This window comes from Pleurodeles waltl, chromosome 5 (genome assembly GCF_031143425.1).
Source record: "Pleurodeles waltl isolate 20211129_DDA chromosome 5, aPleWal1.hap1.20221129, whole genome shotgun sequence".
Taxonomy (NCBI): Eukaryota; Metazoa; Chordata; class Amphibia; order Caudata; family Salamandridae; genus Pleurodeles; species Pleurodeles waltl.
In genome coordinates this window covers 771,985,761-772,129,939 of record NC_090444.1, presented here as the reverse complement: position 1 = coordinate 772,129,939, position 144,179 = coordinate 771,985,761, and the positions used below count along the sequence as shown (strand labels likewise).

The following is a 144,179-nucleotide window of genomic DNA, read 5'->3' as shown; positions in this document are numbered from 1 at the left end:
GAGATGCAGTGATTTTCTCACTGCTGGACCGGCAGTGCCTCGATTCCGACAGGCTGTGCGTCGATTTTCGCCGCACAAGGAGTTTCCTTGCAGAGATGAAGTATTTTTGGCCCTGAGACTTCAGGAACAGGAGGCAAGCTCAATCCAAGCCCTTGGAGAGCACTTCTCAGCAGAGCCAGAGGCCAGCAATGCAAGGCAGCAGGGCAACAGCAGGGCAGCAGTCCTTTACAGCAAAGTAGTCCAGGTGAGTCCTTTGGGCCACCCGGCAGCTTCTTTTGGCAGGTTGCAGGTTCTGGTGCAGAGTGTCTGTCACAAGAAGTGTCCAATTTGGTGGGGTTAGGGACTCAGTTTATATACCCTAAAGTGCCTTTGAAGTGGCAGAGACTTCAAAGTGTGGTTTTGAAGTGCACAAGGTCCCCTTTCAGTATAACCCTGCCTGCCAGGGTCCCAGTAGGGATTTTGGCAGTCCTTTGTGTGGGGGCAGGCCATTGTCCTTTGAAATGTACGTACCAGGCCCTCCACCCTCCCAGCCCAGGAAGACCCATTCAGTCTGCAGATGTGTGCAGATGTGACTGAGCATTCTGTGTTTGTGGTTGTCTGGGTGAAATGCACAAGGGAGCTGTCAACCAGCCCAGCTCAGACGTGGATTGGAGACAGGGTGTAAGGCACAAAAGTATTTTAAGTGCAGAGAAATGCTCACTTTCTAAAAGTGGCATTTCTAAAACAGTAATATAAAATCCAACCCCACCAGTCAGCAGGATTTTGTATTACCATTCTGGCCATACTAAATATGACCTGTCTACCCCTTTCTGATCAGAATCTACCACTCAAACAATATATGAGGGTAGCCTTAATGTTAGCCTATAAAAGGAGCAGGCCTCACAGCAGTGAAAACAAATTTAGTAGTTTTCCAATACCAGGACATATAAAACACACCGATATATGTCCTGCCTGTTACCCACACAGCACCATGCCCTCTGGGTTACCTAGGGCCTCATATGTAAAAAAGGGGGATCTTAAGGCTTGGCGAGTACTTTTCAATGCCAAGTCGAAGTGGCAATGAAACTGCGCACACAGGCCTTGGAACGACAGCCCTGAGACATGGTCAAAGGGCTACTTATGCGAGTGGCACAATCAGTACTGCAGGCCCACCAGTAGCATTTACTTTACAGGCCCTGGGCACATGCAGTGCACTTTACTAGGGACTTAAAAGTAAATTAAATATGCCAATTGGGTATGAGCCAATGTCACCATGTTTTAAGGGAGAGAGCATATGCACTTTGGCACTGGTTAGCAGTGGTTAAGTGCGCAGAGTCCCAAAACCAGCAAAAACAGTGTCAACAAATTGGAGGGAGGCAGGCAAAAAATTGGGGGTGACCACCCTAAGGCTGTCAGGTCTAACAGACTGCATGTCTAAAATGGAATTCTTGATGGGGCGTGTCAAAGATGGCTGCGCAGTAGCAACTTCATCGCGGAGCTCCGCTGCACACTGTAGGAAAAGCACTAGTGGCGGCACCGCTCGGGCCGATTTAACACAGGGGTGGCCCACGACACCAGTGAGCACAATCTGTGCATTTCATCCTGGAGGTGCTGCCGTAGAGTGGAAACTGCAGGAATCGTGTAGGATTGTGGTAGTCCGACCCTAACGCACCAAAATGATGGCAGCTCCACGGCACTAGCACACTGATTATTGACCGGGGCATCCTCAGGGCAATGGGACCGCACCAGATGTCAGCAGATGAGCACTGAAGGGCTCAGAATTTCGACCTTGGTCCTGAAAGATAAGAAGTAAGTGTACGCTGCCAAGGGGGAGCTGATCGCCATCATTGCAAGGGACACGATGCTGCTCGAGGCCCCACCATGATACCGGCTGCTGAATGCAATCTAAACACAGCTAATCAGCGCAAAACCTTGACACAAATACTGAGCGGAGAATGTAGATACCTACCTGCATCCTGCTGTGACAGTGCCTGAGTGAGGCAGCTGGAAATACTGTGACTGATAACTCCTTGATCATTGGAGTGAGGTGGGGAGAGCATCCAATATTTAGGCGACTGAGCTCTAAGGCCATGTATTTGCGCTGTTTCAGGAGTGACCAACTTAACAACTTGGCATTGAAACTGCACAAGCAGAAGTGGGTGTTCATTACGCCACAGTGAGAGGTCCCTGAGGCCTATTATATGGTAGCCTGACACCCCCCTGACACAATAGTGCTTAGAGCTCGCACACAAGTGGGGTCATGCGGTGCCAACTCTGGGGCCCCCACATGGGGCTCTACCATTCGGTGCATAACTATCCAGGAAGACTCAGCCCATAACGCCTGAATTTAGACACTGATCGGGGTTCCCCCATTTGCGCAATGCTAGATTGTGAGGGAACTTGCTGTCGCAGGACAGATGCACTCCAGCAATCAATTGGCCACATACCACTCCATAAAGGATTCCTCCATCAAGGGAATGATGAAAGTATCATCTGCCAAGAGGCCGAAACAACATCCTGGTACTCCGCCTACCAATTCTCCCTCAGAGATGGCACCGCCACAGACATCCCAGACGGAAGAACCTGTAACCCTCACATTTCTGGAACAGCTCTTCAGCGCTCTGAGAGACAATATTGCAGCCCTAAAATGGGACATGGAGGCCAATGTCAAGGAATTGCGCAGGGAATTGGGAGAGATAGGACAGAGGCTCGACACGTGGGAAAACTTAGGACATCAACACAAAGAGGAATTGAATGAGCATCAACGGGAGTTGCTGGCACTAAGAGACTAGAACGAAGATTTATTCTATTAACTGGAAGATCTAGAAAATAGGTTGCTCTCCCGACACCATTTGTATCGGGGGAGCACCGTTGCAAGCAGACTCCAGGAAACTGAAGAAATATGCAGTGCGATTGTTTCGACACGTGACCCCGGAGCTGAAAGAAAAAGACATTGCATTAGACCATACTCATAGAGGGGGCAGACCTGCAAAGGCCCCCGGCATGCCTCAAGATATACTGACAGACCATCACATGTCCCAACAGAAGAAAATCATCATAACGGCAGTCTACGACATCCCTGCAATTACTTTTGAAGGCACAAAGGTTGGAATTTTCCAAGATCTCTCCCCTTCAACTATCTAGTGTTGCGGGGCTCTCCAACTGGCCACAACCTTTCTGTGCGAACAAGGTACTCTCTATAAATGGAGCCAGCCACTCTTTCTGCTTCATATTTGCCTGTAATAATGAGACTCATGCAATTCACACCCTCGAGGAGGCACTAGCAATCCTGAACCTCGGGCCTATGTCAGATGAGGAGACACACAAGCCTAAGACCCCACTACCAGATCGCTTCACTGCTGGTCCGAGGAGACAATCCCATGCTACAAAAAAGTCTACTGCTAAACCTTCTGCATCTGAAAGTCATAAGGAACAGACAGCGCTTCTGAGACAACTTCAGTGACAAGAAAATGACTGACTTCCTGATCAATGCCTTTCCCACAGAATGTTGTTTTCCTGCCTCCAAACATAGCGCTGAACCTAAACCGCAGACTAGACCCCACAGCAGAGACGCCATTGACCAATCACAACACTGATGTGTGGTGGGGCTACCCCGCTGCATTATATATGTTGGTGGAGATGCTGAATCTGCATGGACGTGGACCCTCCTTCTATGGAAATGTTGGTTCCCAGGAGTGGGAATGTTGTTGTTTTGTTGTTGTTCTACCTTTCACATGCCCACCCCCATAATTCTCCTTCCCCAATCGACCCCACCAGCATCAATGAGGTCCTCTACCCACATTAGGGACGTGCCCACCACACTTAGGGCCAGATTTTCAAGGCCCTTGCGCCACACTAGCTTCATTTTTTTTACACTAATGTGGTGTTAAGGTGGCCATTCCCCTGCATCATATTTACAAACTGGTGTAATGCTTGCATTGCGCCATTTTGTAACGCCTTGTGCCACATTATGCATGCGACAGGCATAATGTATGTAAGGGGGGTGTTCCCACTCAGGGAGGCCGCAAAAAATGGCACAGTGAAATTTACAAGATTTCACTGAGTAATTTTTTCCATCATTTTTAATGCCTGCTCAGGGCAGGCATTAAAGTGACGTACCCATAGTAACCTACGGGCCTTCCTAGTGCTTAGCTGCCTTAGTGCCATAAATTATTGCGCTAATGCTGCAAAGAGCCACAATAGCATCATATATTATGCCCATAGTGTCCTAACGTGTGCTGAAGTGCACTGTATTGTAAATACAGCGCACACATGGTGTTGTTCAGGGAGTGCAGGTGGGGCACAAGAAAAGTGCTGCATCAAAACTGTTGAGCCACTTTCTTGTAAATATGGCCCTTACTCTCAGATTTACCCGCTCCCACCTTTAAGGTGAGCTTTGCAACCAGTCCCTGGATATGATTAAAATACTTAGGGACAGATCTACAAGGCCCTTGCACCTCCTTGCGCCACTCTAGCGTCATTTATTTTTATGCTAATCTGACGTTCAGGAGGCCATTTTTCTCCTCAGTTACCCAGAAGAGGGCTGGAGTCGCGATTCTGATGGCCTCCCACTTCCCTGGTGGCATGCTACAAACACAAGCGGATCGTACACCTTCACAGTTGATGTCCCTAATGAACACCAGAAATAATTCCTCCTAGACGCACTGGGTAAAGTTATGACATCCTCAGGCGCAGATGTGCTTATAGGTGGTGACTTTAATCTAGTACCAGGCACTCACATGGATAGGTCATTAAGTAGGACAAACTGAGGTCTTTACGGCAGCTGGGCTTCAATGGCAAAAGGTTATGGGACTTGAGGATGTATGGCAATCGTGCCATCCGACAGATACACCAAACCTTTGCCCGCATAGATCTCTTCATCACATCCCCATGCCTTTCTGCTGCTTTGACAAAAATGGAACTTGGGGTGGCCGCCCACACCCATCATTCTCCCATCTTCTTAACACTACGCACCCCACACTATTCCTCCCAAGCTGGCACTTTCGCCCAGATTTATACTAGCTTTGTATTGAATTAGCGTCATTTTTTTTTTTTACGCTAATTCATTGCAAACCTAACTCCATATTTATACTTTGGCGCTAGACCTGTGTAGTGCCAAAGTTATGGAGTTAAAGTCATTTTCTGCTAGCGGGAAACTACCTTGTGCCAATGAGATGTAAGGTAGGCATTCCAGGGCAAAAAATTGCTCCAAGGCACAGGCGCCTAATTTATCCTCCCGTGCAAAAATGGTTCACGGGAGGGAGGCGGGCCTAAATAATGGTGCTAGGCTTGCTTAGCGCCATTATTTAACGCCTGGTTCAGGGCAGGCGTTAGGGGACCTGTGGGCCCATTTCGATGGTGGAACACCACGGAATAAGTCCACAGGTGTCCTTCCCAGGGCGCAGGGACACCCCACCCACACGAGAGGGGCAGCGGAGGGTGGGGGACCCCATCCAAGGTAAGTATAGGTAAGTAGAGGTAAGTATTTTGCATTATTCTTTTTTAAATGCCATTGGGGGCCCTGAAATGCCCCCGCCCCCACATGGCACTGGGTGCAATGGCCATGCCCAGGGGACCCTGGCCCCCTGTGCTGGCCATTGGGTTGGTGGGCATGACTCCTGTCTTTTATAAGACAGGAGTCATGTGGTATGTGTAAAGAAATGGCTCCCTGTTGCAGTTACCCCCCACTTTTTGCCTGATACTGATGCTGACTTGACTGAGAAGTGTGCTAGGACCCTGCTAACCAGGCCCCAGCACCAGTGTTCTTTCACCTAAAATGTACCATTGTTTCCACAATTGGCACACCCTGGCATTCAGATAAGTCCCTTGTAACTGGTACCTCTGGTACCAAGGGCCCTGATGCCAGGGAAGGTCTCTAAGGGCTGTAGCATGTATTATGCCACCCTAGAGACCCCTCACTCAGCACAGACACACTGCTTACAAGCCTGTGTGTGCTGGTGAGAACAAAATGAGTAAGTCGACATGGCACTCCCCTCAGGGTGCCATGCCAGCCTCTCACTGCCTATGCAGTATAGGTAAGACACCCCTCTAGCAGGCCTTACAGCCCTAAGGCAGGGTGCACTATACCATAGGTGAGGGTACCAGTGCATGAGCACTGTGCCCCTACAGTGTCTAAGCAAAACCTTAGACATTGTAAGTGCAGGGTAGCCATAAGAGTGTATGGTCTGGGAGTCTGTTTTACACGAACTCCACAGCACCATAATGGCTACACTGAAAACTGGGAAGTTTGGTATCAAACTTCTCAGCACAATAAATGCACACTGATGCCAGTGTACATTTTATTGTAAAATACACCACAGAGGGCACCTTAGAGGTGCCCCCTGAAACTTAACCGACTATCTGTGTAGGCTGACTAGTTTTAGCAGCCTGCCACAAACCGAGACATGTTGCTGGCCCCATGGGGAGAGTGCCTTTGTCACTCTGAGGCCAGTAACAAAGCCTGCACTGGGTGGAGATGCTCACACCTCCCCCAGGCAGGAATTGTCACACCTGGCGGTGAGCCTCAAAGGCTCACCTCCTTTGTGCCAACCCAGCAGGACACTCCAGCTAGTGGAGTTGCCCGCCCCCTCCGGCCAGGCCCCACTTTTGGCGGCAAGGCCGGAGAAAATAATGAGAAAAACAAGGAGGAGTCACTGGCCAGTCAGGACAGCCCCTAAGGTGTCCTGAGCTGAAGTGACTCTAACTTTTAGAAATCCTCCATCTTGCAGATGGAGGATTCCCCCAATAGGGTTAGGATTGTGACCCCCTCCCCTTGGGAGAAGGCACAAAGAGGGTGTACCCACCCTCAGGGCTAGTAGCCATTGGCTACTAACCCCCCAGACCTAAACACGCCCTTAAATTTAGTATTTAAGGGCTACCCTGAACCCTAGAAAATTAGATTCCTGCAACTACAAGAAGAAGGACTGCCCAGCTGAAAAACCCCTGCAGCGGAAGACCAGAAGACGACAACTGCCTTGGCTCCAGAAACTCACCGGCCTGTCTCCTGCCTTCCAAAGATCCTGCTCCAGCGACGCCTTCCAAAGGGACCAGCGACCTCGACATCCTCTGAGGACTGCCCCTGCTTCGAAAAGACAAGAAACTCCCGAGGACAGCGGACCTGCTCCAAGAAAAGCTGCAACTTTGTTTCCAGCAGCTTTAAAGAACCCTGCAAGCTCCCCGCAAGAAGCGTGAGACTTGCAACACTGCACCCGGCGACCCCGACTCGGCTGGTGGAGATCCGACACCTCAGGAGGGACCCCAGGACTACTCTGATACTGTGAGTACCAAAACCTGTCCCCCCTGAGCCCCCACAGCGCCGCCTGCAGAGGGAATCCCGAGGCTTCCCCTGACCGCGACTCTTTGAACCTAAAGTCCCGACGCCTGGGAGAGACCCTGCACCCGCAGCCCCCAGGACCTGAAGGACCGGACTTTCACTGGAGAAGTGACCCCCAGGAGTCCCTCTCCCTTGCCCAAGTGGAGGTTTCCCCGAGGAACCCCCCCCTTGCCTGCCTGCAGCGCTGAAGAGATCCCGAGATCTCTCATAGACTAACATTGCGAACCCGACGCTTGTTTCTACACTGCACCCGGCCGCCCCCGTGCCGCTGAGGGTGAAATTTCTGTGTGGACTTGTGTCCCCCCCGGTGCCCTACAAAACCCCCCTGGTCTGCTCTCCGAAGACGCGGGTACTTACCTGCAAGCAGACCGGAACCAGGGCACCCCCTTCTCTCCATTCTAGCCTATGTGTTTTGGGCACCACTTTGAACTCTGCACCTGACCGGCCCTGAGCTGCTGGTGTGGTGACTTTGGGGTTGCTCTGAACCCCCAACGGTGGGCTACCTTGGACCAAGAACTGAACCCTGTAAGTGTCTTACTTACCTGGTAAAACTAACAAATACTTACCTCCCCTAGGAACTGTGAAAATTGCACTAAGTGTCCACTTTTAAAACAGCTATTTGTCAATAACTTGAAAAGTATACATGCAATTTTGATGATTTGAAGTTCCTAAAGTACTTACCTGCAATACCTTTCGAATGAGATATTACATGTAGAATTTGAACCTGTGGTTCTTAAAATAAACTAAGAAAAGATATTTTTCTATATAAAAACCTATTGGCTGGATTTGTCTCTGAGTGTGTGTACCTCATTTATTGTCTATGTGTATGTACAACAAGTGCTTAACACTACTCCTTGGATAAGCCTACTGCTCGACCACACTACCACAAAATAGAGCATTAGTATTATCTATTTTTACCACTATTTTACCTCTAAGGGGAACCCTTGGACTCTGTGCATGCTATTCCTTACTTTGAAATAGCACATACAGAGCCAGCTTCCTACATTGGTGGATCAGCGGTGGGGTACAAGACTTTGCATTTGCTGGACTACTCAGCCAATACCTGATCACACGACAAATTCCAAAATTGTCATTAGAAATTGATTTTTGCAATTTGAAAAGTTTTCTAAATTCTTAAAAGACCTGCTAGGGCCTTGTGTTAGATCCTGTTTAGCATTTCTTTTAGAGTTTAAAAGTTTGTAAAAGTTTGAATTAGATTCTAGAACCAGTTGTAGATTCTTAAAAAGTATTCCAACTTTTAGAAGCAAAATGTCTAGCACAGATGTGACTGTGGTGGAACTCGACACCACACCTTACCTCCATCTTAAGATGAGGGAGCTAAGGTCACTCTGTAAAATAAAGAAAATAACAATGGGCCCCAAACCTACCAAAATACAGCTCCAGGAGCTTTTGGCAGAGTTTGAAAAGGCCAACCCCTCTGAGGGTGGCAACTCAGAGGAAGAGGATAGTGACTTGGAGGAAAATTCCCCCCTACCAGTCCTATCTAGGGAGAACAGGGTCCCTCAAACCCTGACTCCTAAAATAATAGTCAGAGATGCTGGTTCCCTCACAGGAGAGACCAACACCTCTGAAATCACTGAGGATAGCCCCAGTGAAGAGGACATCCAGTTAGCCAGGATGGCCAAAAGATTGGCTTTGGAAAGACAGATCCTAGCCATAGAGAGGGAAAGAAAAGAGATGGGCCTAGGTCCCATCAATGGTGGCAGCAACTTAAATAGGGTCAGAGATTCTCCTGACATCCTAAAAATCCCCAAAGGGATTGTAACAAAATATGAAGATGGTGATGACATCACCAAATGGTTCACAGCTTTTGAGAGGGCTTGTGTAACCAGAAAAGTGAACAGATCTCACTGGGGTGCTCTCCTTTGGGAAATGTTCACTGGAAAGTGTAGGGATAGACTCCTCACACTCTCTGGAAAAGATGCAGAATCTTATGACCTCATGAAGGGTACCCTGATTGAGGGCTTTGGATTCTCCACTGAGGAGTATAGAATTAGGTTCAGGGGGGCTCAAAAATCCTCGAGCCAGACCTGGGTGGATTTTGTAGACTACTCAGTAAAAACACTAGATGGTTGGTTAACTGGAAATGAAGTGTGTGACTATGTTGGGCTTTATAATTTGTTTATGAAAGAACACATTTTAAGTAACTGCTTCAATGAAAAGTTGCATCAGTATCTGGTAGACCTAGGTCCAATTTCTCCCCAAGAATTGGGAAAGAAGGCAGACCACTGGGTCAAGACTAGGGTAACCAAAACTTCCACTGGGGGTGACCAAAAGAAAGGGGTTACAAAAACTCCCCAGGAGAAAGTGGGTAACACTAGAAACCAAGAAAAAGAGTCCTCTGTAGGCCCCCAAAAACCAGAACAGGTGGGTGGGCCCCAGGACACAACCCAAAACAAAGGTGGGTACCAGGGTAAGAACTGGGATGCCACTAAGGCATGGTGCCACAACTGTAAACAGTCTGGGCACCACACCAAGGACACTTCTTGTCCCAAAAACAAACCCCAGAACAAAATTCCTGGGGTAACCAGTGTAGCCATGGGAGATGACTCCTCAGATGAGGAGGTCTTCCTAGCCTTCAACTGGAAACAGGGCCCAACAGGTGAGTTGGAGATTCCAGAGGGAAGTAGACACTTCCACCACCTACTGGTGAATGGAATCCCAACCACTGCCCTGAGAGACACTTGTGCCAGTCACACTATTGTGCATGACAGGCTGGTGCTCTCAAACCAGTACATCCCAGGTGAGACTGCCAGGGTAAGAGTTAGCCTAGACAGGGTCACTAAGAGGCCTGTGGCTTTAGTGCCCATAGAAGTGGGTGGCACTCTTAGCTGGAGAAGGGTAGTAGTCAGTACAGACCTCCCCCTTGATTGTCTCCTTGGAAATGACTACCCAGAGATTAGTCAGAGCTCAAGAGAGGAACTGGTCCAGTGCCAGTCCTCTCCCAAGGATTCTGGAAGTCCTGCCTCTGCAGTAAATACAAGCAGGCCCCAGAAGAAGAAGAAAAGAAAACAGAGTAGGAAAGGTGGACAACCTTTAGCCAAGGTTCCAGCAAGCCAAGGAGATTCTGCTCCAGTAGGGGAGAACTCCAAAAATGGCTCTGATAAAGTCCAACCTGACCCACAAGAAGTCCTGGCTAGTCAGGCAACTGTTAAGCCTGAGTGGGTGGCTCCCCAGCTAACAGAAGAAAGAGTGGAAGAAGGGTGTTTACTACAAGATGTGGTAACCCCCCACTCTAATACAGCAGACAGGCACCCTGAACCCAAAGAAGCCTGTAACTTAGCCCCTTCCCTTGTAGGTGAAGAGCTAAAGGTGTGGTTCTGGGCACTGACAGCTGTCAGTGGCCTCTGCTGGGTGTTAGCCTTTATGGCTGCACTATCCTTGGCATGGTGGTCTGACCCCATGCCAACTAACAAGTTAGGCCCCCTGACCCTGTTGGTCATGGTGGGGTTACTCCAGCTCTGGGTAACCTCTTTGGGTAAGCTAGGGGTGACCCTGGCTAAGATAAGATTAGCAGAGGTGGATACCTCGGACCTCAAAATAGAAAGAATGGGTGAAGACATAAAAAGCACAGACAAGAGGCAGTTCAGACTAGGTCCTATCACTGTGGAAGTGGGTCAGTTCTCCAGAGGGAATGACCTGAACAGGAGGATGTAAGGCAGAGTAGGCCCTGCAACAAACCAGCCATTTCCTCTACTCTTCCTCGCCTGACAGACTAGGAAGACTCTTCCAGCGTTGGCTGAGTCTCCTGGCCTGTGGGCTGGGGGGGGCTTGTGTAAAGAAATGGCTCCCTGTTGCAGTTACCCCCCACTTTTTGCCTGATACTGATGCTGACTTGACTGAGAAGTGTGCTAGGACCCTGCTAACCAGGCCCCAGCACCAGTGTTCTTTCACCTAAAATGTACCATTGTTTCCACAATTGGCACACCCTGGCATTCAGATAAGTCCCTTGTAACTGGTACCTCTGGTACCAAGGGCCCTGATGCCAGGGAAGGTCTCTAAGGGCTGTAGCATGTATTATGCCACCCTAGAGACCCCTCACTCAGCACAGACACACTGCTTACAAGCCTGTGTGTGCTGGTGAGAACAAAATGAGTAAGTCGACATGGCACTCCCCTCAGGGTGCCATGCCAGCCTCTCACTGCCTATGCAGTATAGGTAAGACACCCCTCTAGCAGGCCTTACAGCCCTAAGGCAGGGTGCACTATACCATAGGTGAGGGTACCAGTGCATGAGCACTGTGCCCCTACAGTGTCTAAGCAAAACCTTAGACATTGTAAGTGCAGGGTAGCCATAAGAGTGTATGGTCTGGGAGTCTGTTTTACACGAACTCCACAGCACCATAATGGCTACACTGAAAACTGGGAAGTTTGGTATCAAACTTCTCAGCACAATAAATGCACACTGATGCCAGTGTACATTTTATTGTAAAATACACCACAGAGGGCACCTTAGAGGTGCCCCCTGAAACTTAACCGACTATCTGTGTAGGCTGACTAGTTTTAGCAGCCTGCCACAAACCGAGACATGTTGCTGGCCCCATGGGGAGAGTGCCTTTGTCACTCTGAGGCCAGTAACAAAGCCTGCACTGGGTGGAGATGCTCACACCTCCCCCAGGCAGGAATTGTCACACCTGGCGGTGAGCCTCAAAGGCTCACCTCCTTTGTGCCAACCCAGCAGGACACTCCAGCTAGTGGAGTTGCCCGCCCCCTCCGGCCAGGCCCCACTTTTGGCGGCAAGGCCGGAGAAAATAATGAGAAAAACAAGGAGGAGTCACTGGCCAGTCAGGACAGCCCCTAAGGTGTCCTGAGCTGAAGTGACTCTAACTTTTAGAAATCCTCCATCTTGCAGATGGAGGATTCCCCCAATAGGGTTAGGATTGTGACCCCCTCCCCTTGGGAGGAGGCACAAAGAGGGTGTACCCACCCTCAGGGCTAGTAGCCATTGGCTACTAACCCCCCAGACCTAAACACGCCCTTAAATTTAGTATTTAAGGGCTACCCTGAACCCTAGAAAATTAGATTCCTGCAACTACAAGAAGAAGGACTGCCCAGCTGAAAAACCCCTGCAGCGGAAGACCAGAAGACGACAACTGCCTTGGCTCCAGAAACTCACCGGCCTGTCTCCTGCCTTCCAAAGATCCTGCTCCAGCGACGCCTTCCAAAGGGACCAGCGACCTCGACATCCTCTGAGGACTGCCCCTGCTTCGAAAAGACAAGAAACTCCCGAGGACAGCGGACCTGCTCCAAGAAAAGCTGCAACTTTGTTTCCAGCAGCTTTAAAGAACCCTGCAAGCTCCCCGCAAGAAGCGTGAGACTTGCAACACTGCACCCGGCGACCCCGACTCGGCTGGTGGAGATCCGACACCTCAGGAGGGACCCCAGGACTACTCTGATACTGTGAGTACCAAAACCTGTCCCCCCTGAGCCCCCACAGCGCCGCCTGCAGAGGGAATCCCGAGGCTTCCCCTGACCGCGACTCTTTGAACCTAAAGTCCCGACGCCTGGGAGAGACCCTGCACCCGCAGCCCCCAGGACCTGAAGGACCGGACTTTCACTGGAGAAGTGACCCCCAGGAGTCCCTCTCCCTTGCCCAAGTGGAGGTTTCCCCGAGGAACCCCCCCCTTGCCTGCCTGCAGCGCTGAAGAGATCCCGAGATCTCTCATAGACTAACATTGCGAACCCGACGCTTGTTTCTACACTGCACCCGGCCGCCCCCGCGCCGCTGAGGGTGAAATTTCTGTGTGGACTTGTGTCCCCCCCGGTGCCCTACAAAACCCCCCTGGTCTGCTCTCCGAAGACGCGGGTACTTACCTGCAAGCAGACCGGAACCAGGGCACCCCCTTCTCTCCATTCTAGCCTATGTGTTTTGGGCACCACTTTGAACTCTGCACCTGACCGGCCCTGAGCTGCTGGTGTGGTGACTTTGGGGTTGCTCTGAACCCCCAACGGTGGGCTACCTTGGACCAAGAACTGAACCCTGTAAGTGTCTTACTTACCTGGTAAAACTAACAAATACTTACCTCCCCTAGGAACTGTGAAAATTGCACTAAGTGTCCACTTTTAAAACAGCTATTTGTCAATAACTTGAAAAGTATACATGCAATTTTGATGATTTGAAGTTCCTAAAGTACTTACCTGCAATACCTTTCGAATGAGATATTACATGTAGAATTTGAACCTGTGGTTCTTAAAATAAACTAAGAAAAGATATTTTTCTATATAAAAACCTATTGGCTGGATTTGTCTCTGAGTGTGTGTACCTCATTTATTGTCTATGTGTATGTACAACAAGTGCTTAACACTACTCCTTGGATAAGCCTACTGCTCGACCACACTACCACAAAATAGAGCATTAGTATTATCTATTTTTACCACTATTTTACCTCTAAGGGGAACCCTTGGACTCTGTGCATGCTATTCCTTACTTTGAAATAGCACATACAGAGCCAGCTTCCTACAGTATGGTAGGTTTTGCGTCAAGAAATGATGCTAGGCTGGTTAGAGTCATCATTCTTTACTCTAACCAGTATAACATTTTTTGGTGCAAAACCCCCTTCTCCCATACTGCCACCCCCACCTGGCTAACGTAATTTTCCTTGACATTAGCCCATCCTTTGTGCCGGATTGCTCCATTCCATAAATAAGATGCCCGGCCGGCGTCTTGGAATGACGCTAGACAGCAGTAAACTTTTTCTCGCAGAACTGCATTAGCGCAGTTTTGCATGAAAAAGTATAAATATGGGCCTTGGCGTCTTAACACCGAGCTAGTGCAATATGATTTGGTTAACACCGAAATAATCACTGCTCTCCATACATTTCTTGACCTTAATGATACCCCGGACACCTCCATAGCTCTCCTCTGGATCACCCTAAAAGCGGCAACAAGGGGTAACTTTATAGCCATCCCTGCACAACACAAAAAGAACAGGGCAGACAAAATACTTCATCTAGAGAACCGGGTGCAAGAACTTGAGGAGGAACATAAGTGATCAGGCACCTACCAGGCGCGACGTAAACTTACTTTAGCCCGAAAGGAACTTGCGGCCCTTGACACTGATGAAGCTGAATATGCCCTCCTGCGCATTAAGCAGCAATAGTGTGCTGGAGATAACAAGGCAGGCCACATCATCGCACATAAACTACAGGCCCAGGCCATCCGGTGAAGAATCCCTGAGATTGAGACACCACAAGGGAATACAGTTTGTCAGGATCCCCAAATAGCCCTGGAACTCAAACGCTTTTCTGCAGCACCTTACGCCGCTACCTTGACACACTCCCCATATAATGCCTTCCAGATGGAGACTCAAAGTCTCTGGATAGCGATATCCGTATAGAGGAAGTACTGGCGGCAATAGCCTGATTCCATTCCTGTAGTGTTCCCGGTCAGGACAGCTACCATCTGACTTCTATAATACCTTTGCGCAAATTTTACCTCCTCTATTGGCCCGTTCATATAATTCTTTTAGCACTTCAGGTACCCTTTTTGCCACACTGGGAAATGGCATCATTACAGTCAGTTTCTAAGACAGGGAAGAACCCACTCCACTGTACCTCTTTCGCCCCATCTCTTTATTGAACATGAATGCCAACATCTTTACTAGTGTATTAGCAGCCCGGCTAGCCCTGTATATGCAGGGTTTGGTTGACCTTGAGCAGGCGGGTTTCATTCCAGAGAGAGGCTGCAGTGACAATACCAAGCGCCTTTGTCACCTCATAGATAAAACTCACCGCTTTCAAGTTCCAGCTCTCTAACTTTAGGTTGATGTTGATGCTGCTGATTCCATTTTTGAAGCTGATCCTCGCCAAGACTGGGCTTGCCTACGGCTCCAGAAATGGATATTGTGTAGCTATGCCGATCCCAAAGCACAATACAATTAATGGAATTCTATCACAACCCCTAACCATTGTATGTGGCATCAGACAAGGCTGCCCCATCTCCTGTCTTCTTTGCCTTATACATGGAACCACTGGCAGAGAAGATATAGGGTACCCACTAATATTGGGCAACCACATGGGAGGCAGAGACCATAAACAGGCTAAGTATGCGGATGACATTATGATGTTGCTCTCTCATCCCCTCGCCTCCCTTCCACACATACTATCAGTGTTAGAGGCATTTGTCAGGGTCTCCAGATTTAAAGTCAAATTCCAGAAGACACAAATCCTGGTTCCACATACAGATCAACACCAACTCAGCCACCTCTTCCCCTTCACTTTGGCAATGCACATGGTACCCTATTTAGGCCTGTAAATCCATTATACACCAGAGAAAATGGCAGAGCGTAACTATAGAGCTCTCCTTTCCATCACTTGCACAGATCTGTAGTCCTGAAGGGGTGGCTCTCTTTCCTGGATGGGGAGAATAGCAGCTGTAAAAATTACACTCCTGCCTAAAATACTTTATGTGAAGCAAACACTGCCACTTTATCCTCAGCCACACTGCAACAGTTGATAGAAAACTATATCTGGGATGGCAGGAGGGCTCAGATGGCAAAGAACCAGACTTATTGGCCCAGGAGGGAGGATGGATTGGGTACCTCCAACCTGCTTTATAGTACCAGGCAGCACAACTTCGCTACATGGTGGAATGGGCCAGGTCAGAGACAGAAACACAGGTGCTTTATCGAACAAGCAATAGCAGAAATTCACATTTGGAAGGTAACCTGGCTGCCTAAAATTGTCAGAGCACAAGGGATCTATATTTCTCTGGTTCTATGAGCAACAGTAGGCACCTGGGACAGGGTCCAACTTTCAAAGCAGCTGTCTTCTCGCATTTCCCCACAAACATGGATTCTTGGGAACCCTTACTTCCTCCCCACCTTACACTACACATCTTTTCTACAATGGCAAACCACCAGATGTAAAAGAATTGGTGATATGTTTGAATTTAACGGTCAACTGAATTACACTCAACTCTAGTCAGAATTCGCTCTCTTCACTGCACACTGGCAGTACATAGCACTTGAAACTGGGTCAAATAACCTCACAAGACCTCACACCAGACACACGCTCACACCATTTGAGAGATGGCACCTCACATGTAAGACGGATAAGCCAAATCTTGTTGGACATCTACACACTGACACCTAGGGCCCCATCAGTGGCACAGCGGCGATGAGAGCTAGAGTGTGGACATCCCTTTACACCTAATGAGTGAACTGACATCTTGCACCGCACATGCACTTCAGCGCATAGTGCTAGTGGGCAAGAAACCCTCATTAAAAATTGTACACTACTGGTACCACACATCTAACAGGGTAGCCACATGGAAGCCTGGCAGTTATGCCACCTGTTGGCAACGATGTGGTCAGCTAGGGACCCTGATACATATTCTTTGGCAATGTCCTAAACTACAGTCATTCTGGTAAGAGATTTTGACAGATCTCAGTGAAATATACGACACTGACATCCCACGCTTCCCCAGTTATATTATAAGACTTCCCAATGTACTGCCCTACCCTCTAAAATCATCACAGGACAGGGTCATCACTCTTGCCCTCCGTGCTGCAAAACAAACTATTTTAGCCAAGCAGAAGACTGACTCCATACCAATGTGACTGGGTACACATCTCTGGGGTATCCTGGGGATGGAAAAGTTGACAGCAGTGATAGATCACAAGCTCCCCCAATTTGATAAAACACAGGGGCCCTGCACATTTTCTCTCTCAGGAGTTTCAGGAACTGTCTTGCTTGAGATATCTAAGAACACTAAGCCTCACACAGGGTGAACTGGACCACCCCAGTGGCACAATGATAGCTCCCTGAATCATGTTTAACTATGGTAGATGTGACTGCATCTTCTCATTAGCTATTGTTCTATTCCCCTCTCCATGTAATCCTCCCTGATCTCCCTCCTTCCAGTCCCCCCCCCCCACCTCCCGGCTGCTGACCTCTGGTTTGATGTTTTCAACCCCACCAGCCAGGGAATGTAGGTGCAGAAAGTTTTGTATTGTTTGCTTATCCTTGCACAATTTAATAAAAACAGAATCTGATAGAGACTTCTAGTTGCAGATTCCTTACCTTAGAATTTTCCCAGGTGTCAGACTGGATCCAGAGATTTTTTTCTTTGAGCAATACTCCTACGTGCCGTTAGGTGGCGTTGGTCGAATCCGCGGGCGTCGTGGTCACCGCGCTGACATCGTGGTCGTATTTGTAGGCGCGACCCCAGCTCGCTGACGTCAATTCTTTTCTTTTCGCACCAGCCTACGCGCAGATCTGGAGAAGAGCTACCCCAGTCATTTTTTGTCTAATTTGTTTTTGATAAGTTTTGGTGCATCGAGGGATGTTCCGTAAGACTGGTGTTAAGTCCTACGACTCCTATCACCTAAAGATGTTGGTGACGGATCCGCACCTAGTGTGTCTCTGGTGTTTAGAGAGCGACCACGACCTGCAGTTGTGTGCCGAGTGTCGGGCCATGAACCCGAAAGCTTTGAGGGAGCGGTCCCTGAAGCTCATGCTGGCCCGACACTCAACTCTGCGTTGTTCCCGGTACCGTTCAAGAGGAAGGTCACAAGACCGGTCGCGGAGTCACCACCATTCTTGTTCACCCAAGTCATTTCGACATTTGGGTAAGAAGAACAAGTCGAAGAAGGCGAAACATTCTTTGACTTCGTCCCATTGCTCGCATGACGTGACACGGGAAGAGCGTCAGCGCTCTAGGTCTCCGTCCTAGGCGCCTCAGTCTGGGTCCGCTCTGCGCCTCCCCGAATTTCTGGGAGGCGGGGTCACCTCTGCCCAAATTAAGGAGTTCTATGTGGCCATGTGCCTCATATTTGGGCCTTCGGGCCCATAGGAGTCGGTGAGGGCCTCCTCAGGTTCAAAATCAGCGACTTCGGTCCCGACTTATGAGGGCACCTCAGGATCCGGTTCCAGATCCTTCCGTACACCGGTCGTGCCAACGCTACTTTCCGCGGTGTCGGGTCAGAAGTCGACGCTCCTGGTGCCGATTGGGCCCACAGTCGAGGTCGACCCTATACTCATTCCCGATGAATTAGCTCAACTCTGATTCCGTTTTCCATGGGCCCTGCTGTGCCCAGAGATGATCCTGAACCCTATTACTATGGGAATGGATACGGGGATAGTGTAGAGGGGTCGCTAGACCCTTTATAAAAAAACTGCTTGAGCTTGAACCTGACTGGGTACAGGATTTGGGTGTTATCAGTGGGTTGGACACCTCTGCTGACACTGGCATGTTCTCTCCCCGTACCGTGGCTATGGAGGAGGGAGTGTCTTATTCTATGGTGGTGAGAAGGGCGGCTGAGGTTTTGAACCTTGAGTTTCCCTCTGTGGAGGTCAGGCCTAACCTCCTGACCAAAGTGCTTCAGCCTGGGTCCTCCAAATCGGAACTCCCTCTTCCTTTCAACAAAGCACTTACGGACGTCCTACTGGGGGCCTGGTCCAAACCCAGCACATGGGCTCCTGTGAATAGGACGATTTCCCGCCGCCATCGGCCTGCACTGAATGACTCAAATTTCCTTACCCAACACCCTATGCCTGAGAGCCTTGCCACCCAGGCTTCTTCATCCTCTGGTGCATTCCCTACCACTCAAACGGACAGGGAATCAAAAAGACTGGACAATTTAGGGAAGAAGATGTTTTCTTCTGCCAGTCTAGTGCTGCGGTCCATGAACACTGCATGCCTTTTGGGCCGCTATTCCCATACTCTCTGGGATACGGTCGCGCAAGTGCTGCCTCAAGTTCCGGAAGAGGCCAGGAACGTTCTCTCCCAGACCATGACAGATGGGAGAGACAAAGCCAAGTTCATGATCAGTTGTGGACTGGATATAACCAATTCACTAGGCAGATCGGTTGCATTGACAGTGGCACTGAGACACCACGCCTCGTTGAGGATGTCTGGCTTTTCGGGGGATGTCCAGCAATCTTTGATGCACATGACCTTTTATGGCACTTGGCTCTTCGGACTCAGCACTCAAACACTTTAAGGATTCCTGGGCTACGGCTCCGTCCGTTGGCCTCGCTGCTGCTTCTCGCCCCCCCTCAGTCCACCTCTCGCTCCTTTCGTAGCTACGGAAGGGGCACCCAACCGTGTCCATTTCCACTAGGACACCGACCCGTGAATGCTGTACAACCCCTGTGCGGACAGTCAGAGGGCCACCCAGTCCACCCCACCCCCTCCTATGCCTCAAAATCTTCTTAGTCCATTGGGACATCCAAGACCAGTTGGCGGCAGAATTCGCCATCCTCTGCCCCACTGGGAATCCATTACCACGGACAGGTGGGTTTTACAGATCGCCCGAAGGAGCTACTCCCTCCCCTTCGAGACTTCTCCTCCAGCCATGCCACCATCATTCGATCACCTGTCAGAGGATCACTTGGCACTTCTCCGCGAGGAAGTCAATGCACTCTTGGCCAAGGGAGCCATAGAGAGCATTCCTGCACCAGAAGTAGGTCATGGTTGCTATTCCCGCTACATTCTGGTGGCCAAAAGGCACAAGGGTCTTTGCCCTATCCTAGATCCTAGGTACTTTATGCCCTGGACCCTAGAGATTTAATGGTTGTGTTGGACTTGCAGGACGCCTATTTCCATATTTCCGTCCTGCCGGCCCACAGACATTACCTACGATTCGTGGTAGGTCACGTGCACCTTCAGTTCACGTGCTCCCCTTTGCCCTTACTAGTGCCCCTCGGGTGTTCACAAAAATGATGGTAGTGGTTGAAGCTCATCTGCGCAGGTTAGGGGTCCCAGTCTTCCCCTACCTCGACGACTGGCTGTTGAAGGTGAAAAAGCCCCAGAAAGTTGTCTCCCACCTCCAGACTACGGCGAACCTCCTGCATTCGCTGGGGTTCACTATCAACATTCCGAAGTCACACCTGACTCCCTCTCAGATGCTCCCTTTCATCGGAGCTGTTCTGGACACAGTGCAGTTTTGGGCTTATCCTCCCCAAAAACGAGTTCTGGATATTTGGGCTATGATACCGATGTTTCAGCCTCTATCCTGGATTTCGGTGAGAATGACACTGAGGCTGCTGGGCCTCATGGCCTCCTGCATCCTGCTGGTCCAACATGCCAGATGGCACGTGCGGGCTCTGCATTGGAACCTGGAGTTCCATTGGGCGCAGCATTAGGGGAATCTCTCCGATATGGTTCAGATCTCAGTGGGAAGTGCAAAAGACCTGCAATGGTGGTTGTCAATTCCAGTTTGGGTCAATGGCAGATCCCACTCCCTTCCCCAACCAGATCTCACAGTAATGACAGATGCATCACTCCTGGGATGGGGTGGCCACATGGGAGAGGCGGAGATCAGAGACCTCTTGTCTCCGGCGGAGTCTGGGTTCCACATCAACCTTTTGGATCTCCGGGCGATTCGACTTGCATTTAAGGCATTTCTTTACTCTCTCAAAGGGAAAATAGTGCAGGTGTTCACCGACAACACCACTGCCATGTGGCATTGCAACAAGCAGGGTGGAGTAGGGTTGTGGACCCTTTGTCAAGAGGCTTTCTGCTTCTAGACATGGCTGGAACGCCAGGGGATTTCCCTGGTGGTTCAACATCTGGCGGGCTCTTTGAACGTCAGAGTAAAAAAACATAGCCGTCGATGCATAGTCGATCAAGAATGGCGTCTCCATCCAGAGGTGCCGCAAAGTCTCTTTCAGCAGTGGGGAGAGCCCTGGTTAGATCTGTTCGCCTCTGCAGAACGCACAATGTCAGCTGTTTTGCGCGTTGGAGTTTCCAAGGTGACACTCGCTCTGCAATGCTTTTTGCCACAAGTGGAACTCAAGCCTCCTGTATGCCTTCCCGCCAATACCACTTCTGCCCAGAGTTCTGAAGAAGATCAGGCAAGACCGGACCCAAGTAATCTTGGTGGCTCCGAACTGGGCACCAAGATTCTGGTATCCCGAGCTCTTGAGCATGGCCATCGGTCCTCCGATCAGACTGCCCATTTGGGAGGATCTTCTGACGGTTATCCACCCGAACCTATCCAGTTTCCGCCTCCTTGTGTGGAGATTGAGCGGAAACAGTTGATGGCTTTTGACCTTCCACCTGAAGTCTGTAATGTCATCTTGGCAGCCAGGCGTCCCTCCACCAAAATGGTATACGCCTGTTGTTGGAAGAAATTTGTGGCATGGTATATCAACAAATCTCTTGATCCCCTTTCTGCACCTCTCTCAGAGGTTCTCCTCTTTATTCTGTCTTACCCAGAAGGGTTCTACTCTGGGCACCCTCAAGGGATATTCGTCTGCCATCTCTGCCTTCTTACGGCTACCAGAACAAACTTCTCTTTTCAAATCTCTCATTGTTGAGAGGTTTCTTTAAGGCCTCACTCATATGTTCCCTCCTGTCCCGTTCATCATGCCCCAGTGGGATTTGAACTTGGTCCTCACATACCTCATGTGTGCCCCTTTTGGGCCACTCCACAACTGTCCTTTATGGCTCTTAACCCTTAAAACAGCTTTCTTGATGGCCATCACCTCTGCTCGCAGAGTAAGTGAGCTTCAGGCTCTTTCTTCAAAGCCACCATTCCTAGCAGTACATCCCAACAAAGTGGTGCTTAGTACGAGGCCTTCCTTTCTTCCCAAAGTGGTAACGGATTTTCACGTAGGCCAATCTATCACCTTGCCTACTTTTTACTCACCCCCACATCCCTCTCATGAGGAGGAGAGACTCCACCTTCTGGATGCAATACGAGTATTGGCATTCTATCTAGATCATACCAAAGATTTCCGGTTGAACGATCAGCTCAGCTCTTTGTGGAATATGTGGGTGCGAAGAAAGGGAAGGCAGTGCAGAAGGGGATCATCTCACTATGGGTAGTCCTCTGCATCAAGATGTGCTACGCTTTGGTGAATAAGCAACCCCCTGAAGGTTTGCGTGCTCATTCAACCAGAGCAACTGCTGCTACCATAGCGTTAGCACGCAGAGTTCCAGTCCTGGATATCTGTTGGGCCGCAACATACGTGTCCTTACATACGTTCACCAAGCACTACTGCCTGGACAGTCAGGTCCGCAGGGATGGCTATTTTGGCCGTTCAGTCCTGCAGGACTTTTTGGTGTGATCTTAATTTGCGTCCCACCACCGGGGATGGTATTGCTCGGGTATCTATTCAGAGGTAAGGAATCTGCAACTAGAAGTCTTTATCAGATGTACAAGTTACTTAACTTCGGTAATGATATATCTGGTAGAGACATATTGTTCTCCTCAGTGACCTGGCTGCTTGGCTGGCTTTCCTCCATCCTCCCAATTCTCTATGATATTGGAATTTGTTTATTTACCTTAAGGCCCTTATTGTATAGAGTTTGGGCAGTAGTGTGAAATGCCTTGTACATTGCAGATAAATGTATCTCTTATCCTTTAAGATGTACACCCAATCTATGTTCTCTTGTCTTCTTAGCAGATGAAAGCCCTTAAAGCAGCTCTGTTGAAAAGTTAAGCAAAATATTCGGAGCCTGTGAGGCATGCCTTGGCAGAGAAAAACCATAGCCTGATGAACAGAGAGAAAAATCCCTGCACCTCATACCATGCATTTATTGAGTTTTCTTAAACAAGCTCATGATTTAGGAGTTTGTGAAAAACAAAAGAAGCTCAGTGGGACTAAAATGTGATGTATGCTTGACATTCAGTTCTGCCTGTAGTGCATCAGTGCACTGGCAGATGTACTGTAGAAAGAGATCCCCGCCAATTTAATGGGGATATATAAATATGTTGGGCTATCTCCACTGGGATAAGGGGTGAAGATGATGGGCTCCACCACCTGGACAGTTGCTAGGTTTCCAGACAAAATTCTACCCTTACTGTATTTCAGATTCAGCCTTGCATTTGAGTTGATTTGACAGCTTCAGTGTGTTTGATTGTTGCCATTCTTAAGAACCACAAACGTTTGACTTCAGTATTCAGCATGTCTATTTTTTCTGAAATCTGCCACAGTTCCTAAAATAAAGGGGCATATTTATACTTTTTGATGCAAAACTGCATTAATGCAGTTTTGCACCAAAATGCTTAGCACCGGCTTGCACCATTTCTGAGCACCAGCCAGGCACCATATTTATGGAATGGTGCAAGCCGGTGCAAAGGGTAAGCTAGCGTAAAAAAAAATGACATTAGACGGGTGGGGCTGGCAGTATGGGGGAAGGAGGTTTTGCACCAAAAAATGACATTAGGCAGGTTAGAGTAAAAAAAAATTACTCTAACCAGCCTAGCGTCATTTTCTGAAGCAAAACCATCCATACCACATGACTACTGTCTTAGAAAAGGCAGGAGTCATGCCAACCACCCCAATGGCCAGCACAGGGGCCCAGGGGCATGGCCATTGCACCCAGTGCCATGTAGGGGTGCCCATTTTTGGTCCCCCAATGGCATTTAAAATATATACTTATCTGTACTTACCTATACTTACCCGGGATGAGGTCCCCCATCCTCCGCTGTCCCTCTGGTGTTGGTGTAGGTGTCCCTGGGGCCAGGGAAGGGCACCTGTGGGCTTATTCCATGGTGTTCCACCAAGGGAATAGGCTCACACGTCCCCTAACGTCTTCCCTGACCCAGGTTTTAAATAATGGTGCAAAGCAAGCTTTGCACCATTATTTGATCCCTCCTTCCCCTGTGCCTGATTTTAGCACGGGGATAAATATGGCGCTATAGCCATAGAGTCATTTTTTGCACAGAAACGCCTACCTTGCATCTCATTAACGCAAGGCTGTTTCCACGTTCAAAAAATGAATTTAACTCCATAAATTTGGTGCTAGATGGATCTAGCGCCAAAGTATAAATATGGAGTTAGTTTTGCACCGAATTTGCATAACAAATGATGCAAATTCGGTGCAAAACAAGTATAAATATGCTCCAAAGTATCTGAAGGAGATGGAGAGGCCCGCCATCCTGAGCATTCTAGATTTTTGTGCTGCATCCTACCCAGGTAAAATTGTTGCTGCATGCTGTGGATATTGGGACCAAACTCCATATTAGCCCTGGGGCATCTTGTGGAAGGCGCCTCATCTAGCAACATTATTTTCCTCCTTTACTTACAGAAAACAAAAGAAAAAACATAAAACACTTATCATTTAACACTGAGTTTGAAATAGCCCCTTTTTATCGGTGGTCAGTCTGGGATGGGCCACACTTGGATTTTTTTTTCTTCTCAGTCAGCCCATCACATAATCCTGAAGTTGCTGGGATGCGGTAGTGCTTCTCCCTAGACTGTATCGTGACAAACCACGCCCTGGTGTCTCCTCTGCAGTGGGATCCTGTGACTGTGTTCTAGCGTTTGAGGCAGGGATTTTAAGGCCCACTAGAACTGAGGTGTGACCTGTTGTTTCTAGCTCGTTTCCAGTCTCATCCAGCTGCTGGTGGCTCTTTTTGCATTCTGTAGGCAGGCTACTACGCCTGCTTCACTTCCAGGTGGGGCGTGCAACCTCTTCAGGAACAAAGAATTCCTGGTGGCGGGTGGCGGGTTCCTGGCCCCGTGAAGCCAACACCATTGTCTCTTTGCCGTTCGTGACTTGCTACTGTGAGCACTTCAAAAGATTGTCGGAATATGCATCCAGAATGCCAGTCTTTTTACGAGCACCCAGTCCCCAGCTTGGATGTTCAGGAGTGTGGCTTGCCTGTGTTGCAACATCATTCGGTTTTGTTTTTGTCTCCAGGATGGGGCCAGGCTGTTTGGGGCTGGGGTCTCAAATCACTGAGGGTGGTGTGGGATCTCATCTTCCACTTTCTGTCCAAAATAGAGGATGCTGGGTGCTACTCCTGTGGTGGTGTGAGGCATCAGGGGGCAATCCTTCAGAAATGTATATATTGCTTTTTCAATGTTTTGCTGCTCTGTTTGGGCAATGCCTACTATCTTGTAGATGGACCGCATGAACCAATCAGCTTCTCCACTGGCCTGAGGCCAGCGCAGGTGATTTTGCAATGCATTGTCTCGCTGGCAAAGTCCCGACCATTGAAAGAGGGGGCATTGTCTGTGCGTATCTTCCTAACCAGGCCATGGGTGGGAGTGACCTTTTTGAGATTTGGTATTGTGTCTTTGGCTGATGTGGATTGCACAATTTCTACCTCAGGATATTTGGAAAAATCATCAATGATGACAAACGTATGTTGGACATCCGGGAGGCTCCCTAAATGTGTGCTGGCCCAGTGACACTGTCCTCCGGGTTTAGTTCAGTGATGGTGGGCTGCAGCAATCTGGGCCGCCAGTAGTATGGCATAGGTCACACTGCCGGACGGTGCGCTCATCCAGATCATCTAGGCAGGTGAATCACACTTTGCTGGGTAGCCTTTTTTTTTGTTCTGACGATTCCTTGATGGGATTCATGGGTGAGATCTACCATCTGCTGTGTCAGTCGGGTCCCCCTTAGGAAGCACCCTACTGCAGTGACTGTGAGTTCGTCCCTTATGCTGTGTAAGGATTGGAGTTTGTACTTGACGCTGCTGTTTTTTGAGTGAGGTTGGTGTGTATGTTGCTCCACCTCCGTGATCGGGTCACAGTGATGAAAGACTGGAGACTGTTGTCGGTCCTGGTTGTCTCTATGATGTCTGTTAGGGAGACGGGAAGGCGGAAAGAGCATTCAACAATCATCTTGACATAACCCTCAGTGTCCGCTGCTTCTTGCTATTCTTGGGGGGTGGCTGGTCATACGTGCCACAACAGATAATCAACGAGATTGTGGGATCCTGGTTTGTACTCCACAAATAATGTGCACTAGTGCTACTGGAGTATCCACTTTTTGACCCGAGGAGGGAGGTTTGTTGTTGACCCTGTGCACAATGGGAGCATTGGCATGTGGTCAGTGTTCATTGTGAATGGGTGGCCACACAGGTACATGTGAAAGCCACAGCACCCACCATGGATTGAAATTGCCTCTTTCTTGATGTGGGAATACCTCTGTTCTGTAGGAGTTAGTGCCATGCTGGCACAGACAATGGAAGCCCACTCGCCACTGGGACAGGACAGCCAAGAGGGCTGTGGGGCTGGCGTCCACTGAGAGCTCAGTATACTTGGTGGGATCAAAATATGCAAGGGTAGTGTCTTCCGAGAGTGCCTGTTTCATGGCATGGAATGCCCACTCCTGCTCCACATCCCATTGCCATATGGCTGATGCTTTTGTGAGCTCTCTGAGAGGTTCAGTAAGCTGGGAGAGGTTCCGCATGAAGCGGCCACAGTAAGTTACCATCTCTGGTAAACTTCTGATGCTGGTGACTGTGGCGGATGCTGGTGCTGCTTGTATGTAGCAGACTTTGGCTGGATCTGGGGTAATGCCTTTTACAGAGAAGCAGTAGCCAAAGAAACATATTTCTGCTTTCAGGAACTCACACTTCTCTCAGTGTAGGGTGAGCCCGCTATCCTGTAGGTGCTTGAACACTGCTCTCTGTCTGCAGAGGTTCTCTACAATGGTGGGGGCATTAACTCATATGCCACAGCAGACAATTAGGAGCCCGGCTAGCACCCTCATTGACGATATCCTGAAACACCCTGGCAGTGCTGAAAATGCAGAAATTGAGGTTTTTGTAAAGCCTCGAACCAAGGTGGGTGGCGAATGTTATCACATCGTGGGACTCGGGTGCCAGGGGAATCTGGTGGTAGCCTGACCTCAGGTCCATTTTCAAAAACCACTGGGAGCCTGATAGTTCTTCTACAATGTTGAGGACTGTCGGGTTAGGTGTCTCTGTCATTCTATGGCAGTTACAGAGGCACATGCGTACACATATCTGCACTTCCCCTGGCTGTTTCGGCTTCCTTGCGACCACAATTGGAGGGACCCATGAGGTTGCCCCCTCTGCCTTTTCAATTATGTCTTCTGCTTCCAGCTTTCAAAGCTTGGCCTTGTCTTTTGGATGAAGGTGGAAAGCAATTCGTCTGTGGAGCAGGATGACAGGCTACACTGACTGGTCGATCTGTAGGCGCACATCTCTGTCCTTTAGACAGCTCATCTCTTTGCACAGGTGTTCAAACTCTCCAAGGAGAGCATCCAAGGCACTTGCATGGATCCCAAATGCGAAGTAGACTAGCTGGGGGCATTTCGTGGTATGGCAGATTAGGTGCATGTCTGATCCGTCCTTGGTGACATAGATCTTTGCTTTGGTGGCCGTGATGCTGCATGACAGATGTGAAGACTCCAGTGAACCAGAGGCATGCAGCGGTGCCAGAGGCGTGCACCCAGGTGGTAGTGGGGCGAAGAGCCGGCGGTATAACATAGACTGGCGTATCGTTAGAAGCCCCAGTGTATAAGAGGGTCATGAGTGGCTGGCTATACAGTGTGACTTTGCATCAGGCCCCATTGAGGACTTTGTCTCTGGGTTGGTTCGACTGCTGGATAATGTGCACCATGCCTTCCGGGGTGTCATCATCCATATCATCTTCATCTACCAGCACTGGATTTGTGTCCATGCGGTTGACTATTTTCTTTTTTGGGCTTTTCTGTGAGGTGCAGATCGGCAGACTTTGGCATCATGGTTCATCTATCCACACGCCAAACATTTCTTTCCTTTTGTGAGGCCTTCTCCAGCATGTGGGGTGGTGCCTCAGCACAACTGACATGGCCTGTTGGTTTGAGCCATTTTCTGGCAATCTTGTCTGTTGTTGGGCATGTTGTTGCTGGCCACCTGGTTAACGGGCTCTGTTTGGTGGGTTAGAGGGCTGCCTCTATGTGGGCAGCGCATGCTTTAAAAAATTCCTTTGATCTGCACAACATAAAGCTGTCTGCCATGCTCATCCAGGGGACATGCAGAATTTGCTCCCGTAGTTTCACTGAGGTGCATCCTAAGATGAACTGTGCATGGATCTCCTTAAGCTTATCCAGGAGGGTGCAGGTGCTTGTGAGCTCCCAGAACCTGGCATAGAATATAAAACGCTCATAGTCCGGGTTCGGCAGGGGTTCAAATGTGTGGTGAAAACAGCTCTGAGTAGGGTGTAGGTATGTGGAGGGCCAGCCTCAGCCACCATCTTGGAGAGTTGAAGAATATGATTGTCACCTGGGTGTAGAAGCATTGAGTGGTGTCTATCCATCTTGAGACCTACGGCTGCAAAGCATGTTTCGAGGTGGTCAACCCACAGGGCCCACTTGGCTGTTTGCGAGGAAGGGGCATCGGATATCAGGAAAGGCTCAATGGTCAGGACGGCTGTCATCTTGCTGCTTACAAGTCTGTGTGGGTTGTGATCCTTGCCAGGCACTATCAGCAGTGCATTGGGGGTCTTTTATGCAGATGGGTGGTGGCTGCCTGCAGCCTTGGCTGTGCTGCTGACTGAGTGGAAGACCCATGTTTTTCCTTTTGCAGTGAGTGAGAAAAGGTAGGTGGCAGCCCACCTGTGTGCGCAGGGTGTGCAGTGTCTTGTATGCAGGCACTGTGTAGCTGCATGCACCAGGCTGATGGTCAAAGACGGCGTCTGGGCAGGGTGGGATCTTGCTCCTGGCAGGGTGGTGTCTCCCTGGTAGCTGCGGCCCATGTTGGTGCGTTCTGTCAGTGCCTCTACAGTGGTCAATGCGAGGTGGTGACTGGTGCTGTGACGAGGTATTTTGTGCAGGCTTGGGTGCTGGCAGCTGTATGAAACTGCCAATGTGAGCAGTAAGGGATGCAGTGCCTGCACAGGCGGTGGGATGACCTGGGGAGTCGGTGGTCTTCGTCCAGGAGCGAGGCAGAAGGGGGCGAGCCATCCTCATTGCCAGTTTATCCAGGGAAATTGCAGGGCCTCAGGCGTGCGCCATATGGGTGGGTCTGGGCACTGCAGCAAATAATCTGGCACACAGACATTTTAGCTTGTAAACCTTGTAAACCTGCGGTCATGTGACATTGGGTCAAACCAAACTCCATACTAGTCTTGGAACATCAGTTGGAACATCCCTTGGCCAATAATAATACAGAATACTTTAGAAGAGAAATGTTTTACGAGAGATTTAAACATGGGCATAGGAAGTATGGGGGATGTGGGGTATTTATCTCCCCAGATTTTGGAGGTGGGAGCCCAGGGGGACAAACAACCCTGAAGTTCAAAAAGAGGCAGCAATGCATTCCCTGTTTTAATATCATTAGCTTTTCAGTGCATTAAAGCAAGGGGACTGAAAAATAATGAAGTTTAAATTGGCTGCTGAGTTAAATTCAGCACAGCTGTTTTCCCAAATCGAGTGCAACTCCCATTTAGCTAAAAGGGCTTCAGACTCTCTGGCCTATCTGCATTGTGCGCTGCTGTAGCCTGGGCTGCTGCAACTTCGATGACACAGAGAATTATTTTAGTTGTTTGTGTGAAGGGCTACAGTACTTCACAGGTCATTCAAAGCATGTTTAAAAGTAGAGGATGATTTATGTTTTAAATCGCTTCTTGTGCACCCTGCGGTCCTGTTATTTCTTCGGTGTACTTGAAAGGTGTCAATTAAAACGTGGTCCCCATCAGGGATGAGTGACTATATTATTGTTTCTTTCCCAATTGTCAAATACACTGCAGTAGTACATTGTCACACTCTTAACTACTACAAAGGAGGGGTTAAGCAAGTTTCCTTTAAAATGTAAGCAAACAAGTCAGTTACATTGTATTATACATGCACTATTATAGCACTTTCTGAATCCTTGTGAGTCCCAAGGAGCTGTTACATAAAATATTTATGACATTTAAATATAAATATTAATGAAATGGTATTTGCTTAGCACCTTGAAACAATTCATAACACAATGCACTATATAAACAGAATCTTTAATGAAAAAGTATATTCTTTCATCAGGTTCTAAATGATTTTATTTAATATTCCAACCCTCCATGTCCATCCGCTTTACTCATTCTGGGTAATTGTTGCTTTTAGCATAGTGTATTGTGGGTATAGAGACCCTGTTGCACTGTAAAGTGCATGTGGTATTTTCCTTCCATGGAAGATGCTTTAGGGGTGATTGGGGGAACTTTTGGGCATTTTAACTGCGTGGATCACTGGGTTCGCACCTCTAGAGCATGGTAATCTTCATCTCATACCAAAACACTTCAAACAAAGGCCACAAGGCACTCACACACTTCTGTCCATCCATCCATTAGAATCTATTTAGAGAAACCTGTCTCTCTTTTTCACTCCAAATGTATGCATAAGAGCAGCGAAACAACATGGTAAGAGCACAACTCTGATCATCACCTATAACATATATGCAAACTTTGGGCATTGAACTGGTACTAATTATGTGAAGTCTTTGCCCAGGCAGTGTTAAGATTTGTAAAAATGGTAAAATAGTGAAGGAATACCATCACAAAATATGCTGCGTTATGCAACATAATTTACTATTTATTGCTGCATAATTTAATCAATCCTGCCACATAATTTGGTCCTCTCTGCCACATAATGCTAGCGGGCCTGACCTTGGCCAATAACTGCATGTAAAATATAATTGCAGACACCTTAAATTAAAAATAAATGCAAGATAAACTAATTTGTGGGAAATGCATTATTCTGAGACTAAAACTCAGTTGGTTACTATAGAGGTGGGCGAGCCAACAAATTAACAGGGTGGCCAGACCCAAGCCAAAGATCTGGCTTGCCTCTTGGAGCCCATGCATGAGCTGAGCTCTGAAAATGTTTGCCATGTAAAACATACACCAAATTTCACTTAAACTATGATAAAGTCTCTTCAAGGTTCAAAAACGTTAATTTCTTTCAAATGTGGATGCTTTGACATTACAATGTCACATTATGGGCCTGATTACAACTTTGGAGGAGGTGTTAATCCGTCCCAAATGTGACGGATATACCACCAGCCGTATTAAGAGTTCCATAGGAAATAATGGACTCGTAATACGGCTGGTGGTAAATCCGTCACTTTACCGTCACTTTTGGGACGGATTAACACCTCCTCCAAAGTTGCAATCAGGCCCTATATCACTGCACTATGAAATACCTATTAAAGGTGATAGTTTTGAAACATGAACTTAGAACCATTCCTGTCCCCATTGACATCCTGGCAACAGTATCATTAGTGAACCAACAGGAAAGACAGGTGTTTTGTGAATCCTTCATGTAGCCCACATTCTTATAGACAGAACAACATCATAGTCTATTAAATCAAATCCAATATGTTTTGTACAGCTGGTATTCTGAACTTGTGTAGGAAGGCACTTTCACATACAATAGTGAACAAAAAGGAGGAAGGGTGAAATAAAATATTTGCCTAAGATTACACAATTTGGTTAAGTGGAAAAGACAATTAATCCAGGTTTTCTGGTTTCACTTTGTACAAATCAGCTAATCATTTGGTATCTATTTGTCTCTCTTTTTTACTACAAATGTTAATGTTTTGTTTTAACCTCTGTGTGCATGAGGGTAGAGTGAGGGTGGCAGGCAGGAGCCAAATATAAGCTTGCCTCATTATGGGCTCAAGGTTCCAACTGGATGTCGAGCTGAGCCAGGGCCAGACTTCAGGCTTGAGCTTGCTTGAACTTTCAGTGGCTTGCCCTTCTATAAGTTAATATGATTACTTCAGATATCTGTGTGTGTAACCAGTTGGCCACTGAGTACTGGTGATGTGTGTTTATTGACCTAGGAGTTCCCAAACTGGGAGTGAAAGCATTGTTAATATGTAGGTCAATATAAAAATGTATTACAGGCTGCACATAGTATAACTGCTCAAAATGTTCAAAAAGACTCAGGAGGAAACAAGTGATGCAAACCCTGGACAAAGTGGTGTGCTGGAATTTACTTTTCACCACAAATCCTGATATGCGGTAAGCAAACATGGACCTTTCCGAATGGATCAACATGACATCCGCATAACTGCCGACTATTCTAAGGAAACCAACAACCGCAGAAAGGCATTCCTAGCTCTGCGACCCTGACTCCGCCAACTAGAGATAAAATACGGCCTCTTCAATCCTGCAAGAATGTGGGTCACTAAAAACGGAGGGGCATATTTATACTCCGTTTGCGCCAAATTTGCGTTGTTTTTTTCGACGCAAAATCGACGCAAAACTAACTCCATATTTATACTTTGGCGTTAGACGCGTCTAGCGCCAAAGTTCATGGAGTTAGCGTCATTTTTTTGCGTGAACACCTTCCTTGCGTTAATGAGATGCAAGGTAGGCGTTCCCGTCTTAAAAAATGACTGCGATGCATAAGCGTCGTATTTATACTCCCGGGCAAAAATGACGCCCGGAAGTGGGCGGGACTAAAAAAACCCGCATTTGCGCTGGATTTTAGCGCCTGGGTCAGGGCAGGCGTTAAGGGACCTGTGGGCTCAGAATGAGCCCAGAGGTGCCCTCCCAAGCCCCCAGGGACACCCCCTGCCACCCTTGCCCACCCCAGGAGGACACCCAAGGATGGAGAGACCCATCCCAGGGAACAAAAGGTAAGTTGTGGTAAGTGTTTTTTTTATTTTATTTTTTGGCATAGGGGGGCCTGATTTGTGCCCCCCTACATGCCACTATGGCCATTGGGCAAGGGGGCATGACTCCTGTCTTTGCTAAGACAGGAGTCATGTTAATGGCGTCTGGGCGCCAACAAAAAATGGTGCAAATCGGGTTAAGACGATTTTTTTGCCTCAGCCTGACTTGCCCCATTTTTGGACGCCCAAACGCCATTTTTCCCTACGCCGGCGCTGCCTGGTGTACGTGGTTTTTTTTCACGAACACCAGGCAGCGCCGGTCGGCTAACGCCATTCAATAAATACGGCACCCGCATGGTGCTTCAGAATGGCGTTAGCCGGCGCTAATTTTTTTGGCGCAAAACTGCGTTAGCGCAGTTTTGCGTCAAAAAGTATAAATATGGCCCGGAGTGTCTAAGGACTTCTACAACCCCGAAGAACTGCAGCTTTTTCTAGACTCCTTCCAACCTCAATCAACGGACTCTACCAGCACAAACGGTTCACATGACAACGTAGGTGACAATGAAGGTACTGGAAACTTTCCCCCAGGACAGGAAAAAGCGAACAGGCCCTGGGTGACACTGAAGTCGGACAAAGAGGCAGAGACATAGAGAGAATGGCCAGATCACATGGTGATAGGGGTGAGGTATTGCACGCAGTGGTAACCCACACCCAACTTTCGGAAAGGGACAAATCTCGTTCCCCATTAAAACCAACGACTGCACCCCCTTGAGAGGAAGACACGATACAACACACAAGAAAGACATTTGCCTGAAACCAAGACTATTGCAGCAGCTGTCGACCCCGTGGACGGATGAGTACCTAATCAGTTCATATATGAGTGCCTTCTTCATAACTGTCTAAGATTGTTAACGTAGCCGTCTACACCTGACATTCCAAAAGTACATGTACACTGTAACCCAATATAAGGCCTTACAATGGGTAGATATTCAATAAACTGTAATTTGTCCCGAGGGTATGACAGAGCACGCACACCAATGTAAGGACTAGACTCTCCACCCTCTTGCAGGCTATATAAGAGCCCAGACTAGGTTTTACAACGAAGCACAACGGGTATTAAATAAAGAACAACTATTGTAGAAACTGACATGTTCTCATCGTACTACAGAATACCCTATTAGCAGCAAGCACCACAACACAAGTTAACCCTATCCCAGCACACGACACATAAGAATAATGCTGAGGTCGGAATTAACTAATCCTCATAGACACCCCAGGGGCCACGATCAGAACACAAAAGGATGAACCAATCTATCCCCTGAGACGCACGTACAAAAAATGTAACTCATTGTATATCAATACCCCTGCTAACACCATAAACTAAAACTACACAAGAAGACACAACATAGCATAGTATAACAACACGGGGACCCATACTAAGGCATTGCAATACAAATAGTTAAACACCCCTCCTGGAATGCGCACACCCGCCCGCAGATCACCTATCACTGATATCCGTGAATCTCCTCTAGGAAGGACGATCATGAGGGTAGTATGCACCACGCTACTAAATTGACGATACCCGACTACAATCCACCTTATAACAGTATTACGATGTAATAATACGTGATAGGGCACCAGTAAGGGGGTGGACCACACAATGCCTTCACATATCACGGGACTCTGCAGCACTCACTGCTTACTGCACGATACATAGCCCGACGCCCAGATTAACAGTTCATAATATAACAAGGTGACAATAGTAATAAGGACGTATTATGTTAATAAGAATTAACAGGTTATAGAAATGTTGAAGTAGATGAAAATGTGATGTTGCAATGGGGGAGAGGGACTCGGGGTATACTGTGTATTTATAACTCTCTGTATTTCTATATACATAGGCACTAACACTATATAGCTCCGTTTGCCCCCTCTACTACTTCTACTCCTTTTCTGCCCCAATCTCCCACTATTTGAATAGCCTCTTCTCTCCATAAACTCTGTCCTTGCCCAATAATATCACCAGAGGATCCCCCCACCATACTTGTGCACCCTCGCTTTCCCCCATCCCCTGAAACACTAGAAACCATGCAACACGCACCAAGACCCATCCTGTACTAATTTTTCTATTCTCCCCCACCCCCCAACTTGTTGTCACCTCTCATAAACGGTCAATAATAACCCACAACAGTACCACCCAGGCATGATGATAACCCACTACCCTCCCTACTCCTAAAAATACATATTCTAATTACATAAACGGTTAAACATGGCAACTATCACTACCCACCGGCAAATAGAATTAGACCTGTCCCCTGACTTTTGATACACAATCAGGATTCCTACACATCACACTGTCAGTAACATACAGATAGCCGGCTGTCAACTACCTTCCCCCTCCCAGCCCCCTCCGCCCTCCCGATAGGGACCACCCCGACGACACGCTAGCTCCGGGAGGCACCGGACCCGCCGTCTACAGAACTAGCTAAGGAGGCAGGACCTCCAGCCTCCCTTTTCTCTTTCTTTTATTTTCTTTCTTTCTTCTTATTCTTCCCTTCTCTCTATAGCCCCCTGCGGCTTTTCCTCTATCCACACCACTTTCTCTCTCCCTCTTCCACCTCTACCTTTTCTCTTTTTCTTCTCTTTTCTAGAGTGCATTTCCGACCGCCGCCAGCTGCACCCCCTCCTCCCATAACCCACCATATCATAACAAATACAATTCTCATTTGAACAAAAGAGATAGCTGTCACTTCCTTCCCCCTCCCCGCTAGGGTTGACACTGGAACAAGCGCGACTTGACACACTTGTTCAGGATGCCGAGAAGAACCCCTCAAGTGACACGACCATTGCGTATCCTCTCTTGGAATGTACATGGCATGACGAGCTATGTTAAGCGGAAAAAAATATTGTCCTATCTTCAATACAAAAAAGCAGATATCGCCTAAATACAGGAGACCCACCTTGACACTTTGGAATCCGGTAAACTTAAATGGGACTGGGTAGGGAGGGTTGTTTACAGCTGCTACCTAGCGAACCAAGAACCTGGAAGCAGCACACCCCGCAAGTGTGGGGTGGCGATATTAATGCTAAAATCTCTCGGGATTACAATCATTAAAACATGGAGCGATGCAGAAGGAAGGTACACATTTGTCAAACTAAAAATAGGGAATACCTTTTTATGCGTGGGCTCTGTCTATGCACCAACCGCTCAAAACGTGCATTCCTCCTACAACTAAATCGCCTCTTGACAGAAATCGGGACTGCCCGATATATAATTGGGGGAGATTGGAACCTTGCCCAAGACGCAATACTGGACAGAACAGGCCTCATTGATATAGGCAACAATCACGACAGAGCACTCCTGACAGACATAACGGTGGACGTCGGCCTAGTGGATTGTTGGAGAATACAACACCCGAAAGATAAGGAATATACTTTTTTATCTGCCGTCTATGGCACCCAATCGCGCTTGGACTACTTTCCGGTGTCACACACTCTAATCCCCCACATGCTGAATTCCAGCATCCTAGACAGTGGCCTTTCAGACCACTCTCCAATACTAACTTTGATTCAGGTAGGCCTGTCCCCCCCGGGCCGAAAACCGTGGCGCCGCGCTGTACGCAGATACCGCTCCCCCTAAGGGAAGGAGCAATTAAGAGCACAAGTATCTACATATATGACAGAGAACATAGGCACTGTGACCTCCAAAAGGATCCTATGGACAGCGGCAAACGCGACACTGAGAGGGAATATGATGCGAGACGCAGCATTGGCCAACAAAGACAGAATAGCCCGTCAAACCATCCTAGAGACCACAATTCAGAACCTCACTAAACAGTATACCGCCCAACCGTCCCCTAGGCTACGCCGCTCCTTAGAACAAGCCCGAATGGCACACAATGAACTCTACACGTCCCAGGCAGAATTCGCACTGCAAAAATTGCGAGACCGTCACTACGAACAAGGAGAGAAAGCAGGACGCCTTCTAGCGGCCCAGCTCTGAAAAAGAGAGGCTGCTTCTGCCATTTCAGCCATAACATCCTCATCTGGAGCAGTGTTAACTCATCCGCAGGATATCGTGGACGAGTTTGCCAAGTACTACGGACATCTTTATACTTCGGAAACGTCGACTGATCAGACACAGATAGAGACATTTCTTAACACGGCCAATCTGTCTCGTTTGTCGGAGGCTGGCAGAGCCCTCCTAGACGGTGATATAAGCAGAGAAGAGATAACACAAGTTGTAACAAACCTCCCTTACCATTTATAAATGGGCCTGGGAAGAGGCAATCACTGCAGTACATGGAGCACTAACCGAAGCATGTCAGGAAGGCTCTCTAGGAGCTTTTTCCAACAGGGCTACAATTGTCATTCTGCCTAAGCCAGGGAAAGATCCCCTCCTCTGCAGCAGCTATCGTCCTATCTCCCTCCTGAACGGAGACGTCAAACTCCTAGCCAGCGTTTTAGCAGCACGCCTGCGCAAAGTGATACCATCTCTGATCCATAACACCCAAGTGGGATTCGTACCCGGCCGCACTTCCAGAAGCCACATGCGCACTCTCTATCATACACTGCTGGAAGCTCTAAATATGCCTGAAGAGGCCTTTGCTTTATCCTTAGAAGGAGAGAAAGCATTTGACCGCATCGAATGGCCCTATTTATTCACCACCATGAAGCACTTTGGCCTAGGGGAACAATTCATTTCTAAAGTACGTTTATTATATGACCATCCCACAGCACAGGTTAAATGCGGGGTTTCTTATCAGACCCCTTCCTCACTGAAAGACGCACTCGCCAGGGCTGTCCCCTGTTGCTGCTTCTATTCCTATTGGCCATGGAACCCTTGGCAGCTACTATACGGAACTCTCAACAGATAAAAGGTATTCAAATAACCGGGGGTTTATCCAAAATGTATCTCTATGCAGATGACATCCTATTAACCCTGTCCGATCTAGAAACTTCCCTACCCGCACTGCTCTCCACCATAGAGGAATTCGCACCTCTATCTGGATTCCGGGTAAATTGGGACAAAAGTGAAGCACTACCTTTATCCCGCATAACGACAAGAGCAGCAGTACATGGCCTGCCATTCCAATGGACACCGACCCGCCTCAAATACCTAGGAACGTATATTAACCGAGGCTTGGAACATATAGTTAGGGACAACCTAGATCCCCTTATATCAAAAATGAAACAGGATTTTGCCAAATGGTCACTATTGGGCCTGTCTAAGTGGGATAGGACACAGGCGGTCAGAATGGCTACACTACCACGCTTTACATACGTGCTGGGCATGCTTCCCCTACAGGTACCCCTCCCTATACACTGTTCGATTGATGCATCCATGAGGACCTTCGTGTGGGGCTCCCTACGCCCAAGACTGAAACCTGTAACTGTCCTAGCTCAACGTCCCTATGGAGGCTTAGGCCTACCCTCGGTAGAACAGTACACACTAGCTTTACAACTTTCACAGTTAGTATACACTCTTCCAGACACGCTGGACCCACCGCAATGAGTGGCCACAGAGAGACTCCTAAGAGGACAACACACGTTGGGAGGGATATAAGCCGACCACCCCTCCCTGCCTAACCCCATTCTCAAAGCCACTGACACAGCGTGGCTTAGAGCCCACTGCTTGCTAGGTATACATCCCTCCCTACATGCCCAGGCCCCTATAGCAGGGAACAAAAACCTAAAAATAGGAGGGATCCCCCTCATGTGGCCCCAATGGTTCGAGGCAGGAATCCATAATATATCCCATATAATAGACAGAAATAATTCACAAACCTTCGCCTCCCTTCAGGAGGAGTTCGGCATCCATAGTAATTAAGAATGGAGCTACATACAGCTTAAACACTGTATGCGTAGCATACTAGTGGCTCCTCCATGGACGTGTAAAACCTCACCCACTGTTACTTATCTCCAGAAATGGGGCCGACACAAAGGTGTTATGGCGGGCCTTTACGCCAAGCTAACAAATCATCTCTACTCACAACCCCTCCTTGAATGTCTACGTTTAAAATGGCAGGATAGACTTAAGACTACCTATACGGAAGAAGAGTGGTCAGACATACTAGAAGCCCTTGATAGGGGAGTATGCGAAGCCCGCCTGAAATTTTGCCTATTCAAAGTTCTACAAGATTGGTACTGGACCCCCGTTAAACTTCTCAGGGCAGGACTGCTAACACATGCGAAATGTTGGAGATACATGGAACCCCACTGCAACCTACTTCACATCCTATGTCATCGCCCGACGATACAGCCCCTATGGGATGCGGTACGCCACGCCCTGTTGGACTTTATCCAGATTCCAAATCCGACCCTGCCACCACTTATTCTCTTACACGACATACGCCTGTACCCCTCCCTAACACGAGCCCAAAAAAGGTTATTACACACTGCATTTGCCACGGCCAAAATATGTGTGTTCCGGCATTTGAGGGCTAGTACTGCCCCCACGCCGACAGAATGGATGACTGCCATGTATCAAACAGCCACCCATGAACGAGTGATCTATAACTTGAGGAAGTCTGGCGTCCATTCTTGACAAAGTCATAAAGTAGCTGGCGAAGGGCCAATTACCAACGGTCTGAGAGAAACAATTGCCCTCTTAAAACACCTTACTTTCCTACACTTCTCCCCCCTGTTCTTCCCCTCTCTTCTTAGGCTACTCACCTTACCCTCTCTCTCCCTCTTTCACTTTCCAGTTGTTCCATCCAGATAAACACATCAGACTTTGGACTGAATAAGTAGACATCTCCCACTGTCCTTCCACGTAACCTATTCCGGGAAACCAATATACACAAGAAGAACTCACTCTTTAAAAGGACCTCATAATAATGAACAAGTCACTATGGATGGCCTCCTCACTCCCTCTTCTATGCACTCTCCCCTCGACATTATCCCCCAGTAGAGGTTGGAACCCTTACCCTCACTTTATTCTATACCACAACAAAATAGGCCCAAATACCATAATGGCCGCCTCCGAACGATAACCCATGACAGACGGGGACCATGGTTGACGTGGGGGCTATAACCCCCCTTATTTATTTATTTATCCACTAGCCTTTACATCCAGCAACCCTTCCCCCACCCCCCTTTCCTCTTCTCTCTCTCTCTTCCATCTCTCTCAATTCATAAAACGCCCCTATCCATCGCTCTCTTGCTGTAAAATCAACATTTCGAGTGTTTATAATCTTTCAATTACTTAGCCAGAAATATCTGTCAGACTGTATACGTTTGCATATCTATTACAGAAACATTTATTGTGAAAAGGAAAAAGCTGTGAAAAGTTTTTTCTATATATTTGTATCACCCTATATCTTTAATAAAACTTTTCAAATGGAAAAAAAAAAAAAGATGCTATAACAGATTATCCTAGTTACTCCAGTATCTTCTTTGAGCTGAGAGAAACTTTATTGGTCTTTGCAAACTGAAAACTTGCTTAAAGTCAACTATGCTCCAGAAAAGAGTGAATCGTGTCATATGCAACATACATATAGTAGATTATGGAGTGACAGACAGCAAAATAATTTGTTGTCCACACTGAAGGGTGTAAGAAAATATGTGTTTTTGCAACTAAATTTTAGGATTGTATTATTACTGCCTGCAGCAAGAAATAATGGTTTCTGATTAGACTAGTTGCATTTTGAGATTTAGGTATGTCACTAAGAAGATGTTTATTCTTCCTTTTTTCCCTCCCACCATTGTTTGCGTGGTGCATGAAGATGCATGGTTCATATTGTTTCACTTATTTTCTAATTACCTTGCAGTATGTATTTAACACTAAAGCATACTTAAAGACTGTGAATGAATACATGCCCTCCTTCCTTATTATTTCACTTCAGAACTATGCGATTGTATACCTTTATGAAAGGCGGCCACTCCCAGCCCAGGGGCACATTGTATACAAAAACTCCCGAAGGATATCGCCACCACTGCCCTCCGAAATGTAGTGTCTCCAACGCCCTTTTTTAATGGTTTGATGTTCAGCCTCGACACGAAGCAACACGTCTGAGGCCCGCCACTAACCAGCAGGCAACGATTGTTACCCTCCGGGTTGTTTTCACTGAAAGAGCAACACTGGTCTTATGTAAAATGTTACGTGATCTGGCAGAGCGCCTCCGCACACAACAGTGTTTCATAAACCCTCACTTTCTGAAGGGCGGGCTGCACCGAAGGTTGCAGCCAACCGTCCCCCTCCCCCACCTTTCTTTCCCTGATTATACAACCATCGAGGAGAGGGAACCTATAAAATCAGCACAGACCAACTATCTGGCGTTCTGTTGCTGCTCTGCTGAAGCCCAAGCCGGTGTCTGCGTGCTAATTAGTGGCGCCTGAAAACAAAATGTACAGCTTCCTGGGTGCTTTGCTGCTGCTGCTCAGCGCTGCTTCTTCGTTTGGAACAAGACCTGCAGACGCCAATCGGACAACTCCCCAGTTCTGCCGCTCTTCGGACTGCCCCAAGTACGAGTTAGTGAAGAAATACGACGTAAGGAAAGCACCTTAGTAAATGCCGAACTACCTTTTTTACGATATTAAACGTGTTTTCTCGTTTGTTTTTATACCAGTGTTCCCAGACATCGTCAGTCTCCTTGGAGAGGAAGGTCTCGTGCCGGAGTCAAAAGTAGTTTTTTTTTTTTTAACTTTATCTCCTTTTACGTCTCTGAAATCGAAATATGCCTAACGCATACGTTGTCGCTGTTGAAGGTTATATTTCATTTTCCATTAAAACTAGGCCATATTAGTGGATTGTTAGGGGAAATAATGACTGCATTTCTCTGTGAAATATCGCTATATGTTGGTGATGGTTTTTCGAGTTTATTTTTGCAAAGTTTACACTCGCGAAAACTTATGGTTTACGTGCTAAAGTAACCGCTTCAAATTTACATTAGTGAGCATGCTGCTTGCTATTGCTTAGATTGTAGGGTTTGCAATTGTTTAATTGTAATTGCATTTGTATACCGCTTCGTGCCCCAAGTGAGGTACCGGTTATCGGTAGCGCTGGGCTGGAAGGGCTGTATTTACCGTGAGGTTTATGTGGGAAGTGTTTTGGTGTCGTGCATTAGCAATGAAAACGATGGTGTTTTGCTGTTTTATTTAATTGCTTAGTTTGGCGGAGAGGGAAGAAGAAAGTTCGTATCCTGTCCCTCAGTCGGCTGCCTTGAGTTACTTTGCAGTACATTTATGGAATTTTGGTTTCCTGCCCAACCATCGCCCCACATACATCCTGCATCATGAAAGAGGTTGCGTAATATCTTGGTGGGGGCAGCTGAGGGAGACTTTAGGTCGTCCCAGAGTTATTATTATTATTGCGGTTTTTTTTAGAGCGCGAACTGGATCCGAAGGTATGGAGTGCTTTACATGAGTAGCAGTTACGTTACACAATGACACATTCATTTTTGGTAGGCACGGGGAGATATAGTGATGTGCCCAGAATCACAGAATATTGAGCCGACGCAGATACTTGTTTAACCTGGTTCCCCCAGCTCCAAAGTGAACAGCTCTGGCGGTTAGGCGTGTTAGGCTTTTGATTGTAGTGCGAACATGGAATGCTTTAATTTTTTTTTTTTGGGGGTGGGGGGGGGGGAACGTTTGTGGGAGATTACATGACTAGCTAGAATATTGATACTGTTTTTTACGTAATAATAGAGCTAGTGGAATAAATGACCCTTTTCCAGTAAGAAGCAGTTACAATACTGGATGCCCCTCAATAATTAATTGCTGTCTCAGATGTCTGTTGGAAGCTGTCCAGTTCTTTCAGGTCAGGACCTGACGACATTCCAGGGCAAGCATTTGCAATGCAATAGGTCTGGCGTTTGCTCGAGTTAGAGCTATTGGTGTTGTAAATTCCTAACTGGATGTTTCTTCCCACATCAAGTTTAACAGTCGACATAAGCATGCCAAATCAAAGCACCACAGCTGCCATGAGTGTGAAGGAGAGGCAGAAAAAAACTTTGCTCGTAGTCAAATGTATCAGCAAACATCCATGTAACAGGGTTGGTGTCCAAGGCGGTAACAAAACTGCCCAAGAAGGGACAGACTTGAAGCATTTACTAATGATAACAAAGAATTTTTGAAAGGCAAGCCCACATACGAGTGAAAGTGATGGGTGTGCGGTGGGCATGGTTAAAAATCCACAAGACGTACAGGTCAAAGCGCTTGCGCTCAACATGAAAAAAAAAAAAAAATAGTGTTGATAAAGGCAGGCCAAAAGTAAGTGCCAAACTCCGGAGAGGCTAATACTTAGGTAAGGAACAAACCTAATCGTCCTAATGGGAGGCTGGAGAGAGTTGAATTCTATAGTGGGGTGCTTTGTCATTCCCATAGGTAAAACTGGGTGCTTCTTTGGTGATGGATGTTTAGTGATCCTTTGGAGATTTTTCTAGAGTGTGGGTTTCTCTACTGGATGGTGGTGCATGCTATAAGGTGCTGTTGTACCTCACAAGTGTCAGAGGTTTCCCGGAGGCTTCCTACGGGATACTGGGGATCCTATATATGAGGCCGGTTGCATCATACTTGCACCAGGTAACATGGTACATGTGCAACACAAATGAGATTTGTGAGGCCACTTGTTGCACCTGGCCCTTTTTTTTTTTTTTTTTTTTTTTGTTTTTTGCAGGGTCATCCCCAGTTTTTCTTTCCTCCTTCCTCCTAATTTTTCTGAACAGTTTTTGTTGGCTTTAGGATTCTGGGCACTTTACCACTGCTAAAACAGTGCTAAAATGCATATGCTCTGTGTAAATTGTACTGTTGATTGGTTGATCCATGAATGGCATATTTGATTTACTGGTAAGTCCCTAGTAAAATGCAGTAGAGGTGGCCAGCGCCTGTAAATCAAATGCTGCTAGTGGGCCTGCAGCACTGGTTGTGCCACCCACATTAGTAGCCCTGTAAACATGGCTCAGACCTGCCACTTCAGTGTCTGTGTTGCAGCTTTAAACTGGCAATTCGACTTGGCAAGTGTACCCACTTGACAGGCCTACACCTTCCATTTTTACTACGTCAGGCCCCCCTAAGGTAGGCCCTAGGTAACCCCAGGGGCAGGGTGCAGTGTATGTTTAAGGTAGGACATATATTATTGTGTTTGATATGTCCTAGCAGTGAAATACTGCCAATTGAGGCTTTCACTGTGCAAGACCTATCCCTCTCATAGGTTAACATGGGGGGCTGCCTTTAAATATCCTTAAAGCGCAGATACAAATGTGGCGTTTAGGGGTCTCTGAACTCACAATTAAAAAATACATCATTTAGTGAAGTTGGTTTTTAAATTGTCTGTTTGAAAATGCCACTATTAGAAAGTAGGCATTTTCTTGCTTAAACCATTCTGTGACTCTGCCTGTTTGTGGATTGTCTGTCTGGGCCAGTTTGACAGTTGGGCTGTTTTGCAACTCTCTACACAGTTACACAAAAAGGGGTGGGGTGTAGGCTGCATATCCTGTTGAGCTAGAGGGGAGTGAGGAGTGGTCGTTCACACCTGAAAGGACTGTACCTGCCCTCACACAATGCAGTCTCCAACCCTCTGGTGTGCATCTGGGGCCTGGCCTGGACGAGGAAGGATCTTGAAAACACTTTGAGACTTTGCTTTGAAGTTTGCCAATTTCAAAAGCAGAACAGGGTATAAGAAGACCAAAAACCCCAGACTTTTAGAATCTTTCTGGAATCAAGCGGAACCTCTGCCAGGTAAAAGAGCTGGAGAAGGGGTACTGTCCCTTTTCTGTGTTGCTTTGCTGGATTGGCCTGCAGTTGATGCTCCTGTCTGAAAAGGGTTAACTTTGCTGTGTGTCCTGCTTGAGAAAGTTCTCCAAGGTCTTGGAGTAGAGCTTGTCACCTGTTGGAAGTCTCAGGGACAACAAAGACTTCAGTTTCCTCGACCTGCAGCATTGGAAAATGTGTTTTTTGTGCTGCTCAAGAGGAGAAACCACTGCGACGCCGCTGGCCTGCACCGTGAACTGCCAACGCCACATGGAGTCGCATTGCCCCGCTTGGCACCGCGAGCCTGGTCTCACCGACGTAGTCATCGGAAGACTTCACCGAGCCGCTGCTCGCACCGTGACCTGTGGGCCCCGCACTCTGGCATCGCCTGCTGACACCGCAGCCTGGGCATCCCCGACTAAGCCGTTCCTGCTGCCACTTTGGCCTGTGGACACTGCTCATAAGGAGCACAAAACGCTATCCCGTCCCGCAGCCCCGGTCCACCAACACCAGCAACATCGACTCCCGTGTCGTCACCAGGAATCCCTGCCTGCACCCTGGCCTGTGGACACCCTTTGTGAGGGTCACGCAGCACACTCACATCCTGCACTGCTGGCTTGGGCCTACCGAAGACACCGCTGGACGACTGTCACCGAGCTGCTGCCTGCACGTGACCTGTGGGCACCCCACGTCGCACCTTCCCGCTTCGCACCACAGCCCCGATGCCATCCACTCCAGCGCTCCTGACTTAATCAGCCCGGAGTTCAATCTGCAACGCGTGTGACTTCAAGGGCCCGAATACCACCATCTCCAGATCCTACACCAGCGACGTCACTCCCCGACTCCGTAGCTGGCCCGCTACGCGGTAGCCTGCCTGAACTGTTGGTTTTGTTGATCATAATACAGTGATAGTCCCAGCTGGAGCTATTGACTTCAAGGAACTGTATTTTTGAGTAAATCTTGCAAAATTCATATCTTGAACAATGTATGTTGGATTTTTATCATTTTGGTCTTGTTTTGCACCGATAAATACAGGGCATTTTTCTATAACTGGTGTGGTGTCCTTTTGTTGTATTTTCACTTATTACTGTGTTATGTGCAAATGCTTTACACACTGGTTCTGAGATAAGCCTTACTGCTCGTGCCATGCTACCAAGGGGGTGAGCAGGGGTTATCTGAGCGGTTATCTCCCTTATCCTGATTAGAGTGAGGGTCCCTACTTGGACAGGGTGCAAACTGACTGCCAAATAGAGAGCCCATTTCTAACACCACTCAAGGCCAGAAACTCTGCATGGCTCTCAGTAGCTCCATAAATCTGTAGAAAAGCAATGCATCGCAAATCACTGTGTTGCCCCTCTCTGCACAAGTGAGGCATTGCATGGGTGTTCCCATGCAACTCTCATGGTTTTTGACGCATTCCCAGGTTCACCAGAACTGGTAAACATAGGAATGCTCCAAAAAGATACGCCTTGAGGAGAGGTGTAACCAGGAGAAATATCTTTATTTCTCCTCCTTACTTCCTGTTTCTATGTGTGCTATAATCTACAGTACACAAGGAATATGCCTCTGAGGACTGTTTTTTTTGTGCAGGAAGGTGTCCCATTCTGCCCAAAAACAATCCTGAATGCAACTTGGACCCCTTTGCACCACGGGGCAATTGTGCCTGTGTTGTTGCTAGGCAGCTAAAAAGACGCAAGAGCAGGGGAAAAGGCAGGAATTCACTATTTAAAAAAAATAAATAAAAAAAATACAGCACATTCCTGCCCTTTCCCTGTCACGCAGTGCAGCACAGCAAGAAGACTTGCTGTGCTGCACTGCATGACAGCCCTCATAAATAGGCCCTAAATGTTTCCACTGGGATCGAACAATGAAGTGGGAGGTGTTTCTGTTATGCTGTGTAACAATTTAAAGTAGTAAACCAAATAAGTGTAATGCCTATTTAACCCCCCAGTTGCAGTGTTAACAGAACACTTTAAGCAGAACGGTGATGGCACAGAGAGTCCTAGAACATTAGTGTGTGCTGTGGTGGCAGTAATGACGAGTTGTGCAGTTTTGCTTAGTGTTGCAGTCAATGTGTGATCCAGCTCTTCTGATGGGGTTTTTGTGCTTCCCATTGCATTTTACCTGGATGTTCCCATACATAGCTTTCACTCTTGCACAGAAACATGAAGACTGACTCAAGATCGTACAGGCTGAAAGCAGAGGGGCTATAAGGGGTAGAACATGTCAAATTAAATGACCAGGAGCAGTACACAACTACACAAAGCACAGGTGCGAGATGAGGGGATCATGAGCACGAACGAAGGCGGCAGGAAGGAAGATGCAACATAGTAAAGATTATAGATGGATAAGTACCCTCGGAGGAGGAGGAGGCGGAGGGGGAGTGGAGAGATAAGAGTAGGCAAGCAAGCCCGAGCACGCAGGGACTAAAGGTAAAAACAGAACTGAGAGCCCTGATCAGTGAATATTGCTGGGGTCCCTTGTCCATCGGGGCCAGTTGCATTCACCTGGGATGCAAGGTGCTTTGCCTGAGTGGCCAATTTCCAATGGGAAAAAAAACGTGAGAATGACCCTAGTTCATAAATCACTATTTTGCTTTAACATCAACTAACCAGTTGGAGGATAACCAAGATGGTGTGTGTTGGGTCTAGAAAATGGGAAACCAGCACTAACAAAATAGCTTAGGCACTGTGCAATGCTTATGGTGTCATCCGAGAAAGAAAAGTCACAAACCTATGCATCATTTACCTGAATGGATCTATTTTCTAGTCAAAGTCGAGAAATACACATCCCTGGATGTAGTTTCTGTGCATGTACACCTGTAGTGTACAGTAAACCTGTTCATATGTAAACGACACCTCGATTTTGTGACGCTACAAAGCCGCAGCAATGGTTGAGGCGATGCATGAGCCTTCATTTGAAAATAATCCAAGCATTATGAACAGTCATGCCTGCCATTTGATATAACAGAAATGCAAAAAATACTTTGATAATCCATGCACACTTAAGCTATCTTCATTGTTTATGCTTCTCACAAAGGATTTGTGATACACCGTGGGATTCCCATCCAAAGGTTTATGATCCTAATCTGCTTTTGTTAGTGCTCTGAAGCAGCCTCATGACTGGGCGATCGCTTTCCAAAAACAACAAATAATTTAGATGTGAATCATATAGAAATGTGAAAACCACTTTTTAAACTACATTTATCTGTTCTAAAGTCACATATATATCTTTCTCTACATATTGAGAGGTAATTCAACTTTTAAAGTGGCACAAAGTTTCAAGATTGAAAACCAAAACGGAGGCAAGCTTGGACTGTATGTTTAAAAAGAGCTGTTTTGAATGAGTAAAGACGTTTTTTTGTGTGTATTTGATTCAAGCCATAACACCAAGGTGCTGATAAGTGTTTAAGACAGCATTCAACGGCACTAATGAACATGTTTAAGACATAATGATGTACATTACACCTTTCAAAGTTATTTCAATGATTTCGATAAAATCATTAAAATTTGGTTTGTAAAAAATAAATATCTCACTCAGGGTGATCCGGCCCTGCCAGGCAGCTCTATAGATTGCAGTAAATATTGTTTTCGAAATAACTGATTTAATTAATCAGTCTAATCATTTGCACCTATGGTCTCTGCTTGGGTTTGTCTCTGACCTAAAGCCTGTACTTATATTATAGCGCACACATGCATGATGAATCGAGGTTAGTCCGGTATAGCTTTGCATACATAGAAATCTCAAAGTTGATCTGCAGTTGGACTCCTTCTATTTTGTGCCTCAGGAAACTTTTCCAGCATCGTTCCAGCTCCTTCGCTTGATCACATTGTGTGACTGTTTGATTCTAGGCAAATCATTTCCTCTCACTGTACCCATTCTAATTTGTTTGTGAACATTGTGATTATCTATTATCAATATTTCGTGTTGTACAAATGACTGGACAGTCACTTATTCAGGTAGACCTACTAACCCAGTTATTATTGAAGTGAAAATGTTCTAGAATGTTGTTCATTATTTTTCTCTCGATCTGCCTTCCTTACTTAAGACTTGAAGTACATCACATCAACACCTCATATAGCATGGATTTAATGAAATAGTGTTTTAAGTGGTCATTAAAAATTACACAGTAGATCAGCAAATCTTTTTCTGTAACTTTGTTTTACAATTGACTCTCAAATTGGGAATATACTTTGTGATAATTTATATCTTGAAATGTAATCCTCAATGTAGCATAGGCTTTAGAGACATTTTCGTGGGAAACTGGCTTGGAAATTTGAGAAACACAATTCTGTTTTTTTATTTAAAAAAGGGCAAGTGTAAATGTAGCCTTTGTGTAATTCGATTCCCTCCAGAGGCCTTGCATTATTCTTTCACAAAGAAAATGGGTTAATCTAATCCAGCCGCAGTGCAGTCTACCTACAGGACAGCCAAAAGAACAAGCAATGATGACTCATACATACAAAGCATATGTAAGCACAGTGCATGGCTTCTTCATAGAACACAATACATCACAGGGCGATGCAGAAAGTTTCTTCAAGCAGAACAGGTGTGGCTCTGGCATCACCTGTGTGTGTTCTTCTCAGAGAATGAATACAAGGCAGACATAAGCCATTCAAATTTTCTTTAGTCTGACCGGTACAGGCTGAATCCCGGGTCAGCAAGCTTCCTTCACTCACAGCTGTCGCTGCCTGGTCAGCAGCAGTGCACTAACTCAAGTAGAGTATGGGCACAGTGGTGCAAGGCTTCTCGCAGGGAGGACAGTTACAGAATGCCAGCTTCCATGCAAGATCCAACATGTATGGAACAGATATAGGAAGCATCAGGGAGGGCTAAATATGTCATGTACCATCGGGTATTCCCTAGGTGTACTGGTGCCCTTGGAGACCATTTTTTTAAAGCCCAAGATGCACCCGGTGCCTCTGCCCCTTTCCCCAATTTCAGTAGTATAACTATAGCTGGCATCTAGAGGGGAAAAAAAGGGAGGGACGAAGAGGGAAAGCGATCAGAGTGGGAGAACAGTGAAAGGAGACAGAATGGATGGAAAGAGAGATTGTGCAAGAAGATGGAGAGGGCTGGTTTGAGCATTTTTGCTAGGGGTGCTTTTGGTTCCTGTGAGAAATTGGGCTGTTGGCTGACTGGAGAGTGAGCTCTGGTCAAGGAGGAAGCATAATTCTTGTCAGGATAAGGCACATGTAACCCGAAATTACCCTGTGCTTACCCTCTGGTAGCTTGGGACAGAGCAGTCAGGCTTACCTTGAAGGCAATATGTAACGTATTTGTGCAACACTTCAAAAAGTATATCAGTGAGAACTCCACCCAAAAAGATCCCACGCCAGTTTAGAACAATATAGATACATTTATTAAATAAAACAAGACCAAAATGACAAAAATCCAATAAGTAGAAATTGAGTTATGCATTTTTGAAGATTAAACTGTAAAATAGCACTTAGAAGCAAAAAGCGTCAACCAGGGATATCCAGTAGCACCAGATTGGGACAAAGTCAAAAGTTAAGCCTGACCTGCCATGAAGCGTAGGCCAGCTACAGGGACCCAGTTAGGCTCGCTGAACCAAAGCACCTTAAATCCTGGTTACGGAGAGTTTCATTGGTTTTGAGCCAGGCAGTACATGGTGATGCCTCAGTTCTGAGCCACGTAGCATAGGCAATGAGTCAGTTCTTGGATGTGGCAAGGCTTCCATGCAAGTTCCTGCTGTGTCTACGCTGAGGATGCAGGGGCCTGCAGTGCAAAGACCAGAGTCAAGGATGCGCTGTGCAGTTGAGGTGATGCGACCGTCCTGATGAGTACAGTGGCTGCAATGTGGAATTTCGCGGTCCAGGTTGCCATTGACAGGAATTATGTAAAGGCTGCACCGGGGAAAAAGTTGCAGTGGTGGTACTGAAAGCAGTACGTTGGTGATATGTCTTTTCTCGCAGCAGCAGCGATGCATCAACTCCGCTCCTTCAGCAGAGGATGCGTCCGTTCCACTGGAGCAAGTACCTTATGCCTACTTCAAATGGTTCAAGACTGGGATGGCACCTCTTGTCAGGGCAGACTTATAAGTCAAAGTCCAAGTGTAGGAACAGGGTGGTTGGAAGTCTTTTATGTCCCTGAGACTTCGGATCAGGAGGCTAGTCAGCTATCTCTTGCAATCACTCTGAGGTTCTGGGTTGGAAAGATGCAGGTCCAGTCCTTGTCACTCCCAGGCAAGAAGGCATCAGGCAACGGGTCAGCACAGCAAAACAGCAGTCCAGTAGAGAAGCAGCCCTTCATCAGCACAGCAATCCTTCCTGGCAGAGTATCCACAGGTACCGAAGTGTACTGAATTGGTGGTGTCATAGGTCCAGTACTTATACTGAGTTGGGCCTTTGAAGTGGGGTAGACCTCAAAGACATGCCTTTGAAGTGCACAGAGTCTCTGCCCTGGCTCCAGGCTCACTGCAGGTTATGCAGCCCTTTGGGTGTGGGCAGGACACAGCCTATTTAGGTGTGAGGCTGTGCCCAAGTCTCTTACCCTGCCCCCCCCCCCCCCCCCAAAAAAAATGCTGCCCAGGAAGGCCTCTTAAGGCTTATTGGGTCACACTTAAGCTCCAGGAATACACAAAGCCCAGCTGTCACCCCACTCCAGGAAAGTGATCGGAGACCAGCAGCAGGCACCAAAAGCAAGAAAATGGCAACTTTTTAAAAGTGGTATTGTCTGCATTGCAACTTAAATTCCAACTTGACCATATGTTTGGATTTTATTGTGATTCCAGGGACACCAAACTTGCGGGGGTTTCTCTTCCCATTTGGAAATGCTTGTAAGGTGTAATTTAACTCTAATGTTATCCAACTGGAGAGGTAGGCCTTGCAGTAGTGAAAAACAAATGTAAGAGTTTTTCACTATTAGGACTTGTACTTTTAAGTTATACATGTCCAACTTTTTAAATATACTGCACCCCTGCCCTTGGGGCGGTTTAGGCCTACTTTAGGGGTGACTTACATGTATTAAAGGTATGGGCTTGGCCAAAGGTTTATTTTACCAAGTCGGCATGGCAGTTTAAAACTGCATACATATACCGGAGACCTGTTTAAAGGGCTACTTAAGTAGGTGGCACTTGTTTTGCTTTCACTAATGACCGAGCTGACAAAAATCTCTGGAATGCACTTCTTAGTTTAAAGAAGACATTCATTATTACTTCACCACGAGGTTCCTGAGAGAGGAGATTAGTAGGTTGGAGGCACACATTTAAAAATAGTCATAGCAATGAAAGGAAAATATATCAAAATAATTCTCTACTGCAATGTACACAGCAAATATATGTGATTATATAATAGCATAACTGCCAAGCAAAGAATAAAAGGAAAAATTCATCACCGTAGGGCCTATCACTGCTCTTCGTATTTCTCATGCCAGCAAGTTGATGACCCCTGTTCAATTGCAAGAGTTTTTTTTCCACCCTCACAGGAGGTCAGGCAGTTGACGTCCACTCCTGACTGAAGTCTCGGAAAATTCCCCCTCGCTGCTGCCCAGGGGCACTTTTTATAGAATAAATAATGAAAGCCTTCTGAAAGGCCCTTCCTATAATATTCAAAACATGCTGGCTACTGTAGGTCAGAGTTGGAAGAAACAACGTTGAAAGTTGGCCAAGTTTTCAGGACTCTCACTCCCAAGGCTGAGTCCTTCCCTGCACTAAAGAAAAACACAAAATATGCGCTTCTTTATCATGCTATCGTGTTCGGTGAGAGAAAATACGAAAAACACAAGCTTAGTTTACCATGTGAAAAAACACAGCTCATCTGCAATGTCGAACGCCACGATAAAGCCAATAGGCAGCTAAGCTGAATACAAAATGTAATGTGCTGGTGAACATTGAACTACTAATTTGCACAGTGGTGAAACAGTCAGTGGTCAAACATACTTAATTTCATTTCAGCACTCAGGCAATCAGGTTGCAGGCCCGCTAGTAGCGTTGAATTTACAGGCCCTGGGCACATGTAGTGCAGCCTACTAAAGACTTCTGAATAACTGAAATATGCCAGTTGGGTATACGCCAATGTTACCACGTTTTAGGCAGAGAGCACCAGCATTCAAGGACTGGTTATCAGTGGTAAAGTGTGCAGGAACTTAAGACCAGCAAAAACGATGTCTGCAAAAACAGGAGATCTGTGGGCAAAAATTAGGGGAAACAACACCAAGGTGTGCCAAGGTCTAACAGTTCCCTAGTCCCGCCATAGCAGCAGGGCAAGCAACAGCAATTCTTCCACACCTCTGGCCAGTACCGGTAGGGAGGTGGCTTTTACAGGAAGAGGAAGCCAGGGAAGGATCACAGATAGGATGTACACATTCAGAAGGAGTGAATGCTTGTACTAGTGGAGAAGGGTAATTTGAGAAAAAAGCAATTGCCTGGGGAGGTTGTTGGAAATGGGGTCTCTAGTTCGCAGTCAGTTTGCACCCTGTCCAAATAGGGACACACAGTCTAGTCAGGATAAGGGAGAAGGGAGACCCACTCAGATAACCCCTGTTCACCCCCTTGGTAGCTTAGCACGAGCAGTAAGGCTTATCTCAGAACCAATGTGTAAAGCATTTGCACATAACATACAGTAACACAGTGAAAACACTACAAAAGGACACCACACCAGTTTTTTAGAAAAATAGCCAATATTTATTCAAAACAAGACCAAATATGATTAAAACCCAACATACAGTAGCAAAAATATGAATTTTACAAGATTTACTCAAAAATACAGTTCCTTGAAGTCCATATCTCCACCTGGGGCTATCACGGCTGCGTTAGCAACAAAACCAGCAGTTCAGTCTGGCCGTGGCATCGCGGGCCAGCTACGGGGTCAGGAAGACCTGCAAACAATACCTTGGGTGTCGTGATCCTCTCGGCAAGCTCCGGAGTGCAGCGTTGCGGACGTTGCGGTGTCTGTTCCAGAGTCGATGCGGGAGTCGTCGGACCCTTGAAGTTCCCACGTGTTGCGGATCAAACTCTGGGCTGATAAAGTGAGGTGCGCCGGTGTGGATGGCGTCGGGGCTGCGGTGCGAAGGGGGACGATGTGACGTGCGGTGCCCACAGATCACGGTACAGGCAGCGGCTTGGTGACTGCGTCCAGTGACGTCTGTGAGACCAGGGCTGTGGTGGGTCTGGGGCGGTGTGATGTGTGGGGTCCACAGGTCATGGTGCAGGCAGTGTCGTCATTGCTGAAGCGCTGTCATCTGTAGGTCCAAGCCATCAGTGCGGGACGGTGCTTCGTGACCCTCACAAGCGGTTTCCACAGGCCACTGTGCAGGCTGGATGCCTGGTGACGACACAGGATTCGATGGTGCTGGCGTCTGACCTGGGCTGCGGTGCGGGACGGTCCTTTGTGTACCTCACAAGTGGTGTCCACAGGCCACGGGTCTCAGCAGGAGCGGCGGCGTCGGGGATCCCCAGGCAGCAGTGTGAGCAGGCGATGCCAGAGTGTGGGGCCCACAGGTAGCGGTGCGAGCAGTGGCTCGGTGAAGTTGTTCGATGACCGCGTCGGTGAGACCAGGGTCGCAGTGCGAAGCGGGGCAATGCGACTCTGTGCAGTGTCGGCAGGTCATGGTGCAGGCCAGAGGCGTCGCAGTGGTTTCTACTCTTGAACAGCACAAAACACAGTGCTGCAGGTAGAGGAAATTGAAGTCTTTGGTGTCCCTGAGACTTCCAGTAGGAGGCAAGCTCTACTCCAAGCCCTTGGAGAACTTTCTTAAGCAGGACACACAGCAAAGTTCACCTTTTGCACTCTTTTTTTTCAGGCAGAAGCAGCAACTGCAGGGGTTTTGGGTCTTCTTCTTATACCCTGTTCTTCCTTTTTAGTTGGCAAACTTCAAAGCTAAGTCTCCAGTGTGTGCAAGATCCTTCCTTGCCCAGGCTAGGCCAAAGACGCACACCAGGGAGTCACAGACTGCATTGTGTGAGGGCAGGCACAGTCCTTTCGGGTGTGAATGACTACTCCTCCCTCCTCTCTAGCTCAGATGGCTCATCAGGATATGCAGGCTACACCTCCACCCCCTTTTGTGTCACTGTCTAGAGAGGTGCAAAACAGCCCAACTGTCAAACTGACCCAGACAGACAATCCACAAACAGGCAGAGTCACAGAATGGTAGAAGCAAGAAAATGCCTACTTTCTAAAAGTGGCATTTTCAAATAAACAATTAAAAAACCAACTTCACTAAAAGATGTATTTTTAAATTGTGAGTTCAGAGACCCTAAACTCCATATTTTTATCTGCTCTCAAAGGGAATATGCGCTTTAAGGATATTTAAAGGCAGCCCCCATGTTAATCTATGAGAGAGATAAGCCTTGCACAGTGAAAACTGAATTTGGCAGTATTTCACTATTAGGACGTATAAAACGCACTAGTATATGTCCTACCTTAAACATACCCTGCACCTGGGGCCTAACTTAGGGGTGCCTGACATGTAGTAGAAGGGAAGGTTTAGGCCTGGCAAGTGGGTACACTTGCCAAGTCGAATTGGCAGTTTAAAACTGCACACACACACACACTGCAGTGGCAGGCCTGAGCCATGTTTACAGGGCTACTAATGTGGGTGGCAGACCCACTAGTAGCATTTGATTTACAGGTTCTGGACACCTCTAGTGCACTTTACTAGGGACTTACCAGTAAATCAAATATGCCAATCATGGATAAACCAATTAACAGTACATTTTACACAGAGAGCATATGCACTTTAGCACGGTTTAGCAGTGGTAAAGGTCCCAGAGTCCTAAAGCCAACACACAGGTCAGAAAAAATAGGAGGAAGGAGGCAAAAAGACTAGGGAGGACCTTGCAAAAAGGGCCATTTCCAAAGGAGGTGATTTAAACAAAGTGGGCATTAGTAGACCAAGTCTGTCATACACTGAGGGGTGAATTTGAGGCTGAGGTTATCGGAATTAGCAGAAGATGGAAACATAAGCAGTTTGTTCCCTTACGTAGACCTAACAACTGGACTGAGTGATAACAGCCTCCCTTAGATTTTGTTTATTTTATGTGTTTTCCTAAACCTCTGAAGCCAAACAGAGTGGATATTGTTAGGGTAGTAGCCAAAATAATATAACTCCGCCCCTCCCGCGGACCCCCACCTTGAAGGACATCTCTAATGGCACTGCATGAGCAAAGTCAAAACTTCGGGTAAAAGAGCTCTTTTCACCGCTCCATTGTTCTATCATTTCAGTCATTAATCCATTCATTCGTTCCCCTGTCCATTTCACTCTTCCATCATTATACCCACTCATTTGTTCTTAATTTATCCTTGACATGTGCCTTGCATCTTTTCTTCTATCCTTTCACCCTTCTAGCAACGCATCTATCAAACCATTAATTCACCCATTCATCCACCCTACTAACCATCCTTTCCATGCACCCTTTTACCCTTCTATCCACCCAACCCATCATTTCACCTGTCCACCCATTAATCCATCCCTCCTGTCCCCTTTCCAGATTCCTATCATTCCAATAATCCACCCAGGTGTATACCCTTTCACTTCTGTCCCTGAATTGTTCCACCTTTTTACTCTTCTATTCATGTGTTCTTTGATTCATCCATCTTTTCACCCATCAAACCCTCCTATACCTGTTCTTTCAGTTTTTTTACCCATCCAGCTTTTGATCATTTCACCCCTGTCTAAACATCCTTTTACCATCCACCTTTTAAGCCATTGATCTTCATCTTACCTATGAATCTGTTTACATCCATCCTTTCATCCATTTACTAATCCTTTGACCCTTCCATTTATTACCTTAACATTTTTATCTGCCCTTACATCTTTCCTTTCAACCTTCCTCCCACATTCCTTCCTTACTTTAACCAGTCATTCTTTATTTCACTATTGAGGGCCTGATTACGACCTTGGCGGAAGGGATTACTCCTAGCCAAACTTGACAGATATCCCGCCCGCCGATTTGCAAATTCCATAGAATATAATGGAACTTGTGATACGGCGGACGGGATATCCGTCACGTTTGGGACGGAGTAATGCCCTTTGCCAAGGTTGTAAATAGGCTCTTAGTCTTTTCTTACTCTTTCCTTTACCCTTCTCTTGCTTTCACCCTTCCCTACACCCTTGTAATTCCTTTAACCCTTTTTTTCTTCACTTTATAGTCTCTCCATCTTCCCCGTCTTATTCCATACTTTATTTCATTTTCAGTTCTCTTTACTTTCCTTTTCTTTTCTTGCCTTCTCTTTCTATTTGCTTCCCTCAGTTCTTTTAACTGCCTGTTGTCAAAAGATCTCTTTTGGACCATGCCAAAAAAGTACAGTAGGTCTAGAGCCAGCACAGGGTTTACTATTGGTTGGCTCGTTTTTCACACTCCTATGCTTTCTTCGTAATCCATGCCCATGATGGGGGTGTTAAACATTTTTGTTTTGTCAATTTTAAATTTTTGGGAAGACCCAGAATCTGTGATTTTTTGCTGCCGTACAGCTTTTTTTTTTTTTTTTTAAATTCACCTCTCCAAGGGGCGTCCCCCAATTACAGTACTGTAAATAAAAAATAAAAAATGGTGGGTGCATCATGCACATGCCCAAGTACACAATCTCACTAAAACATCATTGCATCATATTTTTGAGCGTAAACGTCATTGCGCTATTTTTTCTTTTTTTAATTTAACTTTGCTGCACAGCAGTTCAAATACAGTTCTAAAACTAATAGGTAACCATGTTGAAACCTGGTTTTGGTAATGCTAAATTGCCAGGAGCAAAAAACGGAAAAATGCCTGTTTGAAAACTGACATATATCTGTCCTGAGAGTGTGTGTGTGTGTCACTTGGGTCTTGTTGTGCCTGTTCCCAATATGTGTACCTCAACATGCTTAGAAGAACTTTTGAGGAACCCGTTTTAAAACCGTGATCATGCACAACTATTTCATGAGGAGGCAACGGTAATGCCTGCCCTTGTCCGGGAGCATTTAAATGAACACTCCACACAACAGCTCTGTAACAGACATCTTTATTGTTCAACATGCTGTTGTTGCATTGCGTGATAACCAGACCTTAACACCTTTCATTCTATTATGTAATTCCTGTCTAGAGTCCACCCAGGACTGCGAGGGCCCTGGTGTGCATGATACCTAAGACACTACAGCTGCCTGGGCCAAAGCAATTAATTACTGCCCCAATGAATGGGGTTGCACAATGCCTGCATGAAGACAATGGCAGAGTTATTCAACAGAACAGCCAGAAAGGCAACGACGAATTCTGTGATGAAGCGTGGCACCTCTATGCCTTTTGTGCTCACGTCTTTGAAAGATCACTGCAATGCACTGTTCTAACCTCAGGGGCATAACAAAAGCTCCCACTGTCCGGGAGAGGGGGCCCGAGCTCCTGGGGACCCCCTCAGCAAAGTACCTGGCCTTTGTGAGTCCAGAGGGGACCCCCTCAGCACAGTACCTGGCCTGTGTGACTCTGGAGCCCTTTCTAGTTTCGTTACGCCACTGCCAACCCTGGCTGTGTTACTGTAAACTATGATGTAAGGACGACCTGGATCTCACTCCTAACTGCCAGATGAGAGTTGGTTCAGCCACTTGTTTTTCCAGATACTTGTTACTTGTACTTTTACTTTTTTTATTGAATATACATGAGTGCATTTCACAAAAACACAGGACTGGATGATCTACTTACATTTGACACAGCACAGAGCAGCTTGAGATATATACATTCAATTTACATTTCCAATGTAGGGGTGTCTGACACCCTTATTTTCTAGCAATAATTGCGAATTAGACCTTTTTGTGGAATTCTCATGTGTTGCTTTGTAGTGTTTGTTCTAAAAATGTTGATTGGTTCCCTTTCCTCCTAAAAACTGAATTTCTCAAAATTGTCAGTGCCACGCCAATTATTGCTAACTCCAGTTCTCAATTTTTAGTTAACACTTCATGACCTGTAGGGAACTCTGCTTCCCTGGGCATATTCTGACATTTTAGTGTCCATGTTGGAAGCGTTCCAGGAGAAAAGTAGTACTAAAAACCAAAGTGAGAAATGGAACTTGGGGCCTGATTTAGAGTTTGGCGGGTGGGTTACTCTGTCACGAACATGATGGATATCCTGTCTGCCTACTCACACGTGCCATAGGATATATATATAGGGCACTTGTAATTGGGTGGATGGGATACCAGTCCCATTTGTGATGCAGTAACCTGTCCACCGAACTCCAAATCTGGCCCTTCGTTTTTTTTTTTAGTTTGACAAGAAATTTGGCCTCATTAGGGCTGTTTTGGAGGTTGCACCGCCAACAGGCTGGCGGTGCAAACTCTGGGATTCTGCTGCGGTCGCACCGCTGGGACCGCTGGTTTTCCGTCACGTAGGTCCCAGCGGTTTTAATCCGCAAGGGCAGCGCTGCTTGCAGCGCTGCCCTGGGAATTACAAGTCCCCTTCCCGCCAGCCTTTTCATGGCGGTATGAACTGCAGAGCAGACAGTGAAAAGCGCGATAGGTGCAACTGCACCCGTCGCACGGCCGCAACACCGCCGGCTCCCATGTTGCGGCCGGCCCAGCGGGGATGTCATAATGGCCACTGCGGGATGCGGCCGCACAGCTTTTACAACTTGGCAGGCGGCGGTTGCCGCCCGCAAAAGTTGTAATGAGGGCCATTGTCTCTTGTATGGAAACCCTCCGAAATACCGTTGTTCCTGCTGCCTGGGGAACTCTGTAACCCATACCGGTCAACTCTCCCACATCAGGTAGGTGTTTACCTGTATTCACCCGACTGACTAGCAAATGCCTGCCTAGATTTTAATGGGCTCACTTGCTTTTCAAACCAAGACCACCTTCCTAGAAAGTGTTAATTCTCCCTTCATCCTAAATGGGTCACCTAATTAAATGCATGATTACACCTGCATTTTTGAGTCAAGAGCGTGCCAGGTATGTAAACCTATTCAGCCAGTTCTACATTATTGAACCAACATTACTTTGAATGTCAGAAGGCAGAGGGAAAACAAATGTTCCGACTTTGCAGACCGTGTATGTTATTGTCTGCTGTTGTTTCTTTTCAGACCTTTGAAGAACGTAATTATGAATTCAGCCGCTGGGTTTCTACCCAGGTTGAAGGAAAGTCCTACAGTCATGCAATCGTGGAAGGATTTTGGCGTCTTTACCATTACATTGATGGCAAAAACACAGCAGGTAAGATAAACATTCTTATGTATTTGGGGAAATATGATGTATATGTATAATAACTACTGCTTTAGAGGCATTAGACTAGAATTGGGTTGTAAAAGTAGGATCGAGCTTTAAAAAAAGCAATATGGAAAGATTGTGTCGTTTTTCAGTAATGCTGAACCCAGTCACTTTCTGAAATAGTAGTTTTCCAGCAAAATAATTTATCATCTATTTTTTAAAAAGTTTATTGCGTTTTGTCCAATATACAACTAGAAAAGAAACTTGCACCCCAGTATAACAAGTAGTTATCAAGTTAACCGCGCCCTCCACAATATGACCAGGTATTTCTTTACAAGCTACATTATTGTGTCTGGCTCAAGTTCTCAGGGTTGGGGCCCCAACAAGTCAATAGATACGATGTGAGTGGGCCCCATATGTCTCGGTCTTGATGCCTGCGAGAGTTCTTTGGCATATAGTTCCAATTGCTCCTGGTAGTAGCACATGTCCCTCAACAAATGCCTGATCGTCTGGACCGTCCTGCTTCCCCCAATGAACCGTCACCCTCCTCTTTGCCAGCAGCAGGGCTATCACTACAACTTTGCGATGGTTTGGCTGCAGGGACTGAACTATTCCTTGCACACACATTTTAGGTGTGCATTCCACCCAGTATCATGTCCGTAAGTGTCTGCACCGAATAGCCGTGTATTTTCATACATCTCCAGGCCACATGTAGAGAATCGGCCCTCTCAGCCCCACACTTTGTACAATTATCATCAGTTCTCAGCCCATATTTACAGATTTGCATAGGACTGTAATACGTTTGCTGTAGATATTTCACATGTATTATTCTAAGGTTGCAATTGGGTGTGAGAAAGCTAGTGAGTGCACAGCTAAGTTCCCAGTCCTCTGGGCCCAGAGGATCATTTAGCGCAGTGTTCCATTTATGTAACACAGTGACTCTGCCTCAAGATTATCTCTAAGATATTTGTTATATCGGCATGCCACCAGAGCCTTCTGGGACATATGTGTGATTATGTATTGTAGCGCTTGAAGTGTGGGGGGCCGCTTCCAGGAAGGACCAGTAATGGTCTTTCAGAGCCAAGCGGAGTCTGTACCGGGTAATATGTAAAGAGCAATTAAGGTGCGGGTAGCGGGGTGTGCGTGAGTCCTGCCATTTCCATAAAGTGTCCTTCTGGGAACACATTTCCCAATATGATTATACCCTGACTTTGCAGTAATTTGAGAGCCTGCTTTTCATGCGTTGATAGGTTCGGTTGGCAGCGTAACGGAAGTGCTGGTGCAGAGAGTACGAGTTTGCCTGCTTGAGCCCCCAAGGATCGCCACACCGCCATCTTGCAGTCAACTGTGTTTCTCTTGCTTGCGTGTGACAGTTGTTTCTATGCGGCAATAGGGATTCTAGTGGTATATTGTGTGTTACAGCACTTTCCACCACCAGATGAGGCATGCACACCTGGGGGCAGTAGTGCTTGAATTGCGCCTGGGCACAGAGGTAATACAGCTGGATGTCTGGGACCTCAAAACCACCCCCGCTCATATGGTAAGGTAAGCGCTGCCCATTGTATCCTTGACTGCTTCCCTTCCCAAACCACGGTCAATATCTTGGAGCGTAATGTTTTAAAGAAATATTGAGTCAGCTGGATGGGTACATTGGTGAATAGATATAGAAGTCTAGGAAGCACTACCATTTTAAGCAGTGCTACTCTGTCAGACAATGGTAACCGTATTCATTTCGAAATTTTATCACCTAGCCTGCTCATGGCGGTGTTATAATTATACCAGACACGAGTTTGAGATCTCTATATATCCAGACCTCCAAGTACTTGACTGGATCTTCACTCCACTCCAGCTGGTAATCTAGGTGATGTGACATGGTACTTTGTGTGAGAGGCAATATTGTAGATTTCGCCCAATTAATGCTCAGGCTGGAGTACCGCTTGCATCGTGTATATATTCACAAATGACCTACCCCATATATCTGAGGTTCCTGCATGTATTCCACCATATTATCTGCATATAGGGAGATGGCCAGAGGACGGCTGCTAAAGCGCAGGACTGCTTTTGTCGAACTATACATGCTAGTGGTTCCAGGGCCAACGCAAACAATATGGGGGGAGAGGGAACAGCCCTGGCTCGTGCCCCGGACACTGACAGTGGTTGGGAGGTACAAGCATTAATTCGTTCCCAAGTTGACAGGCCTGCATATATGAGGCGGATCCACCATGTAAACTGTGGCAGTACCCCCATGTGGTCTAGCACTGAAAACATATATGTCCACTCAAGTGAGTTGAATGCTTTAGCTGCATCTAGTAGCACTGCTGCTGCCTGCATGTCTCCATCTAGATGATGGAGTGCAAAAACAGTGCAGGTTGTGAGCTGTGGATCGGTGAGGGATGAAGCCAGATTTGTCCGGTAGAACTATAGTGTGGAACAGGGGTTGTTGGCATGTAGCATTTATTTTGGCTAGAATCTTAGCAATGTTAATTAATAAGGGCCTGTATGGCTCACATTGATTAGGTGTTTTTTTCTGGCTTAATGAGGGTGACCATGAGAGCCTTCTGTAGAGAGGGAGGCAATTGTCCCGCTCTGTACGCTTCCTCATAGATGGTGAGTAAATGTGGGGCTAGTGTATCAGCAAACTCTTTATAAAATTTGCCTGTGCGGCCATCGAGTCCTGGGGTTTTACCATTTGTCAAAGTCTAATGCCTTCCCTCGCTTTCTCCACTGTCAATGGCTGTGCTAAATATTCTCGCTGGCCAAACGACAGCCAAACCAGCAATGTCTGTTCATGTAACGGTGCAGCGACTGCTTTATACACTAGGTAGTAGCTCTGGAAGGTCGCTAATATAGATGGGGTATCATAGACTACCATGTCATCTGGTTTTGATACCGCTGTAATGTACTCGGGTGGGCCCTGTGACCTCAGTTTCAGTGATGGGGTCATCCCTGGTCTCCGATCTCTCCATATGCCTTTGCCTTATGTCGCTTGGAGAGAAAGCGCACTGATCTCTCTGCCTCTTTTTATGCTGTGACATGCTCCCGTATCTCTGCAAGTGTCAATTGGTCGTGTCGTCGCATACTGGATTTCTAGCCCCTAAAGTGCCTTGTTTAATGTGAAGCCGTTGTGTGTGAATATCACGCAGAACGCCCACCTGCAGGCCTATACATATCCCCTTGGTACGAGCTTAAAAAGCGTCCCTTAATGTGAAGCTGCAGTCCACCAATCCATTGTTATTCCTGCATTGCCTCCCTCACACTCCTTTTTAAATATTACATCATGGAGTGCGGGGGTGCGGAACCTCCAGGTGAACGGGGAGGCATGTGTGCAGGCAAAGCCATCACTAATTTTACCGGAGCATGATCCTATGGGTTCTTTGGTAAGTGCTGAATGTCTGAGGTCCATGTGCTCACCTCACTGGTCACAAGCCAGTAGTCCAGCCGGGACCGGGTGCCATGCACTGATTAAGTGAATGTACCCTCTCTAACTGCTTGGTGTCTCACCCACCATAGATCCACCACAGCATGAGTGTCCATTCCCTCTAGTATCAATGTGGCTTCCCGCTTACCCTGCCAGTCCCCACTTGCAGATCTATCCATGTCAGGGTCTAAGTAGGTGTTGAGGTACCCTCCTCAGATAATAGCTGCAGGGGGTAATTCCAGTAATCGGTGCCATATCGCAGTATAAAAGTTTGTCTCATCTATATTAGGGCCGTGTGGGGGGGTGCCAAACAGTGTCCCTGTAGTATAACATACCTTATGCCGGTTTCTACTTCAGATTGTGTTACGGTGAACGGGACTCCCTCCTTTACCAGGATTAAACCCTCCCTGTAGCATGTGAAGAATAGGAAAAGCCCACTTTGATGCCAGCCTAACGTGTGCCAATGGCCCGGTCAGTGGTGTCGGCAAGGTGCGTCTCGTGCAACAGAGCGATTTGTACATTCTGTCTATCAAGGTATACCAGAATGTGTCGCATCTTGCTTGGATTGGTCCGTGGTCAGTCATTCCATGTTAATAATGTCACTTGGCCGGTCCTGGAAGCCATGTCACCACTTGTGCAGGAGGACCTGATGCTCTACAACACAGGATGTATAGTGGAGTGTGGCATATGTGAAGTGTGAAACCCTACTGTTCTGGTATAACAAACACAACTTCCAACTTTTGATTGCCCCCTCCCCCCCACTTTAACCTCCTTAACTTGCTAAAGCTGCCCAGTAATGTTGACTTTACATAGCATCTTGTTTACATCACCTGGTAAGTACAACCATAAACATCTTACAGCTACAACAGTAAACTTGTAGGGGTATTCCCTCCGTGGGGCTGCCAAAGGACTCCGATCGCCACCCCGATATCCGGGGGCTGGGGTGGCTGGAACTAGTGAGTCCAGAGCTGCTGTGGCTTGACTGCATTGTAGTAGGTGCACGGAACTCTGATCCGGGCTGCTGTTGCTGTGCACCACATGTAGACTGAGTAATTGTCTATTTGTTCCTGTTGCCAGTAAAGGACCACTGTGTGCTCGGCTCCACCGCTCGCCCCCTCGTCAACTGAGACTATTGTCCCTGGAGCATCTATCAAGAAGCCCCCGGCCTCCCTGTAGTCCTGTAGGAGATCTGTCGGACATAGTAGTGTCAGTCTCCCAGGTCCTCTTGTTCTGCGGTTGTCCGGTCTTTTCTTGGCGACACCAACGTCTTTATGTACGCATGAGCTGCTTGCGGAGTTGTCTATATCTTTGTTTTGCCGCAATAGTCTATTTGCAGTCAGGCGGGATAGAGCATTGCATATGGTATGCCTAGGTTCTGTAGCTTCTTTTTAGGTGGGGTGAATTTCTTTCTGGCCTGCTGGATTACTACAGTAAATTCCGGGAAAAGGAGCTGGCATTCCTCTGGTATTGTAAGGTGCCCTTTTCTCTGGCCAGGAGAAGCACCACATCTCGATCCCAGTCGTTTAACACCTTTTGCAATGATAGGATGCGAGGGTGCTCTCGGTGGCGGTCAGGTTGCCAGGGTCCTATGAGCTTGTTCAAGTACCAGCATAGTGGACACATTTTCTGCTCCAAAGAGGTCCCGTAGCAGATCCTCCACAAATTTTTCCATTGGTCTTGTGTTGGTGGACTCTGGCATGCCTAGTATTCGCAGATTGTTATGGCGCAACAGCACCTTGAGGTCTTCATTTTTGGCGCAGATCGCCTTCATGGCCTTCTCCAGCTGATGGCATTATGGGGAGACTGACTGTAAACTGTCCTCCATGTCTGATATCCATTGCTCCGCATCAGTTATTCTGGCAGATGTTGTCCAGCATGACCGCCATGTGATCAAGACGAATGGTAAGCTAGTCAATCATGCGATCTATTGAGCTTAGGCTTTTTTTGCACTTATTTCAAGCGCAGGCTGGGACTGCTGTTTGATGTCCTCGGGCATCTGTGTGTCAGATGAGGTTTTTGGCTGCGCTTTTTGATTCGAATGTTAATTGGGACTGCCCATGCTCTGCTTTCCCCATGTCTAGATTGTGAGGTATATACTGCCTGAGCAGATGGGGGGGGGGGGGAGAGAGTTGTGTGTGTGTGTGTGTGTGTGTTAGGAATCCACTCTAGTGCCTGTACTGCTGTATTCTGTGATGCTCAATATATGGTTTTGGGAGGGTGGTGCACAAGGAACGGGGCATATGGTTCAACACTGAATTATAGACCGTTGCGTCCACGCCTGTTATTAACTGCGCTCCTATGTTTCTATCCCATGTGTCACTCGCAATTTGCCTATCCACATGGAGCCACACTGTGTCTCCCAGTCAGCAGAGCGCCCCCTGTGGGCAGGTCCCAAGCCATTACTGGGGCTCTCTTATTTGGTGGATGATAGTAGATCCATATTAGCCATCAATAGTGTGGTACACATCACGCACCCGTTCCACTTTAGCGACTAGGGGGTCATACGGCATCTCTCCAACAGTGCAAGTGCGAATGGGCCCTGCGCCCTCCCGCCTCTTGGCCCCATAGATAAAACGGGGCAATCGTCCTCCACCCAGGCCCTCTCCCGCCACCATCAGGCCCTAGGTGTTGCCGTCCGGCCCCACGCCCTATAGGGGCTCGCTTGCGTGCTTGGCCCGGCCCACCCACACTGTTCCAAGCTCTTCCATAGGTTCACCTTTTGGTTTGTGTGGTTCCTCCGGTGGCAACCTCCAAGTGCCGGCCAGCTGTCCTTCGTGCTCCGAGCCGGCGCCTTACCTCATCTCCGCTCCACCTCTGCAACCACGAGGGCCGCGCAGGCGCACATGGACTTCTCAGCTTCTGCCCCCCGCAACCCCTCAAGGCAGCCTGGCTAGCGACCTCCTCACGTGCCTCCTCATCTCCACCAGCAGGCACCGGGCAAATCCGTCTGATCCTGACTCCACCCAGGCCCACACATGCTGATCTGTACTTGTTCCACTGGCACACCGCCGGTGGCCCTCACGGCGGCAACCTCCCCAGTCACTGCATCTCACGATCAGAGTCAGTTGTTGATGCCTGTCTTGAGTCTGCGCCACACTGCTCACTTAATCGCTGGGTGCCGCCATCTTGTGGCCTGTGGTCGTGTGCCCGCGCCCCCGCAAATAATTGAGCTATATGTGGCTTTGACAGCCTTATCTGTCATGAGACGCAATGTTTGCAGTAATATTAAAAAAAAATACCCTCCCGCTGCTTTAGGGGCTGTATATCCTTTCAGTGTTGGGATGGGAACACCATAGCTGTGTGTGTATAACGGTCTTCTACTTGTTTTTGTCTAGTTCATCTGGTGGTAATCAGTTACTCTCCTCAGTTGGATCCAAGTGTCCTTTATTTCTGAGAATGAACCAGGTGCAGCGCGATTAATTGATCCAAAGTTCTGTTCTTGTAATACTAACTAAAGTCACAGATCTCCTTTTGATAATCTATAGACTCACTTAAAAATTATATATTTTTTAATACTGAACTTCCCTCTGACTTTTGCCTCCTCCAATAAAACCCCTAAGTCACTCAGACCTCTGTTCAGTTACTCAGAACTCTGCTGTTGATAAATGTACAGCTTCAAAATTATGTTCTAAATAACATTCAAGAATAGCTGTGTCTCTAAAATGAGTTATAAAGCTCGAGGTAATTTTGTCACTCAGAGCTATGCTCTTGATAGCATGTAGGTTCATTCACACCCCCTGCTAATATCCTGCCCTACTTGTGATCACGCCCGCGTATATTCTCCCAGAGGTCAGTTTTTCATAATACCACAGTAGGCCTATTGGTGAGAATTCACAGACTTATTCTGACATCTTTTCTTGTAGCTTCTTAGTCACAAGCTCTGTTTACGACATTATAGTGACTAGTGAACTTGGCTTTGCTTAATTGGCACGGTCATAGAATAGGGATGACACTAAATACCTACAGTTGTATATTTTATTTTTTATTTTTTTATGAAGACTTTTTTTAGTCCAATCTCTGGGATATTGAAGGACTGATTGGTTCATGATTCAAACTGAATCATAACGTTTGGACTTTATTGTTCCATTTAACCTTTCAACCAAAATTGATGCTTCTGCTCTGTAACTACAGTGGAATGTTTGGTCAATATGCTAAGCTGTCCATAACAACTGTAAGATTTGATTTTTAAAGTGGGTAGTACTTTCTGTCTCCGTAGAAGTAGGCATGCCAAACCGCAGATAATTTCCCTAAACAGTAGTTTGGACAGTCATGCTGTTCTATCTCCTAATTGAATAGGATTCCACTCATTTGGAAAATAACAGTCACTAAGACATATCTAGGCAGTTTAGAAACCGGTATTTCAATATAATCTGCTTGACGTTTAGTGAAAAGTCCTTCATACTTGCCAGTATGGCTCATGGTCAGTGATTTTCTTTCCTTGATTCATCCTCTGGCAAGTAATGCGTCTTTGACTTGGGTCTTCTGCTGCAGTTCTATAGTGACTGTTATGCTGATACTGTTCAAGCCCTCACCATTGCATCTTTGTGTACATGTATATGTCTGTGTATCAGTTTAGGCATACTCTGCAACATTGAATCAGAAATTACTTAATGGTGTTCAACTGTTACCCAACTATCATTCTAATTAAGCCTAATTAAAATCCTTTTTACAACCATTTGTTTCTCACCTTTTGCTTTTCATCCTCCGAATCTTCCCCCTGAAGGTCTGAGCTTAATGAGTATAGCCTGGACTGGATTCAACAAAAACAATTTACGTTATTAATTTCATTAGTTTCTGTTTCATATTTACATTTTTCTTATTCCTTCAATTTGGTTGTTAAAGTTGCTAGAGTGCAATATCTAACAGTCTGGTTGCATAGTGATTTCCTGTGATAACCGTAACATCACCAAACTTATGGGCAATACACTGTACAACCAAAATGTATTTAAATTGCTGTAGAGCCTCTAACAAATTTATGAGAGATGCCCCATTTTTTTAAATTGAAATACCAGAAGATGTCAAAACACCTTTGTGACTACAATTGCACAAAATCATGTACCCCTTCAAAACCATAGTGGCTGTGTAGATTGTGAGTTCTTTAGCCAGGCAGCATGCTGTTGTTAAATTAGTCAATTCTGTTACTTGTGCTAAAGTTACATTACACAAGTATGATGCTTCAAGAATTTCAGAAATGAAGCAAACTGCTTAAGCTACTGTCATTATTCCTTGATCATCTCTGACAAGAACCGTCCACAATGTGGAGTATCTTTCATGACTGGACTTGGTTTGCTACACAATTCTGTCACATCACGGAAATAGTGGTCTGTTTCATTTCCTTTGTCATTATTTGGAATCGGCAACACCGTTTCAGGATTCAAAGGATTACATCTCCTATCTGAGATGTCCTCTGTCGCCGATATTGTTTGCTCTTTTTTCAATGGGGAGGTTTTTGTCGTGCTGAGTGTAAGCATGAGTCACCAACATCTTAACTGACTCTGAGACCAAAACAATAAGTGTGTAAGCTATCACAGTTTCTTTACTTGGCTCTGTTGCGAGGCAAGCAGATGCTACAGAGCTGACATCCAGGAAGAGCTGCAGCTGCTGGATCTAATATAGCAGAGAAATAAGACAGGCCACTGCTCCACCATGCTCTTGCACAAGAATAGACAACGTGTACCCATCTCTTTTATAACGGTAGCAAAATCTTTGTCATTCCGCATTCCTAGAGTTTATGCGCTGCAGTCTTTTTTTTTTTCTCCGAGTTCCAAGAAGGCATGCAAGCATTCTTTGTCAAATGGAACCAAATCCACTGTCTTAGTGAGTAAGCCTTAAAAAAGGCTTTGCAATGAGAGAAAAAATTGGAATCTGGTGACTGTAATCAGTCATTCTCAAAAACATCCTCACTTACCTTTGGGTAGTTGGAAGACTCATTTGCAGGATTACAGAAATATATTTTGTTTTGGACACTTTACTTGCTCCTTACTCAATGTGATGACCAGGATAAATCACTTCTCTTTGGCAATACTCCATCTTTGTAGGTGAAACCGTATGTCTATTGCCAGCAAAATGGTTCAAGAACACAGTTGTAACTTTCTATCCTCTTTTGTTTTGAAAGTGACTATTAAGTCATCAATGTACTGCACCAGCACTGATTTGCAGGGCAGCTGCAGACTCTCCAAATCTTTCTATAGGATCTGACTAAAATTGAGGGTCTTTCTGTATACTCCTGATGCCTCTGTGATTCAACCCCAAATGAGGACTTTATTAAAGAACTGAAATGCAAAAAGATATTTGCTATTCTCCTGAAGAGGAATGGTGAGGGACCATTAGTACAATTGATGTGTGTACTATTCTGGATCAGCTGACATTTGAAACAAAATCTCTGCAGAATTTGGGTCCACTCGACTACATGGAAGTACAGTTTTGTTTATTTTGCAAAGATCTTGGACCACTCTCCGTGTCATTCAGTTTTCACAGGAGAATTACAGTGCTATTAAGCTCTTCTGTTGGAATTTCCTGTACTATCAACTTTCTGTGATGTTTTATTCCATCTTATGCTTCTTGTGAAAGTTTTTGTACTGAAGAGTTTGAGTGCGCTTTTAATCATTCCTGTTTCTTTGTTAGTAGGTCCCATACCGCTTCTTGCATTTTGTATCTTGAATCCTTACATAGGATGACTTGCTCTGAACTGGAAACAACTGAACTTTTGATTCTTGTAATTTTTATTTTGAATTAGAATTACTGATCTTGAGTCCGAAGTGCGACATTATTCGGTGTACAGGAAATCGCACAATCCATCTTGAAAAACAATCTTCTCCCAAGAGACTTAGCTTGAATCACAGAAAATTAAATAGTTACCATTGTAAATGGACTCTCTATTTACAGGGGCACTTGATGAAACCTGATTGCTGATCTGTTTATTGATATTCCCTTAGAGTGTGCTTGAGCGGAAGTTACATACAGCCTCGTTCCCGTCGGTGCCTGCCTGTCTTTCCGGGGGAGTAGCTTGAGAGCAGCGGGAGCCGGAGAGCTGCCGCCTGCCTTCAACCCGAAGGAGACCCGGAGCTGGGTGGAACAGTGCTTGCTGCAGATGAGGGCAGGAGGCACGGGCGCTGCTGTGGCCACACGTCTCCTGCGCTTGAAGGGGCGGCGGTGCCCGGACCATGCAGCCCAAGAGCTGCCCAGCCCCCAGTCAGCGCCGAAGCTTCTGCTGCCAGGAAGGCTGAGCCTCTTCTGATGGAAGGCTGCTGGTGGGACCCGGTCCCTCAGCGGAGGGCTGCTCGCGGGACAGACGTGCTCGTCGTGCTTCATCGGGGTATCCGCCCCCATTCGTTACCTTGTGCCTATCTGGGATTTGCCAGGTGGCATTGTCCCCTTTTGATCAAGCTCCTTGGCGACCATCGTGGCACTGGTATATGGACTTTCCGAAGACGAGGTGTGCACATAATTGCCTGCACATTGCCCCCTTGCTTTTCAGACGGCCTGTGACAAATGCAATCGGAACGAGGAGGAGACGCTGGAGAGTACAGCCAGATTTTCGGCTTCCGGCTTCAGCGCACACGGCTGAGACTCGGACGAGGTGTTCTGTTGCCTGCCTGAAGAGTGCTGTTGCTGATTAACGACCCAACGGTTAATCTTTTTTTGTTTTAATTTTTTTTTTTTTTTTTTTTAATTTTAGATTATTAAACCATTAAACCACCATCTTTGGAGGAGTCGGTATCCTCCCATAAGGTCCTGCTCTGGAAAATATGGAGGAGAAAATATTCTAATCTGGGCAGAATAAGTTTTGTTTGGCTGTCTTGAAGATCCCTGTGGAGCACAGGTTATATTAGTTCTGCAATACCTAGAGCCGGAGTGGAAGGAGGTTCCAGGATAGAGCTTGTTGGAAGCAGCTAGTGCTGCAGCTCCCCCAGTGATGGGGCGGAGGGTTCAGACGTGTTCCTCTTCGCTCCGTATTTCGGTTCGGAAAAGATAGTTATCCATCGGAAAATTCGACGGTATTGTTTGCGCTCGGTACCGGGTTAGTGCTAGCACATCGATACCGTAAAAAGAAGAGCTCTGGCGGCCCTTCGGGCTTCCACTCCTCGGCGGGGCCTTGTCAGCCCAACCGCGTCCATCTTCAAACCTCATGGACCGGACCCCCTTCCGCTTCTGCCCCAACTGCCACGCAAAGTATCCTTATACAAACCAACACTTGGTCTGTAATCTGTGTTTGTCCCCCGAACACAAAGAGGATACTTGCGAGGCCTGTCGGGCATTTAGATCCAAGAAAACACTGCGGGATCGAAGAGCTCAGACTCCAGATGGCGTCGACACCAGCCGGGCACACCGACGTCGAAGAAGAGGAGAGATTCTTCATTCGAGATTCGGACTCGAACGAGTCAGAGAGCGAGCAGCCGAAGACGCAACAAACTGTGAGTAAACCAGCCCCGGTAAAAACTCACTCTAAAATCATGAAGGCCAAGGGGACGCCACCGCCAACAGGCCATGGCTTAACCCGAAAACACGGAGACCAAACATCGGCACCGAAAAAGGCCTCCTAGCAGCTGAAGACATCCGACTCCGGTCGAGATACCGGCTCTGACCAGACTCGCCACAGAGAGTTCGTCACCCCGAAAGTCAAAGGTTTCCTCGGAGCCAAAAAAGACTATCAAAGATTTCGGTGCCGAAACAGGCGGCCTCGGAGCCGAAACAAGGCTCCTATACAGAGGAACAAGGCCTTTCAAAACAATTACAAGGTCACCGATTTGAAAATAAACTGGGCATGGGAGAGCCACCATACCCAGAGGAGGCTGCATATACAAAAAGACACAGAGAATCAGAACTCTTCCTCCAATAAAGATGAAGTGCAAGCTCTCATTCCAAGAGGTGGAAATGCAGCCAAAAGCGAAAGTGACTAAAGAAAAGACACCACCGCGGTTCTCGCCACAGCAATCGCCAACAGTCGCCACATCTGTCCCCGGTAGCAACACCCCCAATGATGCAGTCACCAACACACAAAGGGATGAGCCAAGATGACCGGGATGCAAGGGATTTGTATGATGCACTGGTCTCAGACAATAGTCCTGGTTGCTACCCGGCACATCCGTCACCACCTGCGGGCAGTACCGCATACATGCAGGTCGTTTCATGGGCATCTACATTTCATAATCTAGCATTGCATGCAGAGCCCATAGAGGACGACTTTTTGTTCAACACCCTATCATCTACGCACAGCCAATACCAAAGCTTGCCAATGCTGCCAGGCATGTTAAAACACGCCAAACAGGTGTTTCAGAACCCAGTCAAAGGCAGAGCCATCACGCCTAGGGTGGAGAAGAAATATAAACCTCCCCCCTAGCGACCCTGTATAGATCACACAACAGCTAACTCCTGATTCGGTGGTAGTAGGAGCAGCCTGGAAAAGGGCAAACTCACAAACTTCTGGAGACACACCACCCCCGACAAAGAAAGTCGGAACTTCGATGCAGCAGACAAGAGGGTGGCGGCACAGGCAGCCAATCCATGGCGAATTGCCAATTCTCAAGCTCTGTTGGCACGATACGACAGGGCACATTGGGATGAAATGCAACATCTCATTCAGCACCTTTCCAAAGAGTTCCACAAACGTGCCTGTAAGGAAATGCCTCCTTGGCATGGTTGCCCCCTGACTTTTTGCCTGTGCTGATGCTATGTTTACAATTGAAAGTGTGCTGAGGCCTGCTAACCAGGCCCCAGCACCAGTGTTCTTTCCCTAACCTGTACTTTTGTATCCACAATTGACAGACCCTGGCATCCAGATAAGTCCCTTGTAACTGGTACTTCTAGTACCAAGGGCCCTGATGCCAAGGAAGGTCTCTAAGGGCTGCAGCATGTCTTATGCCACCCTGGAGACCTCTCACTCAGCACAGACACACTGCTTACCAGCATGTGTGTGCTAGTGAGAACAAAACGAGTAAGTCGACATGGTACTCCCCTCAGGGTGCCATGCCAGCCTCTCACTGCCTATGCAAGTATAGGTCAGTCACCCCTCTAGCAGGCCTTACAGCCCCAAGGCAGGGTGCACTATACCATAGGTGAGGGTACCAGTGCATGAGCATGGTACCCCTACAGTGTCTAAACAAAACCTTAGACATTGTAAGTGCAGGGTAGCCATAAGAGTATATGGTCTGGGAGTGTGTCAAACACGAACTCCACAGCACCATAATGGCTACACTGAAAACTGGGAAGTTTGGTATCAAACTTCTCAGCACAATAAATGCACACTGATGCCAGTGTACATTTTATTGCAAAATACACCCCAGGGGGCACCTTAGAGGTGCCCCCTGAAACTTAACCGACTATCTGTGTAGGCTGACTAGTTCCAGCAGCCTGCCACACTAGAGACATGTTGCTGGCCCCATGGGGAGAGTGCCTTTGTCACTCTGAGGCCAGTAACAAAGCCTGCACTGGGTGGAGATGCTAACACCTCCCCCAGGCAGGAGCTGTAACACCTGGCGGTGAGCCTCAAAGGCTCACCCCTTTGTCACAGCACCGCAGGACACTCCAGCTAGTGGAGTTGCCTGCCCCCTCCGGCCCCGGCCCCCACTTTTGGCGGCAAGGCCGGAGAAAATAATGAGAATAACAAGGAGGAGTCACTGGCCAGTCAGGACAGCCCCTAAGGTGTCCTGAGGTGACTCTAACTTTTAGAAATCCTCCATCTTGCAGATGGAGGATTCCCCCAATAGGGTTAGGATTGTGACCCCCTCCCCTTGGGAGGAGGCACAAAGAGGGTGTACCCACCCTCAGGGCTAGTAGCCATTGGCTACTAACCCCCCAGACCTAAACACGCCCTTAAATTTAGTATTTAAGGGCTACCCTGAACCCTAGAAAATTAGATTCCTGCAACAACAAGAAGAAGGACTGCCCAGCTGAAAACCCCTGCAGAGGAAGACCAGAAGACAACTGCCTTGGCTCCCGAACCTCACCGGCCTGTCTCCTGCCTTCCAAAGAACACTGCTCCAGCGACGCCTTCCAAAGGGACCAGCGACCTCTGAATCCTCTGAGGACTGCCCTGCTTCGACGACGACAAGAAACTCCCGAGGACAGCGGACCTGCCCCAAAAAGACTGCAACTTTGTTTCAAGAAGCAGCTTTAAAGAACCCTGCAACTCCCCGCAAGAAGCATGAGACTTGCAACACTGCACCCGGCGACCCGACTCGGCTGGTGGAGAACCAACACCTCAGGGAGGACCCCCGGACTACTCTACGACTGTGAGTACCAAAACCTGTCCCCCCTGAGCCCCCACAGCGCCGCCTGCAGAGGGAATCCCGAGGCTTCCCCTGACCGCGACTCTCTGAAACCTAAGTCCCGACGCCTGGAAAAGACCCTGCACCCGCAGCCCCCAGGACCTGAAGGACCGGACTTTCACTGCAGAAGTGACCCCCAGGAGTCCCTCTCCCTTGCCCAAGTGGAGGTTTCCCCGAGGAAGCCCCCCCTTGCCTGCCTGCAGCGCTGAAGAGATCCCTTGATCTCTCATTGACTTACATTGCGAACCCGACGCTTGTTCTAACACTGCACCCGGCCGCCCCCGCGCCGCTGAGGGTGAAATTTCTGTGTGGGCTTGTGTCCCCCCCCCGGTGCCCTACAAAACCCCCCTGGTCTGCCCTCCGAAGACGCGGGTACTTACCTGCAAGCAGACCGGAACCGGGGCACCCCTTTCTCTCCATTGAAGCCTATACGTTTTGGGCACCACGTTGAACTCTGCACCTGACCGGCCCTGAGCTGTTGGTGTGGTAACTTTGGGGTTGCTCTGAACCCCCAACGGTGGGCTACCTTGGACCAAGAACTGAACCCTGTAAGTGTCTTACTTACCTGGTAAAACTAACAAAAACTTACCTCCCCCAGGAACTGTGAAAATTGCACTGTGTCCACTTTTAAAGTAGCTATTTGTGAATAACTTGAAAAGTATACATGCAATTGAAATGATTCAAAGTTCCTAATGTACTTACCTGCAATACCTTTCAAACAAGATATTGCATGTTAAATTTGAACCTGTGGTTCTTAAAATAAACTAAGAAAAGATATTTTTCTATAACAAAACCTATTGGCTGGATTTGTCTCCGAGTGTGTGTACCTCATTTATTGTCTGTGTATGTACAACAAATGCTTAACACTACTCCTTGGATAAGCCTACTGCTCGACCACACTACCACAAAATAGAGCATTAGTATTCTCTCTTTTTACCACTATTTTACCTCTAAGGGGAACCCTTGGACTCTGTGCATGCTATTCCTTACTTTGAAATAGCACATACAGAGCCAACTTCCTACATTGGTGGATCAGCGGTGGGGTACAAGACTTTGCATTTGCTGGACTACTCAGCCAATACCTGATCACACGACAAATTCCAAAATTGTCATTAGAAATTGATTTTTGCAATTTGAAAAGTTTTCTAAATTCTTTAAAGTCCTGCTAGGGCCTTGTGTTAGTCCCTGTTAGCATTTCTTTTAGAGTTTAAAAGTTTGGTAAAAGTTTGAATTAGATTCTAGAACCAGTTTTAGTTTCTTAAAAAGTATTCCAACTTTTAGAAGCATAATGTCTAGCACAGATGTGAATGTGGTGGAACTCGACACCACACCTTACCTCCATCTACAGATGAGAGAGCTAAGGTCACTCTGTAAACTAAAGAAAATAGCAATGGGCCCCAAACCTACCAAAGTACAGCTCCAGGAGCTTTTGGCAGAGTTTGAAAAGGCCAACCCCTCTGAGGATGGCAACTCAGAGGATGAAGATAGTGACTTGGAGGGAAATTCCCCCCCTCCAGTCCTACTTAGGGAGAGCAGGGCTTCTCAAGCCCTGACTCCACAAATAATAGTCAGAGATGCTGGTTCCCTCACAGGAGGGACCAACAACTCTGAAATCACTGAGGATAACTCCAGTGAAGAGGACATTCAGTTAGCCAGGATGGCCAAAAGATTGGCTTTGGAAAGACAGATCCTAGCCATAGAGAGGGAAAGACCAGAGATGGGCCTAGGACCCATCAATGGTGGCAGCAACATAAATAGGGTCAGAGATTCTCCTGACATGTTGAAAATCCCTAAAGGGATTGTAACTAAATATGAAGATGGTGATGACATCACCAAATGGTTCACAGCTTTTGAGAGGGCTTGTGTAACCAGAAAAGTGAACAGATCTCACTGGGGTGCTCTCCTTTGGGAAATGTTCACAGGAAAGTGTAGGGATAGACTCCTCACACTCTCTGGAAAAGATGCAGAATCTTATGACCTCATGAAGGGTACCCTGATTGAGGGCTTTGGATTCTCCACTGAGGAGTATAGGATTAGATTCAGGGGGGCTCAAAAATCCTCGAGCCAGACCTGGGTTGACTTTGTAGACTACTCAGTAAAAACACTAGATGGTTGGATTCAAGGCAGTGGTGTAAGTAATTTATGATGGGCTGTACAATTTATTTGTGAAAGAACACCTGTTAAGTAATTGTTTCAATGATAAACTGCATCCGCATCTGGTAGACCTAGGACCAATTTCTCCCCAAGAATTGGGAAAGAAGGCGGACCATTGGGTCAAGACAAGGGTGTCCAAAACTTCCACAGGGGGTGACCAAAAGAAAGGGGTCACAAAACCTCCCCAGGGGAAAGGTGGTGAGACAGCCAAAAATAAAAATAGTAAAGAGTCTTCTACAGGCCCCCAAAAACCTGCACAGGAGGGTGGGCCCAGAGCCTCTTCACAAAACAATCCTGGGTACAAGGGTAAAAACTTTGATCCCAAAAAGGCCTGGTGTCGAAACTGTAGTCAGTCTGGACACCAAACTGGAGACAAGGCCTGTCCCAAGAAAAGTTCCACTCCAAACTCCAATCCAGGTAACACTGGAATGGCTAGTCTCCAAGTGGGATCAACAGTGTGCCGAGAGCAAATCAGGGTCCACACTGAAGCTACTCTAGTCTCTGAGGGTGGGGTGGATTTAGCCACACTAGCTGCCTGGCCTCCTAACATGCAAAAATACAGGCAGCAGCTCTTTATTAATGGGACAAGTGTAGAGGGCCTGAGGGATACAGGTGCCAGTGTCACCATGGTGACAGAGAAACTGGTTTCCCCTGGCCAATACCTGACTGGAAAAACTTATACAGTCACCAACGCTGACAATCAGACTAAAGCACATCCCATGGCAATGGTAACTTTAGAATGGGGAGGGGTCAATGGCCTGAAACAGGTGGTGGTCTCCTCAAACATCCCAGTAGACTGTCTGCTTGGAAATGACCTGGAGTCCTCAGCATGGGCTGAGGTAGAACTAAAAACCCATGCAGCCATGCTGGGTATCCCTGAACTGGTGTGTGTAAAAACAAGAGCACAATGCAAGGCACAGGGTGAAAAAGTAGAGCTGGAGTCTGGAAAAAATGGCCCAGCCTACCAAGAGAAAAGGAAAGTCAGTTGGGAAACCAACTGCAACACAGTCAGAAAAAGAGAACCTCTCTTCTCAGGAAGAAGTTCTGCCCTCTGAGGGAACTGAGCCTTTGGAGCTTGAACCTTATCAGGTTGAGCTCTTAGGCCCAGGGGGACCCTCAAGGGAGGAGCTGTGTAAGGGACAAGAAACCTGTCCCTCTCTTGAAGGCCTTAGGCAGCAAGCTGCTGAAGAGTCCAAGGGCAAGAAAAATGGAACACATAGGGTCTATTGGGAAGATGGACTCCTGTACACTGAGGCCAGAGACCCCAAACCTGGTGCCACTAGGAGAGTGGTAGTGCCTCAGTCGTTCAGAGAGTTTATTCTGACCTTAGCCCATGATATTCCCCTTGCTGGGCATTTGGGACAAACCAAGACGTGGGAGAGGTTAGTCAACCACTTCTACTGGCCCAATATGTCCCAGAAGGTTAAGGAGTTTTGCCTCTCCTGCCCCACCTGTCAATCCAGTGGTAAGACAGGTGGGCACCCAAAGGCCCCCCTCATTCCACTTCCAGTGGTGGGGGTCCCCTGTGAAAGAGTGGGTGTGGACATAGTTGGTCCACTAGAACCTCCCACAGCCTCAGGAAATATGTACATCCTAGTAGTAGTGGATCATGCTACTAGGTATCCTGAAGCTATTCCCCTTAGGTCGACTACTGCCCCTGCAGTAGCCAAGGCCCTCATTGGTATCTTTACCAGAGTGGGTTTCCCTAAGGAGGTGGTGTCTGACAGAGGTACCAACTTCATGTCAGCATACCTAAAACACATGTGGAATGAGTGTGGGGTGACTTACAAATTCACTACACCATACCATCCACAAACTAATGGCTTAGTTGAGAGATTCAACAAGACATTAAAAGGCATGATCATGGGGCTCCCAGAAAAGCTCAAAATGAGATGGGATGTCCTCTTGCCATGTCTGCTTTTCGCTTACAGAGAGGTGCCACAGAAGGGAGTAGGATTCTCACCCTTTGAACTTCTGTTTGGCCACCCTGTAAGGGGACCACTTGCTCTTGTTAAAGAAGGCTGGGAGAGACCTCTTCATGAGCCTAAACAGGACATAGTGGACTATGTACTTGGCCTTCGCTCTAGAATGGCAGAGTACATGGAAAAGGCAAGCAAAAACCTTGCGGCCAGCCAACAGCTCCAGAAGTTTTGGTATGACCAAAAGGCTGCACTGGTTGAGTTCCAACCAGGGCAGAAAGTCTGGGTTCTGGAGCCTGTGGCTCCCAGGGCACTTCAGGACAAATGGAGTGGCCCTTACCCAGTGCTAGAAAGGAAGAGTCAGATCACCTACCTGGTGGACCTGGGCACAAGCAGGAGCCCCAAGAGGGTGATCCATGTGAACCGCCTTAAGCTCTTCCATGACAGGGCTGATGTAAATCTGTTGATGGTAACAGATGAGGATCAGGAGGCAGAGAGTGAACCTCTCCCTGATCTTCTGTCATCAGACCCAAAAGATGGCTCAGTAGATGGAGTGATCTACTCAGACACCCTCTCTGGCCAACAGCAAGCTGATTGTAGGAGAGTCCTACAACAGTTTCCTGAACTCTTCTCCCTAACCCCTGGTCAGACACACCTGTGTACCCATGATGTGGACACAGGAGACAGCATGCCTGTCAAAAACAAAATCTTTAGACAGTCTGACCATGTTAAGGAAAGCATTAAGGTGGAAGTCCACAAGATGCTGGAATTGGGAGTAATTGAGCGCTCTGACAGCCCCTGGGCTAGCCCAGTGGTCTTAGTCCCCAAACCTCACACCAAAGATGGAAAGAAAGAGATGAGGTTTTGTGTGGACTACAGAGGGCTCAACTCTGTCACCAAGACAGACGCCCATCCAATTCCTAGAGCTGATGAGCTCATAGACAAATTAGGTGCTGCCAAATTCTTAAGTACCTTTGACTTGACAGCAGGGTACTGGCAAATAAAAATGGCACCTGGAGCAAAAGAGAAAACAGCATTCTCCACACCTGATGGGCATTATCAGTTTACTGTTATGCCCTTTGGTTTAAAGAATGCCCCTGCCACCTTCCAAAGGTTGGTGAATCAAGTCCTTGCTGGCTTGGAGTCCTTTAGCACAGCTTATCTTGATGATATTGCTGTCTTTAGCTCCACCTGGCAGGATCACCTGGTCCACCTGAAGAAGGTTTTGAAGGCTCTGCAATCTGCAGGCCTCTCTATCAAGGCATCCAAATGCCAGATAGGGCAGGGAACTGTGGTTTACTTGGGCCACCTTGTAGGTGGAGGCCAAGTTCAGCCACTCCAACCCAAGATCCAGACTATTCTGGACTGGGTAGCTCCAAAAACCCAGACTCAAGTCAGGGCATTCCTTGGCTTGACTGGGTATTACAGGAGGTTTGTGAAGGGATATGGATCCATTGTGACAGCCCTCACTGAACTCACCTCCAAGAAAATGCCCAAGAAAGTGAACTGGACTGTGGAATGCCAACAGGCCTTTGACACCCTGAAACAAGCAATGTGCTCAGCACCAGTTCTAAAAGCTCCAGATTATTCTAAGCAGTTCATTGTGCAGACAGATGCCTCTGAACATGGGATAGGGGCAGTTTTGTCCCAAACAAATGATGATGGCCTTGACCAGCCTGTTGCTTTCATTAGCAGGAGGTTACTCCCCAGGGAGCAGCGTTGGAGTGCCATTGAGAGGGAGGCCTTTGCTGTGGTTTGGTCCCTGAAGAAGCTGAGACCATACCTCTTTGGGACTCACTTCCTAGTTCGAACTGACCACAGACCTCTCAAATGGCTGATGCAAATGAAAGGTGAAAATCCAAAACTGTTGAGGTGGTCCATCTCCCTACAGGGAATGGACTTTATAGTGGAACACAGACCTGGGACTGCCCATGCCAATGCAGATGGCCTTTCCAGGTTCTTCCACTTAGAAAATGAAGACTCTCTTGGGAAAGGTTAGTCTCATCCTCTTTCGTTTGGGGGGGGGTTGTGTAAGGAAATGCCTCCTTGGCATGGTTGCCCCCTGACTTTTTGCCTATGCTGATGCTATGTTTACAATTGAAAGTGTGCTGAGGCCTGCTAACCAGGCCCCAGCACCAGTGTTCTTTCCCTAACCTGTACTTTTGTATCCACAATTGACAGACCCTGGCATCCAGATAAGTCCCTTGTAACTGGTACTTCTAGTACCAAGGGCCCTGATGCCAAGGAAGGTCTCTAAGGGCTGCAGCATGTCTTATGCCACCCTGGAGACCTCTCACTCAGCACAGACACACTGCTTACCAGCTTGTGTGTGCTAGTGAGAACAAAACGAGTAAGTCGACATGGTACTCCCCTCAGGGTGCCATGCCAGCCTCTCACTGCCTATGCAAGAATAGGTCAGTCACCCCTCTAGCAGGCCTTACAGCCCCAAGGCAGGGTGCACTATACCATAGGTGAGGGTACCGGTGCATGAGCATGGTACCCCTACAGTGTCTAAACAAAACCTTAGACATTGTAAGTGCAGGGTAGCCATAAGAGTATATGGTCTGGGAGTGTGTCAAACACGAACTCCACAGCACCATAATGGCTACACTGAAAACTGGGAACTGATGCCAGTGTACATTTTATTGCAATATACACCCCAGAGGGCACCTTAGAGGTGCCCCCTGAAACTTAACCGACTATCTGTGTAGGCTGACTAGTTCCAGCAGCCTGCCACACTAGAGACATGTTGCTGGCCCCATGGGGAGAGTGCCTTTGTCACTCTGAGGCCAGTAACAAAGCCTGCACTGGGTGGAGATGCTAACACCTCCCCCAGGAAGGAGCTGTAACACCTGGCGGTGAGCCTCAAAGGCTCACCCCTTTGTCACAGCACCGCAGGACACTCCAGCTAGTGGAGTTGCCCGCCCCCTCCGGCCCCCACTTTTGGCGGCAAGGCCGGAGAAAATAATGAGAATAACAAGGAGGAGTCACTGGCCAGTCAGGACAGCCCCTAAGGTGTCCTGAGCTGAGGTGACTCTAACTTTTAGAAATCCTCCATCTTGCAGATGGAGGATTCCCCCAATAGGGTTAGGATTGTGACCCCCTCCCCTTGGGAGGAGGCACAAAGAGGGTGTACCCACCCTCAGGGCTAGTAGCCATTGGCTACTAACCCCCCAGACCTAAACACGCCCTTAAATTTAGTATTTAAGGGCTACCCTGAACCCTAGAAAATTAGATTCCTGCAACAACAAGAAGGACTGCCCAGCTGAAAACCCCTGCAGAGGAAGACCAGAAGACAACAACTGCCTTGGCTCCAGAAACTCACCGGCCTGTCTCCTGCCTTCCAAAGAACTCTGCTCCAGCGACGCCTTCCAAAGGGACCAGCGACCTCTGAATCCTCTGAGGTCTGCCCTGCATCGACGACGACAAGAAACTCCCGAGGACAGTGGACCTGCCCCAAAAAGACTGCAACTTTGTTTCAAGAAGCAGCTTTAAAGAACCCTGCAACTCCCCGCAAGAAGCGTGAGACTTGCAACACTGCACCCGGCGACCCCGACTCGGCTGGTGGAGAACCAACACCTCAGGGAGGACCCCCGGACTACTCTACGACTGAGTACCAAAACCTGTCCCCCCTGAGCCCCCACAGCGCCGCCTGCAGAGGGAATCCCGAGGCTTCCCCTGACCGCGACTCTCTGAAACCTAAGTCCCGACGCCTGGAAAAGACCCTGCACCCGCAGCCCCCAGGACCTGAAGGACCGGACTTTCACTGCAGAAGTGACCCCCAGGAGTCCCTCTCCCTTGCCCAAGTGGAGGTTTCCCCGAGGAAGCCCCCCCTTGCCTGCCTGCAGCGCTGAAGAGATCCCTTGATCTCTCATTGACTTACATTGCGAACCCGACGCTTGTTCTAACACTGCACCCGGCCGCCCCCGCGCCGCTGAGGGTGAAATTTCTGTGTGGGCTTGTGTCCCCCCCCCCCCCCCCCCCCCCCCCCCGGTGCCCTACAAAACCCCCCTGGTCTGCCCTCCGAAGACGCGGGTACTTACCTGCAAGCAGACCGGAACCGGGGCACCCCTTTCTCTCCATTGAAGCCTATGCGTTTTGGGCACCACGTTGAACTCTGCACCTGACCGGCCCTGAGCTGTTGGTGTGGTAACTTTGGGGTTGCTCTGAACCCCCAACGGTGGGCTACCTTGGACCAAGAACTGAACCCTGTAAGTGTCTTACTTACCTGGTAAAACTAACAAAAACTTACCTCCCCCAGGAACTGTGAAAATTGCACTGTGTCCACTTTTAAAGTAGCTATTTGTGAATAACTTGAAAAGTATACATGCAATTGAAATGATTCAAAGTTCCTAATGTACTTACCTGCAATACCTTTCAAACAAGATATTACATGTTAAATTTGAACCTGTGGTTCTTAAAATAAACTAAGAAAAGATATTTTTCTATAACAAAACCTATTGGCTGGATTTGTCTCCGAGTGTGTGTACCTCATTTATTGTCTGTGTATGTACAACAAATGCTTAACACTACTCCTTGGATAAGCCTACTGCTCGACCACACTACCACAAAATAGAGCATTAGTATTATCTCTCTTTACCACTATTTTACCTCTAAGGGGAACCCTTGGACTCTGTGCATGCTATTCCTTACTTTGAAATAGCACATACAGAGCCAACTTCCTACAGTGCCCAACAGGTTGTTGAGGAGGGCCAAGCTATCTTGAACAACCAAATAAGGTGGGCTATGGACTCAGCAGACACGGCGGCGAGGACAGTGAACACGGCAGTAACCATTCGTAGACACGCATGGTTACGAACCTCCAGATTTAAGCCAGAAATCCAGCAGGCTGTGCTGAATATGCCTTTCAACGAACAACAATTGTTTGGGTCGGAGGTGGATACGGCGATAGAAAAACTGAAAAGACACAGACACGGCCAAAGCCATGGGCGCGCTCTACTCCCCACAGAGCAGAGGCACTTTTAGGAAGCCGACTGGGAACACATAACTACGACGCGTGGGTCCTAGCCATTATCCAACATGGTTATTGCATAGAATTCCTACATATGCCACCAGATGTGCCTCCAAGAGCACACAATATGTCCAAACAACACTTAGATCTGTTACAACTAGAAGTCCAAGCATTGTTACAAAAAGAAGCAATAGAACTAGTACCCAACCATCAAAAAGGAACAGGGGTTTTCTCCGTGTATTTCCTAATTCCAAAAAAGGACAAAAACACTGAGACCCATATTAGACCTCAGAACACTGAATCTTTAAATCAGATCACTTTCACATGGTGACACTTCAAGACGTAATTCCCTTGCTCAAACAACAGGACTACATGTCAACATTAGATCTCAAAGATGATTATTTCCACATACCCATACATCCTTCCCATTGGAAATACTTGAGGTTTGTAATCCAAGGTGTGCATTATCCATTCAAAGTGTTACCGTTCGGGATAACAACAGCACCAAGAGTATTCACAAAATGCCTTGCAGTAGTAGCTGCTCATATCAGGAGGCAGCACATGCACGTATTCCCTTACTTAGACGATTGGTTAATAAAAACCAGCACTCAGCAACAGTGTCTTCTACACTCAAAATATGTCATAGAAACCCTTCACAAACTAGGGTTCTCTATAAACTACCAAAAATCACATCTACAACCATGTCAAATACAACAATACTTGGGAGCAACAATCCACACACAAGGGGATTGCAACTCCAAGTCCACAAAGGGTACAAGCCTTCCAAAATGTAATACTAAACATGTACCCAAACCAACACTATCAAGTGAGGTTTGTAATGAAAATACCTAGGCATGATGTCTTCATGCATAGCCATTGTCCTAAACGCAAGACTACACATGCAGCCCTTACAACAGTGCCTAGCAACACAATGAACACAAGCACTGGGTCAACTTCAAGATCTAGTGTTGATAGACCGCCAAACACACTTCTTGCTTCAATGGTGGAATCCTATAAATTTAAACCAAGGGCGGCCATTCCAAGACCCAGTGCCTCAATACGTGATCACAACAGATGCTTCCATGATGGGGTGGGGAGCACACCTCAACCAGCACAGTATACAGGGACAATGGGACGTTCAACAAAGGCAACTGCATATAAATCATTTAGAGCTGTTAGCAGTGTTTCTAGCATTGAAAGCATTTCAACCGCTAATAGTCCACAAACACATTCTTGTCAAAACAGACATGACAACAATGTATTACTTAAACAAACAAGGAGGGACACACTCATCACAACTGTCTCTTAGCACAGAAGATTTGGCATTGGGCGATTCACAATCGCCTAATAGCACAGTACATCCCAGGGATTCAAAACCAGTTGGCCGACAATCTGTCGAGCTCACCAACAGACACACGAATGGAAAATTCATCCCCAGATACTACAAACTTACTTTCTACGATGGGGAACACCGAAATAGACCTATTCGCAACAAAAGAAAAAAACGCAAAATGCCAAAACTTCGCGTCCAGGTATCCACACCCTCCGTCCAAAGGCAATGCGTTATGGATGAGTTGGTCAGGGATATTTGCCTACGCTTTTCCCCCTCTCCCACTCCTTCCTTATCTGGTAAACAAATTGAGTCAAAACAAACTCAAACTAATACTAATAGCACCAACCTGGGCTCGCCAACCATGGTATACAACATTACTGGACCTGTCAGTAGTACCTCATATCAAACTTACCAAACACACCAGATCTGTTAACTCAACACAAACAGCAGATCAGACACCTGAATCCAGCATCGCTCAATCTAGCAATCTGGCTCCTGAAGTCTTAGAGTTTGGACATTTAGACCTTACACAAGAATGTATGGAGGTCATTAAGCAAGCTATGAAACCTACTACAAGACATTGTTATGCAAACAAATGGAAAATATTTGTTTATTACTGCTATAATAATCAAATTCAACCACTACATGCTTCTGCAAAAAACATTGTAAGCTATTTATTACACTTACAAAAATCAAAACTAGCATTTTCTTCTATCAAAATACATCTCAGCAATATCTGCCTATCTGCAGATTACACATTCAACATCACTCTCTTTAAAATCCCAGTCATCAAAGCATTTATGGAGGGTTTAAAAAGAATCATAACCCTAAGAACACCACCAGTTCCCTCGTGGAACCTCAATATTTTATTAACACGACTCATGGGTCCACCAATTAAACCCATGCAGTTATCACATCTCTTAGAAGAGTAAGTGAAATACAAGCATTCACTATACAAGAACCCTTTATACAAATACATGAAGTGGTACTCCGTACAAATCCCAAGTTCTTACCAAAAGTTATATCACCGTTAAACCTAAACCAAACAGTGGAACTCCCAGTCTTTTTTCCACAACCCGACTCAGTAGCCGAAAGAGCCTTACATACGTTAGACATCAAAAGAGCACTAATGTATTACATTGATAGAACAAAACAATTTCGCAAGACAAAACATTTTTTTTTGTAGGCTTCCAAAAACCTCATGCAGGAAATCCAATATCCAAACAAGGCATTGCCAGATGGATAGTGAAATGTTTTTAGACCTGCATTATTAAAGCAAAAAGAGATCTGCCTATTACGCCAAAGGCGCACTCCACTAGGAAGAAAGGCGCCACAATTGCCTTTCTAGGAAATATACCTATGACCGAAATCTGTAAGGCAGTCACATGGTCTACGCCTCATACATTCACAAAACATTACTGTGTAGATGTGTTAACAACACGCCACAGTAGGACAGGCTGTATTACGAACATTATTTCAGACAACTTCAACTCCTACAGGCTAAGCCACTGCTTTTGGGGAGATAACTGCTTACTAGTCTATGCACAGCATGTGTATCTGCAGCTACACATGCCATCGAACGGAAAATGTCACTTACCCAGTATACATCTGTTGGTGGCATGAGACGCTGCAGATTAACATGCGCCCTCCCGCCTCCCCGGGAGTCTGTAGCCGTTATAAGTTGATGAAACTTGTACATTTGTAATTTTGTAAATGTATACTATTTTTATACACATTATGTACATACTCACTCCATTGCATTGGCACTTTTTCTATATACACAACTTCTACCTCACCCTCTGCGGGGAAAACCATCTAAGATGGAGTCGACGCCCATGCGCAATGGAGCCGAAAGGGAGGAGTCCCTCGGTCTCGTGACTCGGACTTCTTCGAAGAAAAACAACTTGTAACACTCCAAGCCCAACACTAGATGCAGGATAATGCACAGCATGTGAATCTGCAGCGTCATGTCACAAACAGACGTACAGTGGGTAAGTGACATTTTCCATATATATATATATATATATATTATGTTCAATGGCATGTGTAGCTGCAGATACACATGCTGTGCACTGTTCCTGCCATCTAGTGTTTGGCTCGGAGTCTTTACGAGTCATGGGACCGAGTGACTCCTCCCTTTTGGCTCCATTGCCTCCATCTTAGATTGTTTTCTTTCCGCCATCGGGTTCGGACGTGCTCCTCTTCGCTCCGTTATTCGAATTGGAAAAAGACTATAAATCCTCAAAGCGTCGGTATTGTTTGCGATCGGGAAACATCTTCCATCGACACCGTCGAGATACAGTTTTGGTGGCCCTTCGGGGCTTCCGCACCCAGCCGAGGCCTGGTCGGCCCGACCACAAACATCGTCGAAGCCTAATGGACCGGACCCCTTTCCGTTTCTGCCCGAAGTGCCACGCTAAGTATCCCTATACAGACCAGCATCTGATCTGTAATCTGTGTCTGTCACCGGAGCACAGAGAAGATATTTGTGAGGCCTGCAAGTCCTTTTGATCAAAAAAGACCTTGAGGGGTCGGAGGGCGAGGCGGATGCAGATGGCGTCAAACTTCAGAACACCTCGACGTCTAAGAGGAGGAGATGGCTATCTCCATCCAGGGATCTGACTCTGACGGAGACCGACCGCCTACAGCAGGCCAACAAGTGAGTACGCCTGCCCTGACCCAACCCCACAGTCAGCCGAAAAAACAGAAGGCCTCGGGGATGCCACTGCCTGAAGGCCATGGCTCCACCCATAAAAAACGAAGCGGTGACCAAGCAACACCTTCGGCACCGAAAAAGGCAAAAATCGTGCCAAAGTCTTCGGACTCGAGCCGAGAACACGGCGTCTCAAAATCTCGACACCCACTTTTCGAGTGGAGTAAGCCTCGAAAGTTCTTTTCAGAGTCTAGGCCTTCCATCAGCATGGGTATTTCGGTGCCGAGAAAACCGGCTTCCGAGCCGAAAAAGACCTCGTACACCGAGGAACATGGGCTCTCTAAGCAGCTAAAAGATACGCACAGATTTGAAGAGGAGCTTCAAATTGAAGAGTTTGACCAGACGCAGGCATGGATACAGATCCATAAGGATACTGGGAAGATCCAAACTGCCCCTCAAGTTCAAGAGAAAGCTGGCTTTCCAACCACATTCGGACTGATCAGCCAAGAGCTAAAGTGGCCAGGGAAAAATCGCCAACTGGCCATTTTTCACTAGAACTTTCTCCCCCACATTCGACACAAAGGACAGGGTCACCTATTGCCACACCCACTGCACAGTCACCCTCCCACACTGTGCAGTCGCAAGATGATGTAGACCCCTGGGACCTCTACGATCCCCCTGTCTTGGACAATAGCCCGGAGTGCTACCCTTCAAAACTGTCTCCACCAGAGGATAGCACCTCATACATCCAAGTCTTGGCCATGGCTGCTCGTTAGCATGCATTCAGAGCCATTGGAGGATGACTTTCTCTTTAACACCCTGGCCTCCACGCATGCCTCCTACCAGAGCCTGCCTATGCTCCCAGGCATGCGTAAACATGCTCAGCTAGTTTTTCAAGAGCGGGTGAAGGGGAGAGCCATCACACTGCGGGTGGAGAAAAAGTACAAACCACCCCGTCGGACCCAGCGTTCATCATGCAACAGCTGCCCCCGGACTCTGTAGTGGTTTGTGCTGCAAGGAAAAGAGCCAACTCCCAATCATCAGGAGATGCACCACCTCCAGATAGAGAGCCGGAAATTTGACGCAGCGGGAAAGAGAGTGGCGTCACAGGCTGCCAACCACTGGCGTATTGCAAATTCACAAGCCCTCCTCGCACGTTATGACCGAGCTCACCGGGACGAGATGAGTGATATTATCCAGCATCTCCCCAAGGAATATAAAAAACTGGCTCAACAGGTGGTAGAGGAAGGGAAGGGCAAGCAATATCGAATAATCAAATTCGTTCCGCATTGGATTCTGCTGACATTGCCGCAAGAACAGTGAACACGGCATGCACAATTAGACGGCACACCTGGCTAAGGTCCTCAGGGTTCAAACCTGAGATACAACAGGCAGTACTGAACATGCCTTTTTAACCAGCAACAACTGTTTGGGCCACAAGTGGACACCGCCATCGAAAAGATGAAGAAAGACACTGACACAGCCAAAGACATGGGCGCGCACTACTGGTCCCAATATAGAGGGAGATTCCGGAAACCGCAGTATAGCGGAGGTTTCAGACAACAGCCTTCAGAGGCATCCACCTCTCAAGCAAAACCCACCTACCAATCCCATTATTTCAAACAACTTCAACTCCTACAGGCTGACCACCGCTTTTGGGAGGATTACTGCTTTGGAGTCTATGCACAGCATGTGTATCTGCAGGTACACATGCCATCGAAGGGAAAATGTAACTTACCCAGTGTACATCTGTTCGTGGCATGTTCCGCTGCAGATTCACATGCGCCCTCCCACCTCCCCGGGAGCCTGTAGCCGTTTATTTACATATATACAATTTCTAATTGCAACTTAAACATTCCTTTAGCACAAACTATGTACATACATATCTATTCCATTGCATGGACATCTTTACTATTCTCATTCTACCGCTCCTACCTCACCCTATGTGGGAAAACAATCTAAGATGGAGTCGATGCCCATGCGCAAAGGAGCCGAAAGGGAGGAGTCACTCGGTCCCGTGACTCAGACTTCTTCGAAGAAAAACAACTTGTAACACTCCGAGCCCAACACTAGATGGCAGGAACAGTGCACAGCATGTGAATCTGCAGCGGAACATGCCTCGAACAGATGTACAGTGGGTAAGTGACATTTTTTATATATATATATATATATATATATATATATATATATATATATATATATATATATATATATATATATATATATATATATGTGTGTGTGTGTGTGTAAGGAAATGGCTCCCTGTTGCAGTTATCCCCCCCCCCCCTTTTTGCCTGATATTGATGCTGACTTGGCTGAGAAGTGTGCTGGGACCCTGCTAACCAGGCCCCAGCACCAGTGTTCTTTCACCTAAAATGTACCATTGTTTCCACAATTGGCACACAGATAAGTCCCTTGTAAAAGGTACCAAGGGCTCTGTGACCAGAGAAGGTCCCTAAGGGCTGCAGCATATGTTGTGCCACCCTAAGGGACCCCTCAGCTAACACATGCACACTGCCATTGCAGATTGTTTGTGTTGGTGGGGAGAAAAAGGCAAAGTCGACATGGCATCCCCCTCAGGATGCCATGCACACAAAATGCTGCCTGTGGCATAGGTAAGTCACCCCTCTAGCAGGCCTTACAGCCCTAAGGCAGGGTGCACTATACCACAGGTGAAGGCATAGATGCATGAGCAATATGCCCCTACAGTGTCTAAGTCTATTCTTAGACATTGTAAGTACAGTGTGGCCATATTAAGGATATGGTCTGGGAGTTTGTCAAAAACTAACTCCACAGTTCCATAATGGCTACACTGAATACTGGGAAGTTTAGTATCAAACTTCTCAGAATAATAAACCCACACTCAGGCTTCGTGTTACAATGCCCCTGGGCACTCCAGCTAGTGGAGATGCCCACCCCCTGGATACAGCCCCCACTTTTGGCGGCAAGTCCAGGAGAGATAATGAGGAAAAACAAGGAGTCACTGGCCAGTCAGGACAGCCCCTAAGGTGTCCTGAGCTGAGGTGACTCTGACATTTAGAAATCCTCCATCTTGCAGATGGAGGATTCCCCCAATAGGATTAGGGATGTGCCCCCCTCCCCTCAGGGAGGAGGCACAAAGAGGGTGTAGCCACCCTCAGGGCTAGTAGCCATTGGCTACTAACCCCCAGACCTAAACACACCCCTAAATTCAGTATTTAGGGACTCCCCAGAACCTAGGAACTCAGATTCCTGCAACCTAAGAAGAGGACTGCTAAGATGAAAAACCCTGCAGAGAAGATGGAGACACCAACTGCTTTGGCCCCAGCTCTACTGGCCTGTCTCCCCACTTATAAAGACTGCTCCAGCGACGCTTTCCCCAGGGACCAGCGACCTCTGAAGCCTCAGAGGACTGCCCTGCATCTAGAAGGACCAAGAACTCCTGAGGACAGCAGCTCTGTTCACCGAAGACTGCAACTTTGCAACAAAGAAGCAACTTTGAAACAACACGCGTTTCCCGCCGGAAGCGTGAGACTTGGCACTCTGCACCCGACGCCCCGGCTCGACTTGTGGAGAACAATCACTTCAGGGAGGACTCCCTGGCGACTGTGAGACCGTGAGTAGCCAGAGTTGACCCCCCTGAGCCCCCACAGAGACGCCTGCAGAGGGAATCTCGAGGCTCCCCCTGACCGCGACTGCCTGCTTCAAAGACCCGACACCTGGTAAAGGCACTGCATCTGCAGCCCCCAGGACCTGAAGGATCCGACCTCCAGTGCAGGCGTGACCCCCAGGTGGCCCTCTCCCTTGCCCAGGTGGTGGCTACCCCAAGGAGCCCCCCCCCCCCCCCCCACCTTGCCTGCCTGCATTGCTGAAGAGACCCCTTGGTCTCCCATTGCTTTCTATTGAAAAGCCAACACTTGTTTGCACACTGCACCCGGCCGCCCCCCCCCCCCCCCGGTCTGCCCTCCGAAGATGCAGGTACTTACCTGCTGGCAGACTGGAACCGAGGCACCCCCTTCTCCATTGAAGCCTATGCGTTTTGGGCACCACTTTGACCTCTGCACCTGACCGGCCCTGAGCTGCTGGTGTGGTAACTTTGGGGTTGCTCTGAACCCCCCAACGGTGGGCTACCTTGGACCCAAACTTGAACCCCGTAGGTGGTTTACTTACCTGCAAAAACTAACAAACTCTTACTCCCCCCAGGAACTGTTGAAAATTGTATTAAGTGTCTAGTGTTAAAATAGCTATATGTAATTTATGTGAAAACTATATGCTGTTTTGCTAATTCAAAGTTCCTAAAGTACCTACCTGCAATACCTTTCATTTTAAGTATTACATGTAAATCCTGAACCTGTGGTTCTTAAACTAAGAAACAATATTTTTCCATACAAAAACCTATTGGCCTGGAATTGTCTCTGAGTGTGTGTTCCTCATTTATTGCTTGTGTGTGTACAACAAATGCTTAACACTACTCCTTTGATAAGCCTACTGCTCGACCACACTACCACAAAATAGAGCATTAGTATTCTCTTTTTGCCACTATCTTACCTCTAAGGGGAACCCTTGGACTCTGTGCATACTATTCCTTATTTTGAAATAGTGCATACAGAGCCAACTTCCTACAATTGGCATTAAACCTTACAAAACTATAATTTCTCACTAATACATACATCTTCCTAAACCCCGCCCCAAATCAATCAATCAAATAATTTCTTAAGCGCACTACTCACCCGGTAGGGTCTCAAGGCGCTGGAAGGAGGGGTGGTGGTGCTGGTGCCGGTTACTGCTCAAAAAGCCATGTTTTAAGGTGCTTTCTTAAGGTTAGGAGGTCCTGGGTCTTGTGTAGGTTGGGTGGGGAGGGAGTTCCAGGTCTTGGTGGTGAGGTGGGAGAAGGATCTGCCGCCGGAGTTGGTGCGTTGGATGCAGGGGACTGTAGCGAGGTCGGCGGAGTGGAGCTGTCAAGTTGGTATTTGGACGTTTACTCGTTTGTTGAGGTAGGCCGGTCCAGTGTCGTGAGGGCTTTGTGAGCGTGGATGAGGACTTTGAAAATGATCCTTTTGTTGAAGGGCAACCAGTGTAGGGATCTGAGGTGGGTGAATGTGTGTTTGTGGCGAGGGAGGTTGAGGATGAGACGTGCGGCTGCGTTCTGGATTCGCTGGAGTTTTCTTTGAAGCTTGGCTGTGGTCCCTTCGTAGACGGCGATACCGTAGTCCAGTCTGCTGCTAATGAGGGTGTGGGTGACTGTTCTTCTTGTTTCTAAAGGAATCAGTTTGAAAGTCTTGTGTAGCATGCGAAGGGTGTTGAAGCAGGAGGATGATATGATGTTGATTTGCTGGGTCATGGAGAGAGAGAGAGAGAGAGGAGTCCAGAACAATGCCAAGGTTGCATGCGTGGATGGTGGGTGTTTGGGGTGGTCCGAGGTTGGTGGGCCACCAGGAGTCGTTCCATGCGGTCTTGTTGGGGCTGAAGATGACTATCTCTGTTTTATTTTGAGTTTAATTTGAGGTGGCTTGCAGTCATCCATTTGGCGACGACGAGAAGTCCAGCGTGCAGGTTAATCGTGGCGGTGGCTGGGTTCCTGGTGAGGGCGATGAAGAGCTGAGTGTCGTTGCCATATGAAATGATGGTGATGCCGTGGGGGCGGAGGATGTTGGCGAAAGGAGCCATGTAGATGTTAAAGAGGGAGGATCCTTGGGGGCCCCACAGATGATCTTGATGGCTGTAGACTGGAAAGGAGGAAGGTGAACTCCCTCTAAAATCTACCCCTCAACAATACCCCTTTCCCATCCCCCACCTTGACCTGACCAATCCATTACCCATCTGTCCTGCTGTCGACCTTCTGTAGTTATCCTTGCCTTTCCTCCCTTGTGTTCCTTGTGAAAACTCCCTGCCCTAATCTTTTCGCCTCCAACCCCTCCCCCCCCCCCAAGCCTTTCTGTGGGAAAAAAAACCACCACACAAGAAAACCCACCAGGTGTTTTCCTGCCCCACCTGAAAAGCATTCTATGGCCTCTACCGATCCCATAGTTTTTCACCCAACAAGTCCGCAATCATAGTCCGAAGCGCCAAAAAGGACAGATGCACACCATCCTGCCTGAACAACTCAGAATACGTAAAAACTATCTCCTTGTGCAACAAAACTGAAAAACCCTGTGCCTGACAAACTCCTCATCTCCATGTTCACATTTTTGCACTGTTTCTCCATACCCTTGAGTGAATTTGCACCTCTCCAAACACGCCAAGCTACCATACTGGTCCAAACAATGTACGTCCCTACCCATTTATCCTCAACATATCCATTTTCATATTTTTCAAAAGACCAATACCAGATAAAGCGACCAAATGAATTACTAATATATCAGGACAAACCCTTTGCTCAAGTATTTTTGACAGGACATATAACAATTCCCCCCACCTCATGCTGCTTTTTCCTACCCAACTAATTTTAATTCTGGCCCCATCCAACCCCAATTGCCTTCCAAAATTACGTGAAGAAGCCTGCTTCTCAGCCCAACGCACAAATGAGTGCCCCACTATCCAAACTGCACACGCTCTGTCAGGGCCCGCCACACAGCCTAAAAAAGAAACGTTGGGAAGAAAAAGAGGGAGGAGTGGGGGGGGTTATGGGAAGCAGAAAAAATCTAAAATTCAACATCCAGTAACGATCAAACAAGTCAGCCTGTTCCTTGCTGATTCAGCCTAACAACGCTGGAAACATTAAGTCCACCAGCGCCCCAGATCCATAATCACCCTATCTGACATTCCCAACAATTTTGCTTCAGTAGCCGCTCCGATCCTGAAAGAATGTGTACCATAAAATTGTGGTGCCATCCCCAATCTTCTAAGCGCCATCCTTAAAACTGAAAGCAGCTGAAAAGGCTTCAGAGCAGAACATTCTTGATGAACAAATACCCACCTGGAAATTGCTGGTAAAATCCTAGCAAAGGAGACCCAAAATTCAACAGGACACGCCTGAGACCTCTTACCCTTCAATATCCCCTCGTGACCCCTACCCAACTGATCCATCTTAGGTGAGTGCAGCCATATATATATAAATCCCCATCAATTACCTGCACCTCGTAACTCAATATGCCGTCCTTACCTTTGACTCCCAGCAACTCTGAAACTGAATGCCCCATGAAACCGCCACGACATAGTGACATCAACCGAACTTCCAATGCAGAAAAACAAACCTCGTTTAATACTAACAGCAACTTTTTTAACAGCGGAGAAGTTATAGGAAGCCTACGGTCGCCTCTTGCACCCCCCCCGTCCTTGCCTACCCGGCCAGTGTCCTCCTATGGATCTCTCCCTCAACTGGATCGTAACCCCCAAAATAATTACCATAAAATGAAATACCCGACAACTTATCAGATATTGTGACTGCAGACACAGCCATTTTGATCTGTTGCATTATAAAATGCATCGCGTCCTCTCGCCTTTCTCCACATACCGCCCTGCCACCCTCCATCCGAACAGCACCTGAATTTAGAAACTCCGACCAAGCCTGGACATAGCTTCTCTTTGTAGATGGAGCTGTAGACTGTTGCACCAGCTCCAGCATTCTCACTCTCTCCTATCGCCCACAGTTCCCCAGGGACCGCTGTCATCTGTGCATCCGCACCTGGTGCCAGCCCACTGAAAACGAGATCGTGCATCAGCAATGTCGTTCTGAACACCTGGGACATACTTAACTTTGAACATTATATTGAATTTCAGACAATTCAACAAAAACTGCTTTTAAGAGCTTAAACACTTTTTCATCCTTAGTTTTCTGAGAATTTATTAAGTTAACCACAGACTGGTTATCCACATTAAAAACAACGTTCCTATCAGCAAACTTACAACCCCATAGAGACAATGCAACAACTAACGGAAAAAATCCAAAAAGGCAATACTATGTCTAGCCAACCTCCAACTCTCCGCATCCCAGTGCCCATCCCAGAAAAGGCCAAAACCGTGAGCTCCAGATGCATCAGAAAAAACCTGAATGTGCCAAACCCAATCTTCCTCCTCCACCAGCATGGAGACTGCATTAAAATTTTTGAGAAACACAATCCACATGCTCAAATCTGCTTTCACACTGGCCCGTAGACTGCTCCTCGTATTGCAAAACCTAATCTACAAAAAGCTCTGCCAACTCTCTCAACCTTACATGCAAAAGTCAAATGTCCCAATAGACTTTGGACTTGGGTTTCTGCACAGCCTCCTCCAACATGGAAATTAGCTTCTGCACTTTATCCTTCGGTAACCGCAATTCTATTTTCATGGAATCCAACTCAGTACCCAAGAAATTCAAACATGTCGAGGGACCTTCCGTTTTCTCAGGTGCCAAAGGAACCTCCAGCCGGCACATAACCTCTTCAAACTCTGACAAAGCCTTGCCACATTCACCTGAATCAGGTTTGCCAACTAGGAAGAAATCATCAAGATAATACGTTACAAATCTGTAACCACACCTAAACTGAAAAAAAACACTGCAAGAAAGTGCTAAACATTTCAAACCATGAACAAGACAGAGCAACCCATCAGCAACATCCTGTCCACAAAAATTGTAACATCAAACGGCTGTCCAATAATGAGAAATCCTCTGGATGTACAGGGAGGAGTCTAAAAGCTGACTGGATGTCGGACTTCGCCATTTTGGCCCCCCTACCACATCTTACCAACGAGACCGCTTCATCCACCGAAGCATAATGCACCACCAAGTCCTCCTGTGCGATAAAATCATTAATGGACGACCCCATTGGCCATGACAAGTGATGAATGAGGCAAAATTCACCTTTCTGTTTCTTAGGCACTATCCCCAAAGGAGAAATGGTCAAATTAGGCAGTGGCCAACAATTGAAGGGGCAAACAATTCGGCCCAAATCAACTTCCTTCCACAGCTTAGCCCTCACAACTTCAGGATAGTCCCTTGCAGATTTTAAATTATTAGCCCATCTTCTTATCCTCGGACCTTGATAACGCAATTTAAATCCATCCATGAAGCCCCACCACAAATTCTTAGCTTCCTCCAACCGGGGATAAAATTGCAACCAAAAACTCATAACTTCCACTTTAACCGGCGTAGGACCCTTTACCTGCCAACTGCGGCAATTGGCCCCTGTCCCTCTCACCTCCTCTACCCTGCACCCCTTGCCATCCCCAATGCATCCCTCCAAAGCATTCGAAAGCTGGGTGTCTACCACCACAACTGGAGCATTCATGCCGAAATCTGCATTGCTGCCTGGTACACACTCCACTATTGAATGACCAGCATGCCCCATTCTGTGTTAACTGTCCCCGAGCTGCAAATCCCACCCCGTAATGTGTAGGACGCCCTTGAAAGGGCTTGTATTGTATAGGTAAACCACTCGCCAAAAGCGTCGTTAGAGCGTTTTTTACCGTTCTCAACCATTGCATCCACAGCTCATTATCGATCTCTCCCCAAACCTTATCCGGGCATAAGGCCTTTCGAGCCCTAAACTCCTCATCATATCTATACCAACTAAAACCACCATAATCCATCTGAGCCCTGCGCACAATATCCATATACTTAAATAATGCCACACAACTCTCCGGACAGTGCTCACAGTAAACGCTAGCGTAGATCAGATAAGCAGATGTCCAATTCTCAATCGTAGTAAGAGCCCTGGGCCTACGTGCCAGTTCCCATTCTTCCTCCTTGGAACCCTCTTTTGACTGAACCTCTCTATGAAGGAACTTAAACATCAATAAATTCGCCTTTCCATATTTTTTCCTTCAAACTCTGAGTGAGATGCGCCCTCAAAGGCATCGACACTCCCATGTATGGAACCCCCCAGACCCTTCGCTTAACAAACAGGAGAAGACCCGTCACCTACCTGGTTCACTTCGGACTTACTCAGAGCTTCCCCACAGCCCACCTGAATTGAAACATCAATACCCTCAGTTTTATCCCTCACCCCTCTTTGAATACCCATGTCTGTACTTGTGATCCTTTTAGCTATATCCGACCCAGCATTGGAACCTCCCACATTACTTGACTGTACTCTATTATTCTCACCACTAGTTAAATTGCCAGCAAAAGACACCTGCTGCTCTCTTCCAGCCCGACGATCGCTCTGGAACGCCCTCTTATCCGCTTCATGTGCAACAACCTGTGTTGTTCCTCTTTGTACAGCCCTCCGCTGACCTGAGAATCTCTTCCGCTTCATCCTCTTCTTCATAATCAAGAAGCATGTCGTTGATGACTTCTCCTCCGCCACACCAGTACCCCGGCTGGTAGACGGCACTCCTTCTTGCAGTGGATAGAAATCCTGGACACCCGGGCCCGGACCTGTTGCCTCCTCTGTAGTCAGACGAACCGCTCCGCATTGCGCCCTCTCTTCTAGCCGATGTCCTGAGGGTGCCCGACCCTCACCGGCAACCTCTTAACTTGAGCAGGTCGTCCAAGCTGCCCTGTCGACTGCTCCCCATGCTCGTCCAAAGCATAAGTGCCATCACACCCAGATTGCAGTGCTCCTCCCCCGGGCTGCCAAAGATCCAACCTCAACTGTGCCATACCTGCTTCTCCATTACCACTTGTCACACCACAAATAGTGCCCCTCCTAACCAAACCACTACTGTCAACAAATTCAACCTGCTCACCAGCTTAAATATTTTGATTTCCTCCTCCCATCCCTGTACCTTACATAACATAGGACTCACTATCCGTGGGGTAAACTGCCTAAACCTACTCTCACCTGGAGTTAAATGGAAAAGTGGCTCGCCAGCACTATAAGCCAAAACCATCTGCCCCTCTTACCTTTCTTCTCACCGGAAATAACAATTATGGCTTCATTATCCCTGTACATGATGCTGCCATTTTGTTTACACCTCCCAAGGTTCTTTCCTCAAACTCCCTCCCCTCGCTCGCTGTCATTTTATAAGGGGAGCAGAGTTTTTTTTTTTTTTTTTTTTCCCCCCCCAATGAGCACTCCTGCCGCACCCCCACGTGGCCAATCCCTGGCCCTGCACTCCTCTCAGCGGCTCCCAGACCTCTGAAAATTACCCTCTGACGAATTGAGGCGCCCGCACGCCTTGCTCATGCTGCCCCGCGAAGCCTGCCCCTGAACTGCCGGTAAGCCCAGAGTCGCATCATGCTCCTCATTTGACAGACGGTCAGGTGAAATCCTTACTTTTCGCCCAGCCGTGTTTTTTTTTTTTTTTTGCCTAAACTTCTTATGGGACAGTGAAGGTGGCGAGTACGCCATCACAGCTGCTGCCACGCCCTCGGAGGGAACCCTTTTAGGCCTCCTCAGCCCCACCCACACCTGCTCCAAGACGCCCTCCTGCAAAAGATCCTCCCTTCCCTCCTCCTGAAGAACTTTCAGAGCCTGCATCACCTTATTTGTCTTGTCCATCCCGATAATGTTTTAATAAAACACCAAAAACCGCTAACTTACTATTCTAAGGCCTACCTATCAAAAACGCCCAAATTGCGAACCGCCTATTGGGTGTGACAAACTGTTAAAGAGGCCAACCACATCCTGCGCCTCGTTATACCCACCCCTTAACACTCACCCTTTCCTATGATTGCACCAATCCCAAACCTCCGTGTGGTGGATTCTCTCACAGACGCCGATAAACCTGGGGGGAGACCGAGCAAGCCCATGCCCCCCCCCCCCCCCTCCCCCCCCCAAAGTCCCCATAGACAAAACACACTTGAGCGGGCAATGTTTTTAATTCACAATAAATGTAAAGAATGTGGCATCATCCGCATTCTTTCCATTAACTGAAAATGTGAAATAAGCATGATGGCAGCTTTAGCAGATTTTGTCCCTATGACTTTCAATTCTTATGAATATGGAGGGGCGCAGAGTCTGGGTGGAACCTCAGATGTGCCTCTACCCAGGTGTCGTCTCTCATTCCCTCAGTCGTATCTAACATAGCTGCTTGAAGTCCGGTGTCACAGAACGGACGGGATACCCAGACAGGAATCACCTCCAGTTGCAGCGCTGGTGACAGGCGCAATTAGGTATAGGGACCATCGTTACATCTTAGTGTTGGAGTAGGTTATTGTGCTTAGGTGAAAAACAGCCATAGGAATGAGGACTGGTGCATGCTTGACACAATGAATGAAGGAAGCAGCCAATGAAATCGGTAAAAGTACAAATGAAGTATTATGGGGTGAGTCTCCTATACCTCTGCTATGCAGTTTCAAATAATTGTCAAGCCTACATGCAATTAATAAATAAAAACAAGAACCCCCCCCCCCCCCCCCCCCCAAATGCCCTTTCTGCCAGGCGGGTTTGTGTTCTTCACACTTCACACACTGACGATGAATGTAACGCTTATACTCCGCTTTTATGCCCCACCACTTTCAAATGTCACCAGCTGCCACTGGGTGTGCATGCTCATCTGAGTGTGGGTTGGAAGTGAGGAGGTGGGGCAGATGGCACTAGACAAACTGCTGCAGCCTTTATCCACCACTGGAGTCTTAGGGAGCCATCTAATTTCTGTCTTGCTCTGCATCCCCAGTTTGCTACCACTTGAGCCAGAGGGAGTCCGATAAAGAGGGAAGGCAAGTGGGATGAGGCTGCGGAAGAAAATAATTATGTTGCTGTGCTAAAATGTATTGTTTCACTGTTTAACGGACATTGTAGATTGATCTGCTGGCTAAGATACATATTTTCTTTGTACATTTTCAAGGTATGAAAATTCCAATGACTGTCCCTGTCCTTTCCCGTGTGAATCCCGTGGGGGAAAGATTTGCTTCAAATATTACCATGTCCTTCTTCGTACCGTTTGCCGTAGATGTGCCACCCACACCAGTAAACCCTGAAGTTTATCTTTCCACACTCCCAGCGCAAACTGTTTATGTCAAGTAAGTGTAGATGATTTTGTTTTCTACTAATAGTCCACTTTGCTTTTCTATAAACCTAAGCCCAGGAAGACTGCAGCATTTGAAAGTTCAGTAAATGCATGTAAGAGTGATGCAGCCTCTGAGAATTGGACGGAATGCAGATTAAGATAAAACGTATAAATAAAATGCATGTTATGAACTTGGTGACAATATAGGTGATTGAAGGAGGCCTCAAATTACTGGTAGAACATATTAAATTATGAAATCCTGGTTTAGCGCGACCAGACCTATGTGTTACTAGGCCATGTTACTGCCAGCGTTTTAGGAGGCTGACTGAAGAACAAGTGAAAATGAAGTCTAAATTGGAGGTCAGTCTATAATACCACTTGTACAGTGAGCAGATTGGCAAGGTTTGGTGAAATGGAAGAAGAAAGGAGCTGGTAAGGGTCCAGAGCTGATATCCGATATTAATATTTACTGGTTCTGCCTGTCGTATGCTAGAGACTGCATTGCCTTTTGATGCTAAAATATGCATGATTTTGATTAACCTCCGAAGTATGAACAACTGAATGCACTTTATAGGACTTCCTTAGCCTTCTGCTGTACGAGGTGGTGGGTTTCCTGTGGCAAATAAAGATAACTTCCTTCACCACTTGGCAAGAACACACTATAGGGCAGCTACGTGCAAGAAGGGGAAAAAAATCACCAGATATCTATAACTCTTCTTAATAAAGGCTACTAACCATAAACAACCAGTTTTACTCGTAATAAAATACTCTGTTTAATAATGTTTCGTCTACGGAATGTACCAAATAGGAGCAAATTATGATTATTTTCTTTCTTCCGCTTACACAACAAAGCAGGGGTAGCAAAAGTGAGATAGAAAGGAGAGGCCCCTATGGTCCCAAAGAATGCCTGCAGCCACACAGGTGTACACTTGAGGCAGAATCATGTTGATCACTTAACCCATACCATCGTTACCTAAGCCTATCGTTTTTAAAAAAATGTTGTGGTAGTAGGGAAACAAATGAATTAATAAGGCCCTACACTAGATTTTAACAGACACCTCCGAGACCCATTGCCAATTATCAGATACTCCACACATACTCTATATATCAAACGAAACTGGTTGAGGCGAGGAGTACTCCTTTGATGAAGCATGCCGGTTAGTGTGGGTTTGGGATCTGGGTCATATTAATAAAGCTCACCTAAAAATCAGTATCAGAGCTCAGAAATAACAAATAACTAAATATTCCAGGCCTTGGTACGTTTAGTACTTTTCCAGCATACATACTTTTTTATTTTCCCACCGCCACAGCACTTAAAAAATGAGGAGAGCAGGAAGGGCTCTTTTCAGACTTTTGACAGCTCTTTGAAATAATAATAATAAAAAGAAACAAGTGCAGACTTTTTTCCAGAGTCTCGATTTGTGGTGGTTTTTCCCCCTGCCAGTCACAATAATTTGGGAGGCGAAATAAGTCATTGTAATTCTACAAGGTAGTCAAGATAACTTTTAAATATGATACCATAAACAATATACAGTAAAAGTTCCGCAGTGTGCAGTAATTAGTCTGGACACTGCTTTAAAACACCTTCTTTATGAAAACATCAGGATGGGCACAGGAACCATCAGTTGCAATTGTATTTTGTGTACATGTTTACTGTATAAGAGATCTGGAGCATGGGACTTACCTGCCCAGTCCTTAATCAGCACTCCAAGTCTTGTATTAAAAATCTTTTGTTTATTTTTTCATTTCACCTCATGCTGTCATTCAACATTGTTTATATAACATTCGTGGGAGATATAGCAACCCCACGCTTAGCCAGGACAACTTGTAAGAATTAGATAAGACAAACAGAATTGAGGAAATCCGAAAGGCAATATGATGGCTCCAGAGGAAGAGGGCAGCTTGGCCTAATTGCTTAACTCCCGAATCCTTCAAGTGTAGGGAAGAATAGTTGGGGAACCTTTGTGTAACGTGCTGTACGGAGCACAGGGTTGCCTGCCTCGGGATCTTAGAACAGCTACTATTGCACTCATCAGTGCATATCCTATCGACCTATCACCATATTAAACACTGCGGTCAATGACCTGGCTAAAGTACTGGCGAACCTTTTATTGCAGGTGTTTGATATATAAATTTCTCCCGACCAGTCGGGATTCATGCCTAAGCGATCATGACCTATGGTAGCTTTTCGGATGTCTGGCTTTGCGAGAGGCCCTGTGGGAACTGAAGTATTGTTGGACCTTAAGTGTTGAAAATGCCCTCAATTCGGTTGAGTTATTGGAGGTTCTGGGCAAGATGGGGTTTGATAGAGTTCAAATACATGATTTGTTTCTTGTACACCAGTTCTGTAGCCAGAGTAGGAGTAAATGTGACTCTGTTGAGGGAATTTAATTTGGGAATGGAGGGCGACACAGGAATGCCCACTTTTTCCCTGTTTGCCCTGCCATTAAAGACCCTGGCCTGTAGGCAGTGCAGAGCGAGAGGATGTCATCTCCTATGCTGATGACTTGCTGTTATTCTTGGCCGTATCCGGTGAAATGGTCTCCTGAGGGATTCCGATACTAGGTAATCAGTGTAACTGGGAATCCCGCTGAATTTTGGAGACATAATCGGGGGCAAGGTGAGATGTAGGGCACCAGAGAAAACACTATATTTGATGGGAATTACCCCCTTATACAAAAGATTATCCTGCCCAAGTTCCTTTACATGTTCCAGAATATAATATTTAGGTCCTGTACAAATTTTTCAAGGCAGTTGACACAGTAACTTGGACTCTGCTAGGGAATTGGGGTGCCCTTTACACAGTCCTAAAAACTCTGATGAGAAACCTTAATGAGAGCAGAATTGCCCTACCCAACCCCGACTGTTACTGGGCGACGCTGATCATGATTAACTACTGAGCATTCACTTCCTCACAGGAACCCTCATTGGTGGTGGCTAGGCAACTGATGGGCTTGGGTGAGTACATGAAGAAATTACACAGTAGTGACCGGCCAGGTCATTATCCATTCCCGAGAGAAGTGGTAGGGGAGATATGCAAGAGGACCTCGGTGTAGCTGGGCTGGAAGGGAAAAGGGTGACCCTATAAACCACCCATGGGAGTCCAGCATATTAGCAGACCTCCATGGGAGTCCAACATATTAGCAGACATCCATGGGAGTCCAACATATTAGCAGACATCCAAGGACTTGAGTGCAAGAAACAGTGGGCCATCATACAGGTAACGAAACTGGATGATATCTGGGGCCTGCAGGGATTTGATTGCTTTGTGACGATGCAAGAACAGCATGAACCAGCAGACTCGTATCTTTCGATATATGAAAGCCAGACATGCTCTCACAGGGTATGTGGATTTATTGCAAGATGTGGCAGACAAATCATCACGGGTGTTTCATCTATTGGAGTATGCACTAGATAAGCATGCCATCTCACAAATCTATAGGATACTCTTAAACAACCGCCTCCTGTCTCTTGATATTCTGAGTGGAAAATGGGAATGTGATTTGGAGGTTTGGGCAGCTGAAGAGTGTGGGGAGGCTTGCCTACATCCGAGAGAGGTTCCCGATGAAGCGGGGTTCATGGTGGTGCAATTTAAAATACTACATAGACCATACTGTACCAGAACTAGGATATTCCATATGGGGAAGGCAGATCATGATGTGTCTGCCGTGAAATCGACCTTTACAACAAGTATTTTACCACACAGTACCATTACCATTTTTTTTTTTTTACAACATTTTTTAAGATGCATATGCCTTAACCATGCATGCCTTTACCACAAATACAGTATATGGTAAGTATAAGTGTGGGTGTGTGTATGTGTATATATATGTGTGTGTGTGTGTGTGTGTGTGTGTATATATGTGTATATATATGTATATATATATATATATATATATATATATATATATATATATATATATATATATATGTGTATGTGTATGTTCGGTGGCATGTGTAGCTGCAGATACACATGCTGTGCATTATACTTCTGCCATCTAGTGTTAGGCTCGGATTGTTACAAGTTGTTTTTCTTCTAAGAAGTGTTTGAGTCAAGCGAATGAGTGACTCCTCCTCTTCGGTTCCATTGCGCATGAGCATCGACTTCCATGTTTGTTTTCTTTCCGCCGTCTGGTTCGGACGCGTTTCCTTTTGCTCTGAAAGTTCGATTTATTTTTGTCGGTATTGTATCGATCGGGTTTACATCTTCCATCGACACATCAGTACTGTCGGAGAAGACAACTCTACTCTCCCTTCGGGGTGCTCGCGCCCAACTTGGGCCTAGTCGGTCCAACCGCGTGGAAGCCACATGGATCGGACTCCATTTCGGCTCTGTCCTCGGTGCCACGCAAAATATCCTTGTACAGACCAACATCTCGTCTGTAATCTTTGCCTTTCCCCAGAATATCGGGAAGAAAATTGTGAGGCCTGTCGATCCTTCCATTCCAAAAAGACTCTTCGAGACAGGAGGGCACGAAGACTCGAGATGGCGTCCAGAAGCTCCGAACATCTCGACGTGGAGGAGTAAGAAATCATGCAGACAGCAGTTTCCGTTCGAGGTTCCGACTCCGAACAGGAATCCGAGGAGGACAGACCGGTCACGGCAGAACAACATGTGACTACGCCTGCCCCTGTACCATCACAAAGACCGAAACCTAAGGCCTTGGGTACGCCACTGCTGGAAGGTCATGGCTGGGCCCGAAAAAAGACATCTGGTGACCAAACTGCCAGTTTGGTACCGAAAAAGGCCACTCATCCGAAACCATCGGAGGCGATAAAAGGCTCAGTGTCCGACTCCAGCAAACACCATTTTTTTAGAGTCCAATTCAGAAATCCCTTTCGGAGCCAAGAACCTCCACTACACCATCTTTTTCAGTACCAAAAAAGACTGCTTCGGAGCCGAAAAGAGCAGGTTACACAGAAGAGCATGGACTTTCAAAGAAACTAAAGAAAAGCCACAAAACCTCTGAAGAGGCGTCTCAAGTACAGTCAATACTTGAAGTAATGCGCACAGAAAATATCTCCAGTTTGTTATTCAAGGAAAGCACTATCAGTTCAAAGTGTTACCCTTCGGAATAACAGCTCCAAGGGTATTCACAAGTGTCTAGCGTTAGTCACAGCCTTTCTAAGAAGACAACATACACATGTCTTTCCATATCTAGACGATTGACTGATAAAATCAGTCATACGCAGTGTCAAAACCATAAACATTACATAATACAAACCCTGCACACACACTAGGGTTCTCAATAAATTACCAAAAGTCGCATCTACAACCTGCACAAACACAACAGTATCTGGGTGCAATACTAAATACTCAAAGCGCTAGCATGTCCAAATACGCAAAGAATAAAAGTATTCCAAAACATAATCGCACAGATACAGACAAATCAACAGTACACTGTCAGATTTGTCATGAAGATTTTAGGGATGATGGCATCATGTATCGCAATTGTTCCACACGCAAGACTAAACATGTGGCTCTTACAACATTTCCTTGCACAACAGTGGTCACAGGCACACAGTCAGCTTCAAGATCTAATGTTGATAGACCGCCAAACATGCATGTCCCTTCAGTGATGGAATTCCACAAATCTAAACAAAGGGCAGCCATTTCACGACCCTGTGCCTCAGACCATAATCAATGATTGGCTGGGGAGCTCACCTTAACAATCACAACATTCAAGGACAATGGGATGCCAAACACAAACAGCTACACATAAATCACTTAGAGTTGTTATCTGTTTTCCTAGCACTCAAAGCTTTTCAGCCTCTTCTTACTCAGAAGAATGTCCATATCAAAACAGACAACATGACAACCATGTATTACCTAAACAAACAAGGAGGGACACATTCGTCCCAACTCTCCCTTCTAGCCCAAAAAATTTGAAAATGGGCAATCCACAACCAAATTCACCTGGTAGCACAATACATTCCAGGGATACACAATCAACTTGCAGACGTTCTCAGCACAAATCAACAAACACATGAGTGGGAGATTCACCCTCAAGTACTTCAAAAATACTTTCAACATTGGGGAACACCAAACCTAGATCTGTTCGCCACAAGCGAATTTGCAAAATGCCAAAACTCTGCATCCAGACACCCACATCCCCTGTCCAAGGGCAATGCTCTATAGATCAATTGGTCAGGGATATTTGCTTACGCTCCCCCCCGCTCATTCTGTTTGTAGTCAACAAATTGCGTCAAAACAAACTCCATATGATACTCATAGCACCAACGTGGGCCCGTCAACCGTGGTAAAAAACATTGTTAGACCCGTCAGTAGTACCACACTCAACTCCCAAACAGACCAGACCTGTGTGACACAAAACAAAGGGCAAATCAGGCACCCAAATCCCAGGACACTCAATCTGGCGATTAGCCTCCTGAGGTCATAGTTTGGATATTTACAACTACCATCAGAATGTATGGACGTGATTAAACAAACAAGAAAACCCACTACTAGACAGTGCTATGCTAAGAAATGGAAAAGATTTGTTTATTACTGTGAATCTAAACAAATTGCCCCTCTTACAGCATCAATACAAGATATTGTATGTTATTTACTTCATTTACAAAAATCAAATTTAGCATTTTCTTTCATAAAAATACATCTCACTGCAATTTCAGCATATTTACAAAATATACAGCACAGCTCTTTATTTAGAGTACCTGTTAAAGCTTTCATGGAAGCCTTGAAACGCATCCAGTTCCCTCTTGGAATTTAAACATAGTGCTTACGTGATTTATGGGTCCACCATGCATGGCTTAGATCATCAGGTTTTAAACCTGAGATTCAATAGGCGGTCCTCAACATGCCATTCAACCAGCAACAGCTATTTGGCACACAAGTGGACACAGCCATAGAAAAAATGAAAAAGGATACGGATACAGCCAAAGCGATGGGAGTGCTTTACTCATCCCAATACAGAGAGACATTTAGGAAGCCGCAATATAGGGGGGGGTTTCAGGCCACAGCCATCGGAACCATCCACCTAACAGACAAAGCCCTCATACCAATCACAGTATCAAAGAGGGGGGTTTTGAGGGTCCTTCAGAGGGCAATTTCCCAAATCCAGGGGACAATTCCAATCTACAAAGCAAGCCACTAACAACAAGCAGTGAGTTTGCCATCACCTTCCCCCAACACACATCCCCTGTGGGAGGAAGAATGGAAAGGTTCCTCAATCAATGGTCAAATATAACAACGGACACATGGGTACTATCAATTATCCAACATGGTTACTGCATAGAATTGACACATTTTTCTCCAGATATTCCCCCAAAGGCGCACAAACTATTGTCGCAACATCTAACAGTGTTACAGAGGTGCAAGCACTATTAACAAAACAAGCCATAGAACTAGTACCTCATCAATAAAAGAACAGGGTTCTATTCCCTGTACTTCCTTATTCCCAAAAAGGACAAAACACTAAGGCCAATATTAGATCTCAGGACTCAACCTATACATTCAATCAGAACACTTTCACATGGTGACACTACTAGATGTAGTCCTGTTACTGAAACAGGGCGAATACATGTCAACATTGGATTTAAAAGATGGGTATTTTCACATACCCATTCATCCATCTCACAGAAAATACCTCAGGTTTGTTATACAAGGAAAACATTACCAATTCAAAGTATTTCTACTTCGGGATAACAGCCCTCACAGTATTTACAAAATGCCTTGCCGTAGTAGCAGCATACATAAGGAGACAACACATGCATGTATTCCCATATCTCAACGATTGGCTAATAAAGGCCAACACTCAAGAACAGTGTCCACATCACACACGTTATGTAATAGATAACCTACACACACACTAGGGTTTTCGATAAATTATCAAAAATCACACTTGCAACCATCCCAAATTCAGCAGTACTTGGGAGTACACAACACTCAAAAGGCAATTGCAAGTCCAAGCCCACAAAGGGTGCAATCATTCCAGACCATGGTGCCAAAAATACAACCAAATCAGCATTACACAGTCAGATTTGTGATGAAACTCCTAGGCATGATGGCATCATGCATTGCAATTGTCCCAAACGCACGGTTACACATACGGCCCTTACAGCAGTGCCTTGCAAAACAATGGTCGCAGGCACAGGGTCATCTTCGAGATCTAGTGTTGATAGATCGCCAAACACACTATTCGCTTCAGTGGTGAAATCCCACAAATTTTAACAAAGGGCGGCCTTTTCAAGACCCTGTGTCTCATGCCATTCTCACAACAGATGAATCAATGATTGGGTGGGGAGCACACCTCAACAATCGCAGTATACAAGGACAGTGAGCAAAAACAGCTACACATAAATCACTTAGAGCTGCTAGCAGTCTTTCTAGCACTAAAAGCTTTTCAACCTCTTCTGGCTCACAAACACATTCTTGTCAAAACAGACAATATTACAACAATGTACTACTTAAACATGGGGGAACACACTTATCGCAACTTTGCCTCCTAGCACAAAAAAAATGTGGCATTGGGCAATTCACAACAACATTTGCCTAATAGCTCAATACATCCCAGGGATTCACAATTAATTAGCAGACAATCTCAGTCGGGATCACCAGCAAACTCACGAGTGGGAAATGCATCCCCAGGTACTACAATGACACTTTTGTCAGTGGGGGGACACCAGACCTAGATCTGTTCGCCACAAACCAAAACACAAAATGCCCAAACTTCTCGTCCAGGTACCCGCACCCTCAGCCCAAGGGCAATGCTCTGGATCAACTTGTCAGGGATATTTGTTACGCGTTTCCCACTCTCCCACTCATTCCATTTCTAGTCAAAACAAACTGAAACGAATACTTATAGCACTAACGTGAGCACGCCAACCGTGGTACACAACATTGTTAGACCTGTCAGTAGTACCACACTCCCAAACAGACCAGACCTGTTGACCCAAAACAAAGGGCAAATCAGGCACCCAAATCCAAAAACACTCCATCTAGCTATTTGGCTCCTGAGGTCATAGAGTTTGGGTATTTACAACTACCATCAGAATGTATGGCGGTTATTAAACAAGCAAGAAAACCCAGTACTAGACATTGCTATGCTAACAAATGGAAACAATCTGTATATTACTGTCAATCTAAACAGATTGCCCCATCAATACAAGATATTGTATGTTATTTACTTCATTTACAAAAATCAAATTTAGCATTTTCTTCCATAAAAATAAATCTTACTGCAATTTCAGCATATTTGCAAAATGTACAGCACAGCTCTTTATTTAGAGTTCCTGTTATTAAAGCCTTCATGGAAGGCTTAAGACTCATCATTCCACCCTGAACACCTCCAGTTCCTTCTTGGAATTTAATCATAGTGCTTATGCGACTTTGAACCTATGCACTCATGTCAAATGCAATTCTTAACATGGAAGGTTGCCTTCCTAGTCGCAATTACATCATTGCGAAGAGTCAGTAAAATTCAAGCTTTCACTATTAAAGAACCGTTCATACAAGTACACAAACATAACGTTGTACTACAAACTAACCGTACATTTCTTCCAAAAGTGGTGTCACCTTTTCATATCAGTCAAACAGTGGAACTACCAGTCTTCTTCCCACAGCCAGATTCTGTGGCAGAAAGAGCTCTACATACATTAGACATTAAAAGGGCACTAATGTACTATATAGATATGTATGGAAATGCCTCCTTGGCATGGTTACCCCCTAACTTTTTGCCTTTGACGCTAAGTTTTGATTGAAAGTGTGCTGGGACCTGCTAACCAGGCCCCAGCAGCAGTGTTCTTTTCCTAAACTGTACTTTTGTCTCCACAATTGGCACAACCCTGGCACTCTGATATGTCCCTTGTAACTGGTACCAAGGGCCCTGATGCCAGGGAAGGTCCCGAAGGGCTGCAGCATGTCTTATGCCACCCTGGGGACCTCTCACTCCGCACATACACAGTGCCTCACAGCTTGTGTGTGCTGGTGGGGAGAAAAAGACTGTCGACATGGCACTCCCCTCAGAGTGCCATGCCAACCTCACACTGCCTGTGACCCCTCTAGCAGGCCCTACAGCCCTAAGGCAGGGTGCACTATACCACAGGTGAGATATGTGCATGAGCACTATGCCCCTACAGTGTCTAAGCAAAACCTTAGACATTGTAAGTGCAAGGTAGCCATAAGAGTATATGGTCTGGGAGTTTGTCAAACACTAACTCCACAGTTCCATAATGGCTACACTGAAAACTGGGAAGTTTGGTATCAAACGTCTCAGCACAATAAATACACACGGATGCCAGTGTACAATTTATTGTAACATACACCCAGAGGGCATCTTAGAGATGCCCCCTGAATACCAATCTGACTTCTGGTGTAGGCTGACCAGTTTCTGCCAGCCTGCCACACACTGTCGTGTGTACAGGAATAAGGCATGCTCTAAACAAGGTTTCCTGTCCCTTAATTTGCCAATTTTTTGTTCCCCACCATTCAGAGCCTTCTATCGATAACCGGGAAACAAAGGGTTCCGAATATATAAATGTTCGATGGCATCTGTCGCTGTAGATACGCATGTTTTGCATAGCTCGCCATCTGGTGTTGGGCCGGAGTGTTACAAGTTGTTTTTCTTCGAAGAAGTCTTTCGAGTCACGGGACCGAGTGACTCCTCCTCTTGTCTCCATTGCGCATGGGCGTCGACTCCATCTTCGATTGTTTTTTTTTCCGCCATCGGGTTCGGACGTGTTCCTGTCGCTCCGAGTTTCGGAACGGAAAGATAGCTAATTTCGGAAGATTTTCGTCGGTATTGTTGCGTTCGGGATCGGCGTAGTTAGATTCAACACCGCGTCTAAGATCGAAGAGCTCCGGTGCCCTTCGGGGTAATTTTTTCGATCCCCCGTCGGGGCCTGGTCGGCCCGACCGCGTGCAGAAGAACGCCGATGGAACGGACCCCGTTCCGTTTCTGTCCCAAATGCCACAATAAATACCCCTATACAGACCAACACTTGGTCTGCAACCTGTGCCTGTCACCTGAGCACAGTGAAGACACCTGCGAGGCCTGTCGTGCGTTCCGGTCCCGAAAAACACTCCGAGACCGTCGAGCCAGAAGACTTCAGATGGCGTCCGCGCCGACAGCCCACCGGGAGTTCGAGGAACAAGAAGAGGAGGGAACCTTTTCGATCCAAGAATCGGACTCCGAAGGATTCGACGATACACAAACCGTGAGTAAGACGTCGAAAACCACTCAAAAGAAGATTTACAAGGCCCAGGGGACGCCACTGCCACCAGGCCATGGCTCGACCCATAAATTCGGTGACCGACCGTCGGCACCGAAAAAGGCCCAAACAGTGCCGAGATCGTCCGACTCCGGTCGAGACACCGGCACGCAGCCTTCTCGGGACCGAGAAAGTGCTGGAGACAAGCATAGACACCGAGATGCCGGTGTAGACACGGCTCGACGCCGAGACAGCGGCACCGAAGAAGATCGACGCCGAGAGGTTTCGGCCCCGAAAAATAAAAGTCACCTCGGAGCTGAAAAAAGATGCAGACAGGGTTTCGGTGCCAAAACAAACTGCAACCGACCCAGTTTCAGGCTCTTATACAGAAGAGCACTCGCTAACCTCCCAAATGCAAAAGCATAGGTTTGAGGAAGAGCTACACTCAACTGATGTAGACCATACGCAAAAGCGTATTTTCATACAGCAGGGGACAGGAAAAATAAGCACCCTTCCCCCTATTAGAAGAAAGAGAAGATTGGAGTTCCAAACTGAACAAACACCACAAACAAAAGTGGTGAAAAAAGTTACCCCACCACCCTCTCCTCCACCTGTGATTAACGTCTCACCAGCACAAACTCCATCACATTCCCCAGCTCACACCACCATGAGCCAGGGTGACCAAGATCAAGACGCATGGGACTTATACGACGCCCCAGTGTCAGATAACAGTCCGGAGGCATACCCTACGAAGCCATCTCCACCAGAGGACAGCACTGCGTATTCTCAAGTGGTGGCTAGAGCAGCACAATTTCACAATGTAAGCCTCCACTCCGAACAGGTCGAGGATGACTTTTTATTCAACACACTCTCCTCCACCCACAGCTCCTACCAAAGCCTGCCTATGCTCCCTGGTATGCTCCGGCACGCAAAATAAATCTTTAAGGAGCCGGTCAAAAGTAGGGCAATCACACCAAGAGTGGAAAAAAAGTATAAGGCGCCTCCTACAGACCCGGTTTTCATCACTACACAGCTGCCACCAGACTCTGTCGTTGTAGGAGCAGCTAGGAAAAGGGCCAACTCCCACACATCTGGAGATGCACCACCCCCAGATAAAGAAAGCCGCAAGTTCGATGCAGCTGGTAAGAGAGTCGCAGCACAAGCTGCAAACCAGTGGTGCATCGCTAACTTCCAGGCACTACTTGCGCGCTATGACAGAGCCCATTGGGATGAGATGCAACATCTCATGGACCATCTGCCCAAGGACCTACAAAATAGGGCAAAACAAGTGGTTGAGGAGGGACCGACCATTTCCAACAACCAAATCCGCTCCTCCATGGACGCTGCAGATACAGCTGCACGGACAATTAATACATCTGTAACTATCAGAAGGCATGCATGGCTCCGAACGTCTGGATTTAAACCAGAGATTCAGCAAGCAGTTCTCAATATGCCTTTTAACGAAAAAGAACTGTTCGGTCCAGAAGTGGACACAGCGATTGAGAAACTCAAAAAAGACACGGACACTGCTAAAGCCATGGGCGCACTCTACTCCCCGCAGAGCAGAGGGAATTACAGCACATTCCGTAAAACACCCTTTAGAGGGGGGTTTCGGGGTCAGAGCACACAAGCCAGCACCTCACAGGCAACACCGTCCAGTTACCAGGGACAGTACAAAGGAGGTTTTCGGGGACAATATAGAGGAGGGCAATTCCCTAGGAATAGAGGAAAATTTCAAAGCCCCAAAACCCCTACTACTAAGCAGTGACTCACATGTCACTCACCCCCTCCACACAACACCAGTGGGGGGAAGAATAAGTCATTATTACAAAGCATGGGAGGAAATCACTACAGACACTTGGGTTCTAGCAATTATCCAACATGGTTATTGCATAGAATTTCTACAATTCCCTCAAAACATAATTCCAATCTCCTGGAGATAGAAGTGCAGGCACTATTGCAAAAGAATGCAATCGAATTAGTGCCAAACACACAAATAAACACAGGAGTTTACTCACTGTACTTTCTGATACCAAAGAAGGACAAAACGCTGAGACAAATCCTAGACCTCAGAATAGTGAACACATTCATCAAATCAGACCACTTTCACATGGTCACACTACAAGAAGTATTACCATTGCTAAAACTACACTACTACATGACAACTTTAGACCTCAAGGACGCGTATTTCCATATACCAATACACCCATCGCACAGGAAATACCTAAGGTTTGTATTCAAAGGAATACATTACCAATTCAAGGTACTGCCTTTCGGATTAACAACCGCACCAAGAGTCTTTACCAAATGTCTAGCGGTAGTCGCTGCACACATCAGAAGGCAGCAAATACATATGTTCCCATATCTAGACGACTGGCTAATCAAGGCCCATTCGTTAATAGAGTGCTCAAATCACACAAATCAGATCATACAAACCCTCTTCAAACTAGGGTTCACCGTCAACTTCACGAAATCCAACATTCTGCCGTGCAAGGTACAACAATACCTAGGAGCCATAATAGACACAACAAAAGGAGTAGCCACTCCAAGTCCCCAAAGAATTCAAAATTTCAACACCATCATACAACGCATGTATCCAACACAAAAGATACAAGCAAAGATGATATTACAACTCCTAGGCATGATGTCTTCATGCATAGCCATTGTCCCAAACGCAAGACTGCACATGAGGCCCTTACAACAGTGCCTAGCATCACAGTGGTCTCAAGCACAGGGTCATCTTCTAGATCTGGTGTTAATAGACCGCCAAACTTACCTCTCGCTTCTGTGGTGGAACAACATAAATTTAAACAAAGGGCGGCCTTTCCAAGACCCAGTGACACAATACGTAATAACAACAGATGCTTCCATGACAGGGTGGGGAGCACACCTCGATCAACACAGCATACAAGGACAATGGAACGTACATCAAACAAAACTGCATATAAATCACATGGAACTTCTAGCAGTTTTTCAAGCACTAAAAGCTTTCCAACCAATAATAGTTCACAAATACATTCTCGTCAAGACAGACAACATGACAACAATGTATTATCTAAACAAGCAAGGGGGGACGCACTCCACGCAGTTAAGCCTGCTAGCACAAAAAATTTGGCGTTGGGCAATTCACAACCAAATTCGCCTAATAGCACAATTTATACCAGGGATCCAAAATCAACTCGCAGACAATCTCTCTCGAGATCACCAACAGGTCCACGAATGGGAAATTCACCCCCAAATTCTGAACACCTATTTCAAACTCTGGGGAACACCTCAAATAGACTTGTTTGCGACGAAGGAGAACGCAAAATGCCAAAACTTCGCATCCAGATACCCACACAAACAGTCCCAAGGCAATGCCCTATGGATGAACTGGTCAGGGATATTTGCTTACGCTTTTCCTCCTCTCCCTCTCCTTCCTTACCTGGTAAACTCAGTCAAAACAAACTCAAACTCATATTAATAGCACCAACTTGGGCAAGGCAACCCTGGTACACAACGCTGCTAGACCTATCAGTAGTACCCTACATCAAATTGCCCAACAGGCCAGATCTGTTGACACAACACAACCAAAAGATCAGACACCCAGATCCAGCATCGCTGAATCTAGCAATCTGGCTCCTGAAATCCTAGAATTTGGGCACTTACAACTTACCCAAGAATGTATGGAAGTCATAAAGCAAGCCATTAGGCCATCCACCAGGCACTGCTATGCAAGTAAATGGAAGAGGTTTGTTTGCTACTGCCATATTAATCAAATACAACCATTACACACAACTCCAGAACATGTAGTGGGTTACTTGCTTCACTTACAAAAATCTAACCTGCCTTTCTCTTCCATTAAAATACACCTTGCAGCAATATCTGCATACCTGCAGACTACCTATTCAACTTCCCTATATAAGATACCAGTCATTAAAGCATTCATGGAGGGCCTTAGGAGAATTATACCACCAAGAACACCACCTGTTCCTTCATGGAACCTAAATGTTGTCCTAACTAGACTTATGGGTCCACCTTTTGAACCCATGCACTCCTGCGAAATACAGTTCCTAACCTGGAAGGTTGCATTTCTCATCGCCATTACTTCCCTAAGAAGAGTAAGCGAGATTCAGGCGTTTACAATACAAGAACCTTTTATACAACTACACAAGAATAAGGTCGTCCTAAGGACTAATCCTAAATTTTTGCCAAAGGTTATTTCACCGTTCCATCTAAATCAAACAGTGGAACTTCCAGTGTTCTTTCCACAGCCAGATACCGTAGCTGAAAGGGCACTACATACATTAGATGTCAAAAGAGCATTAATGTATTACATTGACAGAACAAAGAACATCAGAAAGACTAAACAACTATTTATTGCATTTCAAAAACCTCATGCAGGAAACCCAATATCAAAACAAGGTATAGCCAGATGGATAGTTAAATGCATCCAAATCTGCTACCTTAAAGCTAAACGACAGCTGCCCATTACACCAAGGGCACACTCAACCAGAAAGAAAGGTGCTACCATGGCCTTTCTAGGAAACATCCCAATGCAAGAAATATGTAAGGCAGCCACATGGTCTACGCCTCACACATTCACCAAGCACTACTGTGTAGACGTGTTATCCGCACAACAAGCCACAGTAGGTCAAGCCGTATTAAGAACATTATTTCAAACTACTTCCACTCCTACAGGCTGAGCCACCGCTTTTGGGGAGATAACTGCTTACTAGTCTATGCAAAACATGCGTATCTACAGCGACAGATGCCATCGAACTGAAAATGTCACTTACCCAGTGTACATCTGTTCGTGGCGTCAGTCGCTGTAGATTCGCATGTGCCCACCCGCCTCCCCGGGAGCCTGTAGCAGTTTGGAAGTTACCTTCAACTATTTGTATATGTATCATCTCAACCTTAAATAGGTACATACTTAGTCACTCCATTGCATGGGCACTATTACTACAATTCAACTCCTACCTCACCCTCTGCAGGGAAAAACAATCGAAGATGGAGTCGACGCCCATGCGCAATGGAGACAAGAGGAGGAGTCACTCGGTCCTGTGACTCGAAAGACTTCTTCGAAGAAAAACAACTTGTAACACTCCGGCCCAACACCAGATGGCGAGCTATGCAAAACATGCGAATCTACAGCGACTGACGCCACGAACAGATGTACACTGGGTAAGTGACATTTTCATTCGTATTAGTCAATAACATATGTATATCCTTAGTAGGTGGTACTTTAAAATAATATGACTCAGCATTCTTTTGATTGTGCCGAGAAAAATATGCAAACTTTTCAGAATATGTTTTGGAACTCCTTTGCGGCAGAGTCGGGCAATGTTCCCATTGCGTGTAATTAAAAACAGTTTTTGGACTGCTCACCCTATGTATGAAATGGTGCCCATAATAATTATAACAAAACATATCACCATAATTTTCCTTAAATTGGTAAACATCTTCATTTTCAAAGACTGTATAATATTGCAATTCAGTCATCATAGAATCCACTGTTTTCACATCCCAATCATCAGAAACAATGCCTGGTATTACTAGATCATTCATTGATAATTTGAACACATACGGTATTTGAATATCAGTGGGACATTACTTGGTCCCAAACAATCCCATCAGGAATCGGTACTGCGGAAATGTTCACAAAGGATAAGTCTCTTCGGACTATATGTGATGAAAAATGTGGTTTCAAAACCTCCTCCACCAGTTCAACTGTTGATCTTTCAGGAAGAAAATGACCATGTATTAACAAGAAAAAGGTAATGACAAACTCAATCCAAAGTAGAAAGGCTAGGACAGTCCAAGAGAGCCATAGATAGTTCCATGGAAAAATTAAATACGTTTCTTTAAGCCAGTTTGTTAGCTTACGTGTACTTGACAAATCAGCTGAAGAGGCGAATGAGTGTGAGAAATCATCGTTGAAGTCGGCAAAATAACCAGAGGCAGTTTGTGCAAATGGTGGAGCCGTTGTCAGTGGTGGAGTCTGTGTTTCCTGCGGTGGCAGACTATAGATAGCACCATCCGTTTCTGTTGGAGTTGAGTTGGTCAAATGTTTCTAAATTAGTTGACGGTAGTGGAACGAATGCAAGATCATCTTCTAATCCAGCCTGTAGATGTTACAGGCACATCCTTAATTCCTGTGGAGGCAGCACTTTTGGAAGAATTATCATCACAGAACTGTTGTAATTCCTGTAAGACAGTGACACGTTCATTTATGTCAAAAGGTATTTCTGCTGCCTCCACGCCAGGACCATCAAGATCCGGAACATACATTTGAGCTCCGAACAAGCACTCCTATGAAGTACGACCCCCCCAGGGACCTTCTAGGAGGGTTATTTAGTGCTCTCTGGACACCATACTGGTGATTAAGCCAACTACGACCCGTACCTAAGACTCTGGCTGTTAAGGATTGCTTTAAATCACAGTTTAATTGCTCTACACTACACTACACTATTTCCCTCGGGATGAAATGGAGACGAGTACTGGAGTTTGACCCCCAACGAAGCCATGGAGTCCCTGAATGCCCTGGAGGCGAAAGCAGGGCCCTGGTCCAAATGGAAAGCAACTGCATATGTACTGACAAAGACTCGCAAATCTTTAATAACAGTCTGAGCGTCAGCCGTATGTTGTGGCCACACCCATACAGATCTGGAGCATGAATCGACAGCGACTAAAATGTATTTGTATGCACTATCAGATGTTAGGGGACCACAGTGTTCCAAGTACACACATTGTAATGGTTTGTTTGAAATTAAGAGGGGTATCTGCGGCAGGCGCTTGGCAGTGGACACTTTGATTTGTTGACAGATGTCACAACAAAGGACATACTGCTTAGTCTCTTTGTAGAGACCTGGCCACCAATAACGGGCCTGCAAGGTCGAAATTGTAGCCACCACACCAGCATGGGCAGATGCCACCCCCCTCATGCGCTGCTTTATTCAATTGTGATCTTATGTCTTTGTTGGGGATGTCTCGTACACCTACGCCTGGTATCTTAACCTCCGAGTTCAGCATACCTCTCATGCGAAAGTGATATTTGTTAGGAATCCTTTAGGATAGGGCGTATCATCAGCCGTAGCTGTCACGGCAGCCCAAATGTCTGCCTTGCCTGCGTCTGGTTTTGAACTCAAACAAGTCACTGAAGCTACAGCGGCCACAGCCACTGCTGGCTTTGCGGCTTAATCAGCCAGTGTATTTCCAGCAACATGTATTCCAATGCGCTGGTGTCCAAGTGTATGCACAACATGGACATTAGGTAGCGTCTCTTTCAAGTCAGCTACTTTCCCCCACAGTAGTAGTCTGTGTTTAATGGTGTTGCCTTTGGAATCTCTGAACCCATTCTGGTGCCAGTAATGCAGGTATTCATTAAAGGATTGGACACAATAATATGAATCACAATCCGCATCGGCTGTGCAGGATCAGTGTGTTCCAATGCCATCAGCAGGGCTTTTAGCTCTTCCAGTTGTGCTGTACAATCCTCTAGGGTTTGTGTAAAGGTATGTAGAGGACAAAATTTATCGCCCTCCATATAGCCACTTACGACTGCGCAAGCAGCAGAATATTGATGTTTAGTTCCAATTGCAGGTTGTGCTGAGCCATCGGTGTACATGACTCTATGATATTGGTCAATAGGCAATGTATTTGCTGGAACTGGATATTCTATTTCATATTGTAAAAATTCCTGAGTTTGTAGCTTTGGGTCAAAAATGTAGTCTACATCAGTGGCTGTCAAAGACGTAGCCTATTGTATCCAACGTGGATGTAATGCTTTTGCATTTGGAACGCTAGCTTTTGTAACCGTCTCTAGGGCTGGGATTGGAGAAACAACAATAATGCGTTTTCCTTGGGCAAGAGGTCTTTCTTTAATGACAGCCATTTGTACAGCAGTGAGGATTTTCTCAGTGCGAGCAAAGCGTTGTTCTGTCGTCGAGTACAAGTGCGATTTGTATGCAATCGGGACTGTCTCCCTTCATTTAACTGTCACATAGGTGAAACCGATGGCCCCAGCTATTACTCTGATGACCAAATGTGTTTTGTTGTCCCTCGTATGTAAATGTTGTGCTGCAAGCAGATCTGTCTGCAGCTCTTGAATACGTGTATGTTCAATTGTCCAGAAATTACTTCGAAAATCGGGACGTATTAAGTCATTTAACAGTTTTATGCGTGTAGCATAATCTGGAATGTAGGTTCTGCCAAAATTTAGGGAACCCAATAGTGGTTGGAGTTTTTTAATCGTATTCGGTGGTTGTAACTGTGCGCATTTCTGTAAGAATTGTGGCGCTAGGCTCTTCCCTTCACTTGACAGCTCATATCTTAGGAACAGGACGCTGAGGAAGGCTATTTTTGTTTTAAGTGAAATTTGTAGCCAAATTCAGCGAATCCTACAACAATGCGGGCTACCCGTCTTAAATGTTGTAGTAATTCATCATCCGTGAGATAGATATCATCTACATAGAACAATGCTTCAGGGTCAATCGCGTGCAAAATAGCAGTGAGACGAGCTGCAAACAGTCTTGGGCTGTTCTTATACACCTGAGGTAAACGACATAATTTTTTTTGGGAGCCTAGTGCACTGAAACTTGTTAAGTCTGTACTCTCAGGCGCTATATTCAGGCAGAAAAACCCAGTGGAAATGTCCAGTGTCGTTTTGTATTTTTTAGGCACTTTGTTGCTCATTTGTGCTGTGCTGTGCTATGTGAGTTTTGGATAGCATAGGTACGGATAATGACTGTTTAAATGTCTGTAGTCTAAGACTATTCTGTATGAATGGTCTGGTTTAGCTACGGGGAATAATGGGTTATTCATTGGCGAAACACAGGGTTCAATCACACCCTGGTACTCTAATTGCGTGAGTATTTCTCTCACTGGTGCTTCTGCTTCATGTTTTATAGGATGCTGAGGTTCACTTTTGATTGGAATTACATGGTAGGGGGATTCTTTATCCCATCCTACGTGATTTCTGTATAAAGCGGGTGCTTGTGCCAAAGCCCATTCAATGGAATAGGATTCAGCGAGTTCCTCTGGAACAAGGGGCGAGAAGGAAGGCTTAATGACGACTTCTCCATATGGGCAGGTACGGACAAAGTCAGGTGGCCAATCTTGTTCAGCCAACAAGACATCATATACTTTTATTACGCGATCCGAAAAGATTGGGTCTATTGTGCGTTCAATGTCTCCTAACTGTAACATTACTTTGTACACCCTATCAGGCGTGGAGACACACATGTCCGCAGTCTCTACTTGTATAAGGGCATCAGTTGCTTTCACCTCCAGATGCTGTAGAAGATTCAGGCGAACTATTGTGACCTCTGCCGTGCTGTCTAGCAATGCTAGAGCCCAATTCTTGTTCTTCAAGAGGACCCTCTTCCTGTGTGGCATGTCGGACTGCGACTGCTACAATTTTTTTTTTTCTTTTTAAATTGTTTTTGTTGGGCAGGTTTATCTTCTTTTTTAACAGAAACCTCCGAAGAGCGTAGTGATTCCTGTCTCGGTTTCACGTACTCTGTTCTTCGCTCTGATCGCCCACCTCTCTTCTTTTTTCCGGTGAGTCCTGAAAGGAACGAGATTGGCATGTATCAGTATATTGATATCTATATCATATCTGTTTCTGAGATTATACCTATTCTGTGGGGTCTCCATACGCGGAGATTCTCCCCTCTCTTTCTTAGGAGATTGTTGCTTTTGATACCCAGCATTTCTTATTACCCTCAGGTGCTTGCTTGGGTGTATCTTTGCTTGATTTACCCTGAAAGTGTGGGTTTTGTGGTCTGGCCCCTAAACTATCTCGACCAGTACTTGAATAGGTCTCTGAGATTTATTTTAGGCAGCTCTCATTCTTGATCCTGTTGCAGAACATCACGAAGCTGCATGCGCACTGCAAGTGTGACCGCTTCCCCTTTGAGGTTACTTAATATGATTGAGGATACTGTGGCAAAATTGTATCCCCAAGTCTAGGGCCGTGGCAGCCCCCTATTCATCTTGAATTTGTTTCAACACCTCCGTTAAATTGGCAAGTGTCGGCGTACCATGTGCGGTTGTACAGAGCACAGCAAATACCGTGCCCCAGGTATTACAATTTTCTTCTGTAGGGACCATCCCAAAAGGCAAGCACATAGTTGGTATTCTATGTTTATCCTGAGGTCCCGTATGGGGGAAATACTGCCTCCAGCGTATTAATTTTCTGTGCTAACCAAAACAAGGTTTCCTCTCGTTTGGCGGGTACTACCACAGAATGGAATGTAGTTGCAGGATTTATACCTGACGTTGCTGCATGTGGGTGTGCTGGAGCATTAGGTGCTGGGTTTGTATTTAGTGTTTGCATCACGAATTGTACTAATCGTCTATATATCGCTATTAATTCGATGTATAAGCGACGAACCTCAGCTACTGCTAAATTTGCAACTGCAGGATGTGGTGTATAGGTGGCCAATAAAGGCCAGGTAGGACCGTCATTACTTAGTAGACCTAACCTTACTAGTAATATTGTGTGGGGTAGGGTGCCATCAAGCCAATTATTATGTTCTTGATAAGATAGAGGTATCTCTAAATATGCGTATGCTCTGTATTGTCCAGGTGCATTTGCAGGTGTATATACAACATAGAAATGGCAACAAAAAACCATGAAGAGGTGTATATTGGTGAAATGTATTAGTGTTCCCATCTACTGCTGGAAATGTGACCCAAGAGTAAAAAAGCCCTGTTCTATAAGCTGCATGGGCTTTCACCACAAATGTGATTGGCCCCCCTGGGCCGTTAGGCCATTCATAATAAATGTGTGGTTAGAGGTTGTCTCATGTTAACCACCATTTGTACCTGTTGTGGATTCGCCATGATAGTAACACTATGAGTTCAGAGACGGCACACCAAAATAGGGTTTTCCTTTTCAACTTCAAGCTTGAACAACCTCCAGCTGTAGTAGGATCACCTGCACAGCTGTGGTGGAAATCCTCAGCAGCACGGACGTCTCCGAATACGGCATTGAGGTGTCATTATATATAATGAGAAAGAGATGGTCCGGAGGACCCGAAAATTAGAGCCTGACCAAATGTTGGCGGTGCCATGTCGTGTAGGCTCTCATCATTCTACTGAGACTACTGGATTTTGAGCAGCAAGATCGTCCACAGTGTGGGAGACTGAGTCTGACCCGCTGTGGGTGACACCTGTCAGTCTAAATCTGGGTTTTGCTCCGGCTAACTAGCAGTGCCTCATCTCTCCCAGGGGATAGTGATGATTAGGCAGCCGAGCGCATGACATATTAGGCTTCTCAGGGAAGACGTGGTCACTCAGGTCTCATCCGGTTCTCTCATTCACAATTCAGTCTCCTATATAAATGACAAACCGAAGCAGTATATGTTTCAATGATTGGTTTAATAAAACGACTGCATCTTAGATAGCAAAGCGTGAGCTGCAATAACCAGGACGACACAACATGACAGTATTAAAATGGTGAGGAGAAGAGTGAAGCATAAGAATAACTCTATCATATTGTCACTATGATCTATGGATTATTTCCTATCTAAATCATAATCTAATTCTGACTTTCAGGTTCCCCCCCGGGAGAGACATCAACCCTCATACCTGAGCAAAGGCCTGTAATCTGTGTTAGCATCTGTAGTGAAGCATTCAGCATACAGTCGTGGAACCCTGGCTGGAATCTCCCTCTTATCATATAATGGGGCTAGGAAGTGTTTTTATAATAACACAGCTGATGTTCTGAGAAAATGTCCGTACGTAAGGATGTGTATTTTCTACGAATGTTGGAGACTAAACTTCTACCACGTTCACCGGCAATGTACCAAACTGTAGCCATGAATGAAGCACAGAGTGATCAAGAATGTCTTGTTTGAGAACGCAGTGCTAGGCTAAGCAAAACAGTTAGATGAAAAATAAAACCAGACCGCAAAAATGGTTATTGTAAAAATAACAATGCGAAGCCGAATAAAATAGATCTAGGTTAGAGTACACAGCGGCCTATTGTGTTAAAATAACGTGCATGGAGCTATAACTAAAATGGCCACACAACAACACCAGACATGTTGCTGGCCATATGGGGAGAGTGCCTCTGTCACTCTGTGGCCAGGAACAAAGCCTGTACTGGGTGGAGGTGCTTCACACCTCCCCCTGTAGGAACTGTAGCACCTGGCGGTGAGCCTCAAAGGCTCACCCCTTTTGTTACAGCGCCCCAGGGCATCCCAGCTAGTGGGAATGCCCACCCCTCCGGCCACTGCCCCCACTTTTGGCGGAAAGGCTGGAGGAGATAATGAGGAAAAACAAGGAGGAGTCACCCTCCAGTCAGGACCGCTCCTAAGGTGTCCTGAGCTGAGGTGACCCCTGCCATTAGAAATCCTCCATCTTCGTTTTGGAGGATTCCCCCAATAGGATTAGGGATGTGCCCCCCCCTCCCCACAGGGAGGAGGCACAAAGAGGGTGTAGCCACCCTCCAGGACAGTAGCCATTGGCTACTGCCCTCCCAGACCTAAACCCATCCCTAAATTTAATATTTAGGGGCACCCCAGAACCCAGGAAATCAGATTCTTGCAACCTGAAGAAACCAGGTCTGCTGACCTACAAGCCTGCAGAGAAGGAGGAAGACAACTGCTTTGGCCCCAGCCCTACCGGCCTGTCAACTTCGAAAACCTGCAACCAGCGACGCGTCCGACAGGGACCAGCGACCTCTGACGCCTCGGAGGACTTCCCTGGACTGAAGGACCAAGAAACCCCTGTGAGCAGCGGCCCTGCTCAAAACCAGCTACTTTGCAACAAAGAAGCAACTTCCAAAGATTGCATGTTTCCCGCCGGAAGTGTGAGACTTCTCACTCTGCACCCGACGCCCCAGCTCGAGATTGAGAACCAACACCTCAGGGAGGACTCCCCGGCAACTGCGAGCCCCGTGAGTAACAAGAGATGACCACCTTGAGCCCCCACAGCGATGCCTGCAGAGAGAATCCAGAGGCTCCCCCTGACCGCGACTGCCTGTAACAAAGGACCCGATGCCTGGAACCAGCACTGCACCTGCAGCCCCCAGGCCCTAAAAGAACCGAACTTCAGTGCAGGAGTGACCCCCAGGTAACCCTCTGCCTTGCCCAGGTGGTGGCTGTCCCGAGAAGCCCCCCCCCCCCGTCCTGTGCCTGTCTGCACCGCTAGTGACCCCCCCCCCCCCCTCAATTGTATCTGAAACCTGACGCCTGCTTTGCACACTGCACCCGGACGCCCCTGTGCCGCTGAGGGTGTCTTGTGTCCCCCTCCTCCCCAGTGCTCTACAAACCCCCCCCTGGTCTGCCCCCGAGGACGCAGGTACTTACCTGCTGGCAGACTGGAACCGGAGCACCCCTGTTCTCCATAGGCACCTGTGTGTTTTGGGCATCTCTTTGACCTCTGCACCTTACCGGCCCTGAGCTGCTGGTGTGGTAACTTTGGGGTTGCCTTGAACCCCCAACGGTGGGCTGCCTATGCCCCAGGACTGAGACTTGTAAATGTTTTACTTACCTTCTAATCTAACCTTTACTTACCTCCCCCAGGAACTGTTGATTTTTGCAGTGTCCACTTTGAAAATAGCTTATTGCCATTTTTAGAAAGACTGTATATGATATTGCTTTTACTCAAAGTTCCTAGAGTACCCAAGTGAAGTACCTTGCATTTAAAGTGTTAACTGCAAATCTTGAACCTGTGGTTCTTAAAATGAACTAAGAAAATATATTTTTCTATATAAAAACCCTTTGGCCTGGAGTAAGTCTCTGTGTGTGTGTGTCCTTCATTTATTGCCTGTGTGTGTACAACAAATGTTTAACCATACCCTCTGATAAGCCTACTGCTCGACCACACTACCACAAAATAGAGCATTATGATTATCTAATTTTGCCACTATCTTACCTCTAAGGGGAACCCTTGGACTCTGTGCACATTATTTCTTAGTTTGAAATAGTATATACAGAGCCATCTTCCTACAAGATAGAACAAGATCATTCAGGAAAACTACACAACTGTTTGTTGCCTTTCAAAAACCTCATACTGGTAACCCCATTTCAAAACGAGGATTAGCAAGATGGATAGTAAGATATATCCAAACATGCTACATTAAAGCCACAAGACAACTCTTAGTTACTCCTAAAGCACATTCCACAAGGAAAAGAGATGCTACAATGGCTATTTTAGGAAACCTACCAATGGCTGAAATATGTAAAGCAGCTACTTGGTTAACACCACATACATTTACTAAACACTATTGTGAGGATGTTTTAGCAACACAGCAAGCCACAGTAGGTCAAGCTGTACTCAGAACATTCTTTCAACCAACTTCAACTCCTACAGGCTAACCACCGCTTTTATGGGAGTACTAACTGCTTTGTAGTCTGTGCACAGCATGTGTATCTGCAGCTACACATGCAATCGAACGGAAAATGTCACTTAAGCAGTGTACATTTGTTCGTGGCATGTTCCGCTGCAGATTCACATGCACCCTCCCACCTCTCCGGCAGCTTGTAGTCTTTTAAGTTAACAATATTTGTATGTGTGTGTGTGTTATATATACATTCTATTTGGCATGGACATCTCTTTTCTTTATACTCTATCCCTCCTACCTTACCCTCTGCGGGAAAACAATCTAACATGGTGTCGATGCCCATGCGCAATGGAGCCGAAGAGGATGAGTCACTCGATTCCGTGACTCAAACACTTCTTTAAAGAAAAACAAATTGTGACACTCCGAGACCAAGATTAGATGGCAGAAGTATATGCACCGCATGTGAATCTGCAGCAGAACATGCCACGAACAGATGTACACTGGGTAAGTGACATTTTCCATATTATACATCTAATGTTTTCGGGTTGGGTAGGTGCTCTCTAGTTGGCAGAGGTATGCACCACAAGCCTAGCCAGGGTAAGTCACAAGACCACCTAAATTATCCTGTGCCCACCCTCTGGTAGCTTGACACAGAGAAGGCAGGCTTACCTTAGAAGGGAATGTGTAAAATATTTGTGCAATACCTCAGAGAGTAACACAGTGAAAACACCACAAAAAGTACTCCACACCAGTTTAGAAAAATAGATATTTATCTGTTTAAAACAAGACCAAAACAACAACAATCCAATGTGCAAAAGTCAAGATATCTATTTTCAAGATTTATGTGTGCCTTAATCCATAAGAATCAGTGGTTATATCTTTTTAACACACAGTACATAGGTTGCTTCAGAAATAACGACAGAGGAGGAGATGCATCGGAAAATAAAGTGATGCGTCATTTGTTTTCTGCTGCAGCAAAGGTGATGCGTGGTTTCTTTTCCACGCGGAAAGATGATGCTTCGATTTCCAGGAGAGCAGCCTTAGTTCCTCACTGCAATATTTTGACACCCAGTACGATACTTGGAAAATCCAAAACGCTTTGTGAAAAGGCAGCAAGAGCTGCATTGATCTGGCTGGTGATGCATTGATTTGTTTCAGCCGCGAGGCAGGCGTTTTATCGATTCTGCAGGTATTGAACTACTGAATTTTGCAGGCGTTGCATCGGTTTTCCGGTGCTGTGGATTTTCTCCTTCCCATGATGTCTTTTGATGGTCCCGAGACTTCAGAACAGGTGGCAGCCCAAGCCTTTAGAGAGCACTTGTTGGGGGAAGGCAGAGGCCTTTCAGCAGAGCCAGGTACTGGCAGGCAGCAGGGCAATAAGCAGGACAGCATTCCTTCCAGAAAAGCAGTCCCGATTAGTCCTTTAGGCAGCACGGCAGTCCCTCTGGCAGAGCCCAGTTGTAGGTCCATAAGTGTCTGATTTGAGGGGATCACAGACCCAGTATATATACCAAAATATGCCTTTGAAGTAAAAGAAAACTTCAAAGAGGGGGTATGAAGTGTACCAGTTCCCTTTTTAACCCAGTCCTGTCTGCCAGGAGATCTGTGGGGGGGTTATCAGGCATTTGTGTGATGTCAAACCACTAGCTTTTGAAGTGTAATTGAGAGCCCCTCCACCCTTCTGCCCAGGAAAATCCATCTGTATGCAAATGCAGCTGAGTGTCCTGTGTTTATGGCTGTCTGGGTTGAATGCACAAGGGGAGCGATCAACCAGCACAGACTAGACATGGGTTAGAGACAGGCTGTAAGGCACAGAGCAGTAAGGGCAGAGACCTGCTTAGTTTCTAAAAGTGGCATTTCTAAAATAGTAATGTTAAATCCAAGTTCACCAGTAAGCAGGATTTCTTACTAACATTCTAACCACACCAAACTTGACAATGCCACTCCTTGCAGATCAGGAATTACTACATCAAATGCTGGCATATGAGAGGAAGAGGCTTCACAGTAGTGAAAAACATCTTTGGGTTTTTTTCACTACCAGGACATGTACAACTTACAAGTATATGCCTTGCCTTTTACTTACATAGCACCCTGCCCTATGGGCTACCTAGGGCCTACCTTCGGTGTGACATATTTAAAAGGGGAGTTGAAGGCTTAGCAAGTAGTTTAAAATGCCAAGTTGAAGGGGCAGTGAAACTACACACACTGGCCTTGTAATGGTAGACTTGAGACATGGTTAAGGGGTTACTTACCTGGGTGGCACAAATCACTGCCGCTTGCCCACTAGTAGCATTTAATTTACAGGTCCTGGGCACATGTATTGCACTTTACAAGGGACTTACAAGTAAATTAAATATGCCAGTTGTGTATAAGCCAATGTTGCCATATTTTAGGGAGACCGCACATGCACTTTAACGCTGGTTAGCAGTGGTAAAGTGCCAAGAGTCCTAAAACACAAAAATGAGGTCAGAAAGAGTAGGAGGAAGGCAAAAAGTTTAAAGTGATCCTTCAGAGAGGGCCATTTTTAAACAGTAGAGGTTTAGGGATGGGTAGGGATATAGGGTGGTAAAGGTAATTTAGGGTTTAGGGATGGGTAGGGGTATAGGTATAGGGTGGAAAGGGTATTCTTGGGGCTTAGGGGTGGGTTGTGGTATAGGGTAGTAAGGGTATTTTTAGAGTTTAGGGGTGGGTAGAGCTTTAAGGTGGTGATGGTATTTTTAGGGTATGGGTGGGAAGGGGTATAGGGTGGTACTCGGTGATAGTGCACATGGGCATTGAGTCCTTTGTTTTGTTTTCTTTCCGCTGTCTGGTTCAGCCGTGTTTCCTCTTGCTTCGGTAGATCTGGGTTTGGTATCTTCTGAACTTTACTTCAACTTTCTATAAACGTCAATATAGTTTTGATTGTGTTTTCCACTCTTTGTATTCGATCCGATTTCGATTGTCTGGGTCTATTTTATGCCCTTAGGGATGACCTTGCTCTTCTTTGGCCTACTTCGACACATTGTAGTCGAACGATGTTAGGCTGATGGAACGGACTCCGTTTCGGTTCTGTCCTCGGTGTCTCGACAAATTTCCTACACCGATCAGCATTTGGTGTGTAACCTGTGCCTGTCCCTGGAACACAGAAGAGACCTGCGACACTTAGCAATCATTTCGATCCAAAAAGACTCTGGGACCGAAAAGCTCGTCTACTCGAGATGGCGTCCTAGTCGTCAGAACACACACCCAAAGTCTTTGGAAAAGAACACATGCAGGAAGAACTAGGACAGCGTGTAGCTGTCTCCATTGCAGATTTGGACTCTGAGCGAGATCCTGATCTTGACAGTCAATCCATCCCACCGGCACATTACGTGAGTACATCAGGCTAGTCACACCAAACAAAGACAGTTAAAGACTCCTGCATTGGTCTTTGGTCCTCCACTGCCTTCGGGCCATGGTGGGGTCCGAAAAATAAATTCAGATGACTAACCTTCGGGTTCAGCACTGAAACAAAAGACCATGGTGCATGCGTGATTACCAAACAGACTGCTACATCTGTTTCTGTGCCAAGCCGGAAATCAGACTTTCCCATCTCTGAGCTGAAAACATTTTTACAGTACTTTTGGAGCTGACATTCGGTCCGAGTCAAGCATTCAGTATCGAAACCTTCGTAATCGTAAACTGCCAGTAATAAACATCATGCAGCTACTGAGGAGTCATCTGCAATACAATCTATACTAGAGGTTATGGATGCAAAACAGCGTAAACTTCACATACAGGAGCAAACAGGAAGGATCATAGCTTCTCCTCCTCCTCCAACAACTAAAGGAAAACTTGCGTTTCAGGATACTTTGCCTCCACCTTTCAAAGTCTTAAAACAGAAGGAGAAACAAAAGGCTACACAACCTCCGGCTTCACCACATTCTCCTTTCCTTCCTTCTACCCCACCACCACCTTCACCTACACATTCAGCACAGTTATCTCCACAGGCAGCATCCGCATCACCACATAGGGATGGTTTAAGTGATGCTCAAGAAGAGGTAGACCCATGGATCTATATGACCCCAGTCCCATTCTCCCTAATGACCCAGATTTATACCCAGCGAAGCTATCTCCGCTGAAGATACCACTGCTTACAATCAAGTAATAGCCATGGCAGCTGCGTATCATAATGTACAATTACATACAGATTCAATTGAGGACGATTTTCTATTTAATACTTTAACATCTACACACAAAGTACCAATGTCTCCCTATGCTTCCAGGCATGCTTAGACATGCTGAAGAATTTTTTTTAAAGAACCTGGAAAAACAAGGACCTTTTATACGCAGGGTTGATTTAAAAAAAAAAAATATATATATATAATAATAATACAAACCTGCACCCTCTCATCCAGTTTTTATTAGGGCACAATTACCACCTGATTTTATAGTGGTAAGAGCAGCAAGAAAATAGGCCAATATTTAGTATGCAGGAGTTGCTCTTCCTACAGACAAGGCAAGTAAAAGATTTGACGCAGCAGGTAAGAGTGGCTATTCAAGTTGCGAACCACTGGAGGATTGCAAATTCTCAGGCTCTCCTAGCAAGGTATGATAAGGCTCAGATGAGATAGAAGACATGCTACAGTATCTTCCACTGGAACATCAGAAAAGGGGACAACAAATAGTAGCAGAGGGACAGGTTATTTTAACAATGCAATTAGATGCACTACTGATGCAGCAGCAAGGGGACTCGACACCAGCATAATCAACAAGAGACATGCTTGGCTAAGATCTTCAGGATTTAAGCCCGAGATACAGCAAGCTGTATTAAACATGTCCTTTGATAAGGAGCATTTATTTGGACCAGAGGTGGATACCACCATAGACAAGCTTAAAAAGGACCCGGAGACAGCTAAGGCTATGGATGCACTAAACACCACACCCACTAGAGGCACTTTTCTTAGGCCTCATTTAGGGGTGGTTTCAAACCATCAACCACAGAGCCATCCACCTCACAACAGAAACAAGGATCTCTCTGCTATAACAGAGGTTCATTCAGAGGTTCTTACAAAGGCTCTAGTTCTAGAGGAAGAGGTAAATCATCTGCTTCCAGATGTTCCTCTGGTTCAACAAAAAAACAGTGACTTCTTACAAATCCCCACAGCACATACATCTCCTGTGGGAGGAAGACTGGTAAATATTTACCCACAATGGTACATCATCATCACCACAGATCAGTGGGTTCTATCAATTATCCAACATGGCTATTGTCTACAACTCATCTCCACTCCACCAAACATTCCTCATCGTTCCTACAAACTCTCAAGACCATATTGTTATGCTAAAGGAGGAAGTACAGTCCCTTCTCTAAGGGGCTATAGAACCAGTACCTACATCCCAATAAGGGTCAGGAGTATATTCACTTCACTTTACTTCATCATACTCAAAAAGGACATTTCATTAGGACTAATTTTAGATCTCAGACCCCTCAATCTATACATACTCACAGAGCATTCCCATATGGTCACTCTCCAAGATGCTATTCCCCTATTACAAGAAGGGGCTTACATGACCGCATTAGATCTCAAACATGCTAATTTCCACATTTCCATACACCCAGCACATCACAAATATCTAATGTTTGTCATTTCAGGAAAACACTACCAATTCAAGGTACTACCTTTCGGGTTAACAACAGCTCCAATGGTATTCACAAACTGCTTGGCAATGGTAGCAGCATTTCTCAGAAAAAAACACATACATGTTTTCCCATACCTAGACAATTGGCTCATAAAAGCCAATACAATTCAAACTTGCAAGGAACGCACTCAGTATACTGTCAATCTTCTACACAATTTGGGATTCACAATGAATTATCTCAAATCTCATCTCCAACAATCACAAATACGGCCGTATTTGTGAGCAGTTCTGAATACCCAATCAGCAATAGCATATCCAAACCCATTAAGGATTCAATCTTTTCAAAATCTCATCTCCCAATTACAGGAGAATCATGCTTACACAGCGAAACTAGTGATACAACTGATGGGAATGATGGCTTATTGTATAGCCATAGTTCTCCATGCAAGACTGCACAAGTAACCACTACAGCAGTGCCTTTCCCAACATTGGTCTCAGTCACAGGGTCAACTTCAGGATCTAGTGTTAGACCGCCAGACTCGCCTCTCTCTGCAATGGTGGAATTACCCATTCCCTGTGCCTCAGACCACTATCACAACGGATGCATCACTAATAGGCTGGGGAGCTCATCTCAACAATCTTACTATACTAGGGGAATGGGACTCCAGCCAACAGACTTTGATATAAAGTACCTAGAATTACTTGCAGTATTCCTAGCACTCAAAGCTTTTCTGACACAAATCACACACAAGGTAGTGTTAATATGGACAGACAATATGACCTCAATATATTATCTGCATAAATGGAAAGGGGGGGGGGGGGGGTGGAGTGTTCACGCTCATCTCAATTGCCCCTGTTAGCACAGACAATCTGGAAATGGGCAATTCACAATCACATTCAATTAGTGGCAGAGTATCTCCCAGGGATAAACAATCAACTAGCAGACCTGTTAAGCAGGACGCAGCAATACGTCCACAAATGGGAAAGTCACCCATAAGTAATTCAACAATACTTTCAAATGTGGGGAACCCTAGACATGGACCTTTTCGACACAGAAGAAAACTCAAATTGCTAAAGCTTCACATCCAGGTAGCCACACCCTCAATCTAAGGGCAGTGCTCTTTGGATGAACTGGTCAGGGATATTTGCTTACGCTTTTCCACCTCTCCCACGAATTCCATCCCGGATAATAAAAATGAAACCGACCTCACTCACTATGATCCTCAAAGCTCCCACATGGACACGTCAACATTGGTATACAACACTATTGGACCTATCTGTAGTACCACATCACAAGCTCCCAAACAGACCGGATCAGCTGACTCAAAACAGAGGCCAAATCAGACACCCAAATTTCAGCACATTCAACCTGGCGATTTGGCTCCTGAAGTCAGAGTTTGGATATCTACAACTTCCATCTGAATGTATGGATATTGTGAAGGAAGCACGCAAACCCAGAACTAGACAATGTTATTCTGCTAAATGTAAATGTTTTGTCTACTATTGTCAACCAAAGAATATTGATCCACTCAAAGCTTCAGTACAAAATATTGTCTGCTATTTGTTACATTTACAAAAGGCAAATCTATCATACTCCTCAATCGGGCCTCATTTAACAGCTATAGCTGCTTACCTGCAAAACTGACAACATATTTCCCTATTTGGGATTGCTGTTATAAAAGCCTTTATGGAGAGTCTTAAAAGTTATTCCAACTAGAATTCCTTCAGCGCCTGCTTGGAACCTTAACCTCTTAGCTGCGTCCCCCGACACCCCCGTGCGGCTGGGCCCCATCGGGATTGCCTGACCTTAACATGGTGGCCGCCAGGCGGATCGGCAGATAACCCGATGCTGGAGACTAGCGGAGTGCCGCCCTGTGATTTTGGAGGTAGGGGGCCCCCGACATTGGCAGGCTAACCTGCAGCAGTCGGTCTGGATGGGGAGCGGACCCCACCCTCCTCCTTTTTTTTTTTTTTTTTTTTTTGTCCAGCCCTTCTACAGGGGGTGGACTGGGCCTGTGGCTGGCTTGGGTCTGGTGGTCCCCCCCCCCCCCCCCCCCCCCCCCCCAAAAAACGTGTGCGGCTCCATTCGAGGTGGAGCTCCCTGCGGCGCGGATCGGCCGCCAATGAAGAGGAGGTGTTAAACTGATGGGGGCTCTGGTGTGCGGACTCCCCCTGACTGGCTGGACTCTAAGCCACTGCTTGACCTCAACATAGCGACTGCAGTGTCAGTCTGCTATTAATCTTGTGGTGAGAAACGTTGAGAGATGCCACCCTGGGGGCTCCGAGTGAGGGTCGCCCAGAGAGCGACTACTTGGGCTCACCAGGGCGGCGCCAGTGGGCTACGAATACCCCAGCCCCTCCCCCATATCCCCTTCTCCCCCACCCCCCACAGGGACGTTGCATGGGTTGCAGATGGAGTGGATGTTGGGGCATTTGACCTGGTGCCTCCCCCCACCCCCTGGAACAATGGAACACTGGTTATTGCGGCCTTCCTGTACAACAGGACGGCTGTCTATGGTGTGGACTCGGCGCACAGTGGTGATTGCTGCCGGGACCTATGCTAGGCGCTGGCCTAGGAGGACTAGATGGTAAAAAAAGCCTTGCCTAACGCCTCCTTGCCAGCCTTGTTTGTGGTGGAATGTGTGCACAGGGCACTGGCTCCTCCGCCGCCGGGTGCGCCTCCTCAAGCGCTCATTACCAAGATCCTCAACTACAGAGACCGGGGCACAATCCTTCAGGAAGTACGCACACATGGTGACCTCTCTTATGAGAATCCCATCCGTTTTTTTTTTCCGGATTTCACTTGGGAGGTGCAGCTACAACGACAGTCCTTCATGGGTGTTAAACGCAAATGGAAAGAACTTGGGTATACTTATGTTACTCTTCCCCCGCTAAACTGAAGGTTCTCCATGAAGGCCGCTCATTTTTTTTCAGTCACCTGAGGCAGTATGGGATTGGTTGGAGCTTGATGGTGGCGGCGGAGCGCCGGGGACTCAGGGCGGAGGAATTTGTGAGAGGTCTACTAAAATCGGTGGCGTACAGTCCACCTTGCGCCAGACCATTAGGCGACGTCGTGCTACCTGCAACGGCAGGGTGATAGTGCGCTAAGATGGCACCTTGAGTATGGACAGGAGACGTCTTGAGCGGGAGGAGACGAGGCAGTTGGTAAAGTCTGTCACTGTGGAAATATCCTCTCGATCTGGTTCCCCCCCACGGGGAAGGTGTATTAACACAGCACTCCGACAGCACCAACGCCTGAAGAACTGTTAGAATGTATCTTTGTGCTGACTGTGAGAAGTAGTGTCTGTTGCTAGACTGGGGGCTTGCCCCCGCTATCTGTTCCCCTGTCACCCTGCCTCCTCTTTTCCAAACGCCCCCGTCTCTTCCCTTCTCCCCTTTCTCCTCCTCCTTATTGTTAGGCTCTCCTATTGCGGGATGGCAGAGTCTTGGGAGGCCACAAGCCACTGGGCGGAGCTCATGGGGTGTTGTGTACTACCTCTCCCCCCTTTTAAGTCCCCCCCTCCCCCCCCCCTGGCTTGACTAAGGCTAATATTGTTTTATTTCTCTACCCCCACCCATTGTAGCGTGGAGTGTCACCTGTTGTGGCTTATACTAATTCACTTGCAGAGAAGTATTGAGTTTAAGTACAGTGTGTGCGTGGTCTGAGTAGTCGGGTGAGAGGAGTGGGAGTGTAGTCCGACTTTGCCCTGGCCAGTTCCTCACAGTAGTACAGTTTAGTGCTGCCTCTACCTTCTAGGCTCTATGGTAGATTGCGGGGCGCACACACGGTGTGGGCAGACACTAGTTGTGGGTCGTGTTTACCTGGGGTGGGTTGCGGTTGTTGGTTATGGATTGTAATTTCAGTAGTTGTTGGAGTTTTGTATCATGCACTGCTCGCGCTGTATTTCCTGCGTTGCTAGAGTGATCCGCACCTTTCTCGCTGACAATGCAACTGTTTGTGGAGCCGGACCAGTGGAATGTTGAGTCTTTGGGGGAGGCTCGGGGGGGGGGGGGGGGTCTGAGAGTGGCGATGGCAACTTGGCATATAGCATGGCAAGTACATTGATTAGAATGGTCACATGGAATGTGCGGGGGCTTAACACCTTTGTAAAACGTTATAGGGTACACACGTATCTTAGGTTAGGGGTTCATGTTGCTTTCTTGCAGGAGACACTTGCTAGAAAATAAAGCGCAAAAATTACAGAGGAAGTGGTTGGGTCAACTTTACTCTGCAACCTACTCATCTTATGCCAGGGGTGTGTCAGTTTGGGTGGCCCCAGGAACCCCTTTTCAGTTAAGGAGTTATACTGCTGATATCCAAGGCCACTTTGCCTTACTGCATGGGGAACTGAATGGCCGTGAGCTCTGCATCCTAAATATATGCCCCCAAGTCCGATGATGCAGAGTTCTTCCACGAGCTCCAGTGTGACTTGATGCCCTATGCAGGGATGCCCATCATTTGTGCGGATGACTTTAATTGTGTTTTGGACGGGTCCTTCGATAGAAGTTCCCCCAAGATGTGCACTAAGCCTCATATGACCGCCATGCTCCGCAGTTTAATGGATAATCTACATTTGGTAGACCTATGGAGGGAGATGCATCCCAGTTCCACAACCTTTTCCTGTTACACCCCTACTCATTGAGCATATAGCTGTTTAGATATATTTCTGCTTGTGAACGACAGGACCCTGGATATTCGTCGGGCTGATTATCAGGTCCAATTTCTGTCAGATCATGCCCCTCTTCTGTTGGAGTGCGGTACCAACACGCCCAGACCGGCGGTCCACCTCTGGCGCATGAGGCCAGAATTACTGGGTGACCTTGAGTACAAACGTGACATTCAGGAGGCATTAACTGGTTATTTTGGCGGAAATTGGACCACAGCCCAGAGTCACGGCATAGAATGGAAGGCCCTTAAAATTGTGATAAGGGGTGAAAGCCTCACTAAGACATACGGCATTCAGAAGAAACTAGATTTGGAATTAACGCAGCAGGAGGACGCCCTGGGTGCTCTGCTGCATCAAATCGACAATGGTGGCATTCTGGAGGCCGAAAGTCGGGTGGTGCGTGCTCGCATAGGTGCCCTATGGGGTAGGCTAGATAGCTATGTTCGTAAAGAGTTTAGACAGAAATTGCACCGTGAGGGTGATCGGTCTGGGCGTTTGCTCACCTGGCTGCTCCATCATGAACCCCCTATTCCCATGATCCTGCTGGTGCCGGGATTCTGGGCCAAACTTGTGTGAACGCACATTTATGGGAGCACTTCGAGGTCATATATTGTTCTCCGCGCTGCGACATGAGTTCCCAGATACGGGAATACCGGGATGGCCTTCGGTTGCCCAGGCTCATGGACACTCAAGTGGCGGAGCTAGAGGCTGAGCTGTCCCTAGAGGACCTCCAGGGGGCCCTGTGTGGCATGGCCTCTGGGAAGGTGCCAGGACCTGACCGCCTCTCAGTTGAGTTTTACCGTGCATACTCCGCAACACTGCTCCCTAAACTACTGGAAATGCTTCAGGAGGCGCGCCTGCTACTGCAGCAGATGAGAGAAGCATTGATCGTTATGCTACCTAAGGCTGGGCGAGATCCCGCTGAGGCGACCTCCTATAGACCGCTGTCTATGTTAAATGTGGATGTGAAACTCCTCGCTAAGGTCCTTGCAATGCGACTGGGCAGAGTGGTGACCTCGTTGGTGGGGAGTGATCAGTGTGGGTACATCCCTGGAAGAGGGACCCACGTGAACCTGCAGAGACTTTCACAAGTTATGCACGAGACGCGTGGGCTCCCTGACCGTGCTGCACTGGTTGCCTTGGATATAGAAAAGGCATCCTGTCCTGGGAATACTTATGAGCCATCCTAGATAGAATGGGCTTGGGTCCTTACTTTTTGTCATGAGTACATCTGCTCTACTCGTCTCCGTGTGCCCGGGTTCGCACTGGGGCGATTGTGTCAGAGACGTTCGACATAAAGCGAGGCACTCAACAGGGCTGCCCCTATCCCCGCTACTGTTTGCTCTAGCCATGGAACACACCTACGAAATTGGGGCATACAGGTTGGGGCAACGACACACTATATTGTTGTATGCTGATAATGCCCTGGTGTATGTTTCGGACCCGGAGAGCTCAGTCCCTATCTTATTGACACTGATGGACGATTTTGGTAAGGTATCGGGACTCCGAATAAACCGACGGAAGACGGTATTGTTCCCTATAGCGTTGTCCGCCCCCATCGCTGGTTCTGTTAACGGGGCCGGTCTGACTCTAATCTACAGACCCCCCCCCCCCTGATTTGGATGTACTACGTGAGCTCAATGTCAGTTTTCCATGCTGGTTTGTCCGTAATGTGCTCCACATTGTTGCGCATATGGTCCATTAAATATATTGTTCCGTAGCCCTTTAATTGCCGCTAAACACACAATACTTCTCGTAGCCATATTGGTTAGTTCAAGTCATCATTTTCTGTATAGGTTGAACTTCTGTATTTCCAGCGACTCTGCTGAGGATGTGATGCAAACTTATGCTTACTGATTTGGGATGTAAATCTGCGGTGCTGCGATGTATCCTATGAACAGTGCAGTTTTTGTGTTCTATATTTCATAAATAAAGTCTTAAAAAAAAAAAATTAACCATGAGCAGAAAAAAACTTGTATTTCCATGATATTAAATTTTTTGCTTTGAAGAACAGTTTTTTCCTTTTTTTTTTTTTTTTGTTTTTTTTTTTTGCTGAAGTGCTTCCACTGACGTGGAAGCACTCTTAGCAAAAACTCTCAGTGCTGGCCTTCGCACCATGCCATTGCAGCAAGGGAGCACTCTTAGTAAGAAGCTCTCAATACCTGTCATTGCACCATTGTATTGCAGCATGGGAGCCAGAAGACTTTTTTATTTTTTTATTTATTTTTAGAAGTATATATATTTTTCAAATTAATATTTTAAAAAATAATGTCCCTAACATTTTGGCATATTTCTCCCAGCGCATGTGGAGCAATTATACTAACATTACGGTCTTGGGAAGGAAAATGCATGATGGATAGGACATTGGAAGGGCCTATCTTCTGTAGGCTCTGTCTTCCAAAATCATGACATGTCAGCTAGTGGCTGCGGTGGATCCCTGTCTGTAGGGATGTTTCTCCAGCAGAGAAATAGAGGTTCCAGGACCTCTGATTGAGGTGAGTAACCAAAGCGTTTTCATGTGGGACAATTAAAATTTTTGACAGATGTCTCATCACTGCCAACTTCTAAATAATCCCAAAAATCCTGTTTGGTCTCTGAACATTTACTGCTGACAGTTGGTCATGGGTATGAATTGGACTGCACATTATATTTTTTTGAATAAGAGTCCTTCTCCCTAAAGCATGGTTTTAAACGTAAATTGTTTTATCTGGTGATTGAAGCACTGCTGATATTCAAAGGTTAATGAGTTTTTCCTCAAATTACAGTGCCTTCAATGATGCACATGGGAACTACTAGAACAAAAAGTGAAGAACAAGGAAGCTAAACCTTCGAGTATAATGTTTCTGTTTATTTTTCAGGTCATTTGGTGGCTATGCTTTTAAATCTGATTTCGTTGAGAAGGCGGAGAAACTGTCCGAAGAGTTGAACACTTTGGGAAAGTCCTTCAAACACGATTTTTTCATGACGGCTGGTTATGATGCACCCTTCATGCTTTTTAATAGGCATAATGAAGTCTGGTATATAGCAGAGTGATATCTCACCAAGACAGTGTTGATTTTCCACTCCTGATGGTAGACAGAAAGTGAAAACAGACTGATTTTCACAGTCGAATTCTCAGTGAGAACTAGTTCTTTTGTACACTGTTAGGTTTTGTTGCTCTCTTTTAAATGGCCTGGCCTGTCCTGTAATGTCTGGGTCAAGCCCAAAATTATAGCACTGTTTTGGAATATAATAAACTATAAGTAACTTGTTTGTATTTACTGCCTGGTTTATTTGCTACTGGATATTTGTAATCTAGAAGGCATTTACAGAATTTACTTTAGTTGTTTTTTTTGGCACAGTCCAAAAAACATGCTGTATGGTACATAACAGCATGATAGTTCTGGTCCAGCTTACACCAGATAGGATGTTATAGGTGCTAAAACATGTAAGTTGTACTGTAGCAGAGAGCACACTTTACTGCTGGATTTGTACATGTTTAGCTACATAACAATTTTGTACAATTTGATAAAGTGAGCAAAAGAAAATTTAACTTTGAAGGCGTAAGCATTTCTAGTAATATGAGTTTACAATCCTGTAGCTTAATGTTGACGTATTATGACTTTGAGGAAAAATCATCTTTAAAAATTCCACCAATAGCAAGCAGTGTACATGAATGTCTTTCCAGTTCATCCTATAGAAAAAAGTCCCTTTATTTGCTATATTAAGACAACTGACGGTCTCAAGACTTGAACAGAATCCACAAACGCACTACAGTACAATCCTAGTCAACATGAATTAAGATACAAGTACCATACTTAATGTGTCTGGATACTGATGCCCAGTATACCCCCAACAACTTAGTAATAATATACAAAAAAAAAATTCACTGGTTCTGCAACAAACAATATTGATTTACCTAACTGATGTAAGGTAAACCCATGACTTTATTAGATATAGATAGAAATATTAATTCTCCCAACTTGACTTCTAGCAGCAGTGTAGAGGAATGACATCACATACTACCTCTCCTGACAAGCTAACAAATTCATCTGCAGAAAGAATTTAGTAATCCACCAGTCACAAATCAAGGTATTCAGTAAACTCCACTGCAGACCTTTCATTGTTCCATGTTTCTTCAGTGTAAAGAAGAAGCATTTTGACAAATCAAGGTATTCAGTAAACTCCACTGCAGACCTTTCATTGTTCCATGTTTCTTCAGTGTAAAGAAGAAGCATTTTGACAAATAGGTGCTCCATTGATGTTAAATGAAAACATCTTAGTTTTGACAAAGAATATTTGTATCATCAATTTACATAACCAATATTTGTATCACCAAACCATAAGTAAACCTCTTCCTCAAAATAGGATTGTATTTCCAAATATTGAGGCTAAGAATACTTGGATGTAAGAAGATCATGGACAAAGTATCGAAGTAAGTGCTTATAGAGTAAGTACTACTTATTCCTAACTCAACATCTATGTACCTGGAAGATGATTATGTATATTGTGAAGGTACAGATTTGTGGAGTTTGGTATAAAAAATGTTTACATACATTACAGTATTTTAGATTTGATATATTGATATACCTCAATATTCTACCTTCAAATATTCAGGGAGGGTGCCTGAAAACACCAGTGTCAAAATGTACCTTGTTGGTCTTTGGCCTGCTGTCCACACCATAGTGGTAAACTGGAGTCCTTAAGGGTTCGTTAGCTCAACTTTGGTAGCTATGCTAGATTAACAAGGCAATTCTCAGAACAAATGTGTGAGCTGTGTAACTGTAAGATATCACATACTATCTCTCCTGACAAGCTAAGAATAAATGAATGAACTGAAAGGATTCAGTAAACCATTTACTAGTCAACCAGTCCCAAATAAAGGTATCAAACTCTGCTGCAGACCCCTCATTGGTAATTTTTCTTTAGTGTAAAGAAAAAACATTTTGACAACCAGATGCTCCACTGGAGTTGCACACAGCCATCCTGTTTAAAAAAAAAAAAAATAAAAAAAAAAGTATTTGTATTGATAAAGCATTTTCCGGTTACGCTTTATAACAAGGTCAGTACATTATTTCACATAGCATAAGGGTGTGCAGACATCGGGCATCAAAACTTCACAATAAATCAATTTAGAGTATGACCCATGTGGCCACACAAGAAATTCTCCAGTCTGAAATAGAGTTAAGGGTTGTTGAAAATGCCCCTTTCTGCAGGGTTATCCCCAAACTTTTTGCCTTTCTCCTCCTATTTTTCAGACCCTCGTTTTGTTGGCTTTAGGACTCTGGGGACCCTATCACTGCTAAAGTGCATGCACTCTCGCCCCTAAAACATGTTATATTTGGCTCACACCTGTTGGCTTACTTAATTTGCCTGTAAGTCCCTTGAAACATGGTAAACCATATACTTGGGGCATGTTAATTAAATGCTACTAGTGGGCCTGCAGCACTGATTGAGCCACCCACAGAAGTAGCCTTTCGAACTTGTCTTAAACCTGCCACTGCAGCACCTGTGTTTGCAGTTTACTGCCATAGTGACTTGGCAAGTTAAACTACTTGCCAGGGACTTAGCTCCCTTTTTACTACTCCAAAGTCACCCTTAAGGTAGGCCTTAGATAGTCCTAGTGGCAGGGTGCTGTGCATGTAAAAGGTAGGACACATATTTATACATGTTACATGTCCTAGTAGTGACAAACTGCCTATTCTGTTTACTACAGTGAGTGCTGGTTCTCTCAGTGGTTTGCATGCGAAATTTCCTTACATGTCTAAGTGGTCATTTTTGATCTGCAAGGACTAGCGTGAGCATGCTTGGTATGTTTTGAATGTAAGTGAGAAATCCTGCTTATTAGTGTAGGTGGATTTTACATTACTATTTGAGTAATGCCACTTTAAGAAAGTGGTGAATCATTTCTATAATCCTACTTTAGGAAAATAAACAAAGTGATTGTTGAAAAAAGTAATCCCCAAAGAAGTTTTGTCTGATTAATGTGACGGCGTTGTGACCCTCATGCTGGATACTAGGGTCTCGTCAGGACAAAAAATGACCTAGGGAGTGGTGAAAGATTGGAATTATTAAAGCCTCAGATGGATGTCGAATATTGGTATAACTGTCTGACCTAGAATGTTGCTATTCAGACTTCAGATTTAAGAAAATACAGCGTTCCCCACTGGGGGCAGATGCTGCCAGTCTACCCAGCTCTTATATTAAAGTGGCAAAAGCACCATTCTGGGTCACAGTGATACCAATATTTGACATCCAGCTGTGGCATTAATCAAACAAAACCTCTTTGATTTATGTTTTGAATTATCAATCAATGTATTGACAAGTATACTTTATAACTTGATAAGAAGCGGTCTTTGTGAGATACACCAAAGATCACAGAACTATAAGCAATTTCTTAATAGCTTTATGGTGTGGTGTCTCTTTTCTCACTTTGGGATAACTTTTTTCAACTATTACTCTTTATTTTCCTAAAGTATGATTATAAAAATGATTCACCATTATATGCTGATGCAGCTTTCAAAACATTAAAAACACGTTTATCACATGTGTTGGTATTGGATTCAATGGAGCTATTTTGAAAGATTCTAGACAGATTGTTTTCGTCTTAATATAAAAAAAATGTTGTATGGGTTAACCAGTAGCAAGATTTTTCAGCTAGAATATTTAAATTGATTGAATTTCACCTGGATATGTGTTTTGTGATAAATATACAAAGGTTCACATGGATATTCTGGGTTGCTCTTGTATTTGTTTAGTGACTTTAAGAAAGTGGGCATTTCTCTGTGCTTAGAACTCTAGTGCTTTGCAGCCGGACTCCAATCCACGTCTAGGGCAGAGTGACATCTACACTTTGTGCATAATCTCCAGACAGCCATCAGTCAGGGAGAGTTAGGTGTGACAGGGTTACGTCTGCATTCATCTACATACTGACGCCCTTCCTGGGCTTGGAGTGGCACAGGGCGCTCACACTTTACACTTGTATAGGCTGTGTTCTGCCCTCACACAAAGGACTCGTTTATCCCCCTACTGATGTCTGGAGCCAGAGTGGGGGAGGAGGGAAACTCCTCGAATTGATCAGACCTGGCTGGAAACGTCTCCCACCTTCTAGAAGCACCTGGAGTGTAAGTACCCGGGGCTCTGACCCCATGATTTTTATATCACTTTTGGAACTGAGTGAACATCTGTCGGAAGAACTGCTGGACTGCACAAAGGACTCATCTGGACTGCTCTTCTGTTGTTGCTCTGCTCCTGCGAAGTGGCGTAAAGAACTCACTGGATGGCTTTTCTGCATGTTGCCCTGCTGCCTGGCATTCCCTGAATTTGGACTACTAAAGCACTATGGTGCTGTCATGGGAAATCCCCACTGGGAGCAGTAGTTTTGTTGTGCTGGTCTGCCTAACCACTATTGCCGCTTTGTGCCCCCTACACGTGTTCTCCCAGGGGCCCAGCACAGTAAGTGGGGTGGTTGCCGCTCCTTGTCCTGAGACTGTAGCGCTTTGTAAGCCTTAGTGTATGGAGAGTGCTTTTTAAATTTCTAAGCTTTTGGCGAGTGCTGAGGCGGAGCGGCTTATCCCTGGTGAGGAGGGTGTGGGGACAGAGACTGCATGATTGACCTGCCTCACCCAGCTCTGCACTCTGCTGGCCGTGGCAGCGTCGCCCCACTGTATTTTGTTTCCCTGGGGCTCCATGGGGACTGCTGCGTTGCCTCGAAATCGAGGGCAGACCGGCACTTGGAGACTACTGGCTGGCCCCACCCCGTGAGACAGGTAGTTCCCAATCTGTCTGGAATGAATGGGAGGCTTATGACAGTGGGCCCCGGTTTCAGGATCCGCTGGGTGCCTGTTGACTCCCGGGATCCAGGAGGGTCACCCTGGAATTGCAAGCCGCCCTGCACCAGCAGGGCATCCGGGGCAGCTCCTGCCTCTGCATGCTGAAGCAGTTGCTCTGGGTGCTCACGGGTAGCTACTGGAGAGTATCCCTGCACAACTGGAGACCCACCGAGGCCTCCCTGCTAATCCTTACCTTGGTAGCCCCACCCCACATGGGTGCATATCTTGGGGGGGGGGGGGGGGGGGGGGACTCGTCTCCATAGTTGGTGGTGCTATGTGGGAACCTCGACAGGGGCCCCCAATTAATCCCAGGAACTGCCCGCCTCCCACAAACACGTTTCTGCAATATTCCCTATAGGAGCGCTGATGCTTTTGCGCTCCTCTAAGTTGGCAATGAAATCTCCCATTACTGTAAATTACCAACAAGGATCGCAGGCCTGCCTGTGCTCTACAGCTGAGCCCTTACTCCTATGTTCCTAATTACTGTAGCCCCACTAATGCGAGGGCCAGTGTCTCTAATATGCTAAGGATAATGTTAGAAGGGTTAGTATTCTCACAGTGATTCCTTGTAATTTATCAGTGTTGTCTCTAACCGAACTACTACATTCTGTGCCCAGATACTATCCTCATGGTGAGTCTTGCATTATCAGTATCCGGAGTACTCTATGACCCCTTATGTAACAGCGATCAAGCTGTGACATATGTGCCTAGGGGAATAACTGATGGTTCATGTACTTATGGGGTGTGCACAGCAATGATTC

General features: G+C 46.5%; 1 protein-coding gene across 1 annotated transcript; it reads left to right on the top strand.

Moving 5' to 3' along the window:
* The first annotated feature begins 40,777 nt into the window (after positions 1–40,777).
* On the top strand, positions 40,778–138,863 carry LOC138296025 (heme-binding protein 2-like). Its single transcript, XM_069234730.1, has 4 exons — positions 40,778–41,058; positions 59,258–59,387; positions 99,731–99,905; positions 138,466–138,863. Exons 1-4 carry the CDS (start codon positions 40,915–40,917, stop codon positions 138,638–138,640), a joined length of 624 nt encoding a protein of 207 aa, XP_069090831.1. The 5' UTR covers positions 40,778–40,914; the 3' UTR covers positions 138,641–138,863.
* The last annotated feature ends 5,316 nt before the right edge of the window (positions 138,864–144,179 follow it).

Coding starts and splice junctions, on each gene's coding strand:
- LOC138296025 (XM_069234730.1), top strand. CDS start 40,915: ATGTACAGCTTCCTGGGTGCTTTGCTGCTGCTGCTCAGCGCTGCTTCT. Junction 59,388..99,730: donor TGATGGCAAAAACACAGCAG/GTAAGATAAACA, acceptor TACATTTTCAAG/GTATGAAAATTCCAATGACT. Junction 99,906..138,465: donor GCGCAAACTGTTTATGTCAA/GTAAGTGTAGAT, acceptor TTTATTTTTCAG/GTCATTTGGTGGCTATGCTT.